Source organism: Manis pentadactyla, chromosome 6, assembly GCF_030020395.1.
Source record: "Manis pentadactyla isolate mManPen7 chromosome 6, mManPen7.hap1, whole genome shotgun sequence".
Classification (NCBI taxonomy): domain Eukaryota; kingdom Metazoa; phylum Chordata; class Mammalia; order Pholidota; family Manidae; genus Manis; species Manis pentadactyla.
In genome coordinates this window covers 42098999-42207779 of record NC_080024.1, presented here as the reverse complement: position 1 = coordinate 42207779, position 108781 = coordinate 42098999, and the positions used below count along the sequence as shown (strand labels likewise).

General features: G+C 35.1%; 1 protein-coding gene across 2 annotated transcripts; it reads left to right on the top strand.

The window, feature by feature from the left end:
* Nucleotides 1–13517: 13517 nt before the first annotated feature.
* Nucleotides 13518–108332, top strand: PGAP1 (post-GPI attachment to proteins inositol deacylase 1). 2 transcript variants are annotated; one of them, XM_057503757.1, is made up of 28 exons: nucleotides 13518–13798; nucleotides 19516–19669; nucleotides 23987–24162; nucleotides 35456–35627; nucleotides 38738–38895; nucleotides 42001–42053; nucleotides 49607–49673; nucleotides 52928–53033; nucleotides 53712–53767; nucleotides 55055–55138; nucleotides 69978–70024; nucleotides 70421–70472; nucleotides 73878–73955; nucleotides 77203–77278; nucleotides 79583–79656; nucleotides 79757–79808; nucleotides 80286–80352; nucleotides 80788–80896; nucleotides 82579–82617; nucleotides 84557–84650; nucleotides 86888–86978; nucleotides 87770–87967; nucleotides 88935–89070; nucleotides 97374–97424; nucleotides 97908–98095; nucleotides 99372–99476; nucleotides 100578–100640; nucleotides 104363–108332. In XM_057503757.1, exons 1-28 carry the CDS (start codon nucleotides 13652–13654, stop codon nucleotides 104367–104369), a joined length of 2700 nt encoding a protein of 899 aa, XP_057359740.1. In that variant the 5' UTR covers nucleotides 13518–13651; the 3' UTR covers nucleotides 104370–108332. The 2 variants fall into 2 exon arrangements, with proteins under 2 accessions (XP_057359740.1, XP_057359739.1); XM_057503756.1 differs by lacking the exon at nucleotides 104363–108332 and having other exon boundaries at nucleotides 13519–13798; nucleotides 100578–103697.
* Nucleotides 108333–108781: the final 449 nt, after the last annotated feature.

Genomic DNA, 108781 nt, shown 5'->3' with positions numbered 1-108781 from the left:
TAAGAGAAAGGGAAAATAAAGCTTTTAAAAAAATCTATAGTGTGAGGGTAGTACCTTGAGACTAGTATAGTTTTGTGAAATTAATTTTAGAAAATAACTAAATTCCCACACCAGACAACATGATTCCTTCTTCCTGTGTACAAAAACTAGGTAATACGAAGGTGGTAATATGTATTGAGAAGCCAGTTTTTGTCTCCAGTAAAAGTAAACAAAAACTAAAGGGAGTTTAAAGAAGTCTGAAAGGTTTTCTGCGAAACTAATATATTAATGAATTTATTAAATATTTCAATTGAGTTGTAGTTGCAAATGATTATAATATGGTCTTTTCCTTTATAAAAGATTGCATTAATTTAAATTTTAAAAACCTTAATTCAATTAAAATATGAGTCCTAAACTTTTAGAAATCATCTGTCAAATATTTCCATTTTACATATGAAAAAATTGAGGCCTAGCGAGATAAAAACCTTGCCCTAAAACATACAAATTGACAGAACTGGCAATTCTGGAACTCAGATTTCTTGATCACTGATGCTCTTTACTGCTCTATTAATAATAGGGGTTCATCAAGTTCACTTTACAAATATTTTAATTTCACACAATTGTTAGGAACTCATCTATTGTTTAAAAACAAAATGCATACTATAAGCCATAAAACCACTATGTGGACGTGTGTCCAAAGAAAAGAACCAACAAAACAGTCACTCTTAGTTTTTGAGTGAGCTATGAAGCTATCTGCTTTTCAGAAAGTGTCAGAAGCAAACATCTTCCAAAGAATTTTCAAAAACCTTCTTAGTACTTTGGATTGTCAGAAGCTCAGCTTCTCAATTCTTCCAACCACAGCCATCTATCCATCTAATAACTCATTCACTGTGTAATTCAGTAAAAATTTCTGAGCCCCTATTGTATTATGTACATAAATTATTCTTCTATGGGATACCTTTCCCCCTAAACAGTTAAATATTTCCATTTTTGTGCCCCAACACTACTTGTTCAATTCTCTCTTCTAACACCTACCATATTATAGTGCAATTATGTTCTATACCCCCTTTTTAGACTGTCAGCTCCTTGACATGAGGACTCATTTATATAATAAATGCGACTCAGTGGTCTTACTTATCTCTTTATCATAATCCCTGTCATGGGGCTTGGCACATAATAATCAATTAAATGTTTTGTGACTACATAACATCTATATTTGGTTTTGCCTTGATGAAAGAGATATAGGAAAGCGAAAGATCTCTGTTAGCTGAGAAGACCAGGAAAATTGGAAAGCAAGAGAATAAAATACTTTGACTGGGTCCTCAATATTGATCACCTCTTATTCACTGCCAATTTCATTTTTAAAACAGTAATTCATAAATATTTCAACTCTATTCAAACACTGACCCTCACTCCAAGCCCTTATTCTCACACATGGGGTTTTATTCCTAGACAGAGATTAAGATCATCTAGTGAGAACTTCCTCATTTTACTCCTCTCCATCTCAATATTTTCTTTCTTCTCATGTTTCTGAAAAAGATATGTTTCTCTTCCATCTCTTCATTTAAGATCATTCTTTACCAGTCCCTGTTCATCCACTCACAAACGTACTTTGTCCTTCTAAGAAATGTTTAGCAAACATACTACTGATACTACTTTCATATATATATTAAGGTGGGGGGAGTCATTTATATTTACAACTTCCATTTTCTCCCACTTACTTCTTAAAACACTTTAATCTGCCTTCTTTCCTCACTACTCAATTGAAATAACACTCTTGAAATGACTTTTCCTTTATTACTTAAAATTTGAACAAGGAGTACTAGTTAATATTACCAAAAGAATGAATTTAAAGGTAACTTGTCACCTACACCCCTTTATCTGCCCCAATTCCAAACACACAGAAACTCTGAATTAACTTTTTTATGATATTGTTGAATTTTACAGAAGGGAGAATCTTAAGTGCCATAGAGAGAGATCATAACAGTATTGAACTTCTGTCACCCATAGTGATCACTGAAAGGGATAAACATAAAAAAAATCAGCATCCTGACCACATAATTTGTGGGAATGATTCCAATTATTCAGTCTACTTTCATTATGTAGAAACTAAAAAAACAAAAAGCCAAGAAATTAATGTATGTGGACCCAGACACAGAAATGCCTCCACAACCCAGGGGAGGCACAAGACCCTAAAGGGTATAATTCATGCCAAAGATGAGTTTACAAACCAAAATTACAAAACATTTGAGGAAATATGGCTTCATGAGATAGTTAGCATATAAAATATATGGAAGAAATAATGAGGAACTCTAGATAATACATAAATGGTCTTTAGAATGAATATATTTAAATATTTTCAAAGAGTTTTGAAACAGGAATGGATTCCATTAGGTAATAATAGAGCATTATGGGGGAAAAAAGGATAGAAGGATTTGGATAAAAAACTAACAAATTCTAGACATAAAAAAATAAAGTTATTGAAATAAGACACTCTCAGTATATAAGATGAATTATAGACACCATTTGGGATCATTAAGACTGTTTAAGACTACAAGCAACTCGTTCAGAATGTGACATAGAGAAATAAAGATATGTGAGAGATTTAGTGTTAAAGAAGATGGAATGAAGTGCTTCAAAATATGTCAAACAGCATTCAAGGAGAATGGGAAGAGTAAGTATTTGAAGAACTAATGGTTGAGAATGTTCCAGAATTGAAAAGATGGATTTGCAAATATAAAAGCATACCAAATCCCAAAGAGAACAAATAAAAACAACACATCTTTGTACATCATAGTGAAAACTATGTTTTTATCTCAGGGAAAGAAAAAAACTTTAAAAATGACCAGAGGTGAAGGCAGATTTTCCAAAGGAATGGCAATCTGAAAACAGAATTCTCATCAGCAGCACTAGATTCCAGAAAACAATAGAAAAATACCTTCAAAGTCCTGAGAGAAATGAACTAACTATCCAGAATTCTATACTCAGGTATACTATCACCCAAAGGCAAATTGTGCAAATTATAATGGAATTTACCCATGGACCCTTATTGAAAGAATTATCAAAGGATCTAATTCTGCAAGAATAAGAATGAACTCTGCATGAAGGAATAAAATATAAGCAATGGATACTACAACGCAAATGCTATATCAAATGTATCTGTAGGCTTTCTGTTTTGTCACTATCCAAGTGCAAGATGCCAAAAGTGAGATTTAAACATTCACTCTCCCACTGAAGCAGGAAACTCCTCTCAAATGTCAAACACAAAATTATAACAAGATTAATTAAGATTCATGAGGTATCTGTACATTTAAAGGGATTAAAAAATTTTTTACGTCAGTGAGACCTGACTTCAGCTTATTATGGATTCCCTGATATTCTTCTTATTTATCTTAAAATAAATACCCTTTAAAATTTTGCTATGTATCATATAATGTTATACATTTAAAAAATTTCTCAATTGATGTAATATATTATAGAATATATCAATAAACATATCTGAACTAAATTTCAACTTATTTGATGATATATTAGCAATAGTAGTAAAATAGTTTTGATTAAAGAAATTAATTCATTATAACAACTTTGGAAAGTAAAGATAGAAAGCTTGAAATAATCATTAAAATTCTATTATCAAGAGAGAATGTCAGCATTGTCTCATGTTCCTTGAAGATATTTTTCTATATATTTTATATAATTGAGGATATACTATATACAATTTTTTCCTATATTTTTTCCTTAGCATCACCTATCATAAAATTCTTCTCATTCTTTTAATTGCTGTATCGTGTTCCATAGTATGAACATAATTTGTTTCCAAATCATTAGGCCTGTAGGATGCTTCAAATTTTTTGATTTTATATATTGAGATTAACATATGATTGCATAAATCTTTTGGATTTCTTAAGGGCAGATTCCTAAAAATGACTTGGGTTGACTTGCCTTTATTTTATTTTATTTTTATTTTGTTATCATTAATCTACAATTACATGAGGAACATTATGTTTACTGGACTTCTCCCATCACCAAGTCCCCCCCACATACCCCATTACAGTCACTGTCCATCAGTGTAGTAAGATGCTATAGAATCACTACTTGTCTTCTCTGCATTGTACAGCACTCCCCGTGCCCCCACACACATGATACATGCTAATCATAGTGCCCACTTTCTCCCGCCCCACCCCTTATCCCTGCCTTCCCACCCATCCTCCCCAGTCCCTTTCCCTTTGGTAACTGTTAGTCCATTCTTGGGTTCTGTGAGTCTAATGCTGTTTTGCTCCTTCAGTTTTTTCCTTTGTTCTTATACTCCACAGATGAGTGAAATCATTTGATACTTGTCTTTCTCCGCTTGGCTTATTTCACTGATCATAATACCCTCTAGCCCCATCCATGTTGTTGCAAATGGTAGGATTTGTTTTCTTCTTATGGCTGAATAATATTCCATTGTGTATTTGTACCACATCTTCTTTATCCACTCATCTACTGATGGACACTTAGGTTGCCTCCATTTCTTCGCTATTGTAAATAGTGCTGTGATAAACATAGGGGTGCATATGTCTTTTTCAAACTGGGCTGCTGCATTTTAGGGTAAATTCTGAGAGTGGAATTCCTGGGTCAAATGGTATTTCTATTTTGAGCTTTTTGAGGAACCTCCATACTGCTTTCCACAATGGTTGACCTAATTTACATTCCCACCAGCAGTGTAGGAGGGTTCCCCTTTCTCCACAACCTCGCCAACATTTCTTGTTGTTTGTCTTTTGGATGGTGGCCATCCGTACTGGTGTGAGGTGATATCTCATTGTGGTTTTAATTTGCATTTCTCTGATGACTAGCGATGTGGAGCATCTTTTCATGTGTCTATTGGCCATCTGAATTTCTTCTTTGGAGAACTGTGTTCAGCTCCACTGCCCATTTTTTAATTGGATTATTTGCTTTTAGTTTGTTGAGGTGTGTAAGCTCTTTATATATTTTGGATGTCAACCCCTTTATCAGATCTGTCGTTTATGAATATATTCTCCCATACTGTAGGATGACTTTTTGTTCTATTGGTGGTGTCCTTTGCTGTACAGAAGCTTTGCAGCTTGATAGAGCCAAACTTGTTCATTTTTGCTTTTGTTTTCCTTGCCTGGGGAGATATATTCATGAAGAAGTTGCTCATGTTGATGTCCAAGAGATTTTTGCCTTTGTTTATTTCTAAAAGTTTTATGGTTTCAAGACTTACATTCAGGTCTTTAGTCCATTTCAAATTTACTTTTGTGTATGGGGTTAGACAATGATCCAGTTTCATTCTCTTACATGTAGCTATCCAGTTTTGCCAATACCAGCCGTTGAAGAGGCTGTCGTTTCCCAATTGTATATCCATGGCTCCTTTACCATATATTAATTGACCATATATGTTTGGGTTACTATCTTAGCTCTCTATTCTGTTCCATTGGTCTGTGGGTCTGTTCTTGTGCCAGTACCAAATTGCCTTAATTACTGTGGCTTTGTAGTAGAGCTTGAAGTTAGGAAGTGAGATCCCCCCTGCTTTATTCTTCCTTCTCAGGATTGCTTTGGCTATTCAGGGTCTTTTGTGGTTCCATATGAATTATAGCACTGTTTGTTCCAGTTCATTGAAGAATGCTGTTGGTATTCTGATAGGGATTGCATTAAATCTATAGAATGCTTTACATAGGATGGCCATTTTGACGCTATTAATTCTTCCTAACCAAAAGCATGGGATAAGTTTCCATTTATTAGGGTCCTCTTTAATTTCTCTTAAGAGTGTCTTGTAGTTTTCAGGGTATAGGTCTTTCACTTCCTTGGTTAGGTTTATTCCTGGGTTTTTTATTTTTTTGATGCAATTATGAATGGAATTGTTTTCCTGATATCTCTTTCTGCTAGTTCATCGTTAGTGTATAGGAAAGCAACGGATTTCTGTGTATTACTTTTGCATTCTGCAACTTTGCTGAATTCAGATATTTGTTTTAGTAGTTTCGGAGTGGAGTCTCTAGGGTTTTTTATGTACAATATCATGTCATCTGCACATAATGACAGTTTAACTTCTTCTTTGCCTATCTGGATGCCTTCTTTTTCTTTGTATTGTCTGATTGCCATGGCTAGGACCTCCAGTACTACGTTAAATAACAGTGGGGAGAGTGGACATCCCTGTCTCGTTCCCGATCTTAGAGGAAAAGCTTTCAGCTTCCCTCTGTTAAGTATGATGTTGACTGTGGGTTTTTCATATATGACCTTTATTATGTTGAGGTACTTGCCCTCTATACCCATTTTGTTGAGAGTTTTTATCATGAATGGATGTTGAATTTTGTCGAATGCTTTTTCAGCATCTATGGAGATGATCATGTGGTTTTTGTCTTTCTTTTTGTTGATGTGGTGGGTGATGTTTATGGATTTTTGAATGCTGTACCATCCTTGCATTCCTGAGATGAATCCCACTTGATCATGGTGTATGATCCTCTTGATGTATTTTTGAATTTGGTTTGCTAGTATTTTGTTGAATATTTTTGCATCTGTGTTCATCAGGAATATTGGTCTGTAATTTTCTTTTTTGGTGGTGTCTTTGCCTGTTTTTGGTATTAGGGTGATGCTAGCTTCATAGAATGAGTTTGGAAGTATTCCCTCCTCTTCTATTCTTTGGAAAACTTCAAGGAGAATGTATATTATGTTTTCTCTATATGTGTGATAAAATTCAGTGGTGAATCCATCTGGCCTGGTGGTTTTGTTCTTGGGTAGTTTTTTGATTACCGATTCAATTTCGTTACTGGTAATTGGTCTGTTTAGATTTTCTGTTTCTTCCTTGGTCAGTCTTGGAAGGTTGTATTTTTCTAGGAAGTTGTCCATTTCTTCTAGGTTTTCCAGCTTGTTAGCATATAGATTTTCATCGTATTCTCTAATAATTCTTTGTATTTCTATGGGGTCCATGGTGATTTTTCCTTTCTCATTTCTGATTCTGTTTATGTGTGTAGATTCTCTTTTTCTCTTAATAAGTCTGGCTAGGGGTTTATCTATTTTGTTTTTTTTCTCAAAGAACCAGCTCTTGTTTTCACTGATTTTTTTTCTATTGTTTTATACTTCTCAATTTTATTTATTTCTTCTCTGATCTTTATTATGTCCCTCCTTCTGCTGACTTTGGGCCTCATTTGTTCTTCTTTTTCCAGTTTCAATAATTCTGACTTTAGACTATTCATTTGGGATTGTTCTTCCTTCTTTAAATATGCCTGGATTGCTATATACTTTCCTCTTAGAACTGCCTTCGCTGCATCTCACAGAAGTTGGGGCTTTGTACTGTTGTTGTCATTTGACTCCATATGTTGCTTGATCTCTATTTTAATTTGGTCATTAATCCATTGATTATTTAGGAGCATGTTGTTAAGTCTCCATGTGTTTGTGAGCCTTTTTGTTTTCTTTGTACAATTTATTTCTAGTTTTACACTTCTGTGGTCTGAGAAGTTGGTTGGTAGAATTTCAATCTTTTTGAATTTACTGAAGCTCTTTTTGTGGTCTAGTATGTGGTCTATTCTGGAAAATGTTCCATGTGCACTTGAGAAGAATGTGTATCCTGCTGTTTTTGGGTGTACAGTTCTGTAGATGTCTGTTAGGTCCATCTGTTCTAGAGTGTTGTTCAATGCCTCTGTGTCCTTACTTATTTTCTGTCTGGTGGATCTGTCCTTTGGAGTAAGTGGTGTGTTGACGTCTCCTAGAATGAATGCATTGCGTTCTATTTTCTCCTTTAGTTCTGTTAGTATTTCTTTCACATATGTTGGTGCTCCTGTATTGGGTGCATATATATTTATAATGGTTATATCCTCTTGTTGGACTGACCCTTTTATCATTATGTAATGTCCTTCTTTATCTCTTGTTACTTTCTTTGTTTTGAAGTCTATTTTGTCTGATACAAGTATTGCAACACCTGCTTTTTTCTCCCTATTGTTTGCATGAAATATATTTTTCCATCCCTTCACTTTTAGTCAGTGTATGTCTCTGGGTTCAAGGTGAGTCTCTTGTAAGCAGCATGTAGATGGGTCTTGCTTTTTTATCCATTCCGTTACTCTGTGTCTTTTTATTGGTTCATTCAGTCTACTTACATTTAGGGTGATTATTTAAAGATATGTACTTATTGCCATTGCAGGCTTTAGATTTGTGGTTACCAAAGGTTCAAGGGTAGTTTCTTTACTATCTAACCATCTAACTTATCTCAGTTATTAAGCTATTATATAGACAGTCTGATGATTCTTTATTTCTCTCCCTTCTCATTCTTCCTCCTTCATTCTTTATACGTTAGGTGTTTTATTCTGTACTCTTTTGTGTTTCCTTTGACTGCTTTTGTGAATAGTTGATTTTATTTTTTTACCTTTATTTAGTATTTGGTTGGTCTGTTTTCTTTGGTGTGATTTTGTTTTCTCTGGTGACATCTATTTAACCTTAGGAGTGCTTCCATCTAGAGCAGTCCCTTTAAAATATCCTGTAGAGGTGGTTTGTGGGAAGGAGATTCCCTCAACATTTGCTTGTCTGGGAATTGTTTAATCCCTCCTTCAAATTTAAATGATAATCGTGCTGGATACAGTATTTTGGTTCAAGACCCTTCTGTTTCATTGCATTAAATATATCACGCCATTCTCTTCTGGCCTGTAAGGTTTCTACTGAGAAGTCTGATGGTAGCCTGATGGATTTTTCTTTGTAGGTGACCTTTTTTCTCTCTCTGGCTGCCTTTAATACTCTGTCCTTGTTTTTGATCTTTGCCATTTTAATTATCATATGTCTTGGTCTTGTCCTCCTTGGGTCCCTTGTATTGGGAGATCTGTGGGCTTCCATGGTCTGAGAGACTATTTTCTTCCCCAGTTTGGGGAAGTTTTCAGTTTCAAAGACACTTTCTATCCCTTTTTCTCTCTCTTTTTCTTCTGGTACCCCTATAATGTGAATATTGTTCTGTTTGGATTGGTCACACAGTTCTCTTAATATTCTTTGTTTCCTGGAGATCCTTTTCTCTCTCTCTGCCTCAGTTTCTCTGTATCCTTGTTCTCTGATTTCTATTCCATTAATGGTCTCTTGCACCTCATCCAGTCTGCTCTTAAGTCCTTCCAGAGATTGTTTTATATCTGTATGCTCCCTCCTAACTTGGTCCTTTAGCTCTTGCATATTTCTCTGCAGGTCTATCAGAATGGTTATGACCTTTATTTTGAATTCTTTTTCAGGAATATTCGTTGTATCTGTCTCCCCTTGTTCTCTCTCGGGGGTTGTCTGTGTAATTCTGGACTGGACCAATTTATTCTGCCTTTTCATGATGATAAAGGTAGTCGTAGGCAGGTGGCACATGTGTCAGGTGGGAGAACAAAGTTCCTTCCTGTTTGCTGTTCGCCCTGCCCCTCATTGTTGCCTGTGTCAGTTACCCGCACACCACGAGCAGCCCTCAGGGTAGCCCAGAGCCTGTTGGGATTGGCAGACACACTGGGTGTGCTTTCCTGAGAACAGCATCCCTTCACAACCTGCCCTGGCCAGCTGCTCACCAGTGGCAGCCCCAGGTCTGGCTGGGTGGATGCATGCCAGGAGGAGACTCTGGGCGGCCACTGTGGGTACAGCCACCCTCAGGCTGCTCAGCTGCTGTAGCGGGGCCACGCCAGAGGGGGAATGAACGGCAGGCTGTTTATCGCTGTGAGGGGTTTCAGAGCTGTGCTGCCTCCCAGGGGGCTGGGGCATCAGAAGCTCCTCAGCATTCCCAGCCTGCTGGGCTGAGTGTGCCAGGATGATTCCGTCCAGCTTTCAAGCTCCTGTCTCTTTAAGACTTTCAAAAAGTACTCGCTTTTCTTTTTCCCACGGGAGCCGGCTGTGGGGACCCGCTCGCAGATTTTACTTTTCTGTTTCCCTGATATCCAGTACAGCATGCGATGTGTGTCCGTGCTCCTGGTGTGGATTACTATAGCTGGTTATTTAGCAATCTGGCACTTCCACTCCCTCCCCACTCTGACTCCTTTCCTCCCACCAGTGAGCTGGGGTGGGGTTAGTGCTCAGATCCCGCCAGGTCACAGCTTGGATCTTATCCCCTTCGTGAGATGCCAAGTTCTTGCAGATGTAGATGTAGCCTGGCTGTTGTACTGTTTCCTCTGGTCTCTCTTTTAGTAATAGTTGTATTTTCAAAAATATATATGGTTTGGGGAGGAGATTTCTGCTGCCCTACTCACGCTGCCATCTTGGCTCCTCCTACTGAATTGCTTTTTAAAAATATTTCTAAGACTTTTTATTGTATCTTTAGTCTCTTACACTGAAAAATCTTAATTCCTAACAACAGTTTATCATAAGTATTTCATCCTATAATATAAAGAAAATACCTAACAACACCAATATTCCATTTATACTAAAACTACTGGAGTTTACATTTCTCTGCAGTTCTTTTTGTCTTAGAGTGTATCCCACTAAGAATGTACAAAGTACGATGTTCTAAAATCTGTACCTTGTTTATTCCCTTAACAATATATATCAGAGATCTCTATAATCGTTGATCAACTCATTCTTCATTGGTTAACCAAATATTCTTTATGGTTCTTTATAATGAAAAGTAACAAAAGCTCCTTCTATTTTCATATCTTTCTAACTGGACTAAATCCACACCTTCCTGCTGGTTTGGATTGGAGACCCAGCTGGACATTGATGCAATGAGTCTGCCTGAATAATTAGCTGTAAATACTTCCCATTTCATAAACGTTCAATAGCTTCCACTTATCTATTATATAAAACTCAAATTGTTTTGTCAACCATTGTTTTGGCTCCAGCTTATGTTTCCAGTCCTATTTACACTAAATCTTTATTAGTAGTCTGATACGTGGCCTGATTCAAAAGGGGCCTAAACAAATGAGTCTCCCACCCTCTAAAATGGGACTCTGAACTAAAATGAGAAGAGAGTTGTATTCAGTGCTGCCTAGCTATAGGGTTGATTAGTAGGAATTGGGAATGGTCATGAAGAAGCTGTGTATATCCTGATGTCAGGGAGACCTGACTTCAGCTTATTTTGCATTCCCGACATCCTTCTTATTTATCTTAAAATAAATCCCCTTTTAAATTTTAGTTATGGTTTCTGTTTCTTTCAACCAAAAGAACACTGACCTGAGTCCAGGCACTGAGGAACCACTGAAAGATTTTATGTTGGAAAGTAGAATGATGACTGAGAAGGAAATCATGAGATTAATAATACTTAAGGGATGGTTGGAGAAAGAGATCACATGGGATGGAGACTGAGAGGCCAGATGAGTAGGAGAAAAACCCAGTGGAAAATTGTGTTAAAGAAAACAATACCGTGTTTTAAGGATGTGGCACATGCAGCAGAAAGATCAAGTAAGACTATAGGATGTCATTTGGATTGGTAACTAATCTAAAGTTACCTTTGCAAGAGCAATGCTAATGGAGTGGGGATGGAGGAGAGAAAAATTACAATGTCTAGAGTCCTGGATGAGAGGTAAGGAATTGCAGGTAAATATAGAGCACACCTTGGAACCCTGGCTGAGTTGAGAAGGCATTTGCTACAGGTGATAGCTTCAGGGAGGATTTTTCTTTTTTAAAATTTATAACACGTAAGCATATTTGTATGCTAGGGAGAGGAGCAAAGAATGAGAGAGACTGATAGAAATTGAAACTTGATAGAACTAACTTCCTGAAGAGAAAGGAAGGGAAGGGACCTAAAACACAACTAAGAGGGATTTGCTTCTGATGTCCTCTAAGGACACCAAGATACAATAATAATGCTTACTATGTGCCAGGCATTGTTCCAAGCACTTTAGATGTATTAACTGAACTGATGGATATGATGAACTTGGGAATGAAGAGTTGAAGGCATGTGCACTGAAAATCAAAATGATCTGAGTATGAAGATAAAATGATGTACTAATGACTTGCTAAAAGAGAAGGAAGAAGAGAAACCTCTTTCTTCCTTTGTAAGTCTTCTAATTCTTTGCTATTCAAAGTGTAGTCAGCTGACCAACATCTCTGGCATCACCTAGGAATTTGTTAGAAATGTAGAATTTTGGGCCCCACTCCAGAACTACTTAATCAGAATCTCCAAATGATTCATACACACATTACCATTAGGAAGTATTGAGATAGATGAGAGAGTGTGGATTTAGCCTTTATTTGTGCTGGACACAATATGCTAAGAGATACAAGGGGCAGACATTCTGTGATGTTCTTGAGCTCCCAGACTCAAAGTATTCCCTTTGATAACTTCTCTGATGTCATCATTCCCTGATAACTTCAGTCTTTTTCCAAATGATCCGTCAATCACTGCTCTATCTCCTCCCTAATTTCTTCCAACAACCCAGGTGTTCTCACATCTGAACATCAGGGTGTTGTTAGAAAATATAAGCTTCCCTTCAGTTTTAAAATTCTTTGATATACTGTGTCATAGACAAACTTCTTCAGCACAGAAAAAACACCAGAAAATCAGCCCAAGTAAAATAAAATTTAGTCAGTGCCAAAAATAATTGAGGAGAAATTTGCAGTTAACTACACACACGTACGCCACTCCCCAACCTTCTTCTCTTGGGTCAGCTTTAAAGTCATATCGTGTCTTTCTTCTCGGAATGGAAATGACATTCCAATTTTTTGAGGTGCCTATGCGTTCTTATGAATGGGTTTTTGAGCTACCCTTTACCCCCTTTTTAGTGCAAAACCAAACCGAAATTCTTCAAAATGTATTAAATCAGTTGAGGGTCTGAGTGGACGCTTGAGCTAGAGTGCCTTCTCCTGTTAACGTGGAACCAATTTCCCAAGAGGAGGTTCTGGGGAGCGAGGGAAGTCTGCGTCAAACTGATCACGCAGATATCTGTTGGGGGCATCAGTGCTAATGGAAATTTTGGCGTCGTTTTTTAAAGACTAGCGATGCTTTTTGTGATTCAGGCTTTCATTTTATACCAGAACTGAATCTTGCCGACCTGCTGATTTTTTCTGAGCCGGTGGTTTTAAGCGCTGGTACCTGCTGGGCTGAGGCTGGCGGTCAAAAACGGAAAAAAAACATTTGTTCCCTCCTCAAGCTAGCTGATCCAGAGAGCTGCAAATGTGCTCTATTGCCGCTGGCAGAGCCGAATTTGCGGCGGCCTGAGGCATTTCAAAATTGAACGGGAAAGTAAGCTGTGCAGGGAGAGGTGTTGGCTCCATGTCAGCCGCTGGCCCCCGGGCTCTGACGCGCCCCTCCCGCCGTCGGATCAGCCCCCATCCCTAATCGCCTCCCCTTCTGCAGGTTAACCCCCGCCCCCGGCCCCCAGCCCTTCCCTCTCCTCGCCTCGGCTCCCGAGCCCCGCCCAGGCCCCCACGTCCCCCCTCTCCCTCCTCCTCTCTCCCTTCGGCCTGCCTCTCGTTGCCCGTTCCTCCCCCTTCCTCGCTTCCCTTCTCCCTATTCCCTCCCCCCCTTTCCCCCCGTAGTCTCCAGCCCAGCCTAGCTTGCTTTCTCCCCACGTTTCTCCCTCAGATTCGCGCTCCCGCTGCAGACGCCACCTCCTCTCTTAGCTAGGGCCCCGGCAGGAGGCGCGGCCGACCAGCTGCGCGCAGGCGCACTGCGCGGCGGGCGCGCGGGCAGGCCGGGCGTCCGCGCAAGCGCGCGCTGCTCGTGCTCCGCTCTGGCGCGGGCGGCTGGTCGTGCTTCGGCTGGCTGGGGCAGGGCTTGCGGCCGCGCGGCGGCGGCGGCATCGGTACCATGTTACTTCACTCAGTCAATCTCTGGAACCTGGGGTTTTATGCCCTCATGGTCTTCATGGCGACGCTGGGGCTGTGGGACGTCTTCTTCGGCTTCGAGGAGAATAAGTGCAGTATGAGTTATATGTTTGAGTACCCGGAGTATCAGGTGAGATTCCGCCCTCTCCGCACCTGGGCGCTCCGCGACCCGGGCTCCTCCTGCCTGGCCCTTCGGTGGGTTTCCCCTGCCTAAGCTCTCCTCGCCTCTCCTGCCCCCTTAACCCAACGTCGTCTGTTTTCCCCGCCCCGGACGACTCTGCAGACCCCACTGCCCCCCTCACCTGCCCTTTGTGTCCTCTCTGCGCCGTGGTGTGTTTGACTGATGGGTTCCCAAGCGCCCTCCCCGCCCGCTCGTAGCCGATTCCCCGTCCCTCCGTCCCCTTCACTGCCCAAATCCCAAGACAGATTGTCATGCCTGGTCGGGCCCAACCCCCCTCGTGTCACGCAATCTCAGCCCCTCTCCCTAAACCCAAACCCCATCTTCCCCGCGTTCCAGCTTTAACAGGTGCCCTGGACCTTCCTTTGCTTCCCACGCGTGCCAGTTCCTCCCCTCCCGCCCAGTGATTTGCACGTCGCTCTCGCTTTTCGAGAGAGACGGAGCTTCAGCCGAGTGTGTATTGGCTGGATAGTTACAAAGGCTACTTTAGCGACCCCAGGGTTTTACCTCGGTGTGAAAGGCTAAACTGATGAGTAATAAAATGGAAAAATACTGAGGATCCTTTCTGTAAAGTTTTGCCGAGCCTCCTGCTTCGTAGGTATGTGACGGTGCGTGTGCGTGCATGCCTGTGTTTGTACATGTCGCCTCTTACCAGTTGCATACAAAATCTATTTCATGGTATTATTTTTGTTTTCCCAGTGTTTGCAATTTTAGAGAGACCCGGCCCTTTTTTCTCTCTCTCTCCCTGTGCCCCCTCCTCTAACGTTCCATTTTGAATATTTTCTATCACTGTTGCTTCATCAGTTTAGCATAGTAGAATCTAGAATTTAATTCACGACCAGATGTGAAAAGAGGTGGTAACAAATTACACAGCTGCCCAAGGAAATTTCTCCCGAATGATTCTTTTATTTCTAAACCCATCTCAGTTACGGAATGCATATTATAACTGCCTGCCATAAAAAGTATATGTGATAAACGCATTTTTAGTATACTTTTAAAACCACAGCAGATTTTTTCTTTAAGGTGGAGGATGCAAATTGTGATTGCTTCTGTGTACAGGTCATTGTGGAGGAGTGTATTATTTGATTATGCTGCTATTATTTAGATCTTAAAAACTACTTAAGGTTTAAATTGCTGAAGAGCATCCTTACCCATGGGCAAAAGTCTAGTTTAGATTTCATTTACTTTGAGATCCTCATCTGGTTTTACATCAGTGTTTATAAAGGCGTGGAAGCATTTGATACCAGATGCTATTGAAGAAGATTTTAGCATGTTAACTGTTGTCTCTTAATTTCTAAGCTAATATTCTGATTTATGTGTATCAGAGGCTACTATATATAGTTAAATAAGTGGGCTTTAGTTTAGATTTTTTTAAACTGAAAACAGAGCCTTTAGTGGTTTAATAATTAGGAAATTCCCAAAAGATTCAAATAGGTCAATTTAGTTTTGTACTGCTTGGAAGAGTTTGATTAAAGTAAAATTAATTATTTTGGAACAATGCAGTAGTAATTTCCATTTATTTTTAGATTACCCACAATTATTGAAGCTATTTTAATATTTACAGTAGTAGAAATTGCGTAGTGTTGGAAACAAAGCATATGGACCTCACAGATGCATTTCGTGCCTCATAAAATTGACTGGAAAGACAAAATTAGTGGAGCTAATGTAAAGAGCTATTTGGCTTTGTTTTTGTTGAGTAATCAGTATTTAGTTATTTTGATTCAGATTGCCTTTTTTCACTTGTTAATTTGTTAGTACAGTAATAACAGTGGCAAGAGTTTTTGATCCACATTTTCAGTAGATTTTTATTTTTATGATGTAAAAAGCTGTATTAATTCACTATTGTATATTTGACTCTTAGACCTTTTATTGTACACACTGCCATGATATTTTACAAAAACAATTAAAACCTGCCTAAAGAACTGAGTTATTTTGAATATAGTGAGATTTCTGGATAACTGAGGTCATCTGATTAAGGATCAATGGTTTTTAGTGAATGAAAGTGTTCTAAACATATTCTATATATTGTCTACTTTTAATTATATTTTATAGAAACTAATTGTCCACAGGTTGATATCTAGCACATGGGATGGTCTAGTCATTGGGTTTTCTTCTATTTCTTGATGACTTTCTTCTTTTTACTGCTATTTTCATGTTCTTTAGGTAAATTTTAGAGGAAATGAAAGGTGGTTAAACACACTCAATTTTACTTTCCATTTAAAAAATAAAAGGTGGGACAGGAATTTGAACCTCTTTGTTAAAATGAAGTTTTGAATTTAAAATTGTTTGATTACCTGTATTAATTTTTTACCTTTGTATTTCCTAGATTTGCTTATTCAGAATTAAACTGAACATCTTACAAACCTGTCAGGCAAAATACACATTATCCTTTTAAGCTTCTTGCCTTATGACAAGAAGGCAAAGCTTTTATTTGGTAGCAAACAGTCTTAGGCAGGTTGTATATTTGAGAAGAAACATCTATGTTGTTTTATACTAATTTGGTTGTCTTCACAGCAGTTGCTCTGTGAAAGGAAATCTTGGTATTGGGAAATACAAATCATATATCTTGTTAAGTGTGATGTTTATTTAGCAGATCACTTATTGTAAGGCCATACTGTGTCTGGTGTATTTTAGATACTGGGTATGGGTGAGAGGGAATTAGAGATGTGTCTTTAATTTATGTCTTTATAATATAATGGGAAATACAAGAAAGGAATGGGTAGTTTAAAATATAATGTGCTAAATGTTTTAATTTCATTATAAGAGTTTGTACAAGGCTCTTCGCAGAAGAGCATCCAAGTTCACCTTGGGTAGTCAAAGGCTGTGGAGAAGAGGTAGAGAATTGTGTTATGGAGGGTATATAGTTCATAAAGTACAGGAACAAGAAAGTTGCAGGAATAAAGAATAGCACTGTGATGGTGGGAAAGCACCAGAACACATTGCATAAACAGTATGTATAGTATGTTACCACTTATGTAAAAAGGAGAAAATAACCTATAAACACATTTACTTGTGTATACGTAAACTATTTCTGAAGCACAAAACTGCAAACATTGGCTAACAGACCACATGTAGGAGAGAGCCTTTTCAGTGTATACCCTATTGAATCTTGAATTTTGAAACTTACTGAAAATAAATTTCAATACATGGCATGTGTAAGTTATAAGAAAGTAAGAATAATTACACCCAGATTTTAAAGGACCTCTCTCAATCTTTTATCATCTATATATGCAGTGAGGGAACACACGAGGTGTATATTTTAGTAAGGTATTTCTTGATAGCAGAATGGACTGTGGATTGTAGCAGGGAGATTACGACAGGGAGAGAGACCAGTCAGTTGTCATTAGTCTTTTTACCAAGTTGGAGTCCTCAGGAGTATCCTTGGGGATGGGGGTGGGGGAAGCAAAGGGCTGGGAGCTCTTTAAAACTATGTTCATTTTGATCAAAGTCTTTAAAAAAAATTTTTTTTTGGTTAATTTTGGGGTTCAAACTTTAATTTTTCAGATTTTAATCACAACTTAAAGATACATATCATAAAGACTTTAGTTTCTGAAATCAGTATTTTTCTAGCACTTGTGAATTTGTTAGAAGTTTTGTCTTTTGAAAGAAGTCTAGGTTAAAAAAACCGGTACTAAGGCAGAGTCAAGAGGAGTCAAGAGGATGGACAGCAAGGGCAGGATTGTGCAACTAAAATTTAAGTTATTGATCTTAATTAAAGATCTTTTTTTGGGGGATGGGAGCTCATTTAAAATAACCTATATAAAAGCATCAATTTAAAATATATTGGAGTCCTGTTGCTATAGATGTTTCTTTATAAATCCCTTGACCCTCTTCTGTTTTTTCATCAGCATCTTTTTATGCCTACACCTCTTCTGTCCTTAATCTGGTCAGTACCCTTCCTGTCTCTTCCTCTTACTCATTCCCAACTTCAATTCTGGAAATGCAGGTTCCTCATTTGCCTTACCTCCCACTTTCTTTGTTGTTCTACCTCTTTTTTCCCCCTCTTTATACTCTTTCTATTCCATATTGTATGCATTCATATTTTTAGAAATGTATGCTTTGTCACTACAAAATTGCTTTCATAATACTATATTATGAAATATATCAAGTATATTTGTTTTTCTGTCTCCAGAGAATAAAATTTTTTTTGATATATTTGATAGTTTCCTGTTCTTCTGAATTAATTTGCAACTAGCTCAGAATTTTGTTTAGCTAAAGTCCTAAAAAGAATAATGATCTAATGTCCATGTACTGTTATAGCAAATGGTATACTAACTTGGGAGGAGTTAAAACAACTGTTTCCTTGTTATCTCATATTTTCTTGTTGCTTAATTTTTACCTAAAGAAACAAAATACTGTGTTATTTTCATTTTTTATTGTTCACTATGCACAATCAATGTTGAGACTAACTTGATTTGAAATACATGTACATATATAAAGCAGGTACTGGGGTTGGTATTTCTGTATTTGGTATTTGAGGAGATAAAGTTGCTAGTATCTTATACAAAAGGCATACAGTCTCTAAAGATGTTTATAGGCATACAGTCTCTAAAGATGTTTATATGGCAATATTAGCACATATTGTTATGGCAAGATCCTCAAAGGAATATTCAGGAAGGAGCATGAAGATCAGAATTCTACTTTTTAGAACAGTGAGGTTTTTCAGTAGTCATTACCATTTATAGTTTTTAAGATTAAGTAAAAATTTTTACCAATCAATGTACCCCATTGCTTGATCATTAAATCTATTGGTGGGTCTACTTAAATGAAATCTACTGTTCGATGTAACTGATTTCATTTTTAATGGTTTCTATTCTATCAAAATGCATAAAAAGAGTTTATAATTGACTATCACTTTTTAGATGGCTACCTTTTTGGGATGACATTAAGATCTAGTTTATATTTTGTTGAAAAAATTGGATGACGTGAATTAGTGGCTCATTTGGCATACAATAATGTGAATTTTTGCAGAGTCATCTAAGTCTTGCTGACAAACCATGTAACTGGTCCATGAAAACTGAAACAGATGCTGATTCATTGAAATGTTTGTGGTGAGAAGAGTGTACATATCTTGACCAAGACATGTCTATAAGGTTCAGATTAATTTGTTAAACACATTGTAGGTCAAAGCATATTAAGTGGAGAGGTCAGAGAACTGCATTATCAAACAAACTTACTTTCCTTTGAGTGATGTAACAGCTAGAATGTAGAGTTGGGCCTGAGTACAAGGAGAGACATTGCAAAACAGTTTAAAACAGCAAAAAAGAATTGATTTGATAATGGAAAGCTTTTGTCATTTCTAAGTATAATTGGTATTGATACCAAATTAAATGCATTTCCAATAATGTTAACATGTTACTTGCTGACATTTACCAGTGTTTTCCTGTTGTCAGTGGTTATTTTTAGTAGTTTGTATCATTAAAATTTAAGGTAGTCCTACTTTGTGCTTTCCCAAAGACTGCATGATTGAAAACTCACATAATTCAAAACTAATTCTCCATATGAATAAATTAAAAATAGAACTTGTTTTGGGCATTAACTGTAATTTATCACCAGTAATATTTTTATATTGTAGTACTTTGAATTTGTATAATTCATAGGTGGGTACAGTGAGGCTGAATTGTATTAATAAAGTTGACTGAAGTGAAATTGCCCTTTCTTTTCTGTAGAAAATAGAACTTCCGAAGAAATTGGCAAAACGTTATCCTGCATATGAATTATATCTTTATGGTGAAGGATCCTATGCTGAAGAACACAAAATCCTCCCTTTGACAGGTATTCCAGTTCTGTTCCTTCCTGGTAATGCTGGAAGTTATAAGCAAGGTAAGTCTTGGAAGTAGATTTTGAAAGCTATAAAATTTAGCTGAAGAATTTGCCAGATACATACTTTATATTAAAGTACTGTGCTAGTCATACTGGGAGACACAAATATATGACATTTTGTCTGAAAGAAATACATGTGAGAAGTATATAGGAAAGAATAGTTGAAGACTACTTTGCAGAGTAAGAAGGAGAAAAAGAATAAGATGAAGTAGGGTGGGATAAATAGATGGTATAGGAATTCAGGAATTAACAGAAGAAAAAAAGATCTATGTTGTAAATGGAGGATAGAGAAAATAGAACCTGAATCACTGATTAAAGAAGTAAATCAGTGGTTTTTGTTATGATGAACAAGAGACAAGATTGGTCTCTTTCTTTCTTTTGGAACTATTTAAATTTGATCTAGAAATACTGAGGCAGGCACCAAAAAGTGACAGTAGGGTAGTTATGTGTACAGATTCCAAATTGAATATTGGCTTGGAGATACAGCAGTTATTTCTGGCATAACGACCCAAGTAATCTAGAGGTAATTTTATCTAAAATCTGCTTTTTTTGTTGTTAATGAGGGCATAATTATTTCAGCATTTAGTATAATTACTTACATGCTTGTTTATCTACCAAATATTTATGGGGTACCTACCATGAGCCAGGCAGTATTCTAAGTATTAGGGATATAAAGCAGACATAAAGTCTCTTCATCAAACTTATATTGTTGGGAAGATGCCCATCAAACAAATATGTCAGTAGTGTTAAAAGTAAGAAAAATAAGAGAAAGGGATAGAAGATAAACAGAATCAGGAGGTACTAGTTTAGATGAAATTGCCAGGAAAGGTCAGTATGAAGAGATGACATTTAAGCGGAGGCTTGCATGTAGCAAGGAACTGAGGTATGTGACTGTTGTGGGGAAGACCCTGAGGCAGGAACATGCATGGTGCATTCACACTCAAAGTGTGAAGGGAAAAGGGAAACTTGGAGGGTTTTGGACAGGAAATGATGTAACCTGATTTTTTTTGTTAATCATTATAGTTGAAATATAACACACACAGAGAAATGCATACAATATTCAGTTCAGTTAAAAATTATTATAAAGTAAATTTCCATGGAACTGAAACCCAAGCCAAGAAGTAGATTGCCAGTATCAGGAAGCACCCTGTATGGCTCTTCCTGCTTAAACCTCCCTCCTCTTTCTAGACATAACTACAACCCTAACTTTAAGGTAGTAATTTTTTTGATGTTCTTTATAGTTTTAGTATCTACATATGAATCCCTAATACAATCTACTTATTTAGGGTTATTTTAAAACTTTATCATAGAAATATAATCATTCCTTATGTCACTCCTTTGTATCTGGCTTCTTCCACTTATCCCAGTTGTTATATGAGCTATGATTCACTCATTTTCCTCTATATTAGTCAGTTGTATGACTATACCATAGTTTAAACATTCTGGCTTTTGACACTTGTTTATATTTATTAGCAATTACAAACAATGAACATTTTTCTTACTTTGGAGCACATAAGTCCATGTTTCTGTAAGATGTATACCATAGGGTAATTCTATTATGTGTGTCCTTTTATTTTTACTGCTTGTCCTTACTTTTACTCCCAGAAGCAGTATACTTCCCTTTTTCCACATCCTTGACAACATTAGAATGGTTAGATTTTTATATTTTAAACTGGTAGCTATGATTCATTTTTAGAAATTGATCACTCTGACTGCTGTTTGGAAAATATGCTGTAAGGTGCAAAAATGGAAGAAAGATACTAAACGTCATTAGTCATCAGGGAAGTACAAATCAAAACCACAATGAGATTCCATGTTGTACCTGCTAGAGTAACTATAATCTAAGAGACAGATAATGACACGTGTTATTGAGAATGTGTTGAAATTGAAACTCTCATACATTGCTGGTGGGAATACTGTCAAACACTTTGACAGTTTGGCCGTTCCTCAGAGTATTAATATAGAGATTTATGACCCAATAATTCCAGTATTGATATATACCCAAGATAACATCCACATGAAAATTTGTTTATAAATGTTTTTAGCAACAATATTCTATATAGCTAAAAGGTGGAAACAACCCAAACGTCCCATCAACTAATGAATAGATAAGTAAAATGCGATATATCCATATAATAAAATACTATTCAGCAATAAAAAGAAATGAACCACAAAGAATATACTTGAAGAAAACAAAGGCTGTAAGCTCCCTGACATTGGTTTTAGTGATGTCTTTGTGGCTTTCACTCCAAAGGCAAGGGAAACAAAAGCCAAAATAAAAAAGGGGGCTGTATCAAACTAATGAGCTTTTGCACAGCAAAGGAAACCATCATCAAAATGAAAAGGCTGCCTACTAAATGGAAGAGTATATTTGCAGACCGTATATCTAATAAGGGGTTAATATCCAAAATATATAAAGAACCCATACAATTCAACAACAAAAAAATGCAACTTGATTTAAAAATGGGCAGAAGAGCTGAATAAACATTTCTCCAAAGAAGATATACATACAGATGGCCAGCAGGTATATGAAAAGATGCTTAATATCACCAATTATTAGGGAAATACAAATCAAAATCACATGAGATGTCACCCTCACACCTGTTAGAATGGCTATTCTCAAAAAGTCAGGTAATAACAAGTGTTGGCAAGGATATGGAGAAAAGGAAACTCTTGAACACTGTTGGGTGGGTCATAAATTGATACAGCTGCTATGGAAAACAGTATGGAGATTCCTCTAAAAATTAAGAATAGAATACCAAAAGGCCCAGATACTCCACTTCTGGGTATTTATCCAAAGAATACTAAAACAAATCATTATGAAAAGTTATATGTATCCTGTAGTAATTGTAGCATTATTTACAATAGCCAAGATACAGAAATAATCTAAGTGTCCATTGATAGATGAATGGATAAAGAAGATGTATTTTTATGCAATGGACTACTACTCAGATGTAAAAAAGTGAAATCTTAAATTTTATGTTTTGTGACAACATGGCTGGTCTTTGAGGGTAGTTTGCTAAGTGAAAAAAGTCAGATGAAGAAAGACAAGTACCTTATGATTTCTCTTATATGGAACCTAAAAAAACAAAACAAATGAACAAACAAAACAAAAACTCATAGATACAGAAAACAGACTAGTGGTCACCAGAAGGGGAGGGGGCCATTGTATGGTGATGGATGGTAACTAGACTTGTGGTAGTGATCACTTTTTAGTGTTGAATTCACCAGATGTTGAATCATAAAGCCATATACCTGAAATGTACATAATAACTTTAAAAAGCAACATGAATTACATATTACAATGTGGATGAACCTTGAAAACGTTGTAAGTGAAAGAAGCCATTCATAAAAGACCACATATAATCCCATTTTAGAAAAATCCAGAATAGGCAAATCCCTCAGGACAGAAAGTACATTAGTGCTTTCCAGGAATAAAAGAGAAGAGGAATGAGGAGTGACTGCTAATGAGTACAGGGTTTTCTTTTTGGGGTGATTAAAAAATGTCTAAGGTGAGATTGCAGAAATGATTGTACAACTCTGTGAATATACTAAAAATCATTGAATTGTACACTTTACATGGTGAGCTGTATAGTATTGAATTATATATATTAAAAAAAAGGAATGGCAAACAGAAGTATTTTGTTTGTAAAACCGTATATGTACTGCAACTTTTAATGTCAACTAATATAATTAATTCACAAAGAATTCTGTGAAAAGATTTATAAAACAAAACCTACAATGGGAAAAGCAGGGAGACCAGTTAGGAATATATTAGAGTAGTCCAGGCAAGACATGATGGTGCCTGGATTAGGAAGATAGTGGTAGAAATGGTGAGAAGCCTTGATTGGGGATATATTTAGAAGGTAGAGCACGACAGGATTTACTGATGAAATAGATGTCATATGTAAGAAAAAGACAAATCAAGCATGAATATCTAAACCAAATGATGAGCAGACATTTCTTGTAGGAATTTTCTTACTCTTAAAATCTTCAAGTGTGACAAAATTCCTATTTCTTACTCTTCAAAGAATCCCCTCCCTCCCTTTTAGCTATTGTTGCACTACTGAAGGAGAAGCAGGTAGAGAATGACCTATTCAATTTTTATGTAATTTAAAAAATATTTAAGGCACAAGACATAACAACTGCTAGGTTAGTTCGTTCTTCTAAATTGATACTATTAAAAGATGTCAACCTGAAATAGGTTGTTTATGTTCATAGTGTGGGATAAAGTTATTTGTTAAGAGACGTTGGAGCAAGAATGAATAAAACTTAAAAAAGTTTTTTTAATGAGTCCTTCATCCATTTCCTCTGCAGTTCGTTCTGTTGGCTCCATTGCACTTAGAAAAGCAGAAGATATTGACTTCAAGTACCACTTTGACTTCTTTAGTGTGAATTTCAATGAAGAGCTGGTGGCATTGTATGGTGGAAGTCTTATGAAGCAGACCAAATTTGTACATGAATGTATCAAAACAATTCTCAAACTCTATAAGGTAAGAGAGAAGCACACAGATCATTAGTGATCAACATATTAGCATTTTTTTAAAAAGGGACTCAGCATATTTTAAATTATTTATTTATTTATATGGAAGTTGAAGTAAAGATCACACAAAGTTTTTCTGTGGGAGTCTGTTGTTTTGAGCACAATGGTGGCTTTGAAATTTTTATTGAATATATAAGAAACCTTGAGAATTTAGGGCAAACATTTTTTTTTTAACTTCATTTGAAGTTAAATTAGGAGTGTAGTGCATTTCCTAAAAGCCATTAGTATGGATGTCTGCTTTTAGTTATAATGAAGTAACTGGTACTAAGGTAGACCATTTCCATATATAGACAACCATAAAACTAGTCTAAATATCTGAAGCACATGTTTTCACAACCAAGCAGTAAAAAACGTTGGTCCTGAAAACAGGAAAACACGTGTGATGAGCTTGATGATTGCCCTGGATTTCTGCTGCAAGAGTTTTCTAGACCATGGAGCAAATAGATGGAGATCAAGTAGAGCACAATGATATCACTGAGATGAAAGCAGAGATTGGAATTTGGGACTGTTGCAGTGGTTTGATTTGTGCGCAGGGTATGAGAAAGATGTGAAGTAGACAGAGATAAGTGCTCTAGATTTCTTAATCTTTGAATGCTGTGCTTCATATGCACAGAGAAAGAAGCTGCAAGGCTGTAGCATACCAGGGAGGAAGTGGTAGGATGTATCAACCTCAGGTGCAAGGAATAGGGGGAATACATATTTTTAGAAAAATTTAAAAGAGCAGTAAAACAGACTAAAAAGCATTCTGTGCCAGCAATTCTAAGCAGTGTGAGGGATAAATACTACTTTCTATTACCACTTCTCCCTTTAGTATGCCACAGTACAGTCCTGGCAAAAAACAGTTACTGGGGAATTGTGAGCTGAATTGAGATTTCAGAGGCCACATGGTGCTGGACTCAGGAATGTTGAACAGCTGGAGCAGAAAGACCTTTCTGAACACATTGATATTCAGTCAACACCCAGAAAGGACACAATTTAAGAATAGAACTACTCTAGCCCTAAAGTAAAGAGGATCCACTTAATAATCCAATTGAGCATTATATTAACAATGCTTAAATATTAAGTCTCAAAAATATTGAAGTTAATGATTTAAAGTCAGAGATGCAGACCTAACAAGGGAACAGATTGGGAATGTCAGCAGAGACAATGGAAACTATTAAAAAAAGGAACAGAAAGGAAAATCTAGAACTGAAACAATACATATCAGAAATTAAAAATTCAGTAGATAGGATTTAAGTAGATTGAACCCTGCAGAACAAGGTCATTGAATTTGGAGATAGGACAATAAAAACTATCCACAATGAAGCACATAGGGTCAAAAGATAAAAGGGACAGAGTCTCAGGAACCTGTGAGACAGGACTAAGCAGACTTAACATATGTAATTGGAACCCTAGAAGAGAAAGAAATATTCTAAGAATTATGGCCCCAAATTTTCCAATTTTGATTAAAGATTTTCAAGCCACAGATCCAAGAAGGTCAATGAATGTCAAGCAACATAAGTACAAATCACACATAAGTATATCATAGTCAAATTTTTGAAAACCAAAGTAAGAAAAAAAATCTTAAAAACAGCCAGAGAAAAAGGCCCTTTTCTTATAGGGAAAATAATAAAAATTACCATTGCTTTTCATCAGAAATAATGAAAGCCAAATACAACAGAAAACACCTTAAAGGTCTTGGGGATGGGGCAGGAGAGCAGGACTCTCAACCTAAAATTGTATATCTAGCAAAAATATACTTCAAAAATGAGGACAAAATAAAGATATTGTCCAGGTAACAGAAACTGACAATTTTGTCATTAGTAGAAAGAAAGAAGAAAATAAAAAATTACCATTAGGTCAACAGTGCAATAATAATTGCTGGAGACAAGATCAATCCATGGATGCTAAAATTAGTGGGTGAAAGTTTGAGGAGAAAAAGGATATTCACATGGTCTCAAAGTCCATTTTCTAAAATACTATTTACAAGGGAAAATAATAACTTTACAGTGGAGAACCTGGAAGATACCATCTTAACTAAAGTTAACATCACCAATTATAAGACATATGACATTGTGAACCTCCTTGACATGATGCACTGAGAAGGATGCAACATGATTTCTGTGGCATTATTGTCAAAAATGTATAACTTCTAATAAGAAAAATTCAGACAAACCCAAATTGAGAGACATACTACAAAATAACCAGTACTCTTCAAAAGTATCATGGTCATGAAAAACAAGGAAGGAGTGAAGAACTGTCACATTGTCACAGATTAGAGGTGACTAAGGAGAAATAATATATGCAAGGTGGGATGCTGGATCAAATCTTCAATAGAAAAGGTACATTATAGGGAAAATTGCTGAAATTTAAAGTAGGCTGCTGTTTCGTTAATACTATTGAACTGATGTTTATTTCTTGATTTTAATATTTATAACATGATTATGTAAAATAAATCAGGGGAAGTTGCATGAGAGCTATGTGGGTATTTTTATAACTTTTCTCTAATTGATTCAAAATAAGGTTAAAACTTTTTATATATGAAAATGCATTATGAGGTTTATAAGTTGTTTAGAAGGAAAATAGATAACAGTGAAAAGATGGGGAGAGGAGTAAATAAATTATTCTACTTTGATAACAAGTGGTATAATATTATTCTTGGTAGACTTAAGGTTACATATTGTAATTTCTAGAGTAACAACAACATAAAAGGAGATAGAGCTAAAGAATAAATGGAAGAGAAATACTCAGTCTGAAAGTAGGAAAGAAGAGAAAAACATGGGACAAATAGAAAACAAATGGCAAGATGGTAGAGTTAAATCCAACTATATGAATAATTACATTATTTTTAGATGGATTAAACACTCCATTTAAAAGGGAAGACCTTGTCAGACTGAACTTAAAAAGCACAACCCACCCAAGTATATATTAATGTGTTTATTAGAAAGCCAAAGCCACTTTAAATGTAAAGATCCTGATAGATTACAGTAAAAAATGGAAAAAATGTACATGCAAGCACAGATCAGATGAAAGGTGGCATGGCTATCTTAACATCAGTTAAATAGATTCTAGGGCAAAGGATATTACAGGGGTAAAGAGGAACATTTCATAATGATGAAGAGCTCATCAGGAAGGCAGAACAGTCTTGAGTCTGCACCTAAAAACAGAGCTTCCAAATTCATGAAGTAGAAACTGACAAATAAAGGAAGAAATAGGTAAATCTACAATTAGGATTGGAGATTCCAACAATCTTCTCTTAGGAATTGATAAAATAAATAGACAAAAAAACAGTAAGATATAGAGGATTTGAACACAATTAACCAGCTTAACCTATTGACATTTATATAGTACTACTCCCCACAACTATAGAAACTATGTTCTCTCTTTAAATGCACATGGAACATTTAGTAAGATATGCTATATGATAGGCCATAAAACAAGTCTCTGCAAATTTCAAAGGATTGAAATTGTGGGTTCCTGAAGGTAGCAGAAGTCAGTTAGGTATCAATAAAAATACCTGAAAAATCCTCAAGTATTTGGGAATTATCTCTAGGTAACCCAGAAGTCAAAAAGAAAATCACAGGTAGTATTTGAAAATGTTTTGACTGAATTAAAGTGAAAACCTTATCAGAATTTGTAAGGTTAACGTAGGGATTAGAAGAAATATTACAGGAGAACAAGATTTAAAAGCAGTGGCCTAACCTTGTAATTTAAGAAGCTAGAGAAAGAAGAAAATTAAACTCAAAGTAAGTAGAAGTAAGGAAACAAAGATGAGAATGGAAATTAATGAAATAGAAAATAAACAGAAAGTTGATACCAATGACTGATTCTTTGAAAAGATCTATAAATTAACAAATCCCTAGCCACACTCGTTAAGAAAAAAAAGGAGGGGGACACAACTATCAGGAATGAAAGAGGGGGCATCTCTACAGAGCCTGCAGATACTAAGAAGCTACTAAAGGAATATTAAGAACAACATAATGCCAATGAATTTGACAACTCAGATGAAATTCATATATCTCTTGAAACATGTTACAAAACAGACACAAGAATAAATAATCTCTGATCTATATCTGTCTAAGAATTTTTGGATTTGTAAATAAAAGTCTTGCTACATGAAAACTCTAGAATTAAGTGACTTTAGTGGTGAATTCTATCAAACATGTAAAGAAGAAATGATGCCTATCTTACACAAACTCCTTCAAAAAATAGAGGAAGAGACCACCTGAGTTCATTTTAAGAAACCAGCAAATACTGATTGTCTAAATCAGATTACGACATTGTTTGAAAAGAATATAGATCAACAAAAAATGAGGCTGTGAATAGTGGGGAAAAGATGGTGGAATAGGAAGGCAAGGTGGAACACACCAAGGAAGCAACTGCAGCAAATACAACTAAACCTGAAAATGACTTGAAGACTGCAGAATAGACCATCTACACCTGGTAAAGAAGAGAAGACCACATAGAGAAGGGTAAAGTGGCAGAGCTGTGATTGATCAGGACCCAAGCCCTCCCTCCATCCCAGCCCACAAACTGGAGGGAGAGGAATGGAGCAGAGGAGATAAGCATACAGGAATCCTGCATACCTGACCCTGGAGATTTGCTCTGGGAACACAAGCTCACATTATACTGGGTTCTGGTGATTAACAGGGCTGGACACCAGGGAGAGTTGGAGCACTTTGGGAGGCTGAGACTCCTGTAGCTTGTGGAGGACAGGCACACTTCATCAGTCCCACCGAGACCCAACGCAGAGGCAGCAGTTTGAAAGATACACCAGCAGCCTGAAGTGTGCCTGAGGGGTGGGGGTTGGAGGGAGCTCTACAGAGGAGAAAGGGCAGGTGGGCAACACTTCCTTAGCCCTCCCTCAGCCCAGTTGGCTGGGTGCTTGTGGGAGTTAGCTACAAATGTTCCATCTACCTTGCTGGTGGTTCAGCCCTGTGGTCTGCTTTCCTCCATAACTGCCTGCTCAGCCCAGCAGCAGTCAGACTTTGCTGCCTACTATGCAGAGGGAGACATTCCCAGCTTTCCTGGCCCTTTCTCAGCCCAGCTGGAAAGGCACCCACAGCAGCCAGCTCCAAATGCTCTTTGCCCATTGTTGGTGATTCAGCCCCATGTCACTCTCCCCTGTGCACCTGCTCCACCTGCCCTGCTGGCCCAGCAGTGCCACTGTTGCTGTGCAGCAGGCAGAGGGCTGCCCCACCCACAATGATCCCCACAGAAGTGCCTCACAGCAGGTAAAGGGCTGGCTGAGAGCTGCCAGCTGTAGCAGACTGAGATCAGCCACTGCTGGCAGATAGGCAGAAAGGCAGCCCCATTCAAAGCCCACCACCACCAACTGCAGCTTCTAGTGCAAAGAACCAAGCACTGGTGAACAAAGCATCTTGAGCTTCTGGGCACCACAAGATGCCTTCCTCATAAAGCTACTACTTTCTAGACCAGGAGGCATAGCTCATCTGTTTATACAAAAGAGAAACACAGAAACTCAGACAAAATGAGGGGGCAGAGGAATATGTTCCAAGCAAAAGAACAGGATAAGACACCAGAAAGAGGGCTAAACAAAACGGAGATTACCAATACTCTTGATAAAGATTCCAAAGTAACAGTCATAAAGATGCTCACTGATCTGTGGTAAAGAATTGATGATCTCAATGAAAACTTCAATAGAGATAGATTTGAATAAGAGCCACTCAGAGCTGAAGAATACAGTAACTGAGATGAAAAATACAGTGGGGGAATGAATAATAGATTGCTATAACTAGAGGAGACAATCAGATGGCAAATGTAGAACAGGAAAACAATGAAGCTGAGGAACAAAGATAAAAAAGAATTTCTAAAAATGAGACAATGCTAAGAGAGCTGTGTGACAACAACAAACAAAACAATATTTGCATAATAAAGAGTACCAGAAGGAGAAGAGAGAGACAAAGAAGTAGAAAGTCTTTGACAAAATAATACCTGAAAACTTCCCCAATCTGGTGAAGGAAATAGACACCCAAGTCCTGAAAGTACAGAGAGCCCCTACCAAAAGGAACCTCAGAAAGACAACACCAAGACATAAAGTAATTTAAATTGCCAAGATTAAAAATAAAGGGAATTTTTAAAGAAACGAGAGAGGCAGACGTTTACCTATAAGGGAAACTCCATAAGACTATCAGCAGAAACTTTACAGGCCAAATGGGAGTAGCATGAAATATTCAAAGTGTTGAAAGGGAAGATGCTATGACCCAGAATCCTCTACCCAGCAAGGTTATCATTCAGAATTGAAGGAAGAATTAAAAGTTTCTCAGATAAATGAAAGTTAAAAGAATTCATCACTACTAAAATGGCCTTACATGAAATGTTAAAGGGACTTCTGTAGATGGAAATGTTCTTAAGTCTTAAGTCTAAATAACTTTTATCAGGGAAAATAAACCTACAACAAAGGCTGTAGGCCAATTACTAAGCAAGTATGAAGTTTTTAAAAAAGGAGTAAAATCAACTATACACAAAATCAGTCAAAGGATACACAAAAAATGTACACTCTGACATAAAGTGTGGAGGAGGAAGAAAAAAAGTAATACTTTTAGATTACATTTGAAATAGAGTGACTATCAACTAAATATAGATTGTTATATATTTAGAAAACTATCTACAAACCTTATGATAACCACAAACCAATGCCTATAATAGATACACAAGAAATTTAAAAAATCCAAACATAGCACTAAAGAAGAACATTAGATAACAAGAGTATAAGAGAGGCAGAAAAGAAGAGAGGAACTACAAAAACAACCAGAAAACTATTAATAAAATGGCAATAAGTATATACCTTTCAATAACTACCTTAAATGTAAATGGACTGAATGCAGCAGTCAACAGACACAGGGTGGCAGAATGGATAAAGAAACAAGACCCATCTATATGCTCCCTGCAAGGGACTCATTGCAGACCTAAAGACATATATAGACTGAAAGTGAAGGGATGGAAAAAGATATTTCATGCAAATAAAAGGGAGAAAAAAGCAGGAATGGGAGTACTTAGAGTAGGCTTCAAAACAAAGTAACATTGCATTATATTACAAAGAAGAATGACATTACATAGTAACAAAGGGATCCATCCAACAAGGGAATATAACAATTATAAATATGTACCCAACATAGGAGCACTGTGTATGTAAATATGTAAAACAAACACTAACAGAACTAAAGGGGGAAATAGCACAATCATAAGAAATTTAACACTCCACTTACATCAGTGGATATATCATCCAGGCAGAAAATAAATAAGGAAATAGGTACTGAACAGCACACTATATCAGATGGACTTAACGGGTATCTACAAAACATTCCACCCAAAAGCAGCAGTATTCACATTTTTCTCAAGTGCATGTGGAATGTTCTCCAGAATAACTTACTAGGTCCCAAAACAGCTGCAGTAAATTCAGAGATTGAAATTGTATCAAGCATCTTTTCAGATCATAATGGTATGAAACTAGAAATAAATTACATGAAGAAAACAAAACCACAGACACATGGAGCTAAACAACATGCTTCTAAATAATAAATGGATCAGTGAACAAATCAAAACAGAAATCAAGCAATGCATTGAGACAAATGAAAACAAAAATACAATAGTTCAAAATATGTGGGATGCTGCAGAAGTGGTTCTAAGAGGGACGTACATAGCAACACAGGCCTACCTCAAGAAACAAGAACAATTCCCCAAGAAACAGTCTAAACTCACAACTAAAGAAAGTAGAAAAAGAAGAACAAATGAAACCCAAAGTATGAATGAGGGGCATAATTAAAGATCAGAGCAGAAATAAATAAAAGAGAAGAATAAAACAATAGAAAAATCAGTGTAATCAAGGTTTCTTTGAGAAGATAAACAAAATGGACAAACCCCTACCCAGACAAATCAAGAATAAAGGGGACACAAATAAGCAAAACCAGGAACAAAAAAGGAAAAGTTACAACTGACACTACAGAAGTACAAAAATTTATTAGAGAATTCTATGAAAAATTATATGACAATAAATTGGACAACCTAGAAGAAATGGATGAATTCCTAGAAACATACAATCTTCCAACACTGCCCCTGGAAGAAACAAAATTTGAACTGAATTGAACTGGTAATCAAAAAGCTCCCAACAAACAAAAGTACATGACTAGATGGCTTCATGGGTGAATTCTACCAAACATTTAATAATGAGCTGATACCTATCCTTCAAGTATTCCAAAAAACAGAAGAGGAGGAAATACTTCCAAACTCATTCCTTGAGGCTATTATTACTCTTAATAGCAAACTAGCCAATTACCAAACAAGGAAACTATAGACCAATATCCCTGATGAACATAGGTGCAAAAATCCTCAACAAAATACTAACAAAGCTAAATAAACAATGAAACAAATGATTATCCATCACAGCCAAGTGGGATTTATTCCAGGGATGCAAGGATGGTACAATACCAACAAATTGATCAATATGATATTCTAAATTAACAAAAGGAAGGATAAAAACCATATGATCATCTTTATAGATACTAAAAAAGCATTTGACAATATTCAACATCCATTCCTGATAAAAATGCTCAACAAAGTGAGTGCAGAGAAAACATACCTCAATATGATAAAGGCCATATACAACAAACCCGCAGCCAACATCATACTCAATGGCAAAAAGCTGAAAGCTATTCATCTAAGATCAAGAACAACACAAGGATGCCCACGCTAGTCGCTTTTACTCATCATAGTACTGAAAGTCCTAGCCATGGCAATTAGACAAAAAAAGAGAGAGAAAGCATCCAAATTAGCAAGGAAGAAGGGAAACTGTCACTTTACAGATTGGACATGACAGTATACATAGAAAACCCTAAGGACTCCATAAAAAAAAAACTATTAGAACTAATAAATGGATTTAGCAAAGTTGCAGGATATAAAATCAATATACAGAAATCTGTTGCATTCTTGTACACTAACAACAAACTAGCAGAAATAGAAACCAGGAAAACAATCCCATTATAATTGCATCAAAATGAATAAAGTACCTAGGAATAAAACTAACCAAGGGGGTGAAAGACCTGTACTCTGAAAAATATAAGACACTGATGAAAGAAAAATAAAGACACTAATAAATGAAAATCTAGCTTATACTCATGGATAGGAAGCATGAATATTGTCCAAATGGCCATCCTGCCCAAAGCAATTGACAGATTCAATGCAATCCCTATCAAAATCCCAATGACATTTTTTGAGAACTAAAGCAAATCATCCTAAAATATATATAGAACCATAAAAGACTCCCAAATAGCCAAAGCAATCTTGAGAAAGAACAAAGTTGGGGTATTATCCTTCCTGACTTTAAGCTATACTACAAAGCTATAGTGATTAAAACAGTATGGTACAGGCACAAGAACAGATCCATAATCAATGAAACAGAATAGAGAGCCCAGAAATAAACCCACTCATATGGTCAATTACTGTATGACAAAGGAGGCAAGAATATATTATGCGGAACAGTCTCTTCAATAAATTGTGTTGGGAAAACTGGGCGGCTACATGCAAGAGAATGCAACTGGATTACTTCTCTAGCTCCATACACAAAAGTATACTTGAAATGTATGAAAGACCTGAATATAAGACATGAAACCATAAAACTCCTAGAAGAAAACAAGCAAAAATCTCTTGAACACAGCATGAGCAATTTTTTTCTGGACACATCTTCCTGGCCAAGGGAAACAACATAAAAAATAAACAAGTGGAACTACAGCAAACTAAAAAGCTTCTATACAGCAAAGAACATCAACAGAATAAAAAGGCAACCTACAGTATTGGAGAACATATTTGTAAATGATTTGTCTGATAAAGGGATCCAAACTATATAAAGAACTCATATGTCTCAATACCAAAAAAGCATAACCCAATTAAAAAATGGGCAGATCTAATAGGAAAAGACAATTGATGCAAGAAGAAAGTGAATTGCTGGAGAAAGTGATGACTTGAGAAGGCCAAAGGGGATATGTTTCAGAACAAATATGTAGGATTTGGCTTTTGCTAGATCATGTCTGTGTCAGGGATTGCCAAGACTAATCCCAGGCTCAGTGATCCTTGAGGAGGCCTCACAGGACTCAGTATGTAGTTGTATTCATGGTTTTGATTTATTACAGTGAAAGCATACAGAGCAAAAATCAGCAAAGAGAAAAGATGCATGGGTGAAGACTGGAGGAAACCAGGTGCAAGCTCTCAAAAGTCCTCCTTCTGGGGAGTCACACTGGATGCATTTAATTCCTACAGCAGTGAGTTTTGACATGTATGAAGTATTGTCTGTGAGAGAAGCTCATAAGAGACTCAGTGCCCAAGGTTTTATTGGGATCTGCTCATGTAGACATTCTGTGCCTAGTATGTACCAAAATCCTAACCAGAAGGACAGCAGGTATTCAGCATAAACCAAATTGTTTGCAAAGCAGTTTCAGCATAGTGAACCATGCCTATTTAGGAAATTATAGCAACACTCACCAGATGTAAGGTCTCAGACTGCTACCCAATGCCAATGTTATATGTAGTTCATTCTAAAGATAGCAGTCTCAGGCCTACTATCTTCACTCCTCTGCACAAGGTCTAATTTATTCATAGTAACAGAAGAGGAAGCATAGATGGAGGATCAGTGTGGAGGATGATGAGCAAAAGTTTGGTAGTGGAACTGAAGATACTCTGTGGAGATAGAAAAAAAAGCAACATTTATTTAAAAAACAAAATGTGTATTTTTCACTGAATAAATGTGATGGAATGCAGCTTTTTTTAAAAAACTCCGGATATACAATAAAGAAATAATTTGATGAGATAAGTAAGATACATCAATATGATAAGGTAGTATATTACTATGGAACCATAATTTTTCTGGCTTTTTGGTGATACTTCCAATTTCAAATAAATGACCTGACCTCTTATATCCTACAAATTTAATGTTCTGGTATGTAGCAAATATAATTACACCTCTTACATCCAATAAAACAAATCGTGAACCATGATTTCCTAGATCAAGTGCTCTTATTTTGGTTCAGAAAACCAAAGCATAGCTGATAAAATATTTGGCAGAACACAAAATAGTTATGTATACACTAATTACAAGTGTATGAAAATGTATTTCTGTATCTTATGATGAGAGGTTATGTAAGTAGCTTACTTTTCCTTTTTCTATAAAATTGCTTAAATGTAGAAATAAATATTTAGTATCTATATTATGATACTAACTAAGCCTTAATTATGACTTTGTGGTTTTTTAATAGGGTCAAGAATTTGCTCCAAAAAGTGTGGCAATAATTGGTCATTCTATGGGTGGCCTTGTTGCAAGAGCATTGCTTACACTGAAAAATTTTAAACAAGATCTGATAAATCTTCTTATTACACAAGCCACACCTCACGTTGCTCCTGTGATGCCATTAGATCGCTTCATTACAGGTGAGTACTTTTAATAAATACTGACCTCCCCATTGTTTAGGACTAAAAGCCTGAAGCTATTGCCTTTATAGTATGCTACAGATTTACCCACTTGTGAAGCAGTTTCAAGCCAGCTCCTCCAATTCTGAGCATGTCTTTTTGCGACTTTCAACTTAGGTTTATAATTGAAACTGCCGCTAGTTTTCTTTGTCCTTAACATCTTCACATGAAGAGCATGTGTCTTACAATCCCTAGGTACTTGGGGTTCAGTTATTCTTAAGGATGACTCCCTCTCAAAGTGTGTTTAAGTGAGTTAAACTTCCTATATTTTGTTAACTCTATTGTACTATGTGTACTCTATTCAAAATAAGCATATATTTAAGTAAAATAGAAATGCCCTGTTTTTAAATAAATATAGGTCTGCTAACACTTTATATGGTGAGTTAGAATTGCTAATATTTATAGAGCTCTTGCTATATTCGGGGTGTTGTGTTAAGGGCTTTGCATACATGATGTATTATTATGTCACTCGACTGTTACAGCAATCCTTTGAAGTAGGTATCATTATCCTCATATTTATGGATATAAAAAAGATGCAAAGATAAAATTCTTGCCCCAAGTCACATGGCAAGAAAATAGTGGAGCCAGTATTTGACCCTGGGAAACTTGTTCCTGGGTCTGTGCTCCTAACCTTTGCATGCTAATCTTTGCATCTGCTCTTCCTAATTAGCCTCTTACTGTGGTACATTACTATAACAAAGGAAATAACACTGTGGATGATACTATAATGTATGGAATTTTGAATGAACAGTAGGAATTTATGATTGCAGTCAGCTAATGGCAATTATGTCACAGAATAAGAATTAAACATCTGCTATCTCAACTTTATTAAAGAAAGTCAAGTATTAGCTTCACTGCTTTTTGGAATATTGTATGAGTAGAAGAAAATCTTAGGAAGAAAGAAATCTTTTCCCTGATCAGAAAAATGTACACAACTTCTTACTTGGTCAAAATTTGCATTCTTAATTGTGATGAAATTTTGTTTATAGTTAAATGAGAAATATACCCTAGTGACTCCAAATCAGTTTTCCAAAGCACCCATCTTAACAACATTGCCAAGGAGTAACTTCTTTGCTAGAGTATATGGTGCAACAGTACTTATAGTAAAGTTTGTTTTTTTTCCTTATTACATATAAAACTTTGCCTGTAGAAATCTTTTAATAAAAATTTTTAGTTTTATTATTGAAGTTACTTAAATCTGTTTACTAGTTCTAATAATTATAAATGAACTATAGATTTAGAAAAAATACCAAAGGTATAGACAAGTCATAATACTTGTCACCACAATTGAGAACTGTTTTGCTTATTATGTTTTGTATGGTATATGTAGATGAGCCATGTATGTTAAATTAGAATTACTCAAAATATATTTTTTAAAAAACTGTTTGAATAAAGAACTGTCTAAAGAGTCAGGTTTTATTGTTTTTGAAGGATAGTGATGGTCTGTCTCTAAAAGGCTCAAACTAAAAGTGATTCTTAGGTTCAGAATGCCTTTCTGGTAATTAGCAAGCTTCTTTCCAGTTTATTCTGTGTTTAATTTTCATTTCATTAAGCCAGAATTAGAATGAAAAAAAAGTTCATGGGGTGGTGTATTTTAGGTTTTTAGGAGACCCATATGACCTCCAGGAGTAGATGCCCTGTTTTTACTGGGTGGAAGTAGTGCCCTTAAGTAGGGGAAAGGAAGCCCTGCACTGCACTCTGGCCCTGCCATTCACGTGGGTTGAGGAGGAGTGTACAGGCCAGCCAGCCTCTGCACTTGGAGGCTATGCCTTTACTTACAGGCCATGATGCAGGTAACCAAGCCTTTAGACTTTTCTTGCCTGTATACCCTAAGCCCATCTCCATGCCTCTTACCTGGATCTGTTGTGAGGGCAGGTGCGTACAACCCTAAGCATGAATTGTAGCCAGATTGTGGATCTGCATGAGGTACAGACAGAGCTTAAATATGTACATGAGGCTCTTGTGATGCAGGATGAAATTGGTATGGGAAGAGGAGGAGGAGGAGCACAGTGATGGGCCCGAGTTTTGCTTTTCCTGTGCTACCGTAATGTAGTGTCTTAAGTCGAGATTGTTCTAGAACTCTTAATTTGAGCCTGGCCTTCCAAGTTACTTTGATGGTATATTTGTCAAGGTAGGCAGTGAAATATATTTAACTGTTTGTTAGCTGGGATTTGACTTTTAAATACTTAGACATATGGCATGCATACCCCATGGGTATTCTTGTCCCAGGCCCTGCAGATGTTAGGAATGAGTCTGCTTTCTGGTGATCTAAGTAAATATTGCTGAGATCTTTAATGGGAGTATGTTGCTGTTCCAAAATGCTTGAAGCCCTCAATAGGATCAAATGCCATGATAAAAATGCATTCAGTTTTGATAAGCAGAAAAGGAGATGAGATCTTCCTTCCCTGACCTCAGGTCTGTGACACTGCATTTTTCTCATTTTCTTTTGGTAAAGTGGAAAAATTTGTCTGCAGGTTCTTCTCTTTGAACTACCTGTTATGCTAAATGGGTAGAACCTTCTTAAACCTCAGGTTTTCCACAGCAGCAGAGAATCCAAAGACTAATGTGGATGTCATTGTCCTGACAGATGGTATTTGAAGAACTTAATGGGACTTTGTGTGGTGGTGGTTGGCACATAGAGAACTACTAAGGCCTCATAAACAGGGACAGTACCATGATTAGGAAGAGCTACAACTCTAGCACAGTAAACTCCTATCTGTGGAAGAATTTTAAGGGTTTCTTCTTGCTGTACTGTGTGCCTCATGAACAGGCAGCATCCTTACGGAATGTAAGGACCTGTCTGCCAATAGACTTGTCAAAGCCAGTAAAATTGGGTGTCTTTTTCTTTATTTACACTGTTAGTAACCCTTAGTTGTATTCTGATTTAATGGGGAAAGCAGCATATGTATAAAGATACTGATTTTATTCAAAATAGAGAAATGTGAATAACATTTTTTAGATGATTCAGATGGCTAAACAGAAATTAAGTTTAATATTAGTATTACAGATATCTTATTGTTGGAAGGAATGACTACTGATTTTTAATGTGTGTCTTTTTTGTTTCCTCCCAGATTTTTATATGACTGTAAACAACTATTGGATTCTAAATGCTAGACACATAAATTTTACCACACTTTCTGTAGCTGGAGGATTCCGGGATTACCAAGTTCGTTCAGGACTGACTTTCCTACCAAAATTAAGCCATCATACCAGTGCCTTATCTGTTGTGGTAATCTTTTTCTTAAATATTCTACTAAAATAGTAACATGATAGACATATTGGGGCATGAAAGGAGAAGTAATGCATAGCTGCTTGAAATGATTGCTAAGTTTGTTTAGTGCTGCTCTGTGTGCCTGCTTGTGGTGTGTCGCGTGAGAGAGAAAGAATTTGAAAGAATAAATGTAACTATGTTGGGAAGGCAGAGGCATGGGTGCTTATATCCATAGAAGGTGAAAAAAATCTTAGAAATTTTGTGAAAATGACTTTTATTTATGAGGAATAACTGTTTCTTATTCAAAGTAAGTCCTGAAAGTTGGGACTGAAAATGAAAACTAAGGTCCCCTCGTTTTATCTGAGCGGTGTTATACATAATAGTAATAATGGAATATCAAACATATCACATACTCTAGAATGCTAAACTTGAATGAAGGTTTACTCATTAAAAATTTTTTAAATTACCTTTGATAGTGTAAACAGAAACCTGCTTAATTGCTAATTATTTTCCCCTGCTAGGACATCAAGTATTTGGGTTTTGACTGGGGTACATAGCTTCTGGAAAATGAGTTCAGGTTTCCTTTTAGGACTTATATTATTTCTTATATTTTTAACCTTGAAGTCTTTCATTAAGATCTTAACTTTTGAACTCAGTATATGCTTCTTCTCCAAATATAACCTAATTTCTAAAAGGAAAATCCAGAGTTCCTTTTACTTTTTAGGAGATACTGCTTTGTTTCATGGTTGCTCAGCTCATCTACTATTGCCCTACCTTAGATTGCTGTTCATTCATTATACAGGTTATTACTGAAATCTTACCAAATATAGAACAAAAATTAGTAAGCTCTTCTTTTACCCACCATTTTTTAAAAACTGGAGGAGTTGTGGTGTAGCCATAGTAGCTCTGGAACTAAACTGGTAAATCTCTCAATACTCATTATTGCTGTGAATCTTCTTATTTGATGTTGAATATTTGGGGCAGATATTTTCTGGAAATCCTCAAAATATTAAATATGAGCTCATTAGTAAACCTGGATGTCAGTCATCTAAAATTGAATATAGCTTATTTCCTAAACTTGGTCTGAGGCATGATGCTATATTGATAACAGTTCCTGCAGCTTATCCTTTAAAGAACTTTGGTCCTTTTCATCTCATGTGTGTATTTTCCTCTTTTCTAATCCATTTGATAATGTTTTGCTTTCAAGGCAGTTTGTATTTCTGTATCTCTGGTGAAAATATTTTACTCCTTATGGGATTTTCTCAAAGCTGGTTATTGCATTATCTCAGTTTTATTTAGTTTTTCAGCACCCAAATAGTCAACAGTCTTTCATATATCTAGATGTATGTTTACTTTAAAAAAACAGTTATTAAGAAGTAACAATTTTTAATGATTACATCAAGAACAGTTAAATGACATTTATGTCCATTGAGACTAGAATAATTTAAGTTAGAGACCTCAGTTGTATTAGTAGGGTAGGCTAACCTGTGGTAATACACACACACACACAGGTAATGGCACTTAAACACAATAGAAATTTACATTTACTTATACAGCTGCCCTAGGTATTCAAGTTGGTGGGTGGTTTTTGAAGGACCTCCCATTAAGGGACCCAGGCTTGCAGTAGGCACCCTTTTCTTGAATACTTTACTTCCAGAGTTACTCTCATCAATCACTATTTCAACCCAGTGGAAGAGGGAAAAAGCATGGAGGAGGTCTGGAAATGACACACATCACTTGCTCATATACCATTAGAAAAAGCTTAGTCATGTCTTAAAGTAAGAGAGGCTAAAAGATGTAGTCTAGCCAACTGTGCAAGAAAGGAGGAATGGATTTGGGTAGACATTCACTTCTTACCACAAAGATCATGAGCAACTATCTTTATTATTTGTATTGTCTTTCCCTTTTTCAACACTAGCACAGATGAATTCATAAAACTGAATGAACGTAAATCAGTTTTAAGCTCTTGGTAATGGTCAATGCTGTCTACTGTGAGTTCCTTCTCTACTGAGCATCTAACATAATCTTAGAACTGCGGTGAACTCTAGTTGTCTCCCTTTTTTAAGTAATCTTCTAGCAGTAATTCCTAAATAAGATATCTAATGTTTATAAGTTCAACAAATAAGCTGTAGATTCCTCCCACTTTAGATCATTGGCAGGTACACACAAATACAAATTGTTATTTGCAGAGTACAAGGGTAACAATGATTCCTTAGAACTTAAAAAAATATATTTTTTAGTTACAAATACCTATTTTTTTAAATTAAAGAGGCATTTTAGGTCTCTAAATTGCCTTGCATCTGTGCTGTCAGTTTCCTGTTTTCATTTTGTTTTGACAGTTCTGGTAAGGGTAGCTCATTGTATCTTTGACCTTGCATGGAGAAAAACTGAAAAATAATATTGGATTTACTTAATGTTCCCCCATTGCATCCAAGGTGCTCTTCAGAAGCAGGTTATTACCTGGTATAAAAAGGAGCCTCTAGTTCTTGAAGGGTGTTATGCTGTTATTTGGAAGCCTTCTGCATGTAGTTACAGTTTTTTAGGAGGCTTTTGCCCTGTGGCTGTAAACAGTAGTATATATCCTAATCAGGTAGGGATTTTTTTTTTCAAGGTAAGTAAACCTGGACCTCACTTCTAATAGTCTGATTTGGTGGCCTTGGAATTGTGATCAGGCGTATTTATTTTGAAAAATATCCATAGGCTGGGTATTTCTTAGGACCCCTGATTAAGAAGTAACATCTTAGAATTTAACAAGTAGTAGTCTAATCAGAACTAAAATTACTAAAGTAACTGATTTGTTAAAGAATCATAAATGTATCCTCTTATTAGAGTATTGAAGAGTTAGACATTAAAACTTCAGTAAGAAACCTGTGGATGCTTTAATAATTTTTAAAGGATAATTTAAGCTTGAGTAAGCAGTATTGACAAATAATTATTTTATGTAGGAATATCTTAATATTTTTGGATCACCTTTTATAAGAATGAATAATTTAAAAATGTCTATGCATCGCAAAATAGTGTAACTAATATTACGTTTCTAAATATTAGCTTAGAATTTCAAACCTTTTGGAAAATAACAAATACGCTTCTCTTAAGTTTTCGGTATTTTTTTTTTCCTTCTAGAGTTCAGCAGTGCCTAAGACCTGGGTTTCAACAGATCACCTCTCCATTGTATGGTAAGTTAATGTAATTTATTTTGGTGATTTGTGATGGTCCTCTTTTCTCATCAGTGCATTAATTGTTTTGTTGGCTTACTTAGAGCTTTATCCATAATTAAATAAGGATTTGGGAGAAAGATTAACTTAGGGACATAGAACTCTAACCTTGGTTTTTATTTCAGTTTGACCCAGGTTCCCTTACAACCTATAAGATCATCTCACAAAGAATCAGTAGTGTCAGTCTCAAGTGAAACTAGTGTCAAATATGAAGTTTTCAGTTTATCACAGTTGGGTACAATCAAAGGCACTTGTGGAAGGACTTTCTGAGCTCTTGGCCAATCACCAAACTCAGGGACTTGATTAATGCAGCATAGGGTATAACATAGAAAAACAAGGAGGAATTAGATTTACCCTTAATAGAAATAAATAAGTATATTTAATATGGATCTAGAAGTACATATAGACCTTATTATCTTACTTCTGTATGTTTTGGCTTAAAGATTCTCTTTTTACCTTCTGCTGGCTGTATAATCAGTGGTGCATGGAAGAACCACAGAAGTTCAGGTATATAAAGATGAGGCAGAAGTATAATGCCTGGGGTAGAAGATGGTTTTAGGGAAGATAGAGGAGCCCTCACATTTCTACAGTCAAACATCCAGGAAGATTTCATTTCATTCCATTCCGTTCCATTCCACTCCACTCCACTCCTTTTCATTTCATTTCATTTCAATTCAATTTCATTTCTTGCTTGCTTCCTTCCTTCCTCCCTCCTTCACTTCCTCCCTCCCTCCCTGTCTCTCTCTCTCTCTCTCTCTTTCTTTCTCTCTCTCTCCTTTCTTTCTATTATTTTGGTATCATTAATCTATAATTACATGAGCAACATTATGGTTACTAGACTCGCCCCATCATCAAGTCCCCACCACATACCCCATTACAGTCACTGTCCATCAGCGTAGTAAGATGCTGTAGAATCACTATTTGTCTTCTCTGTGTTGTACAGCCCTCCCTGTGCCCCCACCCCCTACATTATGTGTGCTAATCATAATGCCCCCTTCGTCCCCCTTATCCCTCCCTTCCCACCCATCCTCCCCAGTCCCTTTCCCTTTGGTAACTGTTAGTCCATTATTCTTGGGTTCTGTGAGTCTGCTGCTGTTTTGTTCCTTTAGTTTTTCGTTGTTCTTATACTCCACATATGAGTGAAATTCTATACTTGTCTTTTTCCACCTGCCTTATTTCACTGGGCATAATGTCCTCTAGCTCCATCCATGTTGTTGCAAATGGTAGGATTTGTTTTCTTCTTATGGCTGAATAGTATTCCATTGTGCATATGTACCACATCTTCTTTATCCATTCATCTACTGATGGACATTTAGGTTGCATCCATTTCTTGGCTATTATAAATAGAGCTGCAATAAACATAGGGGTGCAATGTCTTTTTCAAACTGGACTCCTGCATTCTTAGGGTAGATTCCTAGGAGTGGAATTCCTGGGTCAAATGGTATTTCTATTTTGAGTTTTTTGAGGAACCTCCATACTGCTTTCCACAATGGTTGATCTAATTTACATTCCCACCAGCAGTGTAGGAGGGTACCCCTTTCTCCACAGCCTCACCAACATTTGTTGTTGTTTGTCTTTTGGATGGTGGCCATCCGTACTGGTGTGAGGTGATATCTCATTGTGGTTTTAATTTACGTTTCTCTGATGATTAGCGATGTGGAGCATCTTTTCATGTGCCTGTTGGCCATCTGAATTTCTTCTTTAGAGAAATGTCTGTTTAGCTCCTTTGCCCATTTTTTAATTGGCTTATTTGCTTTTTGCTTATTGAGGTTCATGAGCTCTTTATATATTTTGGATGTCAACCCCTTATTGGATCTGTCATTTATGAATATATTCTCCCATACTGTAGGATGTCTTTTTGTTCTGTTGATGGTGTCCTTTGCTGTACAGAAGCTTTCAGCTTGAAATAGTCCCACTTGTTCATTTTTGCTTTTGTTTCCCTTGCCCAGGGAGATATGTTCATGAAGAAGTTGCTCATGTTTATGTCCATGAGATTTTTGCCTATGTTTTTTCTAAGAGTTTTATGGTTTTGTGACTTACATTCAAGTCTTTGATCCATTTTGCATTTACTTTTATGTGTGGGGTTAGACAGTGATCCAGTTTCATTCTCTTACATGTAGCTGTCCAGTTTTGCTAACACCAGCTGTTGAAGAGGCTGTCATTTCCCCATTGTATATCCATGGCTCCTTTATCACATATTAATTGACCATGTATGTTTGAGTTAATATCTGCACACTCTATTCTGTTCCAATGGTCTGTGGGTCTGTTCTTGTGCCTGTACCATATTATCTTGATTACTGTGGCTTTGTAGTAGAGCTTGAAGTTGGGAAGCGAGATTCCCCCTGCTTTATTCTTCCTTCTCAGGATTGCTTTGGCTAGTCAGAGTCCTTTGTGGTTCTATATGAATTGTAGAACTATTTGTTCCAGTTCGTTGAAGAGTGCTGTTGGTATTTTGATAGGGATTGCATTGAATCTGTAGATTGCTTTGGCCAGGATGGCCATTTTGACAGTATTAATTCTTCCCAGCCAAGAGCATGGGATGAATTTCCATTTGTTAGTGTCCTCTTTAATTTCTCTTAAGAGTGTCTTTTAGTTTTCAGGGTATAGGTCTTTCACTTACTTGGTTAGGTTTATTCCTAGGTATTTGATGCAGTTGTGAATTGAATTGTTTTCCTGATTTCTCTTTCTGCTAGTTCATCATTAGTCATTAGTGTATAGGAAAGCAACAGATTTCTGTATATTAATTTTGTATCCTGTAACTTTGCTGAATTCAGATTTTAGTTCTAGTAGTTTTGGAGTGGAGTCTTTAGGGTTTTTTATGTACAATATCATGTTACCTGAAAATAGTGACAGTTTGACTTCTTCTTTACCAATCTGAATGCCTTGTATTTCTTTGTTTTGTCTGATTGCCCTGGCTAGGACCTCCAGTACTATGTTGTATAACAGTGGGGAGAGTGGGCATCCCTGTCTTGTTCCTTATCTTAAGTGAAAAGCTTTCAGCTTCTTGCTGTTAAGTATGATGTTGGCTATGGGTTTGTCATATATGCCCTTTATTATGTTTATCATATACCCATTTTGTTGAGAGTTTATCATGAATGGATGTTGAATTTTGTCAAATGCTTTTTCAGCATCTATGGAGATGATCATGTGGTTTTTGTCTTTCTTTTTGTTGATGTGGTGGATGATGTTGATGGATTTTCGAATGTTCTACCATCCTTGCATCCCTGAGATGAATCCCACTTGATCATGGTGTATGATCCTCTTGATGTATTTTTTAATTCAGTTTGCTAATATTTTGTTGAGTATTTTTGCATCTGTGTTCATCAGGAATATTGGTCTGTAATTTTCTCTTTTTTTTGGTGTCTTTGCCTGGTTTTGGTATTAGCATGATGCTGTCTTCATAGAATGAGTTTGGAAATATTCCCTCCTCTTCTATTTTTTGGAAAAGTTTAAGGAGAATGAGTATCATGTCATCTCTATATGTCTGATAAAATTCAGTGGTGAATGCATCTGGACCAGGGATTTTGTTCTTGGGTAGTTTTTTGATTACTGGTTCAATTTCGTTGCTGGTAATTGGTCTGTTTAGATTTTCTGTTTCTTCCTTGGACAGTTTTGGAAGGTTGTATTTTTCTAGGAAGTTGTCCATTTCTTCTACGTTGTCCAGCTTGTTAGCATATAAATTTTCATAGTATTCTCTAATAATTGTTTGTATTTCTGTGGGGTCCGTCATGATTTTTCCTTTCTCATTTCTGATTCTGTTTATGTGTGTAGATTCTCTTTTTCTCTTAATAAGTCTGGCTAGGGGTTTATCTATTTTGTTTATTTTCTCAAAGAACCAGCTCTTGGTTTCACTTATTTTTTTTTATTGTTTTATATTTCTCAATTTTATTTATTTCTTCTCTGATCTTTATTATGTCCCTCCTTTTGCTGACTTTGGGCCTCATTTTTTCTTCTTTTCCATTTCAGTAATTCTGACTTTAGACTATTCATTTGGGATTGTTCTTCCTTCTTTAAATAGGCCTGGATTGCTATATACTTTCCTTTTAGAACTGCCTTTGCTGTATTCCACAGAAGTTGGGACATTGTGCTGTTGTTGTCATTTGTCTTCATATATTGCTTGATCTCTATTTTAATTTGGTCATTGATCCATTGATTATTTAGGAGCATGTTGTTTTAGCCTCCATGTGTTTGTGAACCTTTTTGTTTTCTTTATATAATTTATTTCTAGTTTTATATCTTTTTAATCTGACAAGTTGGTTGGTAGAATTTCAATCTTTTTGAATTTACTGAGACTTTTTTGTGGCCTAGAATGTGGTCTATTCTGGAAAGTTTTCCATGTGCACTTGAGAAGAATGTGTATCCTCCTGCTTTTGGGTGTAGAGTTCTGTAGATTTCTGTTAGGTCCATCTGTTCTAATGTGTTGTTCAGTGCCTCTGTATCCTTACTTATATTCTCTCTGGATGATCTGTCCTTTGGGGTGAGTGGTGTTTTGAAGTCTCCTAAAATGAATGCATTGCATTGTATTTCCGCCTTTAATTTTGTTAGTATTTGTTTCACATATGTCAGTGCTCCTGTTTTGGGGGCATATATATTTATAATGGTTATATTCTGTTGTTGGACTGACCCCTTTATCATTATGTAATGTCCTTATTTATCTCTTGTTACTTTCTTTGTTTTGAAGTCTGTTTTATCTGATACAAGTACTGCAACACCTGCTTTTTTCTCCCTATTGTTTGCATGAAATATCTTTTTCCATCCCTTCACTTTTAGTCTGTGTATGTCTTTAGGTTTGTGGTGAGTCTCTTGTAGCAGCATATAGATGGGTCTTACTTTTTTGTTCACTCTATTACTCTGTATCTTTTGATTGGTTCATTCAGTCCATTTACATTTAGGGTGATTATCAATAGGTATGTACTTATTGCCATTGCAGGCTTTAGATTTGTGGTTACCAAAGATTCAAGGATAGCTTCTTTACTATCTAACTGTGTAACTTCACTCTCTTATTATGCTATTATAAACACAGTCTGATGATTCTTTATTTCTCTCCCTTCTCATTCTTCCTCCTCCATTCTTCATATGTTGGGTGTTTTATTCTGTACTCTTTTGTGTTTCCTTTGACTGCTTTTGTGAATAGTTGATTTTATTTTTTGCCTTTAGTTAGTATTTGGTTGGTCTGCTTTCTTTCCTGTGATTTTATTTGCTCTGGTGACATCTGTTTAGCCTTAGGAGTGCTTCCATCTAGAGCAGTCCCTCTAAAATATCCTGTAGAGGTGGTTTGTGGGAGGCAAATTCCCTCAACATTTGCTTGTCTGGGAATTGTTTAATCCCTCCTTCAAATTTAAATGATAGTCTTGCTGGATACCGTATTTTTGTTCAAGGCCCTTCTGTTTCATTGCATTAAATATATCATGCCATTCTCTTCTGGCTTGTAAGGTTTCTGTTGAGCAGTCTGATAATAGCCTGATGGGTTTTCCTTTGTAGATGATCTTTTTTCTCTCTCTGGCTGCCTTTAATACTCTGTCTTTGTCTTTGATCTTTGCCTTTTTAATTGTCATATGTCTTGGTGTTTTCCTCCTTGGTTCCCTTGTTTTTGAGATCTGTGGACTTCCACGGTCTGAGAGACTATTTCTTTCCCCATCTTGGGGAAGTTTTCAGCAATTATTTCTTCCAAGACACTTTCCATCCCTTTTTCTCTCTCTTCTTCTTGTACCCCTATAATGAGAATATTGTTCCGTTTGGATTGGTCACACAGTTCTCTTAATATTCTTTCATTCCTAGAGATCCTTTTATCTCTATGTGCCTCACCTTCTCTGTATTCCTGTTCTCTGACCTCTATTCCATTAACAGTCTCTTGCACCTCGTCCCATCTGCTGTTAAGTCCTTCTATTGATTATTTCATTTCTGTTATCTCCCTCTGGAGTTCATCCCTTAGCTCTTGTATATTTCTCTGCAGGTAGGTCCATCAGCATGGTTATGACTTTTATTTTGAATTCTTTTTCAGGAAGATTGATTATATCTATCTCACCAGGCCCTCTCTCTGGGGTTGTCTGAGTGATTTTGACTGGACTAGATTCTTCTGCCTTTTCATGGTGATAGCAGTGGTCTCTGGCAGGTGGTGCATGTGTCAGCTGGGAGAACAAAGTCCCTTCCTGCTTGCTGGTTGCCTTGCCCTTCTCCACTGTCTGTGTCTGTTACCTACACATAGGGAGCAGTCTCTGGGATAATCTCCTGAGCTGCCAGGGGCAGGGCCCTCCTTCGGGATAGCTTAGGGCACTGCAGGGGGTCTCAGATGTACCAGTTGTGTTCTCCTGCGAGAACAGCGCCCCTTTGTGCCTTCTATCTCCTGCGAGAACAGTGCCCCTTTGTGCCTTCTGGACTTTTCTCTGGCTTCCTCTGCCTGTGCTGGTCAACTGGGTGCAGGGGGTAGCCTCTGGTTTAATCCCTTGAGCCGACGTGGGCGGGGCAGCCCTCAGGATAGCCTAGGGCACTGTGGGGGATCGCAGACTTGCCAAGTGTGTTCTCTTGCAAGAACGGCTCCCTTTTGTGCCTTCCGGACCTTGTTCTGGCTTTTTCTGTCTGTGCTGGGCAGCTGTGCGCTGGTGGCCGCCTCTGAATCTGTCCCTGTTACCTCCGCGCTGGGAGAAGACTCTGTGTTGTTGCTCTGGGTGGGGCTATTCTCTGGCTGCTCCACAACTGTGACGGGTTAGCCAGTTTGCGTGCAGCACCGGCTGGGGGGAATGAATGGCAGGCTGCTTATCGCCGTGTGGGGCTTCGGAGCTGCGTTACCTCCTGGGAGTTAGGGCGCCTTAAGTTCCTTAAGATTCCCAGCCTGCTGGGGTGAGTGTGCTGGGACAATTTTGTCTAGCTGTTAAGCCCTTGTCCCTTTAAGAATTTTAAAAAGCGCCCGCTTTTCTTTTCTGCCAGGAGAGTCAGCTGTGGGGACCTGCTTGCAGTCTCCATCTCGGATTTTACTTTTCTGTTTCTCTAATATCCAGTACACCATGCACTGTGTGTCAGTGCTCCCAGTGGAGATTACTAGGATGGTTATTTAGTAGTCCTGTGCTTCCACTCCCTCCCCACTCTGATTCTTTTCCTCCTGCAGGTGAGCTGTGGTGTGGGGAATGCTTGAGTCCTGCCAGGTCATGGCTTTGTATCTTACCCTTTTCGTGATATGCTGTGTTCTCACAGATGTAGATGTAGCCTGGCTGTTTTACTGTATCTTCTGGTCTCTCTTTTAGAAATAGTTGTATTTGTTGTATTTTCAAAACATACATGGTTTTGGGAGGAGATTTCTACCACCCTACTCATGCCACCATCTTGAGCCACCTCCTGCTTTATTTTTTATATGTTTCAACTTTAAGGTACATGCTTGATAATAATGGTTTGTTAAAAAATTTTAAAGTGTATAGCATTAAAGGAAGCTCAAATATTCCATTAAATAGTAGAATTGTGCATGTTTATATCAAAAGTATACTGTTTAACAGTTTCATTCTAACACTTATTTTATATTTTAGGTGTAAACAATTGCAATTGACTACGATTCGAGCATTCTTTGATCTTATTGATGCTGATACCAAACAAGTATGTGTTTTTAAACTAAAAATTATTTCAGTAAAGTAAAAAGTTTTTGTTACACTAGTGATGGATATAATACATTGTTTTTACTTTGATGAAAATAGAAGCCTACACTTTATAGCAACTGTAATGGCTTTCAAAATGGAAATACCTTTTATCTGATAATACTTCGACTACTATTAGTAATTAATAGAATGCATGAAAATGAAAAAGTGAAAGGATACCTTAAATCTTCCCCCAGTTCTTTCTCTTTACTGTTTAAGATTTGTTACACATCTTTCTACTTCTTTTAACTTAAGGGAAATACTTCTTAAAAGCTATTTAACATTTTTTCTTAGTAATACATTGTAGACCTAATGAACTATTTTATTAGACATTTTTGTTAAAAAATTTTTTTAAACACTATCTTTACCTTTCTGATTGGATCAAATATTTACATTAATTGAATAACCCAAGCTTACCAGAAGTTGAATTATGTACTTCTAGAAGTTGAATCTTTTCTGTTATGAGATTTCATATATAAGCGCTCCGAATTAGTGATTTTCCAATTTGTTCAGTTATAAATCACAGTGTTTTTTATAGAACATCATATTACTCTCTCATCACTTTCTTGTCTGCAAACAGATAAATAATAAGGGGCACCAAGGATTTCAGCAAAATTCAGACAATTCTATTCATAACTTAAATTTTTTTTTTATGAATTAGGAACACTGTCATTTTTCATCTTAAGCATCCTTTCACCTCAGGTCATCTTGCAGTGCATCACTGTTGCACAGAAATATGTGTTGAGAACTATGGCTCTGGCTTCTCTTTGTGGAGAGAAAGTTCCCTGTGTGTAATGTAACTTTTTTCAATATGGCAAAGTATTGCAGCCTAGGTACTTTGGATTGTTTCCCCTGACAGCTCTGATTATTTGAGAAACAAGTATATGTGGCTTCTTGCTCAATAGATCTCTAGGTAATGGTTTCCTTATCATTGTATCTGAGAACCTTCCTCCTGTAGCATTCTCTCTTAGGGTAATGTCTGCATTTTTTTCCCCCCTTAATCCTTTAGAAAGCACGTAACTATTAGATAGAAGCACAGATACTTGGCTTTCCCCAAAACAATAAAAAAGAGAAACCCAAACTGCTGTGTTTTACCACATTTTAAACCACAAGATACCATATTTAATTTAGTGTATTTATTAAAGTAAATCAGCTTCATAGACTTAGCACTGTGAATTGGTCATGGAATACAAACATTTTTCAGTTTCTCAATCTTGTTTTAATTGTGAATCTTAACTATGACAAACATTATGGTTTATTTGAGAGAGTGCAACTAGGTACAATAAAAGATTAATTAAAATTGTAAGACCAATTTGTATTTGAAAGGATATTTGGTAGTTTTAGGAAAAAACCCATTTCAACCAATTAAGAACAGGAGTGTCTCAGACAGGTGTATTCTTTAAAAATTGTGCTAATTCTAGTAAATCAAATCTTGTTTTCCATTAAATCTGAAGATGAGGATTTTATCTTGAAAGATGATTTTTCTCCTGAAAACTCTGAAACTAATGTTTGATAAATTATAGTTTTGAATGATAAGTATTTTACAGACACATTTTAAGGGAAAATTGAGGTTTTTGCTAACTAATACTAGTAAGAATCAAAATATTATGAAACAGTTCTGTTTCAGAAATTCACTATATGTATAATGGATGAACTAAATTGGACAATGAAAGTTGGGATATGATTCCTGCCTTTAAGAAGCATATAATCCAGGAGGAGAAACAAACATATATATATACATGGAAACCCTAACTCTGAGCATAATTACTCCCAAACATGTGGTACCAAGGAATCAGAATTAGAGAATAATTTTTTATGGTTATCAGCATAAAAGTCATAGCAGAAAACTTGTGAGTGGATGGATTCCTAGTATAAGTAAGGGTGGGAGAGTCCTGACTTAATTGAAACTGTAGTAGAAAGACCTATATCTTCTAATTGATTACAAACAGATGTAGCTGCTTAAAAAAAATCATAACTAATTTCATATTAGGCTGAGTTGTTTCAAGTATAGAGTTTGCATCAATGAAGATGAAATTCTACTATCTGTACTTACACAATATCTAGAGAATTATAATTTGCATATCATATTTAAAGGGGGACACCAACAAACTTGAATTTATCCAGAGGGTCAGTCAGGGTGGTGAAGTCTGAAACAGTTCTGTGAAAAACATGTTTTTGAAATTGTTTAATCTATAGAAGAAATGTTTATGTTGGATGAGGAATATAACAGTCCTCAATTTTTTGAAGGGCTGCCCCCCAGCCTAATATATCAAAGTAACAGGGAGTCAGATATTTGCCCTAAATAGGCAGAACATGCCCCTCATAAGAACTGTTAAAATTGGAATGGACTGTCTTGCAAAGCAGTAAGTTAGAAATATTCAAGGAAATGCTCAGTGACTTACTAAGAAATTAAAAGAGTCAGTAGACCTAGGTCCTCACTCTCATTTCTTTGTTATCTCACTATGTTGTTAAGAAACAACATTTACCTGTCAGAACCTCAGTGCTTAAACCAGGGAACTGAATAATGGTAGATCCTAAATGGATTTTATACCCAAGTGCATTTTTTTTTTAATGGAGCAACTGATGTAAGGTTTTCAACATTATTGTGCTAGGATATTTTAAAATAGACAACAGGAAAATTCTATCATCTGCTCTCATTTTTATTTCAAAAAAGAGAATACATTTTGACACAAAGTTAAGTAGGACAGAGTAAAGGAAAGTTTCCAAGGACAGGCGGTTGGCAAATTTATATTTTCTCTAAATGACCAGTGAATTCTTTGTTTTGGGATTGGCAGAGGTCTGAATTTGCAAACCAGTGTATTGGATTCACTACACCAGAGGATCTCTTATATATACGTTTTATTCTTAACTTACTTGAGAGGAACTATTGCATAATGATTAAAAGCATGGGCTTTGGAGCCAAACTGCCTGGCTTTAAATCCTGGGCTAAACTTAGAATAGGAGTGTGACCTTGGGCATGTTCCTTAATTTCTTTGTACTTTAGTTTCTTCATATTTAAAATGCAGATAAAAGGGCTGTTATTTCCTAGAGTTCTTGTGATGATTAAATGAGTTAATAGCATGCTAAGTACCTACAGTGGTGGCTGTCCCAAAGTAAGTAACTGTTGGCTTTTATCATTATTACTTAAAGCAAAGTTTCATTGAACTATCACAGTAGATATAAAAGGATACAGAATGTATCATTGTTCTTTTCTAGATAACTCAAAATCCCAAGAAGAAATTGTCTGTTTTGAATCACCACTTTATAAGACACCCAGCAAAACACTTTGAGGAAAATCCAGCAATAATTTCTGACTTAACAGGTTGGTGGTAGTAACATGTTTTAGTTTTAAGTAGAGTTTTGATTATTTTTTAAATTTGTTATTAGCAGACAAAGTCTTCCAAACTGTGATACCTGAGGCAGTATAATCCTATTATATTTTATTAGTTTTTCTATGATTTTCTTACAAGGTTCTTGGAAAGAGTAGAAAAGCAGTTTGTAAGACACTGATAAAAATTTTGTCCTGAAAATAATGTGACAAGTAGAAAAAAGGAGTTAAATATCTCTATTTTTCTGACAGTCACATAAAATAAATGCTGTAATTATTCTTGGTTTAGTTTCTCAGTATCAGCTATTCTTCAGTTTTCTTTTGGATCAAGCTGGGAAGTTCTGTTTTCAAATGTAATACCTGTCATACTCTATTTAGTTTGGAAAATGAAATATTTATTTCCTTTTATAAATATTCCTTAGAGTTAAATACACCAAGTAGACTTAAAATGTTTTACTTGCTGTCACTGCTAGTTGGTGATGGGTATATAGAAAACATCTTACTAGATTGTCTATTTTAAAATAGCCAATACTCAGAAAACTTGTTTTTCAAAACCTGTTATGATTGAGAAATATTTCACCAGCATTCAATAAAAGAAATTATTTTAATATATAAAAAAACCAAAACAAACCAAAAAAACCAAGCCAAACTAATTAATTTCCTTTACCTTAGGGACATCTATGTGGGTTCCAGTAAAAGTGTCCAAATGGACCTATGTGGCTTACAATGTAAGTATACCTCCAATGGATTTTTTCGTTTTCTATGAAAATATTTTAGTTTTTATCTTTAAAAATTAAAGACTCTTAAAAAAGATAACCACATGTTATTTCACATATTAAAACAATTTAATTGTTTTAATGGTCAGTTTTTCAGTTTTATCATAACTCAAATTTTTTGTTCTTTTTCAATTTATTTAAATCAAGATACAAACAGGGTCTACCTACTGTTATTTATTGATATGTCTTTTATCCTCTTTTAATCTCTAATACTTCCTCCAGTTTATCTGTTGTAGTTTATCTGTTGAGAAAACAACTCATTTGTTCTACAGTTTCATACAGCCTTGATTGTGCTGATTGCATTCCTGTAGTGTCATTCAACATACTCCTTTCCTGTGACTTGGTAGTTGGCATCTAGGTGCTTGATCAGATTCAGGTTTTCTGTTTTTGTTTTTGCTAGACTGTCTTTTTGTGATGTTAACAACTATTGATGAAGAATGTCTAGTCATTAATTCATGTAGGGGGATGCAAAAATGATACTATACTTTGATTATTCCTTCATTTATTAACTGGAACACAATGAAGAAAATCTCGTCTATCAAAAGTGAGACAAATCATAAAAGGAAAAAAGATAATTGCTGTATCTTTGAATCTTGTATTTACTGGTTTTCAGAATAGTGAGTTGGCTCACAAACATCCTACAGTAGTGACCTTCTGTCTAAACTAAAATAGTAAATTTTTCTATCTTTGATACTAAAATTGTTGTATCTTTGACCAGTGGAAGCTGTTTCAGGTTAGGCTCCTGAATCTTGTTGATATGGCCGCCTTTCAGTTGTCTTTGGTACTTTCCTCTCTATCCAGTAGAGAAGATATTTCAGCTAATTTTGTACCTTTCCTACCCTAGACCTTTGATCAGCTTTTTCCTCTAAGGAACTAGCTCTTCCTATTATTTGAGAAGTGGTATCTAAAAACCATCATTTGGGCACTAGAGATGTTTATGGCCAGTGGGTTAGCATTTTCTAGGCCCAAGAAACGTATTTTATCTTGATGATAAGCCCAAAAACCAAACCCAAACAAAAAACATGCATTCATATCAATTCTTCCAAGACAAATTCAGGACTACAGGGCTTATACCTGATCTTTATCTTATATCTGTGTTGTCTTCTCACTCCTGGAATATTAGGTCTCAACAAATCTAAGAATGATAGAATAATTACTCATTGCTTTATCTGAATATTTATTTGAGTGATGTTTTCCACTCTCATGGTTTTATTGTATTTTCCCTCTTTTTTTTTTTAGGAATCTGATAAGATATATTTCACATTTCCTCTTGCAAATCATAGAAAAATCTACACTCATGTCTATTGTCAGAGCACTATGCTGGTAAGATAATTGGCATATTTTATGTAAATTTAAAAGGCTAACTATTGTTCATTTTTAAAGTTCAACTGGTATCTAGTAGATCTCATCTTAAGCCATGAAATACATGAACTATTATGAAATCTAATTAGTTGAAAAATATTTGTCTGCAAGAGAGTTTTTATTGAAAATAATTCATCAAAATGTTTCTGTTACTGATATTATACTATTAAGTTGTACCTCTGGCACTAGTTCAGCTCTTTCCACCCTGTCTTTCTACCTAAGTTTCAGTGTGTTTAGGGTGAAGGAATTCAATTAAAACTCCTTTAATTCTAAAATTCTGTTAGTACTTTAAAGAATAAATATATTTAGCAAATCTATTCTGTAGGAATTTTATAAAGTAAAGCCTGTTTTTCTTTTGGCTTCCATACTAAAGTTTGCAAATAGTTCTCTAAAATAGTGTAGTATTTTTGTCACAGTGTCATCTAGAGTTATACTATCAGAGTGATGATTTTATATATTTTTTTCAATGAGTACTTACTAAGCTAGGTATTGTTAAAAAAATCTATAGCATGCTTTTGTTGTATTTGGAATGTTTAAATAATAATAATTTGCCAGCATTTCTTGCTTTCAGGAGTTTGTTTCCCAATTTGTGTTCTTTTCCCTCTCTTCTGATTTTTTTTTTGGCATGTTCTAGGATATATTTCACTTTATACTTGACTCTTTTGTACTTTAAGTTCCCTCTTCTCCCTTTTATTTGTATTTTTTAGAGCTAGGGTCTAATATATTACTTAGTTGGTAATACTGCCATTTGATATATAGAAAACTCCTTAGAAAAGGTAGATAGGCATTGTGGGCAAGGTGTTAGTACTAATTTTAGTGGGATTATGAGAGTTTTGCATCTCTTATATAGAAACTAGCATCTCTAAGCCTAAAATCTGGATGGACAGTTTATCCCAAGAGAATCTGGCTCCAAGAATGATGGTTTAAAGTATTCACTCCCATAATACTAAATTCCAAATCAGAGCGTCAAGATTAATATTGAGAAAAATCCTTGCCAAAGTGCAAATTATCTGTTTGGCTTATTGGGGGATCCCTTTTAGTAATCAAGGCCCATGGGTATTAATTAACATAAGGTCATGTGAATTTTAAAAAATCTTTTCAATTTTTTTAAATAGAATTTTTCAAACATGTACCAGTAGAGAGAGAATATGATAATGAATTCTTGTTTAACTGTTACCCAGCTTTAATGGTTATCAGCACTGCCATTCCTACTTCATTTATTCCTTTCTGACATTTTTAAAACAAATTCTAGGCATTTTATCATTTCATCCATAAAAACATCAGTATATTTTTCTAACAGATAAAAATTTTGCACATTACCAAACCGTTATTTCATCCAGCAAAATTAATTACTAATTCTTTAATATCATATGGTATACAGTCCATGTTCAGTTTTCCTCTGTTTAATTAAATTTTAAGTGGATTTATTTGAATCAGAGTCCAAAAAGTACATACATTGCATTTTATTCATGGATCTTAAGTCTCTTTTATAAAATAGCCTATCCTCCATTACTCCCCAATGCCATTTATTTCAAGAAAGGGAGTTTTATTTTCTACAGAATTTCCCACATTCTGGGTTTGACTATTACGATATCTTTAAACATGTATTTCTGTTCTTTACATTTTCTGCAATCTGGTAGTTAGATGTAGAATCCTCATTAGAGTCAGATTAATTTTTGTGGTAAGAATGTTTTACAAGTAAAGCTGTATATTCACTTCAGAAAGTATTTGGTATCTGGTTGCTCTACTTGTAGTGACAGAATGACTTATCAGTGGACTCAGGTGGTATTAGCATGACTCACACCTTATAAAGTTCCTAACTAAGGTTTTTACCTAATGAATTAGCAGCCATTGAGGGTATCATTTTTTACTGTATATAGGTTTTCTTTAAGGTCTGTGAATTTTATGATCAAGTAGCTTTTTCTTTTCTGTGTACTTCAGACATTAGTCAACAATTTCTGAGTGACTTTTTCTAAGATTTACAGTATTATTTTTGTAACTAGTTAAGAATATTTACTAGATGATTTAAAATTGTTCTTTTGACACTTTTAGGTTATATCAACATGGTGTTTTAGGGTAGGCTTGAATAATATTGTATTCAGTCTGTTCATGAATGAGTCAGAATTCTCTGTACATTGAAGTGTAAGTAGTGTGGAATATTGGTAATATTCATAAGGGCTATCTTTGAAGATAGGTTCCCTTAGTAACTACAAAAACCCATTTCAAAAGTGGTTTGGATCTTGAGCATTTGCCAGTTTGTTCCGATGCCTTGCTTTATAATACCATGTTATTTTTATGAGAAGCATACAGAAGTCACCTAAGTATTTTGCCAGCAGTGGAGAGCAGAGATATATCACAATGTTTTTTGTTTCTTTTCAGCTTCGTTTTCATATTCTTAAAAAATTTCTTAAGATTTTATTTGAGCTCCATGAGGATAGAGACTATGCTTGATTCATCATTTTCTTTGAGGGCTTAGCATAATACCTTGGCCCTAGAGTAGATGTTATAAATATAGTTCAATAAAAGGATTGATTTTATTCATTGTCCTATTTGTATGTTAAGGAAAAATTTATGTAACTATCTGAGCTATTTATGTAGTTTCTCATTGTCTTATGCTCTGGTAGGATTTCAGTAGTTGGATCATCATATCTTAGAACATTGCTCTTACTTCTTCCTTAAAAGTTGAAGTAAAAATCTTAGCTCATACAGCTCCTATATGACTGAAGCTAAATACATAAATTTAAAATATCATTCCCACCTCTGTAGCGTTCTTACGCTGTGCTGAAAAAGTAATGACTAGCTTCAGTCTTAAGCCCTTGGAATTGTGCATCAATCAAAACACATTCTCAGTGGCGTAGAAGTATCTGCCTGGTAATGAAATGAGAACTCAAATGGTAAACTAAAAAGCCGTACTTAGATTAAAAAAAAATTTTTTTTTATTGAGGTACATATAATAAAAGCACAAATCTTAGTGTACTGCTTAATGAATTTTGATATGTGTATACACTCATGTAACTACTGCCCAAATCAAGATATCAAACATTCTTACTTTTTTTTCTTCACCTCATTCACCTATTTCCTCACCTTCCCCTATGGTAACCTGTTCTCTGTTTAAGAGTTTATTTTAGTTTTGTTCATTTGTTTTTTGGATTCCACATAAAAGTGAGATCATATGGCATTTTCTCTTTCTCTGTCTGACTTATTTCACTTAGCATAACTACCTGCTAGGTCCAGCCATGTTGTTGCAAATGGCAAGATTTCATTCTTTTTTATGGCTGAGTAATATTCCACTGTGTGTATATGTAGTGCATCTTTTGTGTCTATTCTTCTGTCAAAGGACATTGAGATTGTTCATCTTTTGGCTATTGTAAATAATGCTTCTGTAAACATAGGAGTGCATGTATCTTTTCAGATTAGTGATTTGATTTTCTACAGGTGGAATTTGCTGGGTCATATGGTATTTCTATTTGTAGTTTTTTGAGAAACCTCCATACTACTTTCCATAAAGGCTGCACCAATTTGCAATTCCACCAGCAAGGCACAAGTGTTCCCTTTTCTCTACATCCTGCCAACACTTGTTACTTCTTATCTTGTTGATGTTAGCCACTCTGGTGTGAGATTTCATTGTGGTTTTGATTTGCATTTCCCCAATGATTAGTGATGTTGAGCATCTTTTCATATATCTGTTGGCCATCTGTTTGTCTTCTTTGGAAAAATATCTATCTGAATAGACAGGTGCACTGCCCATTTTTTATTCAGATTATTTGTTTTTTTAGTGTTGAGTTATATGAGTTCTTTATATATTTTGCATATTAGTCTCTAATCAGATATTTGCAAATATATTCTTTCATGCAGTAGCTTACCTTTTCATTTTGTTGATGGTTTCCTTTGCCATGCAGAAGCTTTTTAGTTTGATGTAGTCTCACTTGTTTATTTTTGCTTTTGTTTCCCTTGCCTTGGGAGACTTATCCAGAAAAGAATTGCAAATGGTGATGTTCAGGAATTTACTGCCTATGTTTTCTTTCTTTTTTTTTTCTTTTTTTTGTAGATAATTATTTTTTATTGAAGGGTAGTTGACACACAGTATTACATTACATTAGTTTCAGGTGTACAACACAGTGATTCAACATTTACATACATGATAATTCTAGGTACCAGCTATCACCATACCAAGTTGTTACAATATTTTGACTATATTCCTTATGCTATACATTACATCCCGGTTACTTATTTATTTTACCATTGGAAGTGTGTACTTTTTTTTGTTTGTTTGTTTGTGAGGGCATCTCTCATATTTATTGATCAAATGGTTGTTAACAACAATAAAATTCTGTATAGGGGAGTCAATGCTTAATGCACAATCATTAATCCACCCCAAGCCTAATTTTTGTCAGTCTCCAATCTTCTGAGGCATAACAAACAAGTTCTTACATGGAGAACAAATTCTTACATAGTGAATAAGTTACATAGTGAACAGTACAAGGGCAGTCATCACAGAAACTTTCGGTTTTGCTCATGCATTATGAACTATAAACAGTCAGTTCAAATATGAATACTCATTTGATTTTTATACTTGATTTATATGTGGATACCACATTTCTCTCTTTATTATTATTATTTTTAATAAAATGCTGAAGTGGTAGGTAGATACAAGATAAAGGTAGAAAACATAGTTTAGTGTTGTAAGAGAGCAAATGTAGATGATCAGGTGTGTGCCTGTAGACTATGTGTTACTACAAGCTAGACAAGGGCAATAAAACATCCACGTATGCAGAAGATTTCTCTCAGAACGGGGGGGTGAGGTTCTAAGCCTCACCTCTGTTGATCCCCAATTTCTCACCTGATGACCCCCCTGCGACTGTGCCTGTCTTAGGTTGTTCCTCCCTTGAGGAATCTTACCCGTCTCTGGCTAACCAGTCATCTTCCGGGGCCATACAGGGAAATGTAAAGTTGGTAAGTGAGAGAGAAGCCTTATTGTTTGAAATGGTTAGCTTTTTACTTCTTTGCATATTTATGCCCTGTAGCTTCTATGCCCAGCATTTGTCTTGAGGTATCTTTACCACTTGGAAGAATTATGATACTCGGCAAATTTGATATGAGGCACGAATTCTATTTAAGGGTTGTAATTAGGAAGGAAGAAGAAAAGCTATAGAAGCAGCAGGCGGCAGAAAACATGGGAAGATTGATTATTTCTTTGACATATCTTCTTGTAGAGTAACTTCAGCATGTATAGGTTTTAAGCTACTACTTAAATTGCGCACACACATTAACATAATAGGAGTATAGTTACATAACCAAAGCATACCTGTAATTACCAGCCATCTACAGTGAAACCAAGAAAACCAGTTAGGCACCTTAGGCATTTGTGAAAACTTATCTATGATATGGTGGATATTGTCCAACTGAACTTGAACATTCTGAGAGAAATCAGACAAATTAAAACAACCCATTCCTGGGGAATGTTCACATCCCTTATGTTCTTTTAACAGTAAATAGTCTGTAGTTGTAAGATTTTGGAGCGCTACAGTTTGCACTTCTCCTAATTCTTGGTTGAGTTCCAACAGTATAGATCCAGTCAAATTTGTTGTTTTACTGTATGCACAGGCCAGCTTAGATATCTCCTTCCTCATTCCCATGGCAAGTCCAGGAACTGGTGGGATGAGTGCATCTACAACTGTAGCAGTGCGTGGATCTTTGTTGGGGTTTTTTGATGATCATCTTCTGGCATGAGTCTTCCAGAGAGTGCTGATGTTGGAAGTTTTTTTCATATCGTATCTTAGTTCATTTTGGGGTAGCCAAGTTAGGCTTTGATCCTCTGTATAAATACAAACAGACCCTTTGCCTACACTTTTATATGCCCTTTATACTCTTGTGTAGAACTCATTGGAGGTTACCACACAGGAACTGCCCTTTTTTTTTTTCTTTTTTTTTTGGTATCACTAATCTACACTTACATGAAGAATATTATGTTTCCTAGGCTCTCCCCTCTACCAGGTCCCCCCTATAAACCCCTTTACAGTCACTGTCCATCAGCATAGCAAAATGTAGAATCACTACTTGCCTTCTCTGTGTTGTACAGCCCTCCCTTTTCTCCTACCCCCCCATGCATGCTAATCTTAATACCCCCCTTTTTCTCCACCCCCCCCTTATCCCTCCCTACCCACCCATCCTCCCCAGTCCCTTTCCCTTTGGTACCTGTTAGTCCATTCTTGAGTTCTGTGATTCTGCTGCTGTTTTGTTCCTTCAGTTTTTCCTTTGTTCTTATATTCCACAGATAAGTGAAATCATTTGGTATTTCTCTTTCTCCGCTTGGCTTGTTTCACTGAGCATAATACCCTCCAGCTCCATCCATGTTGCTGCAAATGGTAGGATTTGCCCTTTTCTTATGGCTGAGTAGTATTCCATTGTGTATATGTACCACATCTTCTTTATCCATTCATCTATCGATGGACATTTAGGTTGCTTCCAATTCTTGGCTATTGTAAATAGTGCTGCGATAAACATAGGGGTGCACTTATCTTTCTCATACTTGATTGCTGCATTCTTAGGGTAAATTCCTAGGAGTGCAATTCCTGGGTCAAATGGTAAGTCTGTTTTGAGCATTTTAATGTACCTCCATACTGCTTTCCACAATGGTTGAACTAACTTACATTCCCACCAGCAGTGTAGGAGGGTTCCCCTTTCTCCACAGCCTCGCCAACATTTGCTGTTGTTTGTCTCTTGAATGGCAGCCATCCTTACTGGTGTGAGGTGATACCTCATTGTAGTTTTAATTTGCACTTCTCTGATAATTAGCAGTGTGGAGCATCTTTTCATGTGTCTGTTGGCCATCTGTATTTCTTTTTTGGAGAACTGTCTGTTCAGTTCCTCTGCCCATTTTTTAATTGGGTTATTTGTTTTTTGTTTGTTGAGGCGTGTGAGCTCTTTATATATTCTGGACGTCAAGCCTTTATCGGATGTGTCATTTTCAAATATATTCTCCCATACTGTAGGGTTCCTTTTTGTTCTATTGATGGTGTCTTTTGCTGTACAGAAGCTTTTCAGCTTAATATAGTCCCACTTACTCATTTTTGCTGTTGTTTTCCTTGCCCGGGGAGATAATGTTCAAGAAGAGGTCACTCATGTTTATGTCTAAGAGGTTTTTGCCTATATTTTCTTCCAAGAGTTTAATGGTTTCATGACTTACATTCAGGTCTTTGATCCATTTTGAGTTTACTTTTGTATATGGGGTTAGACAATGGTCCAGTTTCATTCTCCTACATGTAGCTGTCCAGTTTTGCCAGCACCACCTGTTGAAGAGACTGTCATTTCGCCATTGTATGTCCATGGCTCCTTTATCAAATATTAATTGACCATATATGTCTGGGTTAATGTCTGGATTCTCTAGTCTGTTCCATTGGTCTGTGGCTCTGCTCTTGTGCCAGTACCAAATTGTCTTGATTACTATGGCTTTATAGTAGAGCTTGAAGTTGGGGAGTGAGATCCCCCCTACTTTATTCTTCTTTCTCAGGATTGCTTTGGCTATTCAGGGTCTTTGGTGTTTCCATATGCATTTTTGAATTATTTGTTCCAGTTCATTGAAGAATGTTGCTGGTAGGTTCATAGGGATTGCATCAAATCTGTATATTGCTTTGGGCAGGATGGCCATTTTGATGATATTAATTCTTCCTAGGCACAAGCATGGGATGAGTTTCCATCTGTTAGTGTCCCCTTTAATTTCTCTTAAGAGTGACTTGTAGTTTTCAGAGTATAAGTCTTTCACTTCTTTGGTTAGGTTTATTCCTAGGTATTTTATTTTTTTTGATGCAATTGTGAATGGAGTTGTTTTCCTGATTTCTCTTTCTGTTGGTTCATTGTTAGTGTATAGGAAAGCCGCAGATTTCTGTGTGTTGATTTTGTATCCTGCAACTGCTGTATTCCGATATCAGTTCTAGTAGTTTTGGGGTGGAGTCTTTAGGGTTTTTTATGTACAGTATCATGTCATCTGCAAATAGTGACAGTTTAACTTCTTCTTTACCAATCTGGATTCCTTGTATTTCTTTGTTTTGTCTGATTGCCGTGGCTAGGACCTCCAGTACTATGTTAAATAACAGTGGAGAGAGTGGGCATCCCTGTCTAGTTCCCGAACTCAGAGGAAATGCTTTCAGCTTCTCGCTGTTCATTATAATGTTGGCTGTGGGTTTATCATAGATGGCCTTTATTATGTTGAGGTACTTGCCCTCTATTCCCATTTTGCTGAGAGTTTTTATCATGAATGGATGTTGAACTTTGTCAAATGCTTTTTCAGCATCTATGGAGATGATCATGTGGTTTTTGTCTTTCTTTTTGTTGATGTGGTGGATGATGTTGATGGACTTTCGAATGTTGTACCATCCTTGCATCCCTGGGATGAATCCCACTTGGTCATGGTGTATGATCCTTTTGATGTAGTTTTGAATTCGGTTTGCTAATATTTTGTTGAGTATTTTTGCATCTGTGTTCATCAGGAATATTGGTCTGTAGTTTTCTTTTTTGGTGGGGTCTTTGCCTGGTTTTGGTATTAGGGTGATGTTAGCTTCATAGAATGAGTTTGGGAGTATCCTCTCCTCCTCTATTTTTTGGAAAACTCTTAATAGAATGGGTATTATATCTTCCCTGTATGTCTGATAAAATTCCGAGGTAAATCCATCTGGCCCGGGGGTTTTGTTCTTTGGTAGTTTTTTGATTACCGCTTCAATTTCGTTGCTGGTAATTGGTCTGTTAAGATTTTCTGTTTCTTTATGGGTCAGTCTTGGAAGGTTGTATTTTTCTAGGAAGTTGTCCATTTCTCCTGGGTTTCCTAGCTTGTTAGCATATAGGTTTTCATAGTATTCTCTAATAATTCTTTGTATTTCTGTGGGGTCCGTCGTGATTTTTCCTTTCTCGTTTCTGATACTGTTGATTTGTGTTGACTCTCTTTTCTTCTTAATAAGTCTGGCTAGAGGCTTATCTATTTTGTTTATTTTCTCGAAGAACCAGCTCTTGGTTTCATTGATTTTTGCTATTGTTTTATTCTTCTCAATTTTATTTATTTCTTCTCTGATCTTTATTATGTCCCTCCTTCTGCTGACCTTAGGCCTCATTTGTTCTTCTTTTTCCAATTTTGATAATTGTGACATTAGACCATTCATTTGGGATTGTTCTTCCTTTTTAAAATATGCTTGGATTGCTATATACTTTCCTCTTAAGACTGCTTTTGCTGTGTCCCACAGAAGTTGGGGCTTAGTGTTGTTGTTGTCATTTGTTTCCATATATTGCTGGATCTCCATTTTGATTTGGTCATTGATCCATTGATTATTTAGGAGCGTGTTGTTAAGCCTCCATGTGTTTGTGAGCCTCTTTGCTTTCTTTGTACAGTTTATTTCTAGTTTTATGCCTTTGTAGTCTGAAAAGTTGGTTGGTAGGATTTCAATCTTTTGGAATTTTCTGAGGCTCTTTTTGTGGCCTAGTATGTGGTCTATTCTGGAGAATGTTCCATGTGCACTTGAGAAGAATGTATATCCTGTTGCTTTTGGATGTAGAGTTCTATAGATGTCTATTAGGTCCATCTGCTCTACTGTGTTGTTCAGTGCTTCCGTGTCCTTACTTATTTTCTGCCCGGTGGATCTATCCTTTGGGGTGAGTGGTGTGTTGAAGTCTCCTAGAATGAATGCATTGCAGTCTATTTCCCCCTTTAGTTCTGTTAGTATTTGTTTCACATATGCTGGTGCTCCTGTGTTGGGTGCATATATATTTAGAATGGTTGTATCCTCTTGTTGGACTGAGCCCTTTATCATTATGTAGTGTCCCTCTTTATCTCTTGTTACTTTCTTTGTTTTGAAGTCTATTTTGTCTGATATTAGTACTGCAACCCCTGCTTTCTTCTCGCTGTTGTTTGCTTGAAATATGTTTTTCCATCCCTTGACTTTTAGTCTGTACATGTCTTTGGGTTTGAGGTGAGTTTCTTGTAAGCAGCATATAGATGGGTCTTGCTTTTTTATCCATTCTGTTACTCTGTGTCTTTTGATTGGTGCATTCAGCCCATTAACATTTAGGGTGACTATTGAAAGATATGTACTTATTGCCGTTGCAGGCTTTAAATTCGTGGTTACCAAAGTTCAAGGTTAGCCTCTTTAGTATCTTACTGCCTAACTTAGCTCGCTTATTGAGCTGTTATATACACTGTCTGGAGATTCTTTTCTTCTCTCCCTTCTTGTTCCTCCTCCTCGATTCTTCATATGTTGGGTGTTTTGTGCTGTGCTCTTTCTAGGAGTGCTCCCATCTAGAGCAGTCCCTGTAAGATGTTCTGTAGAGGTGGTTTGTGGGAAGCAAATTCCCTCAGCTTTTGTTTGTCTGGGAATTGTTTAATCCCACCGTCATATTTGAATGATAGTCGTGCTGGATACAGTATCCTTGGTTCAAGGCCCTTCTGTTTCATTGTATTAAATATATCATGCCATTCTCTTCTGGCCTGTAGGGTTTCTGTCGAGAAGTCTGTTAGCCTGATGGGTTTTCCTTTATAGGTGACCTTTTTCTCTCTAGCTGCCTTTAAAACTCTTTCCTTGTCCTTGATCTTTGCCATTTTAATTATTATGTGTCTTGGTGTTGTCCTCCTTGGATCCTTTCTTATGGGGGTTCTGTGTATTTCCGTGGTCTGTTCGATTATTTCCTCCCCCAGTTTGGGGAAGTTTTCAGCAATTATTTCTTCTAAGATACTTTCCATCTCTTTTCCTCTCTCTTCTTCTTCTGGAACCCCTGTAATATGGATATTGTTCCTTTTGGATTGGTCACACAGTTCTCTTAATATTGTTTCATTCCTGGAGATCCTTTTATCTCTCTCTCTGTGAGCTTCTATGCATTCCTGTTCTCTGGTTTCAATTCCATCAATGGCCTCTTGCATCCTATCCATTCTGCTTATAAACCCTTCCAGAGTTTGTTTCATTTCTGTAATCTCCTTTCTGGCATCTGTGATCTCCCTCCGGACTTCATCCCATATCTCTTGCATATTTCTCTGCATCTCTGTCAGCATGTTTATGATTCTTATTTTGAATTCTTTTTCAGGAAGACTGGTTAGGTCTGTCTCCTTCTCTGGTGTTGTCTCTGTGATCTTTGTCTGCCTGTAGCTTTGCCTTTTCATGGTGATAGGAATAGTTTGCAGAGCTGGGACGAGTGACGGCTGGAAGAACTTCCCTTCTTGTTGGTTTGTGGCCCTCCTCTCCTGGGAGAACAGTGACCTCTAGTGGCTTGTGCTGGGCCACTGCGCGCAGACAGGGTTTCTGCTTCTTGCCCGGCTGCTGTGGAGTTTATCTCCGCTGTTGCTGTGGGCGTGGCCTGGCTCAGGCAGCTGCTCCAAAGTGGTGGAGTCGCATTGGAGGGGGAGCAGCTGGGAGGGTATTTATCTCCGTAAGGGGTCTCCCTGCTCCCTGCAGCCCAGGCTTTAGGGTGCCCAGACATCCCCAGATTTCCTACCTCTGGATTAAGTGTCCCACCCTGCCCCTTTAAGACTTCCATAAAGCACCCGCCAAAACAAAAGAAAGACCACACACACACAAAAAAAGAAAATTTTGAATTAAAAAAAAAAAAAAAGGTGGCCGCTCGTTTTTCTTTATTCTCCGGTGCCAGCCTCAGGCATCTGCTCACGGTCTTGCTGCCCTGTTTCCCTAGTAACGGGGTCCCTATCCCTTTAAGACTTCCAAAAAGCGCTCGCCAAAACCAAACAGCAAAAAAAAAAATGGTCACTCGCTTTTCTTATGCCCTCTGTCGCCCAGCCTCCGGTGCCCGCTCACTGTTCTTGCTGCCCTGTTTTCCTAGTATCCAGGGCCCTGCACTCTGGCCCGGATGGCTGGGGCTGGGTGTTCGGCAGCCCTGTGCTCCGTCTCCCTCCCGCTCTGCCAACTCTTCTCCCGCAGGGAGTTGGGGGGATGGGCGCTCGGCTCCCGCGGGGCCGGGGCTTGTATCTTACCCCCTTCGTGAGGCGCTGGGTTCTCTCAGGTGCGGATGTGGTCTGGATATTGTCCTGTGTCCTCTGGTCTTTATTCTAGGAAGAGTTGTCTTTGTTATATTTTCATAGGTATATGTGGTTTTGGGAGGAGATTTCCGCTGCTCTACTCACGCCGCCATCTTCCGATCCCTCCGACTGCCTATGTTTTCTTCTAGGGGTTTTGTGGTTTCAGGTTTTATGTTTAGGTCTTCAATCCTCTTTAAATTTATTTTTGTGAATGGCATAACACAGTGATCCACTTTCATTCTCTTGCATGTAGCTGTCCCAACATCATTTTCTCAACATCATTTATTGAAAAGACTCTTTTTCCCATTGTGTATTCTTGCCTCCTTGATCATGTATTAATTGTAGATTGTTATTTTCAATTACTTGCCTCTGAATATTTTTTCTATTTGTATAAAAGTCCACCTGTAGTTCATTATTCTACTTTTGTTAAAATGTAGTTTCCTTAATAAGTAACTACCTAATTAGAGTATAGGCATACCTCGTTTTATTGCACTTCACAGATAATGTGATTTTTACAAATGGAAGGTTTGCAGCAACCCTGTGTTGAGCAAGTCTATTAGCACCATTTTTCCAAAAGCATTTGTGTATGTGTCTCTGTGTCATGTTTTGGTAGTTCTTGCAATATTTCAAACTTTTTCATTATTATGATGATATTTATTATGGTGATCTGTGTTTAGTGATTTTTTATGTTGTCACTGTAATTGTTTTGGGTCTTCATGAACTGCTCTCCTAAAAGATGGTGAACTTAATTGATATATGTTGTGTGTATTCTTATTGTTGATACTGAGAAAGTTTTAGTGGTCTAGATAGATCAGTTAGCCACAACATTCCGTAAGCCTAAACCTAATCCAGAGCAAGACCCTAACTCTCTTTAATTCTGTGAAGGTTGAGAGAGGTGAGGACGTTTCAGAAGGAAAGTTGGAAATTTTAAGGAAAGCCATCTCGATAACATTAAAAACACAAGGTGAGGCATTAAGTGCTGAAGTAGAAGCTGCAGCAAGTTATCCAGAAGATCTAGCTCAGATAATTAATGAAGGTGGCTACAGTAAATGACAGATTTTCAGTGTAAATGAAAAAATCCTTTTACTGGGAGAGGATGCCATCTAGGACTTTCATAGTTAGAGAGGATAAGTCAATGCCTGGCTTCGAAGTTCAAGGTCAGGCTGACTCTCTTGTTAGGAGCTAACGCAATGGATGACTTTAAGTTTAAGCTAGTACTCACTGACCATTCTGAAAATCCTAGGGCCCTTCCTTAAGAATCATGCTAAATCTACTCTGCCTGTGTTCTAAATATGGAATAATAAAGCCTAGATGGCAGCACATCTATTTATACCTTACTGAATATATTAAGCCCATTTTTGAAACTTACTGCTCAGAAAAAGATTCCTTTCAAAATATTACTGCTCTTTGATAATGCACCAGGTCACTCAAGAGCTCTGATAGAGATATACAATGAGATTAATGTTGTTTTCATACCTGCTAACACAACATCTATTCTGCAGCTCAGGGATCAAGGACTAATTTCAACTCGTAAGTCTTATTATTGAAGAAATACATTTTGTAAGGCTATAGCTGCTAGAGATAGTTCCTCTCATGGAAATGGGCAAAGTAGAGTGAAAACCTTCTGGAAAAGATTCACCATTCTGGATGCCATTAAGAATATTCATGATTTGTAGGAAGAGGTCAAAATAGCAACATTTACAGGAGTTTGGAAGAAGTTGATTCCAACACTTATGGTTGACTTTGAGGGGCTCAAGACTTCAGTGGAGGAAGTAACTGCAGATGTGGTGGAATTAGAAATGGAGCCTGAAGATGTAAGTGAATTGCTGTAATCTCATGATCAAACTGGAATGGATGAGGAGTTGTTTCTTATGGATGAGCTAAGAATGTGGGTTCTTGAGGTAGAAACTACTGTTGGTGAAGATGCTGTAAAGATTGTTGAAATGACAAGGGATTTAGAATATTACTGATATTGTTGATAAAGCAGCAGCAGGGTTTACAGGGATTGACTCCCAATTTTGAAAGAAGTTCTATTGTGGACAAAATGCTATCAAACGGTATCACATACTACAGAGAAATCTCTTGTAAAAAGAAAGAGCCAATCAATATAGCAGACTTCATTGTTGTCTGATTTTAAGAAATTGCCACTACCACCACAGCCTTTAGCAACTAGCACCCTGATCAGTCAGCAGCCGTTAACATTGAGGCAAGACCCTCCAATGGCAACAAAGATTATGATTCACTGAAAGCTCAGATGATGGTAGCAATATTTTTAGCAATAAAGTTTTTTAAGTTATATATCTTGTCTTTTAAGACATAATGCTATAACACACTTAATAGACTACAATATAATGTACACTTAACTTTTATATACACAGGGAACCAAAAATTCATTTGACTTGCTTTTTTGCAATATTAGCTTTATTGCAGTGGTCTGGAACTGAATGTGCAATATCTCTGAGGTATGCCTATGTGGACATAGCCAAACTTTGCAAGTATTGGTTCAAAAATTAGAATTGCTTAGGCAATATGCTGTGGAGAGGTACCCATCAGGGCATGCTTTCTCATACTGTTGCTCTAGCTTACTGGCTTACTTATATTGACATTAGACTTGTTTGCCAACCTTTGAGCTATTTGACTTTTGGGAATCTTGGATAGTATCTAAATAACAGGTTGTTATTTTGTTTCCATTGTGCCTACTGACCTATCATATAACAGTAAAACGTTGAAGATGCCTATTTTCTATAATTATTTGCTATAATATTTAGTGTGCTTTTTTTTGTTGTTAATCAATAGGATACAAATAGTTGGATTTTTGGCTGCATTAACAGCACTTCTATGTGGTAAGTCTTTTGAACCTGAGACAAATGAACCATTGGTAATTTTTTTGATAAGAACAATACTCACAAATCACATTTTCAGAATGGCTTCATACATTCTTAAGCTCATTTTGCTGCTGTACTAAATTACAGTATTGATTTTAAAATGAAAAATAAAGGAAATTAACATTGCAGTAATTTTTACAAACATTGAAATCATTGCTAGGAAAAATAATTTTTTTGTTCTCAAAGGAACTTTGTGGAGAGGGTATGTTTGTTGAATTAGACTTATTAGACGCCAGTTCATTAAAACTCTCTTATGGGTCTGAAGATGGTTCCTTTTATTCTGAAGTTTGTTTACAATTTATAATGCTTTAATATTTTTGTCCTTTAATTATATTTTATATTTAATTTTTAAAGCCGACAAGGGGTTGATTTATCATGGAAAGCTGAATTACTGCCTACAATTAAGGTAAATTATGATTTCAGAATTTTAATATCTGGGTAAAATACATGAGCCTATGGGCATTTTAGAATATGTTCTTCTATTCATCCAGGTATTAAACTTGAGGTTTGCTAACATACATTTTAGAAATATTTTCTCTAGAAATACATTTGATGGAAAATAACATGTAGTTTTCTTTTTTCTAGTTTTCAGAGGTAAACTCTAAATTAAAAATCATCTAAATATAAAGTCTATATGTTGAGGAATTATATCAAGAGCTAGATAAAGTTTTTAATTCAATTCGAGAGTATGTTTGGAATAATCTGTCTTAAAGTGTAAGCTCTGAGTAGTATACTCAGAATTTATTTTGGGAGAGGACCTACTGTAGGGAAGTGAGCATCTTAAGGAGACACAAAGTAATTTTGCATATCAACCTCAGCATCACTTTGTTGTCAGGCACTTGGATAACTGTCTACTTTATCTAGTACTCCATGGGATTTAATAATTGTTAATGATTTCCTTAAGGAACTCTGGTTGGTCAGCAAGTCTTTTTTACAAAGGCTAAGTTGTATAATCTCAAAATGTATTGTTGAGAAAATGTAACAACTCTAAAACTTGATGAAAATATCTAATTTCCAAATTATATTTATTATAACTGATAATCTTATGCCAGAATTGATAGTTTTTAGTCTTCAAGTAAATCTGTACGTTAAAAGGAAAATATGTTTTCATAATGAATACTAGACTTATAGACTTGAAAGTGAAGTCATCTGGTTGGTCCCAGTTATCTCCCACTCCAATTCTGTTAGTTACTTGTGCTCATGGATATTTATATTTATCTGTATACGTAGTCAACTTTGTACTGTACCAACAGAGAGAAATCTAAACATACTAGCAGAGAGGAATGATTATAGAATGAATAATTGCCAGGTCACTTAACGCTTGACTTTGGAATGATTGCAATTATTATTTCTTTCACCTTGGTCAGTCTTACTTTGTGCATATTCATTGATGTGGTAGGTATTTATGAGACGAATATCATAGGAAAGTGATTTGACTCATGAACATTTTTAAGGTCTATCACTGGTTCTAGCCTAACCATGTAGGCAGGAGAAAAACAAAAGTATTAGTATATACTTACTGACCAATTAATCTTCATAAAGTATGTTAAATATTTCCTTGAGTTTCCAATTTGGATATCATACTCAGTCTATAATTTAAGAGGAAGAAATAAGTGAATAAAAAGCTGATAAATGTTACTTTGCTTCTATTTTTAAAGTTATTTCTTAAATCATAAAATCTTATTATTTTTAAAATTTCAAAGATGAAGAAATGTATTCATCTAATTCTAGTTCCCCCCCTTGTTTATTCTAAATGTGAGAAACAGCCGGCTGAACAGCAGAACAGTATTTCAGCCACGTACTTTTCATGCTGAATGCTAGAGATTTCCAGGCGCCATTAAAAGCCTACTGTGATTTAGAGGGGGGAAACAAAGAGTAAATCTTAGAAAACAATGATTATATATTCTGCAATGTCAGGTTTTCTTGGTTTAAGAATATTTAATTAGTAAGCGTAAATAAACTTCTTTTGTAGTGAAAAACAAAATTATATGTAATGTGTGTTAGCCATTTATAAAAAGCACACAAAATTATTTTGTCATGAAGTGAAGGGGAAAGGAAAGATTAAAATGAAAAAATTTCATGGATTGTATTCATATCATCTCAACAAAAGTGATATCAGAGGAGAATCATACCACTTTTGGCATTTCTGATGACTGAAACTGTTGATAAGTAGATGGAAGCCTCCAGCAAAGCACAAATTCGATTTTTAAATACCAGTCACATGAAACTTTTCTATCATGGGTACAATGAAGAAGTTTCTAAAGACACACACACAGCATGGCATGCCAAGAATTTGGTAAGTCCAAATGGAATTATTGCTGAAAAGAAATTTAAAAATTAACTTTCAAAAGAAATCTAAGTTATATGAGAAAAATTACCTAGTCACTATTTCATCTAAATCATACTTTAGCACCATAGCTTTGTTCCTACATAGAGCAGCAGAACTTGAATGGTTTCTGATATCTAATGCTGGTGTTTGATTTCCTGTGTGTGTTGCCTCAGCAGTAAGGACATTTTACCCTTAAAACACTAAAAAATTTCCAAACTTCGTATTAACCTTACCTGTCAATATAATATCTCATGACTATTATTGTATTGTCAAATTCATATTGACATTATAACTATATGGGAACTTAACTTTATATGGGAATGGATTTTGGCATTGATACATTTTTAAGTATTCTGATTCTGAAAAAAACTTCTTAAGAAAAAATTATTCTTGAGAATAAACAACAAAAACTATTAGAGTAGACATCTATACAGAGTAACTGTGGTTCTTTCAAATTAATTTATCTTTCACACTGTCTACTGTCTGGTTGGTCTCAGCTGCCACAGCTGTCATTTGTGTGGCTCTTTTAAGGCCCTTTAATTTACATTAAAACATAAAAGTTTGTTGCAGAGACTTCTCCTAATAAATTGAGGTGAGCCCACGAGTTTAACAACCACTCCCAGGTAAACCTGGTCATGTTGTTAGAGGGCCATTTATTGGCAGTTCTTTAGCTGCAGCATCTTTGTTCTACTTGGTCACATAGCTGGTTCTGAAAAACAGTGGAGAAAATTAAGTGTCTACAGAAATTTCTTAATGCTTACAAATTGTTAACAACATATAACTACTCTCACCCCATATCTACTTCCAGAAAAAAGTGAGCTTTAAGAACTGTATTTGGTGGCTTGGTTTTTCATTAAACATACCAGTCTCCTATTTATTCATTCTCCAAAATATGGACTATAGGATCTGGTCTTAATTTTGAAAAGAAAATAGATGTTCATCTGGTTAGGTGCATTATTAGCCTTATTATATCTTCATGTCATTTATTGAGTAAGTTCCTGGGGATGATATTCATATACATCATTAGCCAGCAACTCCTTGTTACTTGGGCTATAGCAGAATTATTTGAGATTAAGTCGCAACTCTTCATCAACTATTGTCATATACTAACAAAATAAATGGAAAAGTCATACTGTAACATTATACAAAACAAATAGAAAAAGTATAGAAGACACAAAACCTGGAAATAATTATGTAAAATAATTTGTTAAATGTCATTTGTTTTAATAAAAGGGATATAGTTCAAGGAATATTTTTAGCAGTCTATGTTTACATAATTATTAGGAATTTGACTTTCAGCAGGATTATTAACCAGAAAATGTAAACATGGGTATTTTATGAAGTACTGAATGTAGAGTTTGAAATCAGTTTTTTATAACTTATTAATTATGTAATTTTTATAATTTATCTTTCTTATAACATGCTCTAAGATCTATATACTCTAAGAAATAAAATCAGCTTTTTATTTTCATCTTTTTTTAGTCTCTGATGTTAAGACTTCAGGACTATCCATCTTTGTCTCATCTTGTTGTTTATGTACCATCTATTCATGGAAGTAAGGTAATGAATGGATTAAGGTTGTTATCAGAATGTTTTGGAGCTACAAATGCTAATATTTTTTGATGAATTCTTCAGCATAGAGGGCTTTTCTAAACTAATAGCCAGTCTGGTGATCTACCTAAGACTGTTAAATCATTAGAATCATCTCTACTCTAACCTGAATTAAGCAAAATAAACTCAAGTCTCTTTATTCCAAGTGGGATCTAGTTCTACTTTATCAATCTTTCAAAATCTATTAATTATTGAATACCCATTTATGTGCAAGACTGTGCCAGGACTTATAGGAGGCACACAATGAGGAAGACATAGACCCATTCTCAAAATCTACATACTGTAGGGTAGAGGGAGAGAAATGTTTGGAAGCTGAGGGAAGAGTGAGGATAAAAGAAATACCTTAAATTATATAGTACAAATCAGAATACAGCAAATACATGAAAAGTGTGAAAAGGGGAAGGTATCGCTGATTGGTGGGATTAAGAAAGGTTTTATTATATTATGAGGTAATATTTAAAACTGCCTTAAAGGATAATTACAGTTTTTATAGGTAGAATAAACGTTCTTGACCTGTGCTGTCCAACTGGGAGCCACCAGCACATGTGGCTATTTAAATTTAAATTAATTGAAATTTAAAAAAATCAAAAATTCATTAGTTGTACTGGCCACATTCCAGATGCTCAGTAGTAACATCATTGCAGAAAGTTATAATGAACAGAGCACTGTTAAGACAAAGAAACAGTGAAGATCCAAGCATGGAAGTGTGAAAGTATATGGTACATTTGGCAGACAGTGAATAAGTAAATAGTATTTACAAATGACAACCATGGGTAGAAGAGTAGTGGAAGAAAAGTCTGGAAAAGTAGTTCATGTCCATGTTGTGGAGGGCCTTGCTTGGAAGATTCAGGACTTTATCGAACTCAGGAGTAAGTAGGGATCCAAGAGATTTTTCACCCTAGTAGTAATGGGGTCAAGCTATTTATTTTGGAAGATGAATCTACTTATGGTATAGGATGAATCAGAAACAAAAGACTAGGCACCTCATAAGGGATTGTAAGGGCTTGTACTAGGGAAGTGGGAGGAGAAATAAAAGGATGGTGATTTTTGAGAGTCGCAGGAGGGAAAGAAGAAGATGAAAGTAAAAAGACCCTCTATTACTTCCCTTTCCACATTTCACCCAACAAACTCATCCTTGGATATCTAGACAATGTATCCCTTATTTTACTTTTCTGGACTTCTCTGGTAGCCTCTTACTCCATGACACTTTGTTTATAACTTCTTTGAGAAATTTATTACAGTGAATTATAATTTCTGTATGTCCATATTGCCATCACCAAATTGCAAATTCTTTGCAAGTAAGAACCAAAGTATTCTACTTTACACACCCAACTTTTAGTGTTACCACAGAAGTGCCAAAAAAATGTTTCTTGAATAAGAAAGTTGATGATATTTTGGGCCAAAATTATTAACAAAATTTAAAAGAAAAAGAAAAAGGGGGTGTAGTTAGGAGTCATCTTAGTCGAGTCTCACAAGTACCTTATAATGGATTCATTGTTTTTTTTTGCCTAGCTCAAGTGAGAGGTAATTCAGCGTCTTCAATTCTAAAAGCTCTCTTTAAGGGTTTTTCTGTCAGGTAATTTGGTTTTGAATGAATTTAACATTTTTCCCAAACTTGGAAAGGCCTTCTCTGCTTATTCCAAGAAATCAATGAGCCTTTCACAAATAACCAGTTTTAGCAGCCTAATAAATATGTTATATGTCTTAATGCTCTTTGGACAGTAACACTGCCTGACTCTACTGTTGCCCATCCAGTCTTACAAGGATGTTAACTTAGGCCCTTCAGAATTTCTACATGCCTATTATAAACCATCATCAGAAGGATACATGTATTTAAATAGGCCGTTTTGAAATGTTTTTAAGTCAACTGATAATATGATTTTTGAAATGCAAATATGCAATTATCTGCATTTTTTATGACAAAAATAATTGTACACTAGAAATTTGCTTACTTTGGATATTTCAGAGACAGAACCTTGAGTTCTTTCTTTTTTTGCATAAAGGTTTATTCTATAAAAATAATAACCAAAATTTTAAATCAGTTGTATTCTTTTAAATAACTATACAAAGTGATTTAGAATTGCTTCTCTATCTCAATGTATCATCCAAAGCACTTTGTAAAATATAATAAATAATCCTGCCCAGTAAATGATTTCTTTAATCTTGTAACAGCTGCTTTTTCTAATGAAAACATCTGACAGTGTCCTTTGCCTTCTAAGGAAAGAGTGAAAAATAAAAGTAAAACTTCTTAATAAGTTTTCCTTTTTATTCCATCGTGTGTGTGTACTGCAGTCTAAAAGCCTTTTGCAGCATCTGTTTTTCACTTTCATAAACAATAAAAAATCCCCCCAAGAGGCAAAGAAAATAACAGTGCTTCAAACACAATCCAAGGTGTAGTTATTGGAAAGGCCTAGGGTAGACCCCAATGGCTTTCCACTTTCTGTAGACAGCAAACTACTTGGTAACTACAGTTAGGCATCAGATTAATTCCTTAGAGCAAAGTTTCTTATGTTGCAGAAATGTTATTACAAAAAATTGTAATGATGCAGATGTCACATTTTAGGCTTTTTTTTGAGATAGCATTTCTTTCTTGTGCATCATACATAGTAAACTTTTTTTTCCCATTCACTATAATTACTGTTTAGCCTGAAAAAATCTTATGCAAATAACATTAGCCATCTGTAGATGAATGACAAAATGTCTGTTTTCAAAAGGCTTTTGCAGTCTAATTAGACTGTGGATATGTAGTAAATGTGGTATTTAAAAAAGGATGTTACAAAATCACATTTCCTTTGGACTCAAAGTATTCAGATATATATTATCTAAGTCCCTAACTCATCTTAAATTGACTTTGGCTTTTAATGCTTTGATCTGTTCTTTAAGGTTCTTTTTCTACAAACACCTAAAACTAACTAGAATAAATGCTGTACATCTCTTGTTATAGAAATGACCCTCTAATAATTTATCTATTAAATTAAGTTAAGCTTGTTCATCTAATTATATTAGCATCTCCCTTTGCAGAATTCTTGTGATCTAAGTATAGACAGAGTTAGAGTGTGTATAGGTAATGCCTTCTCTAAAGCTGGTTAGACTTCAGCTTTTTTAAACTTTTGTATTCCACTCAAAAGTCAAATGAAGAATATTACTATAAATTTAATTCTATTTTGTCCTAATAAGGCAATGTTTTATATTTCAGTTTGTTGTAGATTGTGAATTCTTTAAAAAAGAGACAAGATCCATACAGCTTCCTGTAACTCATCTTTTTTCCTTTGGTAAGTACTTCACAATTTGGGGAATTTTTAAGAACTGCCTTTATTTTTAACACAGTGCTGACTGATTTTGCCAGTTGAAGGAAAGCAGAACCTTGTAACATTAAATGTTATTGTGTATTTCAAGTGTAGTCTTAGAATAACTGTATAATGTGGTTCAGTGGTTTGATTCTTATTTAATACTGAGCTAGCAGTCATCTTTTGAGAAGTGAACTTTAAAAGAAATTTCTCCATGATCACATATATTTGCAGGTAACTGTGTTCATGTTTGTATGTTCTCATATGAATTTATACTACATATTGGCCCTTTTTTATAAGAGGTTTATTATAAGATACAAATTTCTCTCTGCCCTTTGAAAGTTTCCAGATTTCTCTCAATATTTTCCCCTTTTTTTATTGTGTTAAAATACATATAGCTAACTATTCTTTTAAATTTTATTTTGAAATAATTTTAGAATTGCAGAAAAGTTACCAGAGTACAGAATTCCCACATAACCTACACTCACCCCAACATAAACAATACAGTTGTTGAAACGCTTAAGAAATTAGCATTGGTACCATATTAATTAAACTACAGGCTTTATCTCCAGGTTTCATGAGTTTTTCCACCAGTGTTCTTCTCCAGGCTCTCACCTTGCATTTAGTTGTCATCTACTTAGTCTACTCTAATCTTCTGCAATTCCTCAGTCTTCCCTTGTCTTTTATAACTTGTACACCTTTGAAAAGAACTGGTCAGTTATTTCATAGTATATCCCTCTATGTGGATTTGTCTAATGTTTTCTTATGATTAAATTGAAGTTACGCATTTTGAGTAATAGAATCACATAAATAATGTGTACTTCTTTGTATTTTCTCTAAGGACATGTGATGTCACTGTGTGTAATTACTAGTGATGTTAATCTTTTTTTTTTTTTTTTTGAGAGGGCATCTCTCATATTTATTGATCATGTGGTTGTTAACAACAACAAAATTCTGGATAGGGGACTCAATGCACAATCATTAATCAACCCCATGCCTAATTCTCAACAGTCTCCAATCTTCTGAAGCATAACGAACAAGTTTTTACATGGTGAACAAGTTCTTACATAGTGAATAAGTTCTTACATGGTGAACAGTGCAAGGGCAGTCATATCACAGAAACTTTCGGTTTTGATCACGCATCATGAACTATAAACAATCAGGTCAATTATGATTATTCGTTTGATTTTTATACTTGATTTATATGTGAATCCCACATTTCTCCCTTATTATTATTATTATTATTTTTTTTAATAAAATGCTGAAGTGGTAGGTAGATGCAAGATAAAGGTAGAAAACATAGTTTAGTGCTGTAAGAGGGCAAATGTAGATGATCAGGTGTGTGCCTATAGACTAAGTATTAATCCAAGCTAGACAAGGGCAACAAAACATCCACGGATGCAGAAGATTAGTGATGTTAATCTTGATCACTTGGTTACAGTGGTGTCTGCTTGATGTTCCCACCGTAAAGCTACTACTTTCCTTTTTGTAATTAAAAACTATTTTGGGGGAGATACTTGGGAATATCAAAATATCCTGTTTTCCTCAAAGTAACCCACTAATTTAGCATCCAGAGCTTCATTTTAGTCTGAAACAGTAGTTACTGGAATTCTATATTTATTGGAATTCTTCCTAAGGGAAAGTTGTCCTTTCTTTCCCATTTACTTATTTTTCAGTTTTTATTTATGTCGATGTGTACTCATGGATATTTATTTTATTCATTAGGTTATAATCCAATACTACCGTTAATATTTTTTGCTTAAGTTGTTCCAGTTTTGGAAATTGGCAGCTCTTTATATGTGGCTCCTGTGCTCTTTTGGCATGTCTTTGTCCTTTAAATATTTTTAAAATTTCCATTTACAAAAGAACCTGTGTTTCTTAGGGGAGGAAACTTTCTTACAATTTTTATCCCTTCTGCACCCTTTTATTTTTTGGTAGAAAAATACTCAGAACAATACAGAAATTACAACTCTGAACCCCTTATCTCATTAAAGATAGCAAGATTAAAAGGGATATACTAAGAAAACATACCTTTTGAAATTGGAAAAATTTGCTTGATTTTTTGAAATACATGCATGTGATTGAAAGTGATTGGTATATTTTGTCCAGAGTTTTATTAGAGGAGGATTCGATTTTTAGGAGTTTATTCCTTCATACCAGAATTGAAAACCTGTAAACTCTTTTTTAATATTAAAAATTTGCTGGCATTATTTAAACGCTGTTCAAGCAATCAGTACTTTTTTTTATTCTTTGGTATTATAAGCAATAACAGTACTTTTAATTCAACAGGATTGTCTTCAAGGAAAGTGATATTAAATACAAGTGGCCTGTTCTATAATATAGAGCTTCTGAACTTTGGACAGGTAATTATCCTGACTATAATAAGGATTTTATTTTATCTTACTGTGTAGTTAAACACACAAATAAAATTTTTTTTTTTTTTTTTTGTGGTCAAACTGTTAGATATATCAAGCTTTTAAAATCAACGTAGTAAGCAAGTGCTCAGGAGTCAAAGGTAAGTGTATTCTGGAAAAATAGTATTGTCATTTGAAGAATTAGTAGGTCTTCTGTTGAATTGTCTGTAATACTTATTCTTCCAGATATTTATGTAAATTAAAATTAAATATATGGTAACAGAAAACCTGTTTATACTTCCAACATATTTATTACAGACCCTTTCTTAATAGTAAACATTTTCATGTGTATTAAATATCCACATTTAAAAAATACTGTTTATCTTGCTTATGATAGTAGTAATTAGCTGTTTAATGTTTTTCCAGTTTCTTAGTACTTTCTATATGCTTTAATATCTGTATAAGTCTAATTAAACATTTTTACTTAATAATTCTCCATAATTTATTATTATATGATATAATTCTTACTGATCATTTTTTATGAAATGGGTAGTTATGTAATTAGGTATTATAATATCTTATATAACATTTAGTGTAACATTAGGTTAGTAATACATATTTCCTTTATGTTTTCACAGAAGAAATAACTAGTATCTATAAACTTCATATTCCTTGGTCTTATGAAGATTCACTAACCATTGCACAGTAAGTATATGGAATTTACCTTTAACTTTTTGGTATATATTCTTCTGAATAATATATTCTACTTGGTTTCTTTAAATCACAGCTAAATTTTGGTGAGGTTATTGAAGTGCCTCATAGTAAAATGTATGCATCCTTTATGTAGCATTGTGCCCATAAGGTAATATAACAACAAAGTGTATAGTATTCTTATTTTATGACTTGGAATTTAAACCTTATTTGCTTGAAACATGAACTCCTTTCCATCCTCTTACCCAACTCCTGTACCCTAGAGGGAGCACCCAAACAACTATGATATGACTGGAAAAGTGTCCATCCATAGCAGCATGTCTGGCATCTAGCTTTCTTTGCATTATTTCATTGTGTATGTTGAAGATTAACTTAACTATGGTTGTTTAACATTATATTATATTTGAGAGTGGATGTTTATTTTTTCAGGGTTCCATCTTCCACAGAAATTTCTCTGAAACTTCATATTGCTCAACCAGAAAATGATAGCCATGTAGCATTATTAAAAATGTACACATCATCAGACTGTCAGTATGAGGTAAGTTGTATGTCTGCTTAATTTTTAAAATTTAGTTATAAAATAATCTGGAAATATATTTTTGTGTTAGCCTCAGATACATGGTGATGTGGAAGGCTTTAAATATAAAAAATAGACATTTATGATACTTTGAATATTCTCTATTTTGCGTGTTAGCATCATGTTAGTATTTCCATCGCTGGACCATTGAAAGTATATATCTTTAAAAAGTAATAGCAAATAAAATAAAAAGACTGTAGATTAACCTTCTATATTTGGAAGCCCAAAGTCCAGAATCCTCAATAAGCTGAAGAACATTGTGAAATCGGCTGACATGGCTTTATTACAGTAATTGACATGATGTATATTGGTTTCCAGCTCTACTGGATAAGCTTAAGGAACTTGTTTCCTTTTTGCTAGTTATTTTAAGCTCTATTAATCATTAATATGTGCAGTGTAGAGCCTATCGTGTTTGTTTTACAGTCACAGATCTCCTTGTCGCTAAGAGAAGAGAAGTAGACTCAAGAGTAACATTTTATTTACTTATGGATTCAAGAACTAAAAGAATCTCTCTCTGTATCAAAACATGCCAGGTTCTAAACATTCCAGATTTGAGTAAAGTATACGTTTCAGTGGTGGTTTCTGGTTCATATGAAATGTCTTTTTTCTACTCAGTGCTTTAAACCAAGCTTAACTATTTGGATAGAACTAACTTTCTTAGAGTGAATTAGGATTGGTAGTCCAAATGATTAGCATGTGTTCTACAGCAAAGTTTCAGTAGGAACTATATTATGAATTAGTTTAGATTTCATGGAATTTATTAATGTTGTAATTGTTTGCTTTCTGTTTCTAACACTGGAGGATTTTGTAGGGCTGTAACTGTTTTTAATTTGCACCTTCAATTCTAATATTATAGAGACAGTAAGAATTGTATTAATAATTTGGCTCCAAATACTATATGCTCTCAAAATGTCCATTTTTTTTTACAAATATGTTATACTTCCAAAAAGTCAATATTTTAACAAAATGTAGTCATTTTATAACTTCCTGTGAAAGATTTCTGTCTTTTTCCCAGACTTCCTAATATCAAAACAGGTGTATTTATGGTAGATATAATTAGTAATGAGTTTCTTTTTAAAATACTGCTTTGGCTTAAATTTTACTAAATGTGCTCTTTGTTCCTTGTCTTATATCGTGTGAAACCTGTTTTTATTAAATTTTCTTAGAAGTGGTTTAGCTTAACTACAGTTAGTGCTATACAATTGTAGGTTTGAGATCTTAAAGTACTAGATTTTTAGTAGGTTGATTAATTTATGCTTAACTTTTCAGCAAACATATGTAAACCTTCTAGACTCAGTTGTTCAATAAGTTCATTAGCTGCATGATGTGGTAAAATGATATTCTGGTTAATTAAATATTCTAGTTAGTAAAAGGTTACCACATATACCATAACATTCATCCAGTTCTCAAAGAATTAGAATATGGGAAAAAGAGTAAAAAAATGTAAAACCACACTTAATACAAATTAAATGTTGATGGTTCAGAGGATTCTTTTAAGATTTTGAGTGCCTTTATGTTGACCGTTTAAAAAAAAATTAGTGATTGTGTTTAGAGACATATGGAAGTGCTCAATTTAATAAAATGTAAACCTTTTAAAGGAGTGTAGGGAAAATAACCTGTTTTTAATGATTGTTTCAAACTAGGTGACAGTTAAGACTTCCTTTTCACAAATACTTGGACAGGTAAGAGAGACTCTTGGTTGACTATTTATTGACTTATGAATAGATAGTGTAAGACACGGCTGCAAAACTTTTCTGTAAACAGCCAGATAATAAATATTTTAGCAGACCACATATAGTCACTTCCTGCTGCTGCCATTACTGCAGCTGCTGCTTTCTTCTTCATTTTCCTTTTTTCTTCTTTTTTCCACTTTAATAAAACCTTAAAGCCATTTTTGGCATACAGGCCATAGTTGGCCACCACTGACTTTAAGGTGTTTGATACTTCCTAGAAATAAGAGCTGATTCCTGGTTCTCAAGCAAACTAATATTTTTGGTTAAATGAAAGTCATGTTAAGATTTCATGTTGCTTATCCTACAATATGATTTCTAGTCCAGTAAATTTCTGTGGACTGTCATATGTGTTGTCATTTTCAAAGAACTTTTTATGTTGTGCATGCTTAGTTTATGAAAGATAAAAGGAAATTTATATTAAAAATAAACAAGTTGAAACAGTTTAAATTCATTTCGGGAGTATTTTTCTATAATTGTTAAGCAAGTAGTATTACAGAAATAATTTGTCAGGTAGTAGAACTACTATATTTTATTGCCTTTCAACATCATTATAATTTGCAGAATGTACAACCTGAACATAATTAATGTTGATTAGTCAAATAAATTGTATAGTTTTAAAATTCACTAAAATTTTTATTGTGCCTTTTATTACTTTCACTTTATTTTTTGATCTGTTGTGTCTTGCTATCTGGCATAGCAGAATTTTCAAAATTTAAATCATTTGATTCTGTAATTTTAATAAAACTCACAAATCAATATTAAATCAGAAACTTAAAAAAATGTACATTATCTCGTTGATCCTCACAACAAAGTGGTGAGAGCTAGATTGTGATTATTAAATTTGTGAAGATAAGAAAATTCTAAATTAATGTGTAAAAATTTCATACTATAATAGAAAGAGAAGATTAAATATTAGTATAAGTTGGAAAATAGCATAATGAATATTTAGATACTCTAAAATGATAAGGGACCAATTATTAAGAAAAATTATCTCTTGAAATATAGGGCAATAATTCATGCCATTGTATTTTTAGTATGTCTAAAAATAGACATACTTTTTCAGTTTTCTAAAAAGTTCCATAGGATGGAGAACATGCTTTAAAGTAATTTCCTTTTAGAACTTTAACATTAAAAGAACTTAGCACTTTACTTTTGTTATATGTATGTTTTCACAGAGATTGGATCAACTGATAGAATGACTTGATAACCACTATTACATAATGGTTATGAATTTAGGCTCCAAGTTTAATCCCATTCTATAAAGTCTCCAAAGATAGTAAAGGACATAAAAGCTTAATTATAGCAGCCAATATTTTCTGATAGTTTCTCATGTTCAAGTGAGTATTCTAAATGTTTTACACAAATGAACATCTTTAATCCTTAAAATCATCCACAAGGTAAGTATTGTTATTGCCCCCATTTTACTGATGAGGACATAAAAGGTGGCAAGTAAAGAACTTGCTTGTCTATTACATTTTTAATTGTACAAGTTACTTGGGCTCTCTGTGCCTGAATTTCTTCATCTGTAAAATAGGGATAAGAATTATCTCAAAGAATTTTTGGGAGAAAGCATGAGATAATGAATATATTTATTATCTTATGTGGAACATATTAAATACTCAATAAACATAAAAGGTTTGTAGGATATGCTTCTCAATTGTATATTCTCTTCATTATGCCTTTGGTGAAAAACTCAGATGAAATGTTTCTAATATGCTATATATTCTTAACATTTATTTAACTTAAGAGTTTTGATACCCATTGCTGGAAATACTTCTGTGGCCATGTCAGAAAAGATAGAAAGTAAAGAATGACATTTTTATTTCATGTGAAAGTACATTCATTTCATTAATATGAATATTCAGAAATTGATTTGCCTATTTTCTAGGTAGTTAGATTTCATGGTGGAGCTCTTCCTGCTTATGTTATATCTAGTATCCTTCTTGCTTATGGAGGGCAGTTATACTCCCTTTTCTCAACAGGTAAGAATGTTTCTATTCCTTTCTCTCTCTCTCCCTCCCACCTTCCTCCCTGGCTGTTTCATTACTACTATTTTATCCCTAATGTGGCCAGTGAAGTCACATCAATTTCTTGAAAATTTACAGCCCATCCCTCTCAAATTTACAGGGTTTGAGATCCTCTAAGTTTTAAGAGAATCCCTAAGGAAATTACTTACTTGTTCTCTCCATCTTATACTGTCGTGCCTCAAGTTCTTCCCTGTATTTTGAGGACCTCTTAGGAGGTAGAGGCTCATTGACAGGGATCTTGTTCTCTGTTCTGTTAGAAATGTGCCTAACATAGTGCCAAGCACATAGTAGGCACTTAGTGTAATATATAGGCTGAATCAGCTTCTGACACACTGAATGGAATAATTGAGAGTCTAATGAAGGGGCTGTTTCAAAGGTACATGTAGGGTTAACGGAATCCAATAAGAAATGAGAAAGTGCTAGCTTAGTAGTGGAGCCATCGGATACTTCTAGCTACCAGGGAAGGCAGGGAACAAACCTGAAGAGCAAAAGGAGAGGGCAATGTTCCTGCAGCTGCAGCAGCTGTCAGCCTGCTGCTCAGCAGGGAAAAGGCAGGAAAATACATATATCAACCTATTTCCTCTTATCTTCCAGTGCCTCTCATTCACTGAACCTAACAAGAAACCAGTCCATAAAAGTCAGACTCCCAGAAATCAGAGCAAAAATAAGGGGTGGAAAATAGATCTGGAGAGGCAGACATAGAATATATAGCACATTGGACAAAACGTTCCCTCGAGTATAACAGTAGAACAGTTTCCCAGGAGCCTAAATTTGTAAAACCCTCACACACTTGTTGGGCTTAGACAGTAGTCAAGGGAGGCAAGAGATGGGAAAAGAGAGTGGGGCCAAAATATATAAAAGGAGTCCAAGTCCCCTCCACCATTACAGTCTTGCCGTATAGCATATCCTTCCTCAGCTACTTATTCCCTTTCAGTGACATTTTACAATTTCACATCTGCCTTTAGTTTTCATTTTAACCTGATCTAATCTGTATTCCAAGAAGAAGGAAGCAACATTCACTGTGATCTGCCAAGATCTAACCTTTTAATTAAGAGATTATTCTAGCAATAGGACATTAACCATACTTGAATATAAATGTCTTTTGAAAGTTTGAAATTTTACTTTCCCACCAGCAGCATATGAAGTTTCCAATTTCTCCACACCCTTGGTAAAAACTATTATTATATTTTTTATTATAGTCTTTCTACTGAGTATTATCCAGAGGTGGTTTTTGATAAGCACCCTTGTTTCAGAACTACTTGTTTAATCTGAGATGTAATCCCATACTTAAATCCTCTAGATTAACCAGTATCATATATCCTGGGGTCTCTTTGGACTATAGATATAAGCTGCTGGTGGGTATAGCAGCTTTGGAAAGCAGTCTGGCAGTTCCTCAGATGGTTAAACAGTTACCATATGACTTAGCAGCTGCACACCTAAGTATATACCCAAGAGAAATGAAAACATATACCACTAAATTTGTACCTAAATGTTCACAGGAGTACCACTCATAATAGCCAAAAATGGGAAACTCCAAATGAGCATCAACTGATGAACAGACAAATAAAACGTGGTGATGAATGTTACAACATGGATGAATCTTGGAAACATGCTAGGTGAAAGGAGCCAGTCACAAAGGATCACATGTTATATGATTCCATGTATATGAAATGTTCAGAAGAGGCCAGTCTACTGAAACAGAAAGTAGATTAGTGGTTGCCTAGGAATGAATGGGGAGGTATTTGAGGTGACAGTTAAGGGGAACAGAGTTTCTTTTGGGGAGAAATAAGAATGTACTCAGACTTATTTTTGTGATGGATGCACAACTCTGTGACTGTATTAAAAAGCACTGGACTATATACATTTTAAATGGATGAATTATATGGTATGAGAATTATATCTCTATGAAGTTGTTTAAAAAATTACCTGTAGAGCTTTGTGAAAATACAAATAGTGAAACCCCAGCTTTGGCTTCCTGAATTTGTTTCACAAGTGATTGAGTATGTAATCTTACATGAAAACCATTGAATTATAGAAATTTTTAATCTTTCAAAGAGAGTCTCTGTGATAGTAAAGGAGACCCTGTTTTCTCTGACATGAAATATGTTGCTCTTACATACAATGTAGGGTTAATATGTCTCATACTTAACTACTGTGAATTCCTACTTCATATGGATCTTTTCAATCACCAGGTCATTGCTTAGAATATGCTGCAATGTTGGATAAAGAAGCCAAACCATACAAAGTTGATCCTTTTGTAATTATGATTAAGTTTCTGTTGGGGTAAGTTTTATTATCTGTATGATGATTTTAATTTTCTTTTATACATAAAACATGTTTGGCATATGAATGGAATATAAATTTTCATACAAATGTGGAAATTTATTTGTTTCATTAAATCAGATTTTTCTCTTAGGCAAAGGCCTAATAAGTATATCAACATTTAACTCAATAGTATAACTATTTCAACAGTAATTATTGAACTTAGATATATATCTATGTAAAATTTAGACTATAAATATACCAGTCTTTAACATTTGGAAAGATGTATATGGTCCATTATCTCTAAGGTTCGCGTATTTTCTAACACAAATCATGATAGGAAAACTGATGAAACAGTGCCTCAAATCACTTTTTCTTATTTCTCATACAAAGCGTATTTTAAATTTCTCTACCCCACTTAACATTCCACTCTGAATTTGTTCCTATTTTGTGCTTTTTGTTTAAGAATCATTACTTATCTCTTTTCTTGTCATTACAACTAGCTATTGGCTTTTTAGCTTTAAAAAATAAGATCACTTAACACTTCATTAAAAGGATCAATAGAGATCAGTTAAAAGCTGTGTTGAGACTCAGGACTCAGATCCTTGAAGATAAGTAGACTCACTTAGAAGATAAATGATTTGTTCCCTACAAGGAATTAAAATTCATTTTTTGGTATAATTGCAAATTAAGTATCATGGAACTTTGGGGACTCTCATGAATGGTCAAATATCTCAAATATTAAATCCTTTAATGTCATTTGTTTTTGTTTTATTTTTTTGCTTTTATTATATGTTTTCTTTTATCCACAGGTATAAATGGTTTAAAGAATTATGGGATGCATTGTTGTTACCGGAATTAGATGCCATTGTTTTAACTAGTCAGAGCATGTGTTTCCCCCTTGTATCCTTGATTCTCTTTCTATTTGGAACATGTATTGCCTACTGGGGTGGCCTATTCTCTTCTACATCTGTGAGACTCCTTTCTTCACTGTGGCTAGCTTTGAAAAGGTAAAGTATGAGTGACTAAAAGCTTTCTCCTTGCTCTAATTAAGAAAAACATATTCTGATAGGGAACCTTAAAATTAATTTGCTTCACTAAACTATAATTTCTAAGGAAAGATGTATAACTAGCAAAATATGGATTAATGTTAAAAGGTATGTTTTTGTCAAAGGTAATCATTTACTGCAAGTTAAATGCTACATTTGATTTTGACCTTAATGCTCAAGAGTTAATCAAAATAGTTTGACAGATTACACAAGTACTTTTAAATTTCACTGTTAGTAAATCTTTCCAAGGAGGAAGTGTATCTCTGGCAATGCTTTTATATGCTGACTTTCAACCTAACCAGAGGATTAGACATTCCCAATCAAGATATTTAGGATCAGATTAGATGAAATGTTTATGAGCTCCAAAAACATTGCTGAGAATTTTGTTATAGGGCCAAAGGCATAGTTTGAAGTTATTAGTTGGCTTTTCTGGTAAACCACTCATTTAGTTTCCATTGCCACTCCTCCTCACCAGACGTGTTTAAAATTACTTCTGTGATTTATTGTCACAGAAGGGATTATGGCTTGGTGCTTCTTCATCTACCCTTCAAGGTGTTTCTGATACTAACACCATCATGCATCTGGGTTATCTTGAGATTTTAATAGAAAACCATTCCTCCTCTTATGAAGATAAAAAATACATGGTACAGAGCCTAAACCTAATGATTATCTTTAACAACATTTTTTCTTTCTTAGTACAACTATCTGCTCTATCTAAATGGGAATAGGGTTATCACAGTGTATTACAGAATTTACAGTCAAATATATCACCCGTTGCCTTTATTAAAAAATACCTTACTGTTTACCTTACAGTACTTGCATATTAATAAGCAGGAGAGCCTGGCAGAGTACTGTATTGTTTTCTTCTTATATGTGGATGTTTAAATAACTTAATATTCTTTTAAAAGCTTTATTCTTGTTTTTCCAGGCCCTCTGAACTTCCTAAAGATATCAAGATGATATCACCAGACTTGCCCTTTTTGACAGCTGTTCTGATCATAGTTAGTTGGACAACTTGTGGAGCATTTGCCATTCTTCTTACTTATCTTTACTATGTCTTTAAGGTATGTCAAATCAGTAAAGTTAGAATGGCTGGGCTTTACATCAGGCAGGCATAGAATTCCCTATAGGTGCTATTAAGAAAAGTTTTAATTACTGGTGCAGTAACTTTCTGTTATATAACAGGTTTTCGTATAAAAAGTTTTCTAACTCCTTAGTTATTTAAAATACATAGTTATATATAGAACTGAAATTATTAATCTGAGTTGTTAGTTTAAAAGAACAAAAGGGAGGGAGGGGTGGTGGTGGGGGAAAGATGGCGGAGAAGGAAGGCAAGGCGGAAACCTCCTTCCAAAACCACATAAAACATGAAAACACAGGAAATATAACTAAACCTGAAAACAACCTGAAGACTGCAGAACAGACTACCTACATCTAGGGAAAAAGAGAAGGCCTCATAGAGAAGGGTGAAGTGGCAAAGCCAATCAAGTGGGACCCAATCCATCCCGCAATGCCAGCCTACAGGTGGGAGAAAGAGGAACAGAGTTGGGTGGGGGTAGGAGCCCAAGATTGCTGAACACCTGGCCCTGGATATTTTATTCAGGAGCACAAGCCCACATTACATAGTGTTCTGGTGATTAGCGGGGCTGGACAACAAAGACAGGTAGAGCACTCAGGAAGGCTGAGCTTCTAGGCACTTGTGGAGAACAGGCACGCTCCACTGCCTGCACCCCCCCAGAGACAAAAGCAAAACAGGCAGTTTGAAATACTTCCCAGCAGTGGGAGGGGTATCAGAGGGGCAAGTTTTGGATGGAGCTCTTCTCCCAGGGAAAAGGGCAAGTGGATGATACCTCCCCAGCCCACCCTCATCCCGGCAGGTCAGGAACTCTCAGGAGACCCATATGCTCCATTCCCCTCGCTGACAGTGCAGCCCCAAGGCTCCTCCCTGCACATGCAGCTGGCAGACAACCCACTTGGCCTGGCAGTAGTGTCAGACTTTGCTGCCTGGTAGGCAGAGGGAGACCCTCCCAGCTTTCTTGGCTCTGTTTCACCTCATCTGGGGAGGTGCCTGCAGGAGCCAGCCCCAAGGGCATCAGGTCTTATGCTATGGGCCTGGGCCGAGCTGCACATCAGCTCACCCAACCCATTTACCCTGCAACCCATACCATTGCTGTGGGCAGGCAGGGGGTGGCCCCGCCACAGCAATTCCATCAGAGACTTCTATGCTGATCAAAAAGGTGTAGCTGAAACACACTGCCCACCTAGAATCAGGCCATTATAAGCCAGACAGAAAGGCAGCCCTGCCCACTGCACATCAATAGCTCAGACTCCTGCATTGGAAAGTAAAGAGTCTTGAGCTTCTGGGCACTGGAAGGTCCTCCTTCAGAAAGCGATTACTCCATAAGAAGAAACACAGAAACCCTAACAAAATGAGGAGGCAGAGGAATATGTCCTAAACAAAACTGCAAGACAAAAGAGAAGAAAGAGCTGAATGAAACAAATCACCAATCTTCTTGATAAAGAGATTAAAGTAAGTAATAAACGTGCTCACAGATCTACAGAAAAATGTTCAGGATTTCAGGGAGGACCTCAGCAAAAAGAAAAGACCTGCAAAAGAGCCACACAGAGCTAAAGAGCACAGTATCTGAAATGAAAAATACAATGGAGGGAATTAATAGCACATTATTACATGTTGAAGAAGCTGTAAATGAAATGGAAATGAGGGAACAGGAAAACAATGAAGCCAAAAAACAGAAAAAAGGATTTCTAGGAATGAAAGAATAAGAAGAGACCTGTGTGACCAATCCAAAAGGAACAATATTCACATAATAGGGGTACCAGAAGGAAAATAGGGAGACAAAGGGATAGAAAGTCTCAGAGGAAATAATTGTAGAAAACTTCCCCAATCCAGGGAATGAAATATATACTCAGGTCATTGAAGCACAGAGAGCCCCTAACAAAAGGAACCCAGGAAGAAAACACCAAGATGTAATTAAAATGGCAAAGATCAAGGATAAGGAGAGAGTATTGAAAGCAGCCAGAGAGAAAAAGAGATTACTTATAAAGTAAATCTCATCAGGCTATCAGCCGACTTCTCAGCACAAACTTCACAGTCCATAAGGGGCTGGCATGACATGTTTAATGTAATGAAACAGAAGGACTTTCAACCAAGAATCTTCTACCTAGCAAGATTATTGTTTAAATTTGAAGCAGGGATTAATCAATTTTCAGATAAACAGAAGTTAAAGGTTTCACCACCACTGTTGAGCCAGCCATACAGGATATGTTAAAGGGACTGCTGTGAATGGAAATTACCATAAGGCTAAATAGCACAGTGAAAGTACCCCCACAGTAAAGGTAGTGGACTGATTAATTACCAAACAAGTACAAAATTAAAAAAAAACAAAACCAACTACTTGCAAAATCAGTCAAGGGATACACAAAAAGTGCAGATTATGACATTAATACATAAAGTGTGGGGGAGGAAGAAAAAGGAGGGAAAAAAAGTACCTGTAGATTGTGTTTGAAATATAGTAATCAGCAATTTAAGGTAGACTGTAATATAGTAAGAAAGCCATCCTTAAACCTTTGGTAACCAGAGAACTAAAGACCACAAGAGATACTCAAAAACTAAAGAAAGAAAAATGAAACCACAACAGTGAAGAAATCCATCACATAACAAGAGAAGAGTATAAGGAAAAAAGGAACAAAGAGGAGCTATGAAAACAACCAGAAAACAATAAAATGGCAATTGTACATACCTATCAATAATTACCTTACATGTAAATGGACTGAATGTACCAATCAAAAGATGTAAAGTGACAGAATGGATAAAAAAAGAAGACCCATCTATATGCTGCCTAAAAGAGACTCATTTCAGACCCAAAGACATACACAGTTAAAAGTGAAGGGATGGAAAAAGATAGTTCATGCAAATAATAGGGTGAAAAAAAGCAGGAGTAGCAGTACTTATATCAGACAAAATAAATTTCAAACAAAGTAACAAGAGACAAAGATGACATTGCATAATGATCAAGGGTTCAGTTGAAGAGGATATAACCATTTAAAATACATATGCACCAACATAGGAGCACCTCAATATGTAAAACCAATACTAACAGAATTAATGGGGAAATGGACTGCAACATATTCATTTTAGGAGACTAACACAATACTCATATCAATAGATCAGACAGAAAATAAGTAAGGAAACACAGGCAGTGAACAATACATTATAAAATCTGTGGGATGCAGCAAAGGCAGTTATACGAGGAAAGTACATAGCAATATAGGCTTACCTCAAGAAACAAGAAGAATCCCAAATAAATAATAGTCTAAACTCAAAGAAACTAAAAAAGAACAAATGAAGCTCAAAGTTAGTAGAAAGAGGGACATAATAAAGATCAGAGCAGAAATAAATAGAAATGAATAATAGAAAATATCAGTGGAACCAGGAGCTGGTTCTTTGAGAAAATAAACAAAATAGTTAAACCCCTAGCCAGGGGGTTAATTTACCAAGAAAAAAGTGTATGCACATAAAATCAGGAAGAAGGAAATGGACACCACAGAAATACAAAGAATTATTAGAGAATACTATGAAAAGCTATATGCCAATAAATTGGGCAACTTAGAAGAAATGGACAACTTTCTAGAAAAATACTGATCCAGGAAGAAACAGAAAATGAACAGACCAATTAAAAACTTCCTGAAAATGAAACGTCAGGTCCAGATGGCTTCACAGATGAATTTTTTTTCACTTTTTTTTATTAAAGTATCATTGATATACAATCTTATGAAGGTTTCACATGAGCAACATTGTGGTTACTACATTCCCCCCTATAATCAAGTCCCTACCACATACCCCATTAGGTACTGTCCATCAGCATAGTAAGGTACTATAGAGTCACTACTTGTCTTCTCTGTGCTGTACTGACTTCCCCATGACCCCCCTACATTATGTGTGCTGATCTTAATATCCCTTAATCCCCTTCTGTCTCCCTGCCTGCCTACTGTCCCCACCCCCTTTCCCTTTGGTAACCACTACTCCCTTAGAGTCTGTGAGCCTGCTGCTGTTTTGTTCCTTTGGTTTTGCTTTGTTGTTGTACTCCACAGATGAATGAAATCATCTGGTACTTGTCTTTCTCTGCCTGGCTTATTTCATTGAGCATTATACCCTCTAGCTCCATCCATGTTGTTGCAAATGGTAGACTTGTTTTCTTCTTATGGCTGAACAATATTCCATAGGGTATATGTACCACATCTTCTTTATCCATCCATTCATCTACTGATGAACACTTAGGTTGCTTCCATGTCTTGGCTATTGTAAATTGTGCTGTTATAAACGTAGGGGTGCATATGTCTCTTTGAATTTGTGAACTTGTTTTCTTCGGGTAAATTCCTAGACGTGGAATTCCTTTGTCAAATGGTACTTCTATTTTTAGTTTTTGAGGAACCTCCATATAGCTTTCCACAATGGTTGAACTAGTTTACATTCCTACCAGCAGTGTAGGAGGGTTCCCCTTTCTCTACATCCTTGCCAGCATTTGTTGTTGTTTGTATTTTGGATGTTGGCCATCCTAACTGGTGTGAGGTGATATCTCATTGTGGTTTTAATTTGCATTTCCCTGATGATTAGCGATGTGGAGCATCTTTTCATGTGCGTAGCTAAATTTTATCAAACATTTAAAGAAGAGTTGAGACCCATCCTTCTTAAAGTATTCCAGAAAGTAGAAGAGGGGAATACTTCTGAACTATTCTATGAGGCCACCATCACTCTAATACCAAAATGAAAAGCACAACACAAAAAGAAAATTGTATACCAATATCCCTGATGAACAGGACGATGCAGAAATTCTCAACAAAATATTAGCAAACCAAATCCAAAAATACGTCAAAAAGATCATCCATTATGACCAAGTGGGATTTATTCCAGGCATGTAAGGATGGTACAATATTCATAAATCAATCAATATCATTAACAGAAAGGACAAAAATCATGTCATCTCAATAGACGGTGAAAAAGCATCTGACAAAATTCAACATCTATTCATGATAAAAACTCTACCAAATGGGTATAGAGGGTAAGTAAATCAACATAATAAAGGCCATATATGACAAACCCACAGTCAACATCCATCATACTCTGTAATAAAAAGCTGAAAACTTTACCTCTAAGATCAGGAAAAGGACATGGATGCCCACTTTCACCACTTTTATTCAGTATAGTACCAGAGGTCCTAGCCTTGGCAATGAGACAACACAAAGAGTAGGCATCCAAATAGGTAAGGAAGAAATTAAAACTGTCACTATTTGCAGATGACACATTATACATAGAAAACCCTAACAACTCCACCAAAAATCTATTAGAACTAACAACTGAATTCAGCAAAGTTGCAGGATACAAAATTAATACATAGAAATCTGTTGCATTCCTATTCACTAACAATGAACTAACAGAAAGAGGAATTGGGAAAACAACTCCATTTAAAATAACATGAGAAAGAATAAAATAACTAGGAATTAACCTAACCAAGGAAGTGAAAGACATTTACTCTGAAAACTATAAGGCCCTCATGAGAGAAATTAAAGAAGACACCAATAAATGGAAATCTATCCCATGCTCATGGATAGGAAGAATTAATATTGTCAAAATGGCCATCTTGCCCAAAGCAATACAGATTCAGTGCAATCCCTATCAAAATATCAGCAACATTCTTCAGTGAACTACAACAAATAGTTCTAAAATTCATATGGAACCACAAAAAACCCCAAATAGCCAAAGCAACCTGAGAAGGAAGAATAAAGCTGGGGGGTTTACGCTCCCTGATTTCAAGCTCTACTACAGTAAAGCCACAGTAATCAAGACAATTTGATACTGGTACAAGAACAGACCCATAGATTAGTGAAACAATAGAGAGCCCAGATATAAACCCACACATATATGGCCAAATAATTTACAATAAAGGAGCCATGGATATACAGTGGGGAAAAGACAGCCTCTTCAACAACTGGTGTTGGCAAAACTGGACAGCTTCATTGTAAATGGAGCTACGCGTAAGAATGAAACTGGATTATTATCTAACTCCATACACAAAAGTACACCTGAAATGAATCAAAGACCTGAATGTAACTCAGAAAACTCTTAGAAGAAAACATAGGCAAAAATTTCTTGACTATAAACATGAGCAGCTTTTTCCTGGACACATCTCAGGCAAGACAAACACGGTAAAAAATCAACAAATAGGAATACATCAAAGTAAAAAAACTTCTGTACAGCAAAGGACACCATCAGTAGAACAAAAGCAGCCTACAGTATGGAAGGATATATTCACAAATGACTCATCTGGTAAGGGTTTAACATGCAAAATATATAAATAACTCATACGGCTCAACACTGAAAAAAAATATAACCTGTTTAAGCAGAGGTTCTAAACAGACACTTCTCCAAAGAAATGCAAGTGGCCAACAGGCACATGAAAAGATGCTCCATATCACTAATCATCAGGGAAATGCAAATTAAAACCACAATTCGATATCCCCTTACACCAGTTAGGATGGCCACTATCCAAAAGACAAGAAATAACAAATGCTGGCAAGGATGTGAAGAAATGGGAACCCTCCTCCTACACTCGGTGGTAATGTAAATTGGTGCACTCATTGTGAAAGCAATACAGAAGTTCCTCAAAAAACAAAATTAGAAATACCATTTGACCCAGTAATTTCACTTCTAGGAATTAACCTGAAAAAAAAACAAAATCCCTGTTTCGAAAGACATTGCACCGGTATGTTTATTGCTTGCTGCATTATTTGCAATTGCCAAGATAATGAAGCAACCTAAGTATCCATCAGTACATGAATGGATAAAGAAGATATACATATATGCAACGGAATATTATTCAGCCATAAAAAGAAAAGAAAGCCTGTCATTTTTAACAATATAGATGGATCTAGAGGGTATTAATGCTCAGTGAATAAGCCAGATAGAGGAAGCCAAATATCACATGATTTCACTTATTTGTGGTATATAGAAACAAAGCATAACATAAGGAACAAAGCAGTAGTGGACTATAGACACTGAGAAGTGACTGGTGGTTACCAAGGGGGAGTGTTTGGGGTGGGTTGTTGGGGATGGTGAAGGGGATAAAGGGGGGCACAATTCACAATCATAATAACAGTTGGTCAGGGGTACGGTAGTACATCGCGGGGAACACAGTTAATGATTCTGTAACATCTTACTACACTGATAGATAGTGACCACACTAGAGGGGCAGAGATTTCATAATATGGGTAACTGTTGAGTCACTGTGTTGTAAATTTGAGACAAATGTAAGATTGTATATCAATGATACTGTAAAAAAAAGATTTTAAAATTTAAAGAACAAAAGGAGGGGAGAAGATATAATCTGTTTTACATTGTTTCATGCTCTTGGAAGTAATGTTCACACCTCCCTTTGAATGTGTAATAGACAAAACAAAGTTGTGTCAGTGGGATCAAGACATCAGTCATGTTGAGATAATGTAGAATATTACAAATGTTGAAGAATCAGAAAATTAAAAATAATAAGGATGATAATTTTAGTGAGGAAGGAAAAAACACTTCCAAGAAGGCTGATAGCTTTTCAAGAAAATCTATGTTATACACGACATACTTTCCACGAGTCTTATGTAAAGAAGTTGATATTAGAATCTATAATAATTTTTTTCTTTAAATGAAAGTTTATTTGCATCTGCTTTTAACACTAATACATGCACATTATAGATTTTTTTCAGTTTTCCAAAGGAAATTTATGTCCATCAGAACAAACTGTTTAGAGCTACTTATAAATATATTTTTAGCTTTTTAAATTGGATATTTCAAACAACTGACACAATACGCAGACCTACCTAGCTTAACTAAACATAATAAATTTACAGACTTTCTCAAGTTCTTGTAAACATTTCACTACCATATATAACTGAGTTGAGATTTTCAATGATTTAGAATATATGAAACGTTAAATTCCTTATACCATATTGAATATAATCAAATATTTTACAAGACACTTTAAGTTGCTATACCAAGGTATCCTTGAGACATAGGATCATGGAATTTAGAAGGTATAGCAATATATTCTGGCCACAGCATACTCTGGAACTTTACATTATTTTGTTTTGGCTTTTTAATCCATGATAGCAAGCATATGGTATTTAATATATGGTAATTAATTATTATTACCTTTTCTGAAAGTATTTTTAAGATTTTAAATGAATTTTTAGTTTATTTTTTATATATCAGAATCAGTGCTTGGCAGTTTAAATAAAAATGGTAAATTTTAATAAAATTGTTTAAAAATAGGAGTAAAATTTAACAATCATTTCCTTTTCTTAGATTGTTCATCTCCAAGCCAGCCTAACAACTTTTAAAAATAGTCAGACTGTGGTAAGTTTTATTTTCAAAATTCTGCATCACTTTGCTATGAAAGAATATGGGGAAGTACAACATTTTCTTTAAAAAAAGGGTTAGGATTTTATAGTGTTCAAAAGATATTATAAATTTATGAAACTTTAAGAAAAGTGAACCTAATGAATATTAAAATAGACTTGATTGTCTAAGTGTAATTTGATTTTTGTCAATACTTACCTCATTTTTTTATTGCAAATTTTTAAAAATATTTCTTATAATTACTTAGAAGATATATTTTCAGCAATGCAAGTAGCTAGTCAAAGGAATAAAGGTTCTGTAACTGATGACCACTTGAAAGTACTTTTAAACAAAATAATTTCAGTATTTTGTGTATTTTGTATCAGTTTGGTAATAGAAATGTATTTATTTAGCTGTTAAGTAATTGAGTATGATTCTAAATAAAATGATAAACTTCAATTCTATTTAATATCTTACTATTTTTACCTTACTGCATTACAGAATCCTAAACACTCTAGAAGAAGTGAAAAAAAATCCAATCACCATAAAGGCTCTACAGGACACCATCTTCGTTTATCTGCCAGTGATGCTGAAGATAGTCTTCGCATGCACAGTACTGTGATTAACTTACTAACGTGGATTGTATTACTCAGCATGCCATCTTTAATTTATTGGTTAAAGAATCTTAGGTGTGTTTTATTTATATAATGTAGTTTAAATGGTTTAAGTAATAAATATCTGTAAGTAGAAACTGCCTAGGTTCCTTAATGGTCCATCAAACTGGCATAAGAACAGGAAGCTATATATCACCTGAAATTTATTTTCAATACACTCACATTTTCTCCCTTACTATGAGCATATAAACTCTAGGAATATAATGTTTCCCAAAATCTGCCATAGTAAGAGGTAATCATATTTTACCTTTAACCTTTGAGTCTAGATATAATGTGAAATTTGCCTTGTTTTGATGATGTCAGGTATTCATAATATGAGCTAGGGTTTTATGTATTTTTCAGTTCATGATCAATTTCATGTTTTCTTAAATTGGGGGGAAGAAACGTATTTGCATTAAAAAAATACTACAAGTAACAAGAGAAGTGTGTACTTTTCTAATTTGTCCAATACATTGAACTAACATAAATGACCAGTGGTTTACTACTGAAAACCTTCATTTGCTTTGCTACTTGTTGGGTATTCTAGGTTAAACGAAAATTTGAAAATGCCCTCTAAGATTATTTCTAGAATATTTAGTTTTTGGAAAATGTTAAACAAAATGCCACCTAATTTAAGTAATAATTGAACCCCCCCTACTCAAAACAGTTTTCAGAAATGATATGAAACTTTCAGATTATCTAAATACTGGAAATATTTTTATTTGAAAAGTTAGCAGAACCAAAAACGTTAGATAAATCACAGGTTAATAGATGTTAGTATCCCTCCTTTGTTCGTTATTTTAGTCAAGATACAGCTTTTTGTTCACAGACTTAGGAAAAAAATTGTTTGAGGTGGACAAATTTATAATTATGAAAGGCTATAGGTAACTCATTGTCAATGAATGCCAGAGATGAGAATTTGGATTTTAAAATGATGAGGGACAATTATTTCATGCACACCTTCCTTTTTTCTTTTTTCTAATAGAGTAACCTTAATGTATTTTAAATAATTTGTTTCATGAAAATAATTATATATGACCTTTCAAGCATATACCTATTATAAAAACAAAGTGCTTCCATATTGGATATTTTCATTTCTTTTAGTAGTTTCTGAACATAATTCTCCATATATACAACCTTGGGTATAAAGGTGATTTAGAACAAAAATTATTAAGTATTCCATGAGCTATTTAGACCTCTCATATATCCATATTGCTATTGGTATGTTTTAAAATTCAGTTTGATTCTGATAATTTAAAATAACCAAGCGAGCTTTGTTGACTTATGTTTTATTTTTTTCTCTTTGACATAGGTATTACTTTAAACTGAATCCTGATCCATGTAAGCCTTTGGCATTTATCCTTATTCCAACTATGGCAATTCTTGGAAATACTTACACTGTTACAATAAAATCAAGGTATGGTAGTTTAATCTTTCAATAACATCTATTCCTGATCTTTGTCACCCTTTTATGTCTGAAAAATGCTCTCTTTATTCCTGATTACTTTGATTATTCCTAAAGGTAAAACCTTTATATTATAAACCTATATATTATAAGTAATAAGGTTTTGTATGCAGATATAGTTCATATGCAAGTGTATTATTTTTATTTTATTAAGTATGGGTTTTACTTGTTAGGATTATAATAATGTCTTTTTCTTTAAAAAGCTCTTCTTGAAAGATAGGATGTCTAAGATTATCTCCCAAAATTTCAGGAGTGGCACTGAATAGAATTATAGGTGCAGTAAGATTAGTCATGACTAGATAATTTTTGAAGCTGGGTGACAGGTACATGAGGTTCATTTTACTATTTGTCTACTTAAATGTGTGTTTAAAATTGTCCATAATAAAGTTTGACTTTTCATTTACTAGTTGTTCTCTCTGGGAGCCTTTTCTGTTGGTTCTAGCAGATATTTTCAGATATTCTAGAATTAGGCAGATGGAAGGCTTAAATATTGGCTCTGCCATTTAATAGGTCTATGGCCTTAGGCAAGTTTCTTACAGCTCTTATCCTCAGTTTCTCTATTTTCAAAGTAAAAAGGTGATAGTCTTTCCTTCTGTTTTTCTTTTAAATATATTTAGTGTCTTACCTTACATGCTCCTGTTAGGAATTAGGGATGGTTCCCTTTTCATTTTGTTGCGATTTTATTGCTGTTTCAAGTAGGGTCAAAATAAATATTTCTGCAACTTAGTAAAAATTATTATTTTTGTTAGGACAAATTTCTAGACGTAGAATTGCTTAAAAAAAAAATCCAGTTAGTCTTTTTATGCTGTTAAAATTTTAAACATTAAGCAAAATTGGTTATTTACTTAATTAGAAATATTTCTCTCTTTCCAAAATATGGCTTGTTTGTATTGGTTTTTTTTAAGTATGGACAGTTATGTTCATTATATGAAAAATTACTTCATTTAAAATCACTTAGAACACTTTCACAAAACTGTATAAAAGATCAACATATTCTATTTTTGCTCACCATGTAATTTACATAGTAATGTACATTTCTCTGTCTCTTAACAGTAAATTGCTGAAGACTACTTCACAATTTCCACTTCCACTGGCTGTTGGTGTGATCGCTTTTGGGTCAGCACATTTATACAGGGTTCCATGCTTTGTCTTCATTCCTCTCTTACTCCATGCATTATGCAACTTCATGTAAATTGGATTTAAGGAATGCTAAAGATGATTTAAGCCTTTAGAGTCAGTAATAAGATGAAATGAACAGATCATCAATGTGGACAGCAAGATCCTTTGGAGAAGACAAGTCTATTTTTACAGTATTGAAAATAGGAAATTAGTTTTGTAATGCTTGAGGAAAGTAGTTGGAGCATGGTTTTGTTTTGTGGTGTGTCATCTGTGTACTAGTCATTTTTGAAAAATTAGTAAAAGCATACAGTGGCCACTGTCTTTGAGGATTCCTCTTCACATCAACGAATCTGCTGACTGGCCATGGCAGTGATCTTCTACACAGTCAGTAAATGTGGCAGTTTGTAATCTCCCCTCAAGCATTCTGCTTATTTCATAAAACTTTCTTCTGAAAAGTGGTTACTTTGTATTTGCTATTTCAGTATACATACTGAGAAATCAGTCTTTAAAACTGATGAAATTTGCAACTTTTGGTTTCTCAAAAATGAAATAGCCTAAAGAGTCTGGTCAACTTTTGGCAGCCACAATGAACAGAGTAGATCTTTTTGTCTTTTTTGCATCTCTAAAAATACAACTTTTAATTCTAAGGAGACATGTTTTCATGGTAACTGAAGCAAGATTAATTAATGGGTGGAAACATAATTCAAATTCAAAACTTAATGAAATTTTCTAGTACTTTTTAAATGCAAACCTTTTTTTATGGTCTTGGTGAATATCAGGAGACCATTGTAGAGATCTGTTGTTAAATGTTAAGAAAATTTTCATAGATATTTACTTACTTGCATTGGAGCAGTTCAGTTGTTCTATCTATGCCATTTTATTTAATTCATTGACACCATGGTTGCCAAAAGTGCCTCAGGTCATGATGGAGTGTTAACTGAATTCCAGTTGTCAGAAAAAACTCTAGGTTTGCATATTTTTGTCTAATGTGGAAAGTCAACATGATAAAGTGCAGTACCACATTTGATATTTAAAATTATACTATTAATGGAATAACAGTAGACAAATTGTTCCATTAATAGCATAATATAAACACCTGAATATATTGGAGGCTTTTCAGCTGTTAGGTTTAACAATGGAATCTTAATTTGCCAAAATGATTGCTGTTTGACAGAAAAAGTAGTAATATTTCTATTTCATTTCCAATTTCCTCTGATTTTTAGCTACAGAAGAGTAGAAAGTAGGTAATGGAGTGAGGTATCTTTGCCTTAAGATAGAATAAACTCAGGCTGAGCTATACTTGGCTTATAGAGCTCTTCCTTTAGATGTGTATGCTGTAAATACCCAAACCTCTTGAGATCTTAAGTTCTAGTAATTTCACAGTTTGTACCTGTAAATTTTGTCCTTGTTAGTACCCAGGGATGTCCTAGAATACCAGGTTCATTTCATCTGCTGTTGCATATGGATTCCATTATAACCTCTCAGCTGTTATGCCCATAGTGGGTTATTGCCACTTTACTGACCCCGCTTATCAGTAGTTCCTCAAGTCCATGTTGTTTTTGCATCAGTTGAAGAGGGTCTTGCTATCACCTTAAGGGTTGTAAATCCATTTGATTCCTTTGCTATCTTTCCCAACTTCATATGTATTGTTCAGTATTCATATTTTCAGTTACACTGAGACCATTAAAGGGAAGTGATAACCTCATAGTGGACATGGGAGACATACCAGGCTCTTGTTTATTTGAGAGAAGTAGCAAAAGGAACAAATACAAAATGCTTGTGTTTTCAGTACCTGAAAAGAAAGCACATTTGTTAGATTATACACTTGTCCCATGGCATATCACATACATATTTAAATAAGGATGATGCATCTGCCTCTGATTAACTATACATGTACCCATAAACAATTTTTCTACGTGAGATATCTTTTGTTTTTTCACCGATATTGCAATCGTATTTCAAGTTATAGGTTAAATGTGTCATTTATTTCTGAATTTGAACTTAGACCTTTATACAGCAAGAACTTTTAAAAACTCATTAATTTGGCTCTTCTATTGATAGCCATAAGCATTGTGTTTATGTGATCTAAATTCTCCTGGTTAGTACTGCTAGTGAATAAAATGTAACAAGCTTAACTTTTTCATTTGTGAGTAGTATATTAGCTTTTTAAAGCAACAAACTAGGTACACTAATTCTTACTAGAATATTTTTATGTGAATATGGTTATCAGGTCCTGAAGTCTTACTTATTCCAACAAAATACTTTATTTTAGGACTGCAAAAAGGATTCTAATGAAGTCTTTTATAAACAACAGTAAGTTGAGTCTTTAGCCATTGTATACATAAATGTACAGACATATATATACACACATTAGTGTATAACACAGACATATATATATATGTGTGTGTGTGTTATGCACTAACATTTTGACAGGGTCTTCATCAAGTCCTGATGCACTTTTAACCCAAAAAACTACCAGGGAAGAAAAGTAGACTCTGTCTGAAGATTAGTGAGATGTTTCTGTCACTTGAGAAAAGGAAAGTCCTTTTGTCTTTATAAATTGTTTCTATTGTGTTTACAATCTATATTAGCTGGTAAAAGAGCACAGCTTTATTAGTTAGCAATGTTACTAAAAAATGGAATTATTTTTTGGCAGTTATGTATTATCTAATTCAGAGTTTTGTTACAGTTTTATTTAGAATTTGTTGAATTTTAAGTTTGTTTTGTGCTGATAAAAATTATTCCTGGAACCTATTATTAGTAACTAGATCAAATATAGACTAGACAGGAAAAACACTCAGTAGTTTTAGTGTTTTGAAAAGTTACTAGTATTTTTACTAGTTACTAGTATTATAATTTGGAGCTGATAGTATGGTGAAAATCATTAATGCTCTTTTTTTCTGGATATTTTTCATGCCAGAAATTAAGCAGGTTCTGCTCTTTTCTTGGTTGTCATCAGAATGAAAATATTTAAAGCAGTGGTTAAAAAAAAAACACTTGTGCCTGTCTAACATTGATTTTGAGGCTCTTCAATATATATTAATCATACATTGATGAATCTTTCTTTTTTTCACGTTTTGGTCAGATAAATTTATTTGTATATAATGGAATACCTTTTCTTGATTGAGCTACACTATTATATCTAAATGACATCATAGTAGGGAAAAAATAAAGAATAATGGTAGTCCTAGTAATGTTTGTTGTTGATTATCCTATCACTCATGCAGACGGCAAACATTTCTACCACAAACATACACTTAATGTGAGGCAGATTATCTGATTTGTTCATTATCTAGTTTCTATACTTTTCTCAACTCTTGAGATTTTCACTTACATAAAGCATAGTATGTTCATTGCACTTTACCACTCATGAGCACTTGTTGCAGAAGATTATCAGGGAAAATAAAAGGAGGTAAAACTTAATTTCCAGGTTAGTTCTTGAAAACTCGGGGGAAAATGGGGAAACAAAGATTATGAGATGAAAACTAGGGCTCATTCCTGAATGTGCAGATAATTCAACTGCCCTGTATTTTCACTCGGCATTAGGCTTAAATTAGTGGAATGTTGTGCTTTATTTTTGAGGTTTAATGAAAACTTTACTGCATTTGCAATTTGAGTAACTTGTTATTAAAATCATTTCAGAAAACTTTAATGTTTTGAGACCTTCTATGAGTGGCCATTAGTTGATTATTTCTCATCAGCATTTTTTGTTTTTTCAGTGTTTAGGTTTATAAGCTTACATACCATAGGAAACAAGATATCTTGTGAAGTTTTGTGGGGGAAGTCAATTTGGAGAACATGGCACACTCCTCAGGGAGCAATAAAAGTATCTTTGTATTGTGAAATTATACCTAGACAGAAAACTTCCTTGCAACACAAGGTAAATGTAGTTGATACTTTTACAAAATAGTGAGATGATTGGGAACCGAAATTTTATCCTAGTCTTTTTGAACAAAGGATGCTATTTCACATTCTGTAATAAACTTTTATTTATATATATTATTCATGCATTCTTGTACAATAAGTTTTAACAGACTGAGAAAATAGGAAGTCTTTGAGGCTACTCCTGTTCTTTACTTTTAGTAAGATTGGTAATAAGGAAAGAAAAGATAGGTCAGTAATCAGATCTGAATATATGTACTATAAATGCTCAAGAATTCACCTTTTTGTGATATATTATGAATACAGAAGACTGAGTTTTATATTATTAATTACAGTTTTAAAATGGAATAAAGTTTTGAAAATAGACTGTTATTTCATTAATAGTATAAATGTAACAGTAAACTTGAATTGATAACATTTCTTTCAAAAGTTAGGTAGTAGTCTAAGCTATATCTTGATTACGTTGTCTACAGTTGAAAATTTTTAAATCAAGTACTTTCTAAAAGTTCTTGGCATGTTATGCTCACAAAAATGACTTATGTTTTGAAGTACCAAGTAACCAGTTAATTTTTGATGACTTTGTATAGGACTTGATATATATGAATCATAAGTATTCTGTACTGATTCTGTATTTGAACACTTATGAAAAAATATCTGTTGATGTTTTTTGATTAGTGTAAATTTGTTTGCATATTTGAATCCTAATCTTAGTTTAGGAAGTCAAATAGTAGCCATTTTTGTAAAGTTCATATGCTATTTTTTTTTAATTTTGGTTTTTGTATTTATATAATAGTAATGTTGTAGTAAAGGATTTATAGACAAAGCATTAGAAGTATTAACTTTTCCAAAGCCTAAATGATAGGCGTATTTTGTAATTCATGTTGCACTTGTTTTGTTTCATATTGAACTTTTTACATCCCTTTTTTAGGAAGAAAAGACACATTTGAATTGTTTTTAGCATAAAACTCTACATTGGAAAAATATAACTCTTCATATGGTTAGCAAAACATACTTTGCCACCAAAGCTAAATGAAACTAAAATACCTCCAGATATTTGTGCCAATGAACATTTCTTAGCATATTGGAATTAAAATAAAAATAATCTTTTCAGTATTTTTCATCTAGGAAATTAAATGTGTAATTCATCAAAATTTATATTCCACACCCAAATTTTTCTTTAAAAATATGTATAGTTTCTACCATAGTATATCTGATTTCCTGAATAATATTCTCTGATTTTATTATTTAAAAATTAGTTTATCTAATAATTATCTTTCATTAATTAAAGTAATCATTTGAAGTTATGCTTCAGATTCTTTCTGATGTAAAATTTTAAATTTGTTGCACAGAACACTTTTAGTAAGGGTGTCTGTCATTTATATAATGCATTTATATATACTAATAAATTTTAAATTTTCTATATATTTCCTTTCAGTCCCTTTATACATCAGGTATTTCAAGGGAAAATTATCCACGAGAACCTAACATATAGTATAACAAACTAAACATTTTTAAATGCATATCTTAAAGGAAAATATAAAGCAATCAAGATGTTAATGCTAATGTGTTAGCATTGATATTGTGGTATACTCATTAGAGAAAAGTAAAATTATGATAGACCCAGAAACTGTTAATCTGGTAGACATTCTTTAATTTCTCTCTGTAGAAATTCTCAAAGGGAATTTCAGTCCTCATATTGTAGTTTTTCCCACCACTTAATGTCACTTAACTGCTTCTATGACCAGCACTGCTAACGCAGTTTACATAAGTAAGCTTGGAAGTAAAGAGGCAGCAGAGAAAGCCAAATATTAAAATGTTTGGCCTTGAATTAAAGACAGTTTATCTATTTTCAGGTGAGGACTGCGTAATATTAGTAGAAATGATATACAGACTTAAAAATTCAGTGAACATTATTTCCTGAGCTGAGTTTGTCCTTTGTGCTGAATAATTTTATCCCAAGTAGGAGATGCTGTATTTAACATAACCATACTTTCTAAACATAGTCAAATATATATTTGTTGGAATATTGGTAGAAATAACCATCTTTTCCTCCACTGTGGAGGGGAAGGAATCTCCAGTGTTTAGTGTATATAAATTAGGAAATTGTATGGCTTATTTATTTACTTTTAAAAAAATATAAGTGACTTAAACATGTTACTTTGAAGTGATCGTATTACAGTTTCTTAAACTTATGACTAAGTATATAAATGTAGCAGTGTACCCATGAGAAACCAGACCAAAATTGAATGCATATTATCACTGTGACCTTGAACTTATAGTTGTTTGGTATAAAACAGACTGTGCCTTAAAATGAAGGAATGCCCTACAATTTTATAACTGTATGTTTTATTATGGATGGTCTTCTCAAATTGGCCCCAAATCCTTTTCTCTGAAGTTGGTGTAGTAAAACTTTAAAATAATTCTCTTAGTATTTATATGTATATACTCTGTATATGCTCTGAAGGCCTCCCTTAATTGTAGAGTTCTCATTTTGAATTAAAATTGAATTATATTTCATGGATGTAGAAAATTAAGTTTGGCTAAAATTTCTGAAAACAGTTAATTTTAGGAGAAGGTGGTGGCACTTCTGCTCTGAAATTATTATACATGGAAAAATTAATCTTCAAATGTAATTTTGTTTTCTTTCTAAGGAATAATCAAAGACATGAATTTATTTCTGTCTGTAAGTACTGAGACCTGTACTTATTTTTCCTCAGATCACTGAAGCTTGTATTACATATCAAATAAAGTTACTTACCCGATATGATTTTTCAGTAATAAACTGATTCATGTAGTATATTTTTAATGTTCAGCTTTTCTCTCTCTTTTTTTTTTTCTTTCTAATTATTTTTAAGATCAAAAGAACTGACTCTAGGTATTTTTTAATGTAAAGACTTGTATTTCTATTGTGCTTATTTAAAATAATGGATATAATAGCCATTAAAACAAATTATTCCATTCACATGACATTCATGGTCTGTGCTAAAAAGTACCCATGTTTCTGTATACTTAGAATTTCTTGAATATTTTTCAATTTCAATTTTGAGCATAAAAGCAACACATTTCTTATTTTTCATTTCACCTCCACTACCTCACCCAAAGACAAAAATAAAGGTTTCTCTAAAAATGTGTAGAAGGAAAACATGTGTTTCTTTAAAGCACGGTCAAACTGAGATAGAAATAATTTGAGCAAAGGTATGTAATAATATGAAATACATGGCTGTCAACCTGTATCATCTTTTATATTATAGTTAAAAGTTTATTGAGGGCAAACTATGTGTTATGCTGAGATAGACACAGTAATCATTTATTTGCAAATTGACTGTTTTGTTCTCATCTAGAAAATGCAGTGCATAGTAACAATACTTAACAGCGAAGAGGAACTTGTCCTATAGCACATACTGAAAAATGATTGTCACCTTGCAGATTTTTCCATTTAAACATGCATGATCTTCTCCAGTACTTTGTATAAAGTACAGTGTACTAAATACACATTATGTGTGACTTTGTGTGTATTTTTTGTATGATATAGTTAACATTACATTTAACTGGTTGTAATTCACAGAAAGTGCTGTTTTATTCTGTAGAGTGTTGTGAATGTTTTAATCTGTGTTTCAGCATTATGGGTGTAAGGTTTAATAGGTGAATATTTGCCTTCAGTCTCTGCTCAGGTATTAATGTGTAGCAATTTTTGGTGCTTTCTTTTTAATTGTCATAATCTGATGTTCTCAATGTTTAACAATAAATTTGGTGAACAAGGACATGTTCAGAGATTGCTTTCCAGTCACATACTCACCACAATACCATTTGAAGTAAAATAAAAGTTAGTTATTTCTTTGCAGCATGTTTAGCATTTCAGAAATTTGAATGCCTAAGCACGGGGCATGATAAACATAATACAGCTCAGGTAAATATTGAGAACAAGATAAATTCTAGTATTTACCAACTTGGTATTTTGTAGCTTTCAACATGCATTTGTATGGACATTTCATGGTTCACATTCTATTTTAAGGCATTTTATAATTTCTCTTCCAAATACAGGTTTCTCCCAGAGACCATGCTTTCCACTTTCCTTATGCTAACTTGATGTTAATTCTTAGGTACTCAGTTTCACAAATTACATAAGAATGAGAATGATTTAGATATTTTTTTGTAGACAGATTCCCAGGTCACCCTAGAACTACTAAATTTGATCTGTGGGGAGGAAACCTGGGATTCTGTTTAAACAAGTACCCCAAATAATAAGCCTCAAACTT

What these genes read in the sequence shown, in the direction of transcription:
- PGAP1 (XM_057503756.1), top strand. Translation starts at nt 13,652, where the DNA reads ATGTTACTTCACTCAGTCAATCTCTGGAACCTGGGGTTTTATGCCCTC. An exon ending in AACTCATCTTTTTTCCTTTG is followed by an intron (nt 77,279 to 79,582) that starts GTAAGTACTTCA and finishes TTAATTCAACAG; the next exon opens with GATTGTCTTCAAGGAAAGTG. An exon ending in CTGTGGCTAGCTTTGAAAAG is followed by an intron (nt 87,968 to 88,934) that starts GTAAAGTATGAG and finishes TTGTTTTTCCAG; the next exon opens with GCCCTCTGAACTTCCTAAAG.